Genomic DNA, 143,032 nt, shown 5'->3' on the forward strand with positions numbered 1-143,032 from the left:
ATTATTCTCTTGCAACTTTAATGACCAACTGAATCCAGATTGTTCACAGGTTGTAGTTTTATTACGTATTTTGGGACATACTTGTCTTTGACAATTAACCAAGGTGTCCAGTGCCTTCAAGGCTCTGAAGTTTGTTGGACAGCATTGTTCCTCTCTTTGTGTTTTGTTTGTTTTTCAATCAAGCACAGATGATCATTTCATTTTGCATGCAAAGAGCTCTTCACACACATCAGCTTTGTTTTTTTTTAGGCTTTGCAAGTTGATATGTTTGCAGCCTGATGTGTTTGTCTGTGTGAAACACATGTGTGAAAATCGTTTAATCAAAATGAAGCCACATGAAGTGTCATTTTATACGTAGGTTTATACAGGATCCCACTAGCAGGAGTGTCAGATCATGCAGCGCATCTGCCGTGTCTGAAGTAAACACAAATCAAAATTGGTCTGGTTTGTGTTAAGTAGTTCTGATCAGGTATAAATATGCTTCTTGAAAATGGTTTGTACTCTATCTAACTATGGATGGACACTTTCTCCTTAAATTGTGTAGTGTTATGTCGGAGTTGTCGCTACTTTGCAATAGGTCTATCTTATATTAGTCAATTTTTATGTAGCGCTTTATCACAGCCCGAAGGGTGTATCATAGCGCTTCTTACCTTATTAAACCCATATGGCCCATATATTTTATTCCTTAAACCATCTCAGCTCCCTGGGGAGTATACAGTCGGTGCTGCGAGTTATTCGCGCTCCAAGCTAAACATTCACACAAACCATCTCTGCCCTACCCATTTTATCCCTGGGTGGAGAGAAGCTTATGGTTTTGCTCATGGACACACTGAGTGTCGCGACTGGAATTCGAACCCACATCCCAATGACTTACATTAACCACCAGAACTTAAGTCCAATGCTCTTATCCGCTCGGACTCGACAACCCACTGGCATCACACCTACAATTCCGGCCATATCTCATTAGGCCCCTGCAACAGGGTCCCCATCCATACCCTCTTTCAATGTTGGCTCTCATTGCTCTGTCTTCTGCGCTCCCATCAACATTGAGCGGGGGACAGGGGGGAGAATGTTTATTCAGGGAGGACATGCAGGGAATGCTACTATCACGCAACCACCCCGCTACTCCCTTCGCTCCTCTAAAGACATCCTGCTGAACCACCCATCTCCCAAGATGCTATCTACACTTGGTGACGATAGAACCTTGCCCGACACTAATGCGGCTCCCAAACTGTGGAATAAACTCCCAATATCTCTTCTCAATCAACAATCTGTCAATATGTTCAAAACACTGTTCAAAACAATTTCTCTGTCAAGCGCATTTGAACATGTATGGAAAATGTGCTATATAAATACATTATTATTATTATTATCATTGTAACATTGCGAATGGGTGGCCTAAGCTATCTGTCTGCCATTTTGGGAGGCAAGTTGTATAGTGCAGGTCTTACTGTATGGGCATCACCTACTGTGCAGTTCACAGTATTAAGACTGTTTCTGAATGTGGCTATAGCTAGATTTCTGTGTCATGATGTGTTAAAGTATCAGGCATCCTTAGCAAGAATGGTGATAGCTGTGTAGCTGCCAATTTGGACAGGGCCTTACTGATATCCCAAAATGGCACAACAAGATTGTTCCCAGTTGAGGATGTCAAGTGAAGTGGGTCAATACACACTGATGCATAAATGTTCCCAGAACAGAAGCCTACAGCTGGAGACCTCATGGCACCTTGCACATGTTGTACCAGACTAACTAACGATCTTTGTTTAAAATTTATACCTTTCATTGTTATTTTCTGATCAGGAATTTTAACAATCAATGCAATCTTGCCCATAGCACGCAATGTTTTAAAAGGTTTCTTGTTAAATCTAAAGTGTTCAGAATTCTGAACTTTGGTAAATCAAAACTTCAAGGTGATTTGAATGGAACCCTTGAGTTCAAGAGGAAGGGATGGACTTGATATTGATTTATTCCCGTAATTTAAATCAATTATAAAAAAAAAAAGGAACACAATGATGAAATAGCTTAAATTTCATGTTACTTAAAAATTTACTAATTTGGCATGGTGTGTTGTGGCAGAGTGTTCTAGTGAATTGGACTAAAGTTATGGTGGCTTATAAATCAGTGTTGGTTTCCTCCCCATAAAGAGAGTGTGAAGATAACTGTTTTTTCCCCCGCACTATTCTTCCTAGTGGTACCTCTAGGTGAATTACATGCAAACCTAATAATTATGAGCTCAGATATGAGAAATTTATAAAGAAATTTATAAAGAACGTAAACATCTTAAACTCTGAAGATTTATGTGTATAAGACCCGACTCATCTGACTTTCAAAAGGAAAACAAGACCCATCCCAAAACCCCACTGAAAAAGCTATGTCTTTACAGCTTGAATTTTTTACTTTTAGAAAATCAAAATGCCCAGCGGGTATTTACGCCTTCCCTCCCAGCGTATGGTTTGTACACTTGTGAAAATATTGATAATTGTGAACGGCTCCGTAATTGTAGCCATAGTTTTTATTTCTCTGTCAATTTTAGTCATAAAACATGCAACGTTTGAAGAGCGTGCAAAAGTATCCACTGAAACATGAAAGGTAAAGAGGGAGAAGTAGAAGGCCACTGAGACTCCCCCATCAACCTCTGAGATTGGCCACAGTATCCCATGACTTCCTTCTCCAGCATCAGGTTTCTAAGCTCACAGCAAACTCATCCCAGCTGACAAAAAAAACATTGATGCAAGCGATATCGGTCTAAAACATAAGGAAATAAACTGCACACACATTATTTGCCCGATAGTAAAGTAAACTATAACACTGCGCGTGAACACATTGTGATATCCACAGGGCCAACCAAGCTGTATCGGGTGTCCATGGCCAATTGCGGAATTGTTTGATTTGGACTCAACAAAAAGCCACAAGAAGCAGCACGTTCGTGACTATATAGGCTGCCGACCAACTGATGTGCAGAATCTTGTCAAGCAATTGTAAGCATCAAATCTGATGTAATCCTTTGTAGATTAATGTCTGAAGATCTGATCTCAGCCATGTCAATTGGTGATCAATCTCGGACAAGATGACAGATAACCCCAAATGTTCAAAATTTGTGTTTATACATAGACAGTCCTCAAAAGGAAGGGTCGGTAGGTAATTTTTATTTTTGATTCTTATTTTTTTTCAAATATAGATATTGTATGGGAAGATAAAATCTTTGGTATTAAAATGTTAATTCCAAACACTAATCGCAACACTTTCACTGTGTTTACCTTTTTAATTAAGTATTCCAAAACAAACAACTGCTCAACTACATGTTACAAAATATTATAAAATTCTTTCTGTTTTGTAAATATTCTAAGATTTTTATTGATAATTTTTGGACAAAAGAAAAAAAACGATCCTTTGAAAAAATGTGCAGGTCAAGATGCTTTAGTATAATTGCTTTTCTCTGCATCCAAGTGTATAAATGGTTACCCACAAGGGTAAAGGTTGATATTATGTTTTATAAAGCCTTTATGGAGCACCACAGCAGCCTGGGTCTGTTTACTCCCCCGGGGAGCTCTGAAAAATTACATAAATGTTATTGGCCCAATAACAGGGTACTAAAATGTAAAGCGCATTTTAAAATACACTATTTTAAAATGTGCTGAAAAGAACTATTTATTATTTTATCTGCATGTATCTTATGTGGAGCAAAAGAATTTAGACTGATTATAATAATGATGGGTTTAAGATTGTGCCAATATCGTATATTAAAGTAAAAACCTTGATTAACTAATGGCTGAATGTTTTAGTTCATCTAGAGCTCCTCAGCTAGTTATAACTCAATGAACAGCTTTCACTTGCTGCCGTTCAGAACAGGTAAAGCATACCTTCCGTTCTTGAGAAATTTAACAAAACGAGTCTGACACATAATCAGGTTCTTCTTTGATGGATGGGTATAGGTTTTCAATCTACTGTCTAAATCCAGTATCTTTGATAACAAAAAAGCCCCAAATCACCTGCCAGGAACGTGCTTGTCTCTTTCAAGGCATCTTTCCTGTTAGGAGTATAGCTAAGTAGTGCAGATGTTTATCTTGACTATTTCAAGAGCTGATATTCTCATCGTTGCTGTGAATCTTTTTCTTTTCTGGACAAATCAAAGAGAAGATCATATCAGCTTGTACTTTAATGCCTTAACAAACTAATTAAAGTATATTGCTAGAGCTGACAACTTTTTCCCTGCGATGTTGAATGCAATTTTAAATATCTCTGTTATTGTTGTACTAAATCCCCACTGATTGCCAGGTGCAAATGTTGGCAGCTATGTAAATATCTGTGAAATGTTTATGAAGAGCACTTTTACTTAGAGGAAGACTATTAAAGAAGACTAAATCAGTTATCTTTCAAGAAGAAGAAAAACAAATCAGATAAATCAAGCTCAAATTGTGATGTTGTTTCACCTATGTACCTCTAAACTTGGGTGTGATCCCTGCTACACGGTAGCTAATGGTTGTATGGCTTCTGAATGGCACCAATTTGACGAAATAGGGTGACTGCCAACAGTTGGTGGAGTGCCAGCACACTAACTTGAGTTTGTTGGTTCAAATCCCACTGTAGTTATAAGGGACTCAATGTGTGGCGAAGCGGTTTTAACACTAGTGGTTCAATCCCAACGAGGCACGGTTCTTGATAATTTTACCGAGACAAAGTCGAGGTAAATTATCAAGAACCAGGCCTCGGCGGGTTTAAACCACTAGTTGAAAAGCGATTCAACACACTTTGATTCCCATTCAATACCTTTTCGGTCAAAAAACATCAACACTTATGGTCAAAAAGTAGAATAAATGCAAAAATTATAATTTTTCAATGATTTCTGTCAACACAACACCCCTCCAGCTATGAAATGGTAAGTCCCAGTGAAGGCCCTCGGGTAAACAACTCCTTATAAGGGAATGTTGTGCGCGTCGCGCATATCGCATGATGTGGCACAACTGTCTCGGCCATTGCTCTCGACCAATAGGAATGAAGAAACTGTCTTGTAAGCACAGGTGCAAACTCGCGTGTCACGCCCATGTTTCAACACTTTTTACTGGTCATAAACAAAGGTTTATACACACCCACGTGACACGCTCTCCACCAATAGGAATAGCGAAACTGTCTGAGGTATTTATGAATCACAAACTAAGAACAATGATATAAATAATAAAAGTGATAATAATTTATTTACAATGTGCCATGTCTGTAATAATGACACTCTTGAGTTCGGATCATCAAATCTAGTGGAGATTAATGAGAATAGCTTCCTGAAATGCAGCAACCATTAAACAACACCCTGAAGAGGACACAAGGCAAGGTCACATAATATACTACTGATGAACCATGCAAGAAACGCTGAGGAAAACCCCTTCTATTTTATGATAAATGTATCATGGTTCTTTACTTGCACTATAAACACACAGGACCCATGGCTGACATCCTACCTGAAAGACGATGACATTAATGTTTAAGTGTTTAGCTTAAGGACACAGCGTCAAGACCATGAAGACTGGGACTCAAACCCACACTAAAACGGGTTAAACACTAATGGTTAAGTGTCTAGCTTAAGGACACAGCGTCAAGACCATGAAGACTGGGACTCAAACCCACACTCAAATGGGTTAAACACTATTGGTTTGTGTCTAGCTTAAGGACACAGCGTCAAGACCATGAAGACTGGGACTCAAACCCACACTCAAATGGGTTAAACACTAATGGTTAAGTGTCTAGCTTAAGGACACAGCGTCAAGACCATGAAGACTGGGACTCAAACCCACGCTCAAATGGGTTCAGTATTTTAATTCAGTACACAGTAGTATTGTAACACTATAATGGTTAATGTTCTGATGTTTTAACCCTATAGGGTCTTTCTGTTTTAGCCTTTCAGACAGACTCCTACTTGGACTGAAAGATCAGGCCGTAAAAAAATAGTGCAGTTATACCACAGTTCGATCATTTTGGTTGGTATATATAAGCAGTTTGCAACATCTCATTCCTGTTTTTTCATAATCCTGAATTGTAACAGTTGTCATGTAAGGTTAAATAAACCTAAAAAGATGAAAGCCCACAGTAAACATTAGGGGCCTATAACTGCAAGACAGTTATCCATCCTAGCATATGACATGCTTCAAACAGAATACCCACACACATTCTTCTGCATATTTGGTACATTTAAGTTATGATCTTTCTACTTAAGTCTGTTTTCCCGATTTGTTTCCCTTCGAAAAATCTGTAAAATGGTTGTAAATAAAATAAGATCCAAAAAGTTTATTACACCATGTGTATTGAGTCAGTACTTGTACTAAAAAAAATGTTCCTATACTTTTTCCCAAGGATCACATATTATTCCTGAATATGACTGGATTGAATGTTCTCTTCTTGAATCCAATTCTCTCCTGATTTACGGCTTTGAAGGCTTAGTTGAATCTCTCCAAGGGGAGAGCATACCTCGTAGCTTATTGACTAAAAGCGGCATTTCTGACAAAGCGGTAAAAGCGCTGCCTGAAACTCTTTAACTTCCTGTGTTGTGTACCACTCAACCTTGTGTTCCTCAAGGAATTTTGCGATCCTAACCATACACGCACGTTTTATGCTAGACCTTGATGATGTCTATCTGAGTGTTTCTCAAACTTTTGACTAAAAAATTATAATTAGTCAATGACCTGGCATTTGACCCTAGGAAGGACTGAATGACAACCAACAAACATAAACAGGAATTGCAGGTGTAATAGAAACTGTTACGTGGAAATAAATAAAAAGACAGACAGAAAGAGGCAGAAAGCACAAAGAAAAAGCAAAGAATGGACAATAAAGAAGGAGATGGAACGAGGGGGTAGAAGGAAGGGGGCTGGTTTAACCACAAGAGGTTTGAAACACAAAATACAACAACCAAGGTGGGAAGGACAAAGAAATTAGTGAATGAGACGAATTAAAAAATTTTTAAAAATAGGTAAAACATTTCAGGTGGCATGGTTGGCGTGTGCGTAAAGCGCTCGCCTCTCACCAAGGTGACCCCTGTTAGATTCCCGGCTGGGGCCATATGTGAGTTGAGTTGTGCGTTGGTTCTCTGCTGTGCCACAAGGATTTTCCAGAACATCCGGTTTTCCTCCTTCGGGAAAAATCAAACACTTTCGATCTTGGCTGTGCTCCGTGGTCATAATGGGTTGATGTGGCAGCTGAATGCGCCCTTGCAAGCCTGCTTCTCGAACACACTGTAGCTGCATCCTTCGCAATTCAGCTCTTAGCTGCGAGTAAGGATGATTAGCCCCCCAAACTATTATTATTATTATTAATATTATTATTATTATTATTATAGATGATTTCAGAGCATCCAGTAGTGCTTTTGTTTGTAGCTTGGATTATGCCCTTCTCTTACAATATTCTGCCTTGGAGTGATAATTGTTTCTATCCAATTTCAATACACGATGGAGTTTCACCTAAACGTAGACCTCATACCTGCACCTAATCAACTCAAAAGCAACAGCTCACCGGACGCTGAAAGGTAATTTAAATTGACTCATTCACTTTCATTTAGTCCACAATAGAACAACTCAAGGGGGGTGTCCCTCCCCAATTACAAAAGGGAAACACTTTTCTTCCCCCCCCCCTGTCATCCGTCATCCGTAGTCGGTTCTGACTACAAATAATGAGATGGCTTCAAAGGAGGTTTCCTAGGTTGTCCTTCATTTTGCCTTCACGAGCGAGCGAAAAAAGAAAAAAAAATCAATTCCGACAAATCAAAATCTGATATGGTTGATTATGTTACCAGAGAGCCCTCGCTGCCGTTGTGGATCAATAAATCCTGTGTCGCTGGAGAAACTAGATACATTATTTAGTTACGGCCTATTCTGGAATGCATGTGGAAGGAGGGAAATAAAAAAAATCTTTTGCAGGCCACAGAACTAGTGGCAATTAAACTCAGATATTCACATCAATCATACTGGGGGGAAAATCAATATTGTGTAGATATAATAAGTTTCGTGTGTTGAGAGGGAAAAAGTAGGTGATATTAGATATGGAGGGTATTGGTTACCAACCTGTGTAACTAATATTGCTTATCGGCGGGGAATGAAAAAGATTATATTATTTGTTAACCTCGTAATATTCTCTTTGAATTTGAAGATTCCATCATTACCTCAATATTAGACATTTGTGGTACACGGTAATGAACATTGTGTCACGGCTATAAGCGACTCATACGCTTGGTTTGTACATATTTTACTAGTTTCAGATAAACAAATGAACAAAGCACATAAAGAGGAACACAGTGATCTCTGCCTAAAGATCTCTGGCTAGTCCTATGACTAGATTTCTTTTAAAACCCTTTTAATAAGGGTTTGTTTAGTTATAATAATAATATTAATAATTAATGATTTTATATATATATACCCCTCATCTGTCAATAAAGACACCAAAAGGCGCACCAACTTGACACTGGTTTAGAATAAACGTATTCAGTCTGGACTTGGAGGGATGTGCATGAAGATGTGTAAAATCTCTTGGGGGAGTGTTCCAAACTTGTGAAGTATCCATGCAGAATGACCTGTCTCCCCATCAACCTAGTTATAGGTTTATGAGCTTTAAAGAATTTTGTCAGCAACATATTTCAGCTTTCAGCTTTCACATTGCTTCCTCATCCAATGTTCATGTTGTCCAGTGCGTCACACTTTGCTAAGTTCATCCTTACTCGTCTGCCTAATATTAACATTTAGTTGACAGAAAAATTGCTTAAAAATAAACTCTAAAATAAGGCAGTTACAAAACAATTAGTTTGGGAAAAATATTACCTACTGAAAATAATGGGAAAATCCATGACAACAATATGCACATAATCTAAAGTTGTGATTATTAACCTCTTGTGTGTCTGGGAGCAGGACATATGATAGGGTAACTAAGAAAAAAGGCGTTAAGCAATTACTGTGCAAAATTGTGTTTCAAGAAAAATAAATGAGAAAGTTTGATTGCTTTTCTTCCTGAAGTCATTATGCTCAGGGAGTATTTTGAGTGTCTTTGGTGATTCTAGACACACACATGTAAACAGGGGATTACCAATTTGTTTAAGGAGCCTTTTTTGTTGCTTGATACCTTCTGTTGCTGTGAGAAAAAGACTTTGTGTACCTTGCAGAAGGTGGCTGAGTGTTATACCCTTTTACTTGGCACCCAGCCAACTGTGAAGAACATTCAAAAGTTAAAATGTGAAAAGCTGTACAGTGCCATTTGAGAAAAAAAAAAAAAAAAAAAAGCTTTGCTAAAGCTTCATTCCTGCATTCTCCCGATGACCAATGGAATATGCTGTCTGAAACTTTGAGCAGCCCTCTGGTTCTTCAAATACATATACCTTCACTAAAGAGATTGAGCGCTAGGTCGGGCGACTAGGGAAATTTACTACTCGACCAGTCACGCCTCAAATAGTCGCGACTATAAGTTTGAATTCCCAAGATGCATTGTGAAGTAATGTTTGCTGCAGGTGCAATAGTAAAATTCACACTGAAAGGATTGAATGACTGTGTCACTGATGTCTGATTGTGTTTTTTAAGTAAATTATGTTAAATGGTGTTTGAAGCTTTGCATGGTGTGGAGAATAAGAGTAACTATAAATATAAATATTAATAGTAAACTTGCGGGTACAACCATGAGTAAAAACTCTTTAAAGGATTTTGAAATTATGTTGTCGTATATAGTCGTGAGCGACACAATTGGTCCACCAAAAAGGAACATGTACTTATGTAGTTGCGACTATTTTTGTTATAGTCATGGCAGCACGATTAGCGGAGTAGTTGAAGATGGTAGTCCCGACTCGACTACGTAATCGATAGTCGCGACTACATCACTAGTCGCACTAGTTACCCGGGCTCCAAAACTTACTTCAAGGTGATTTCTGTGGTGTCCATATGTGAAAGCTGCTGCCCTAGATGTAGTGAGACTGCCAACTACAGAGCTAGATTACTCAGTTGGTAAAGCAGGTTAGTCCATATATAGGTAACAGGTTCAAGTGTGCTCAAGTCAATTTGTCTTTGACCAACCTAAAGTTAATTAGATTTTACTCATTCAGTTTCCCTAGTGGTTAATTGGAAATAAATTTGCTGAACTCACGGGGAAAGTTCTGCTCTTTAAACACGGGACGCAATTTGATTTCTTATTTGTAGCTGGCCTTGAATTTATAACTTGTCTGCAATTTATTTCTAGAAGTAATATTTTTTCTGTGTTAAATATGGAATTACTGTCTATGCCTTGGATTTGTGGCTTTGGTAAATGGAGTCACCATAGTCAAATACAAACTTCAAATGGGCTTCCAGCAAATTAATGCAATAAATTTTACTTTCATGTTCATGTTAAGTGTCAACATGACTTTCGATGTACACAGGTGAAATCCAATTTTGTACGCCTAATTAATTTTTGATTATAATGTCAGTGCAAGCTGTGTTATTGCTGGAGACTTAAAAATGGACAACCAATAAACCATGTCGGAGTATAAACACTAGAAGATGACATGGTGAGATTGACACGCTGCATGAGAAATGAAGCTAGATTCCTTGATAATTACAGTCATGAATCCTGTGGATGGCAGTGGCATATTAAGAAGATGGGACAGAGAGTGAGCGTGAAGAAGTGGTACATGGGAGGGATAGCAACGAGATGCAGGGAAAAAAGTTTCTTTGACCTCCTTGCTTCAAGTTCTACTTAAAGGGTTTTGATACCTTTGTACATGTAGATGAAGTTTGTTTTTGCCTTAGACATGTTAGACATGATTCCCTGCTGGCTGTGAATGAAGATGATACATGTACACGTTATATTTACCTGTAGAAGTTTCAAGTTTTTTGGGGAAAAATAGGGAAAATCACAGAGCAACATAATTTCAGGAGAGTTGCGAAAATCCCTTCTACATGCTAAAAAAATTACTCATTTCTCGTAAACAGCATCACCTAGCTCAGCAAGTAATATTTCAAGGGAAATCTTCTTCCATCATTATCTTTAAACTGTGTTAGTTCAATGTAAATCTGTGGACGTTTGCGTTTTAAAGTGCACAAACCCTTAATTAACTGTTTAAACCACAGTTAGATGCTAAGTGTGGTGCGTCCTGTCCTGTAGACACATTTTCCCACTGATTACCAGAAGCCCAGTTTGGGAGTCAGCTAGAACATGTTTAAAATTTGCATCTAGGGACAAGTTTGTGAACAATTCCAGATAGCAAAAACACAGAGAAATAATTTAAAAAAAGTTGAGTCACAGAAACCATTTTTAAAGGTCACAAATGGAGAGGAAAAGTCTTTATAATTTGTTGTTACCCTGCATTGATGTGTTTTGGGTGGGATCCAAAGAAAATATAATGTAACTTTAAATAAAAAAACAATTGGGAGGTAAGTTTGACAGGACTTTTCATCGGGCGATCGTACAGACTGTCTGATTTGTTTTATAAAAGCAGGCACCAAATAGACTGTGATCAGCAGTTGGAAAATGGTTTAGGCCCGAGTGCAGCGGGTCTGAGTGCAGCCACTCGTTCACGCTGCCCCTGCGCATTTATAGCTGAATGATTCTTTTAGCAGTACACAAAAGGTGCATTTAATGAGCTGGGCGATAACGCTTTTTCTTGGTGGGCGGGTGGTCAAGAGTGCCCGGTTGGCCATGCTGTCCTATGGTTATCGGATCAGCACTAAGTCCACTCCTGAGTAGATGGGTACATGGGCGCTGGCGGAAAAAGTGCTATTCTGATTATTGATGCCTCGCCTTGCAGTGTATCTGTAAGATGTTTTTTTTCGCTCTGTTTTATGTCTGACCTGTTGTATAAATAACTCCTCATAGTGTATCTTTAATATTCATTCTCTTGTTCTCCTTTGTTGTTGCTGCCGCGTTCCAATTCTTGCACTTACTGTTGTTTTACGAGGACAGTGCTCCATTTGTTTTTGATGAGTCTGGATTGATGTTACATCGATGCTGCAGATGTCTGTCCTGATGAAACTAAGCTATCCATCGATGAGGGCAGCTGGTTACCAAATGAATAACGCAAGTCAATAATTTTCAGCAATGAAAGGAGATAAATTTCTTGTGATTTAGTTTAGGCAACCCCAGGGACCAGTTTCACAATAAGATTAATCCTAATGGTGTGTCAATCTGAATTGCTAAGCAATGTGTAAAGTCACCATACAAATCACTTCTTCTTATCGTGTCCACACAAACTAGATATCGTGTACAACTCACTATGGTGATACAAATCACTATGGTGATACAAATCACTAAGGTGATTGACAACTTGTCTTATTGTGAAAACCAACCATGGGCCGAGTTTCATAGATCTGCTCACTGTAAGCAAATAATGGGCACTTACAGAAGCAGAGAATTCCAAGCTTTTTGTGTGTTTGTGTGTACATAAACTAGGAATTGGATAGTAATTGTCCTGTATTTTCATTTATCTTGTGTTGTGAAACCACACTTTGTTTGGCATTTAAGATTGATGAACATCTTAAGATCAATCTTAGATTTCTGTGAAATCGAGCCCAGCCTTAAGATGAGATATCATGGTGATCTTGTAGTGTGACATCACATTTTGTGCAGCTTAGCAATTAAGACTATTCACATCTTAAGATCTTGTCAATATCAGCTAAATTGATATTGTGCAATTAAGACTGATACACATCTGAAGATCAATTAGCTTATATTGTGAGATCAAGCCCAGTCTTGGGAATCTTGTATGGGTTATATAATGATGGCATGGTGTGACTGATTGGTCTAGAAGAGAGTTGGCCACCCGAAATTGAGCAGACTGGATTGTGGGAGTTCAAATCCCGATGGATACACATGTATCCTTGAGCAAGGCACTTTGCTTCAGTTGCTTATTTTACTTGTTATCACTCTGGAGTGAATGCGCGATACCTGTTAGGGAAGGAGTTGTTGATGTGAATGATTAGCAACCTGTGAACCATTAAGTTGCCGGTGCTGCATACTCCTAAGGAGTTGAGATGGTTTTAGCATCGCTTAGAGCTTGATAAACATGGCTGATAATAATATAAGAAACTTAAAGGGCCTAGTTGGCTTGAAAAAACACACAAGAGTTTCACGTTATTATTATTATTGGATGTTTAAATGATGTATGAAGGTTTTTTTCCAATCAGTGTAAAAGTGATCAAGTGGCTAATGCTTTGACACCATATTGCTTCACAGTACAAAGCAAACAAAACCGCACACTTTAATGGGGTCCCATGCGCAAGACTTGCACTGTCATTGCACTTTATAGTGTTAGTTATATTGTAATCCTACACGAGCATTTAAGATGCTGATTAACATGTAAAACACATCGGTCATGAGCGCTGACACTAACTGACTAAAGTGCAGTCAGGCATGTGTGTTACATAGACTAACTGCTAACGTATCCCTGGAGAAGTCAACAATATACTATTAAAGGGAAAAAGTGCAGCACTGCATCTTGTAAGAGTACATTCTCTCCATCTTCTAGTTTTCGATAACCTGACCATACAAACAACCTGTGAAAAAAATCACCAAATCTGTGTTTCATTGTTTTGAGTGACACTCTACGTACTGTCAGTGATTTTGTACACAATCATAAAGATCAGGCTTATTTTGATTTTGTCTTTGAAAATAAGCAATAGTGATTTAGGGGTCTTCAAATGCTCTTTCCTTGACAGTACATGTGTGTGATGTGTCATGGCCCAGCGGTCAAGTGCACTGGAGTCAAGTTCTGGTGTTTCTGATCAGCAAAGTGAGGGTTATTTTTGACTCCCAGTCATGACACTTTTGTCTTTAAGTAGGCACTTCACCATTATTGCTTCATGTGTCCTTCTGATGAGAAGCCATAGGTCCTGTTCATTGTGTAATGCATGTAAAAAAAATAAAGCCCAGTACACTTGTCCTAAGGAGAAGGGTTGGACTGCAAAGTGCATCTCATAACCGTTACATGGTGCTGTGTACAAAAAAGGGTTGTATATTTCTAACTTGGTAAAGAGCAATGCAGAGCTTTACATCCCCCCCCCTCTTTAATAGGCAATTTTTCACAAACAATTGTAAATCTGAGAAACAGTCATCTGAAAACACACAATGCTATGCAAGAAGGGTGTGTTTTCTTTCCATTATTTTCTTGTAACTTTGATGACCAATTGAGGCCTCATTTTTAAAGGTATTGTATTGTATGCTGATGTTGGGATACACCATTGGATGAGAATACTGTTTACTGACTATTACCAAAATAAAGTCTACCCTGTCTTTAACTGGGCCAAGGTCTATGTAAGACTTTGTCACACCCGCAAAGAGTGACCTTTCTGTCTTAGAATTGTATGATAATAAATTGTAATGCAGCCATCAGATCAGCATATAGTGACTCTGTTCCAAGACGGCTTTTTATTCCAGCCCGACACACATCGTGTAGGTAATAACCTTCCAATGTAAGTCGATAATTCATATGGTCTGCTTTAGTCGATGCATCTAAAACGAATTAGGTGATCCCAGACATGGCAATGGTCCACCACAAGATCATGTGAGAGTGGTTGTGCCTTGAGGTGCAATTCCAGGTAGACTACTTAAATAGTGAATGACTGTCCCATCTTTCAGAATATGATAAGAAGACGAAGACAAGAAGACATGTGTGTGTCTAGTGCAACCCCATTTTGCTTCAACAGACAAAAATTAAGACCCTTCATTTATTTATAAAAAAATTCTGTGGGGGTTGCAAAATGTAAAGAAATAATTTTATTTAGTAAATAAATAGTAAGAAAGAAATAAAAAAAATAACTGATTCAAATAAACTACCAATTTTGGCAAACTGTCAGAGGGACAGTCATTTTGTTCCAAAAGCCAATTTGCTTATTGTGAAGGAAATACCTGAAAAAATAACAATTCATACAAATCAGGAGTGCTTTTTATCTACTTACCTGATAAAGGCTTTTGGCACTGTGAAAGAAGTAGTGCTAAGTTCTTTTTTTCTTTCTATCTTTTCAATCTTTTAAAGAAAATGTCACAGAACTATTTGTACCACTCCAACGATTTTGCTTTAATATTGCTGCTACCACTCCAACGATTTTGCTTTAATATTGCTGCTACCACTCCAACGATTTTGCTTTAATATTGCTGCTGGCTAAGTATGGATAATGTACATCTTAGCCCCACTTTCTTTACATGTCTAAAAGTTTTTACCTAGAAACGCAATCTTAGCAAAGTTGCAAAGCTGCGTCACTCTGTGCTGTTTTTCACCGATTATTCCGAGTACCGATCAGAAATCTGATACATGCACTGCCTCGTAGCCTTTTAGAGCGGAGCATGGAATTACAGAGTAATCTTTTAAAAGGACCACAAGGTTTGATGGTTGAGGAGGAGAGCTTGTGGGAAGGTCTTTGTGTTGTCATGATTGGTTCATTGCTTGCTGTTTGGACCCGGCGAAACTCATCTTGAGGAAGAAAATAAATAAATAAACAAAGAGATCTGAATCTTAGAAGAGAGAGTGCTACATTGACATTCACCGTGATGTACACAATGTATTTGTTCTTCTAGCTTTGAACTACTGCACTTGAAGTGGATGGTTCTTTGAGAAGATTGGTACTCTTTGAATATAATGCCAAGTTGAAAAGTTGTCTGAAAAAAAAACCTAGCCCCAGCTTGCATACCATTTTTTATGGGAAAAAGAGATCAGAAAACAAAATTACTTTGAGTACATGTATATATCTTGAATCCGCTAGAATTAGAATAATTATGAGAGGGTGGGACACATGCTCTCACAGTAACAGTTTTAAGGATGGTATAATCAATGTTGAGAAACTGTTTACTTCCAAGTACCACAGTTGTTTGCAGTTATGCAAAAAGAGATCAGTTTTTTATCCCCAACATTTTTAATCTAAGAAGCATTATTGACAGTACATGACATCTCAGATTGTGTTATTTCCATCACAGATTATTCTTCCAGCTTCGACATAACCGCTGAGAATTACGACAATAGAGAGGTTTCGCAAGCGTATGAATACAGATACAGATACTGATACGTCGACACTTTGTGTGTTCACTTGACGCGTATCCGCGACAATCGTATTTTGCATACACGTTAGCAATGGATACGGGAGCTCATACATGCCGTACAACAACAGATACTGTTTTGCAGACTTTTAGTTGTATTTTTGTCCAAGATCAAAAACATTTCCCATGGAATTACTTTCACTGGTATCGTGCTTGATATGGATAGAAAATGGTTAGTCATTCGCGGGCAAAACAATGAGAAAATGCAGTGAAAAACACGGAGTCTCTATCGGTCTTTCAGAAAAACTCGCATGATGAATGCGAGCGCACTCAAGTGAAACATACCTCTAGTTTGTGAAACAAAATCCAACAAGCGGCTGACGTGATCGATTACGGTTATCATATCTGTATCCTTACGCTTGCGAAACCTCTATAATATCTCGAAAAACGCTACCACATTTTGAAATTTTCACAGGTTAGAGAATTATGGTTTATACCTACAACTATGATTGAAACAAACTGTGTGTTCAGTTTCTAAATGTCTACAACCCCTTTAAGTAAGAAGAATTATTTTGGTGATACATTTGTAGCATGCCCTTTAATATCAGCTGCCATCATCTCAGCCAATTTACACTCAGAAAAAAGAAGAAAAAAACCACATGAATAATGTACCCAAGGAAAGGAAGTGTTATATAAATGTTTTTCATTTCCTACGTCTCATGTCTGGTTGTCCTGCATCAACCCTCGTTGTGTTGGCTGGCCGGCAATCGGAGAATGAACGAGCGTCTCAAATATCGTTTTCTCTGAGTCGTGTTTCAATGCGCTTCAAAAATATTACCTTTATAAATAAGACATGAACTTTCTTGTTACATTTATACAAAGGACAAAAATAAATTATGTATTCCATTTTTTTGATATCAAACTGGCTGATTACACTTTGAATAATGGATGATGCTACATGTAGCCATGTGTGCATGAATAATGCATCGGTCATTGGGGAATGTTGTTTGCTGGAATAAAATTGTTTGGTTAACAAAAAAAATGGATTTTATAATATTGTAGATTTGGAGTGTTTTCCTTGGGTTGTTAAGCTCTCCTGAAAACTGTACATTTTTCAATCGTTAAATTTTTAACATAATTTTTATTCTAATAATGTTTCAATTTTTAGAGAAGTCTGGTCACTTAAGAAAATGTTTACATCAACCTATTAACATTGTTGTAGTCAAGGCCACAAATCCAATACCGAAACTGAAATTCATGAATCATTTCTCAACAGATTCAAATGTTGTGGGTGAAAAATTATCCAAACTAAATTACGGTGAAGGGGATCCTTTCTTAAAATAGTTTATACTATCAACAGCTGCAGTGCTTCTTATGGTCTTTCATTTTTAGGAGTGGTAACCAAATCTGTGACCCTACTTTAAAAGTGTCCACTGGCAAAATATTCAGGCAAACCAAGGAAGAGGTTGTGGACAATGCAAAACAACATTGTTTAAAGGGCTGTAATTTTAATCTGGTGTTAATTAGAAAAATACAGTTTAGAAGTATATTCTTGCTTCCAAGTGTTGGAATGAAAGGAAAGCTCTTTCAAAGCAAAAAATTATAATTAGAGCCAAAGTTCATATAGCTGCTTAAGCTCAAATGTAATAAGTACAAAAAAATTTTGCTTACCAGCCAAAATACCATGTCATTTGGACTTGTTTTATGCTTATCTTTGCGTAGCAGAAAACTGTTTTTTTAAGCAGCTCGATGAAGTTGTGTCCTGTTGATAGCTTTACTTCCATTTACTTTATGCATTTTCTTCTCTCAATTTTTCATTTTAATGAGTGGAGTGGCCTTGGTTATCACCAAATATATAACTTGGTTGGCACTGATGGCCCATTTGAATAAAACATTTGAAACCCTTTCCATGAAGATTATACTCAGAGGGAGTGGCACTGAATACTCAAAATATTTGTTAGCATAAAACCTTAGTTGGTAACGAGTAATGGGGAGAGGTTGATAGTATAAAACATTGTGAGAAACGGCTCCCTCTGAAGTGGAGTAGTTTTCGAGAAAGAAGTAATTTTCCACGAATTTGATTTAGAGACCTCAGATTTAGAATTTGAGGTCTCGAAATCAAGCATCTAAACGCACACAACTTCGTGTGACAAGGGTGTTTCTTCTTTCGTTATTATCTCGCAACTTCGACGACCGATTGAGCTCAAATTTTCACAGGTTTGTTATTTTATGCAAATGTTGAGATACACCAAGTGAGAAAACTGGTCTTTGATAATTATCCATAGTGTCCATCAGTGTCTTTAATAAATAGATTATTTAAAAGTTTACTCAGCATGCTCAGTTACCCTTGTGAATTATCAATTGGTTTTTGAACAAAAAAATGTTGCATCCCCTTCAAAGGGGATCCCGCTGCTGCTGCTTCCTAGGTTGTATCAGAAACGTGGGTGTGATCCCTGGCTTTACGGTATTTACAGACTGAATGGCTTCTGACCAGCACCCATAGATATCAACAAAATAGGGAGACGAACATTTGGGCCTATAATCTCAGTTGGTAGAGCACTGGCACGTTTTTGCGGGGGTCGCAGGCTTGAATCCATCTCTTCTTAAATTTTCTTTGTGGAACGAACCCCAATAATCAGTTTCCCTTGTGGTTTATTACATGGTAATCTATAAACTGTTGTATTTTCAGTAAAGGTTGCCCTTTGCAAACCTGGATTGGCCAAACTTGTGGGAGTGAAATCTTCGGAAAATGAAAGGTCAATTTTTACGGCTGTGAATCCTGAAGTGTCTTTACATAAATCATGAGCCACAGCTCTGCAAATCTACTGCCGTGTTGAGTTACAGCTTTATAATGAATCCAATATCAGGCCCCGCAATGAACTGGTTATTCATGATTGAGTGGTCAATTTTTCTTGGAATAGCAAAGTGGTGATGTTTAAGAGCACTATGGGGTGAATTTTCTCTCGGATTGTTGACACGAAGAACCGGTGAATGCAGTAAGAACTGAACTGAACATTGGGTTGCCCGCTTTTCTCTTTTGGTAAATAGCACCAGTCTGTACATAAGAGGTTAATATAATTTCTTATTTGCAGATTAAAAAACGGGCACGTTTCAATCCAATAAGAGGCCTTGAGTTTTCCAGATGAATTTTGATCAGGTAGGCGTATTGATAGAAGGGTGTGTAGGAAGGTGCAAAGAAGAATTGTATTTTGAAGATTCCAATGAGTATAAAGGCAAAATCTACTGATTGCATTCATGGAGTTTGACAACAAAAACACCAACATACCAATGTGCGTATAATATCATGAAACTTGATATTAAAATAAATAGCAAGACCAGTTCTCAAACAGCAATATTTACAAAGCAAAGTAGATATATATATACACTGTGCTGCCACAAACGAAAAATTAATTGATACCTCACCATTCGGTGCTTCAAATTTTACATCTTGTAATATCAGTAAGGTGTTTGTCTGTAATTGAGTGCAGCAATATTGGCGAGTACTAGAGTGCTGTAATGGCTTCTTGAAACCCCAGCTAGTTCATCTTGTCTTGATATTTGTTAACTGTTGCTCAGAGATGGTTTGTGATTCAATGTTTGGCCTTGACCATAGAGTCGGCTAGACCTGATGTTTTATTTTTTTAAACTCAACCCAATGGCTCGGATTCAACTCAATTTATCAAACTCAGACTAAACCAATGACCCAGACTCAGACTCTTACTGAACCCAATGACTAGAACTCCGACTCAGTCTCAACCCAATAACTCTGACCTAGGCCTTGGACACATGTCTGGGACATTCGTTCTCAAAAACTATGTCACTTCAGAGGGAGCTGTTTCTCACAATGTTTTATACTATCAATTTCTCCCCATTACTTGTAATCAAGAAAGGTTTTATGCTAATAATTATTTTGAGTATTTACCAATAGTGTCCACTGCTTTACCAATAGTGTCCACCACTTCTTTCAGCTTTACACTTTATCTTTTCCTTTGGAGAGAATTTCATATCGAGCTCCAAAAATCAGGAAGATTATTTGTTTACCACTGTATTGTAGGATCCAATGCAATCAAACACTGATGCACCGTACACAGTGTTTACTCTCTAGAAGTGGGATACAATTAACTTTTTTCTTATTTATTTTCTGTCTTGTTTCCGCAGGCATGGAAGACAAGAGAGGACCCAGTTTTACACATTGAGCTACGTCGGCAAGCAGATCTTCTTGTCATTGCACCCTTAGATGCTAATACTCTGGCTAAAGTAGCCAATGGAATCTGTGATAGTCTGCTGGTATGTAATCTAAATAACTGTGAAGAAAAAAATATTGTAAGTCCACGTAGTGTTTAAAGTCCCTCTCACTTGTGATAAATACCTGAAAAACTCACTTGTTGTAATAAATACCTCCAAAACATGCTTGTGATAGGTACATGTTCACGTGAAAACTTGTGTTCCGGATAAGTACATTATAGAGACACTCTGTGGTAGAAACCAAAAACTCACTTGTTTTGATAAAAAACATGCTTGTGATATGTACTGTACACAAAAACCCACTTAAAAGTATACTACGTAGGTGAGGCTTGCGGTAGCACCATGTGTAAATCTCTTTTGAGTAGTGTTGGTTCTCTCCTCTTTGAACTTGTGCATTGTGCGTTCACACATGCACATTGTTAAACGTCAGCGATGACGACCAATCCGAGGGTCTATACATTTTGCTCAGCCGAAGACATAGTCAGGGTTAAATGTCATAATTGCATGTTTTGCATCAGGTGCATACCACTCAGCCTTTACTTTGGCCTCAGTTTCTCATGGAAGTTCTCTCATAGTCTCATATGAAAGAATTACTTCTCCCTGGAAAGCAGGTCGCCAACAGGAAATGTCAAAGATGGTCTAGCTGATGTCCTTGATGCACTAAGCCCGTATTGATTCGTTTCCCCTGAAGAGATGTTGAGATAGCTCTCTCATGCATGCCCTATTTCCCAATCCCTCATATTTCTCCGTTATAATCTAACATTGAAGAGAGAGGGAGAGAGGGTGGAGATGGGTAGACTGTGGTAGTACTCTTTTCACCTGCCCCCTTCTTTTTTCCCCAACCTGAACCACCAACCCATTTCTATTCTTATTCGGAGCAGCTTGAAAGTAATCAGTTTTGTTGTGCTCGGTCGTCGTCGTGTCACCTGCAAACAGGAAATTTTCCCCAGAAATAAGATTGGCAAACAAGTTGTAAATTGATGCAGTGAAATATGTCTCAGGGAAGAGCTAGCTGGATGTTGTACTACAGAATTGGTCTGGATGATGAAGTGATTGGACAATGTTGAATTTGTAAACTACATTTCTGCGTATGTGTTATTGCTGAGGTGCAGAGAGTGATTGCGGATGCTGTAGGGGACGGATCAGTCTTGAGTCACTGCAGGACTCTTAGCATTCCGTCCCAAAATCTTCTTGATTACTTTTCTGCCAGTTTATATCAACCTTCATTATGAGTTTTTGAAAAATTTGAATCAGGACTGTATAACACTCAAAGTATGTGACTTGTAGAAAATTTCAATAAGATAGATATTGCCTATTAGGGGCCAAGTTTAAAAACATGTTCTGTTGACTGCATGTTCAACTTGTGTCCCAAAGATGACAGCAGCAAAGCTCTGAGAAATATTTTAAGTTTCTTAGAGTACTTTGACAGTCTTGACTTTCAAAGCAGGTGGACAACATTGGTTATTTTCATAGACTGGGATCCACAATTTGTGTTACCCAACGTACAGATGAACTATCAACAACCTGTAAAAGTTTAAGCTCAGTCGGTCATCAAAATCACCCACGGGATGCATCTCCCCCTCTTCACAATTTTCCCCCTTATTAAAATGTTCAAACACACATGCTGCTCTTTAAAAAAGAAAAACATCTGATAGGCCACTAAAACCCATACAACAATGTAATGTGACGCAAGTTAGGATCCGGGTCGGGGGGAGGGGAATGAGCCCTGGAGAGATTCACTCTGTTGTTAGAAAAAAGTAGTTATTTTTGTTACATTGTGGGCTTAGCATTTACTTCTCCCAAGGCACCTTTTTATTTGTTTGTTCTTACATGGGCAGTAAGACTAAATTAGTCCAAGTGTGGTAGCACTAACAAAACGCATCATAATGTTGTTGTGTCAACCTTTTGTTGAAATAAGTTCAAAGTAGGGCATTGCTCTTAGAGAAACAAGATTATCTTAAAGGCACTGGACACTTTTGGTAATTACTCAAAATAATTGTTAGCATAAAACCTTACTTGGTAACAAGCAATGGAGAGCTGGTTGGTAGTATAAAACATTGTGAAAAATGGCTCCCTCTGAACTAATTTTCACTAAAAATTTGAATTTGACTTTGAGACATTGTGAGTCGGACCTCAGAATTAGATTTTGAGGTCCAGAAATCAAGCATCTGAAAGCACACAACTTCATGTGACAAGGGTGTTTTTCTTCCATTTATCTCGCAACTACGACTACCAATTGAGTTCAAACTTACACAGTTTTGTTATTTTGTGCATATGTTGAGATACACCAAGTGAGAAAACTAGTCTTTGACAATCACAAAGGTGTCCAGTGTCTTTAAGACAGAGACAGTTTTCAGAAACATAGCTGTTTTTGTGGACTTTGTCTAGCATTTTGTCTAGTGTAATTCAGGAAATCTACCTCCATGGTAAATGCTAATAATAAATTGTTTTTCAAACAAATTGTGTAGTCTAACTGGCTCGGCATGGAGCAGAATAACATGTGCTTGTCATCATTTCATAGGTCCAATTGGATAAATACGCAAATCCTCTACTTCCCTCCTATAAATCCAGCCACTGCATATACTGTTTATGCCCAATCTCTTCATCTGTGTATTTGTCAGTCCATTATACATTTATCCCCAGAGGGAGAGAAGTGTAGATCGGATCAACACGATCTACAGGTTCAATGTACGCTTGCTTTCCTTTCACTCTCAACGCAAGATACTTCGCGAAATGTTGTGAGATAATTGCAAAAACAATATCGCAGATGTTTTCCGAACCCGAGCCGAGTGATGGGTCATTCAAGAGCACGGAGCTACCTTCTTTATCATGGCTGCGGGCGCTGCTTTTTCCCTCCATAACTTGCAGTTACACAAGCTTGCCATACTCACTTATATTTATGGCTCTGTTTAATGCCTCCCTCTTGTATGTTCATCTCCGCCAGCGGAGTGGATAATCTTTGAACGAAACCAGGAAACAAATATCATCTCCCCTGAGGGGAAAACGGAACTAACCTTAAACTGAATAATAACGTCAATGGAAATCTCCTTGCAGGATCTCTTCGTTGATGGAGAGTTTATGCTGAATGAATTCTAGGGCGGAACTTTTTATCTTGATGACTATTTGAATAAAGAGAAGATGACAATGAATAAGCATTCAATGCGATGCTTTCTGAGACTTCCATCCCCACACTTTTTATGCTTCTTTAACTGCAAGTTAATGTAATTAAATAGCCTGTATTATGTTACATAGAATCTTTTTGTGTATTGCGCTGTGGGAAAAACAGAATCAAATGTCAAGTAATAAACCACAAGGGAAATTGACTGGGTATATTTTTAAATAACTTCTACGGTTTAACAAAGAAAAATTGTGGGATTTGAACCTGTGACCTCCAGATGAATCATGCAGAAATCATTCTGAGGGTTGGTGTCCATTTCCAAACTCTGTGGCCAGCGATGTCGTTGCTAACTTGCTGCCACCTCACTAAACATGGATAGATTTGATGGTCTTGTAAAAAATACTGTGACAAAGTTTTGCTGTTTTCTCAGCAAGTTGACGCTTTATCCAGCTGAATTTTTCACATGTGACTTTTATTGTATCTTTCTTTACAACCAGACAACTTTGCTTATAAATCAGCATTACATTGACTATAACCAATCTATGACCCTACCTTTGTGCGTTGTCATATCTTATGTTTAAGGCCTCTGCACAATTTCATCAAGCTGCAGCTGCTAAGATGGATTGCAACAGGCATCATCGGCCGCCATATTTGATGAATTGTGCCCGCGTGAAGAGCTACCACTGGCTGACAGTCACGCGCAGTGTGTACACATGTGCACTTTTCCTTGTTAATTCATGTAAGGTGGCGGCCAGCGCCGCTGACGCTTCATTGCAACCCATCTTTTCAAGTTTATGTAGGACCTCAAATTTAACAATTAGTGTTTAAAACTTTTTAAAGCTGGGCTTTCTGCTGCAACATAACTGTCTGAGACCTGGAAAGTTTGACAACACTACTAAAAAACACAGTGCTTTATTAAAGTACATCGGCTCTTTCTATACAACATTCACAGTGCTGTATAAAAAGTGCATTGCCTGTCTCTGCAACAAGCGCAGTTGTCATGTTGTACCATATAAAAAAGTACATTGCTTTCTCCTATTCCAAGTTCCTTTTTTCTGGACAAGGTAATTTGTCAAGCAAATTGACTAGAGAGGTTTGGTGGAAAGTGCATAGATGTGCAAAAAGGTTGATTCCTGCAACACAGGTATATAATTCTTTATCTGCTTCGATTACGCTGATTGTGGAGACTACCTGTCCGGCAGAATGAATTAACCTACATCATTCTGACAGGTTGAATGCCCTGCTCCCGGAGTCGAGTATTCCCAAGTCCTTTGTAGAGTTTGTTTTCTTCAGTAATTTGGAAATGAGTAGAAAAGAGTCAACCACCATTGTTGACGCTCTAGACTTTATCCATGTTTAAGAATCCATCCAGTGATGAATGAGTTCATACCTGGCAAAGCCTGCGGACAATAAAGTCTAACCTGCAGCAGTCTATGAATTAAAGGCTTTTAGCTTGCAGTGCCCCCCCCTCTTTGTCGGACCTATGGATGTTTCCAGGTTTTTTTAAGACCTAGTCTTGACAATGATGATTGTTGTCTGTGTGGGTTTTACTCCTGGCGCTCTCTAGAGGTTTATATGGCAGCATTCTGCCACCGACTGTTATACATGTAAGTGTATTTTTAAAAATCATCATCCGGTGACTTAATACTATAGCTATTGTCACAGATGTACTCTGTATTGATTTAGGTGAAGGTTAGGACCACAAAGTCAACCCACTTCAAAAACCCACTGAAGGTGAGATATTATAACGAATGAACGGAGAACAAAATAAACTCAACGAGTGGCACTCACACATTAACAAATGTAAATTATTAGAATAAAAAGCTTTTAGCGAGTCCCCGGTTGAGCCATTTTTAGTCCAACTAAAACAAGATGAAACAAAAAACCGGCTTTGAAACTCAATGCGGCCTGAAAAATATACATCCTAGACCCATCATTTCTGTTCTGATGACCCCTGGGAGAACGTCCCATGGTGAGGAGTTTGACCACCGTCTGATTATTCATTGGTTTTCTTATCCTTTGGACTGTCGGTTTTAGAGCTGTCAAGATCTGGTGGTCAGAATATTCAGTTCACCTTAAACAGACCCCTTTGAGAAATCACTCTTGATGTCACTCTCTTGTTGAATTATTTTGAGTGCTTTGAACTTTTTAGAAAATACCACAAGCACTTGTTAGATTTTTCTCAAGTGGAAATTGTGTTTGCTGGAATCAACTTTTTTAAGGAGAGAGGTTGATTAGGGAGGGGGGAGGAGGTTGTTTTGGTAAATGCTCCATGTGCTGACAAACCATGGACAAACCCGGTGTTTTGAATACCCCTTATGGTTGTGTAGCTCTATAGACTGGTGCTTTGGGCATGTTGGGCCTCCAGAAACCAGCCGGTTTATGTTTGTTTGTAATCCCTTGTGATCTACATTACAAGCTCTGGCGCTTCTGTTCAGCAGAGTGTGGGTTTGAATCCCGGTCATGACACTAACTTGTGTCCCTGAGCAAGATACTTAACTATAATTGCTTCTCTCCACCCAGGGGTAAATGGGTACCTGTGAGGGCAGAGATGGTTCTTGTGATTGATTTAGCCGAGTAGCGCATAATTAATGTTGCACAAGGCTGTATACTCCCCATCAGGGAGCTGAGATGGTTTAATGAGTGAATTAAGGCCCATTGACCAGGGGTAATAATGTGAAGTGCTTTGGGACACCCTCCGGGTGTGAAAAGCGCTATATAAAAACGGGTTACTATTATTATCATTATTGTTGGCAAGTCGTTAAATGTTTGCCACAAGCATTGGACCTGCTTCTCGCGACACTTGCTATGTTCCTGCGAGTATGCTGGCCCTCGCAAGACTAGTGTTCTCTCAACTACCGTCTCATTTGAGGGAGTAGCAGACGGGAGCCAGCAGTCTCGCTTGAGAGCAGTGATTTTGCAAGAGAAGTCTTCGATCGCAGAGTGGAGCTGAGTGCATTCTGCTTCCACCGTGACGACTATCAATGTGACAAACATTAACGACTCGCCCACAAGGATCAAGGGTTAGGATTTACTTCAGGGTTGTCAGAACATTGGGATGTCGGAACACAGGTGTGTAAAGGCCACATATCGTCAGAGAACTAAGGGTACATGTGTACGTACGTGTACATATGTGTAATATCTGCCTTAAAAAATGACAAAACTGATTGAACCAATTAAAGACACCGGACACTATTGGTGCAAAAATCTAATTCCGAGGTCTCTAAATCAAATTTGTGGAAAATTACTTCTTTCTCGAAAACTACGTTTCTTCAGAGGGAGCCGTTTCTAAGAATGTTTTACACTATCAACCTCTCCCCATTACTCGTTACCGAGTGTGGTTTTATGCTAATACTTATTTTGAGTAATTACCAATAGTGTCCACACTGCCTTTAACCTTACACCATCACATAGTAAATCGTGACCATTCCGTTTTTGGTTGTCTGGTTCCCTGTGTTTGTTCAGTAAGTATTAAGCAGTGTTTTCAATATGCACTTTTTTTGGAAAAGCGCATGTTGGAAACATTGCAGTGAATAAAAGAAAAAGAAAAAAAAGGACGATTAAAAACAAATAATCTAGGCCAGCCAGAACCAACAAATAGTGAAAAATGTACCTGATAGTCCTAAAGGCAATATTGATTGATGTGGAAATTAACTTCTCTATAAATGAACACAGTAAAATAGTATTTCATAAGAAAGCTTCAACTAAAACAAGATGCAGGCTTTTAAGTAATAATAATAATAATAATAATATCGAAGTCTTATATAGCGCACGTATCTACCAAACAAGGTACTGAAGGCGCTGTATACAAACTTTCAGAAAGATAGGTTATTGCAGTGATGGATTCTGAGACCCAATTATGTAGAACTTATAAGGGTTTAACAAGGTGCTACGGCACATTAAGCAGCCACAACCAGGAACACCGGGGCAAACCCCCTTCTCTTTTCGATAAGTGCATCTGGGTTCATTTACATGCTTTACACAACACAAGCGATGGTAAAGTGTCTTGCTTATAAGGACACAAGTGTCACAGCTGGGGATTCGAAACCACACTCTGCTGATCAGAAACACCAGAGTTTGAGTTCGGTGCTCTTAACCGCTCGGCCACGACACTTCCTTGCTGCATTATCCCACAATGTTAAACTGGAATGCGCTTGGAAATTATTCAGGCTAAAGTAAGCTTATAGCTTTTTACTCTAAACTTTTTTGTGATGTTTGAAATTGTTATCATCTAGGCTAAAGCCTGTTTCATACTTCCTGCTAATGTGAATGCGATACGAGTTTTGATGTCACAAATATATTGCATTTCGTAGAAATGTGCTCAACTTCAGCAAACATTCGCTGCGAAAACAGCCATGTGACTTAACAATTCATAACGCATGCTAATTTGCTGGAATTAGAACTGAGCTTTAATGTTTTGTGGCGATGATTCGTTTAACATTGTTTTGAAGTTCGAGTCTCAAAGTTTGAGACGAACCAGCTGGCTGGAGTCTACAATTGATCAGGATTAAACTCTAGTATAAGCACTTGCCTGGATGGATGGATGACCGTCTTTCTTATACTTATTAGATAGAGTCTCATGGGGGGGGGGGGGCTTGGGGCTTGGTCAAGTACAATGTACAAGGAGACCTCTACATAGAATGACCAATTATTGATTGGTTGATCGTGGACAATCCATCCAGTGCTGTTGCCCTTTTGGCAAGCCCAGAGCACAAGAACTAGACAGTGAGTACAGAGACTGCTGGGTAAAGGGCCGCGACTTGTTGTTCTGGCCTTGTTTAACACTCTGTCACCCTTTAGCTTAACACTACAGGGACGCTGAGGTCACATCCTTTTTTTTTACGGACAAAGACTGGCTATCGTCCAATGATTTGCCTCCTTTTGCCTCAGTGAGGGCACTTTTGAGCCTCGGTGAGGGCATTTTTGGAGAGTATGACATTTGCAAGGGATCTCAAATCTAAACTATTGAATTTACATGTACTTCCTACTTATTTTGAGATATTTGTAATAATTAACACTATGTACTAAGACTATTAACTGACGATGTAAATTTTTGCTTTAAATACCCGGCTTGCGGACAAACATTTAACTACTTGCGCGATCAACGCATCATCAGCGTGCCTAACTGAATTCTGAGACAGTCCGTACACGCAAGTAAACATAAAACTTGGACATGTATACTGCCAGTGTACTTTTAGTTAAATTTGATTTGTTGTCTGAGATCTGGGTACTGAGCTTCTATTTTTAGTGTTAGTGGGGGGGGGGGGCATTTATGAATTTACCAGGGTAATATCATGAATATAGGTTGGTCACCAGTTGACATGTACTTCTTTTTTGTCATTCTAAAGTGTTTCTCAAGTTTAACAAACAGGTTTTTTAAATTTTATTAATGTGCTAAGTTCTGTCATGTCTGTAGGGCCATTTACTGTCTGTAGAGTCCACTATTATAAAAACGTGCAAACTTGCTACATGTAATCTTAAGCTCTGATTCAGCACGTTGATTGTGGCATAGACATGTGGTACATGAAATTTTGTATTTATTTCAGGAAGAATTAGAGAAAGTAGATCAGCATAACTTATTCTCCCTGAAATATTTTCATAAAATTGGGAGTCTAATACTATCTTGTCACCATGGAAACAGATTTGATGTAAATATTTTTCGTTCGACTCTCTGTAAACGTCCAGCATCTACATTTCTGAAATTTAAGCTGTTTGCCTTTCCCACAAGTGGATCCTTCCTCGATCGTTCTTGTATTTTGGAATACCCGTAAGTATACATATTACCTTACTCAAGATGTGTCTGTACACACTGGGAATACAAGTCTGACTACGTGCTAGAACTTGGCAATGAGATTCTACACATGTTCACGATCAACGCATCGAGTAATACGAAACCTACTCTATGCACGTCTTGGTACAAAGTACTCCTGAGGACTAGTGAGCCGGGTCGGTTTCATTTATGTTGTCTGGTTTGGTCTAGCTCTAAGTGAAGCCGAGGTATAGTTTGTGCTTACAGCAAATCGAAGATGAACCGAGAGAGCTGAGGGAAAGTGGTGGGGTACGTGGGGGGCCCCTGAATATTTCAGTCCCCAGAAGCCACTTGAAGACTAAAAGCGTGAGCTTGCACACATACGACGCCACGCACGCTTGCACATATGTCGCAGGGGAATTTGGGTGCCTGAGTACTACTTCACTCCTGTTTTGTTTTCTTAGTAGTCCCTCGGCACAGAGGTGTTCTACATCGACGTATGCTCTTCAACTCTTGCTTGTCGTCTTGCAATTTGATTGAAACTTGATTCGTATATGCATGAAGAATTCCCCTCTATTCGCGGGAGACTGATTGCTTTTGCCCTAAATGAAATAACAAATAACAAGAGGGGGTCGCTTCACCCCTAAAATTTGTGAACGGTTGGTCTTGTGTTAGGGGAGGCTGGCAGATCTGCATTTGTCTGTTTGCGTGTAGACGCACAGATCTGTGCTGGACGACTGAATTCCAATTACATAAATGGGTCGTTAATCTGCAGTTAGAAGGATGCAAGTATTTCGAAGCAAGTATTTTGGTTTTGTTTTCAACCTTCTGTCATTCTTGAATGCCCAGCCAATCTTTCCCGTGTTATTTGACCTTTTAGGAAAGAGGTGGATACATTAGGGTATACAAGCAGCTTTCCCTCTAAAACTCAAGCAGGATGGTCGAAAGCCAAGTCTAAGACTTTTGAATGCTGTTGAGCAGTTTCAGTACCAAATCATTTTGCTTCAGAAGCATCTTGCAGCGTTGAAGCCAGTATTTCTTTCTGGCCGAGGGGACATTTTCACATGTGCCAGACCTGTCTATGTGCCAGAGACGAGGGAATAAGGAAGAAAATTGGTTGAGGGATGGTGGATTAAGTTTTAACCATTCTACAATGTGTGAAGACAAGTAATACAAGTATACATAATACATAAAAGACTGAAATACTCATCATTTTTTGCTCTTATGCACATTGCACACAGTATAAATGATGTTTGCCAGTCTGTACTCAAAAATAATATCAGCAGAGATGTATTTTACAGTTTGTGAAAACAAATGAATAGCGTTGTTTTGCCAGGCCGTGCTCAAAGAAGCACTGCCGTTTGTGCGTCATTGGATTGTCAGGCATTGCAGGAAAAATATCCACAGGCGAGGAATGTGCCAGAGTCACGAAGTCATGCGTTTGATTTGGGTGCAGATTGCCTAAGGATCTCACCCTTTTTCTTTGCAAGAAGGTCTGTCAGACGGTTTAAAGGGGCAGTTTGGATGATGCAGCGTAACTGCATGAATTGTTTGCAAGATTTTAGTGTTTTTTTTTATATTAATAATAGTAATAATAATAGTAGTAAAAATAATGAAAAATTACATTTGTAAAGCGCCTAATGCAAAAGCCTCTAAGCGCAAAGAGAACAATACAATTTACAATGGGTGAAAGATACAGATATAACAAGTTTTAAAAAAGCAGCTTCAAAACTTAAAACTTAAAACAGTTTTAAGAACTAGCCAGGCAAGTAAAAAATAAAAACAGTATTTTAGACAAAAAGATTGCATAGAGGATTGATTTGATACAATTAAACAAGTTCCTTACAGCCGAAGGCCTACATTACATGAACATAATATACACATATTATAATACTGTAGGTTTGTATAAAATGTATAATCAATGAGCTTTCAGATTGAAACTCCTTTAATTTGGATAGAACTACCAACTCTCTATTTTGTCTTGAAACGTTAATTGCCTCTTTCTTCACCAGACATGTATTGTGCGAGCCTGGGATTCAGCAAAGCCTCTGCTTATCTGCCCAGCCATGAACACCCACATGTGGGATCATCCCATCACTGCTGGTCAGATAGATACACTGAGGGCCTTCGGCTACCAGGAGGTGCCATGTATCGAGAAGACACTAGCCTGCGGAGATACCGGTAAGATGAAGATGTAAAGCTTTTAAGGGTGGGCCAAGTGCAAAGCTCAACTGGATATCATGAGGAAGGAATTATGTTGGCTGGCTATTACTGGGTTAAATATATCTCCAAGCATTTAGCATTTGTGTGTTTTCTTCAAGGAGTCTCACTCTCTTGCTGGAATAGCAACAAAAAAAGGGAAACAAAAGAGATGTAGAAGTATTATTTGATATTATATATGACAAAGAAACCATAAAAGTAAGAGCAATATATTAAAGGCACAGTGTACCTTTGGTTTTTGGAACCGTTCGGTTGTTGTGAGCTATATAAACATAACCTGTGAAAACTTCATTTTAAAAGATGGTAGCTTTTTTGAGATATCGTCGAAACTCTGGAGTGGTTATGTCCATGGAGGACATAATCCAAAATTGGAAAACACATTCTAAGAAAGGTTTCTTTGAAATTTTTGATTTTTTTTGTCTTCTTCAAATTGGCACCAAACTAATGACCTAGCATCTCTAAGAAGATACAAGTTATTTTGACTATTACAATTATTTGACAATACTAATATCAATCAAAACAGTGGGAAGATAAAAAAAATAAAAAAAATCCACACACAAAGAAAATGTTAGGTATTACTTAAAACAAAAAAATGATAATACAAATTGGGGAGATAATTTGTTAAGAAACAGGTAAATGGACAAAGCAGAATTGAAGTGAAACAAAGAATGCTGTTCTTGCCGGCATGTTGAAAAGTTGTTTTTAAACTGCCTGAAAAGTCTACAAAGGCCTGTACTAAAGAAATGTGCTCTATTTTTTTTTCAAGGCCTAAATACCAAGCTTGACATATAGGGGCGACGGTGGATAGAAAAAGTCCTTTCTAGTTTGCTGACAATCTGCCATAGGGATATTGTCTTATGTTGAAGAGGGCCCAGTCACGCTCTCACCTTGTGCGGTGTATTTTCAATTTCCCAATCAGACCTGAGCAGACCCAATTCTAAATTTGCGACAACAAGAAATCCAGTGACAAATGTTTACAACAAAAACAAGGGTTTGATTTTATTAGCCATGCTGTCGTGCCCGGGAGAGGAAAACAAAAATCCATCAGAAAATGTCAAGGAATAGGAGTTAAGGTTTTCCTGTGATCGATTAGTTCTTGTGAGGCTGCCACCACAGTAGTCTTGCTCCGTGTGTTCAATGCCAAGAACAAGTTCTGATAATGACCTTTAGTCAATTTGCAGTTTTAATTGTGCATGTTTGGAACAGTGTTTCACTCTAGTTGATCGACAGGTCAAAAAGAAATAATTGTAACCCATGACTTTAGTCAGGGGATGACGCCTGATTGTTAGATAAAAAAAGTGTTAGTGTGTCTGTTCACATTCTTAAATATCTCTACATAACTTGAGAGCATAATTATTAAGTTTTATACTGGCAAAAACCCACAACTGTTTAACTTACATATTGGACTACTGCACTGTATGAGATAACTGTTAAAATTTACTTTGCGTATGATCACAACAAACTTTCTCCAATCTGTCTAGAGTACTATCCTAGAGTGACATCTACAATCCAGGGACGAATGTTGTTGGGGCCCCACCCCCGGGCCCCCATTCAATGTTGGTCCTCATTGCACGGTCTCCAACTCCAGCTGAGGTAAACAACAACATTGAATGTGGGAACAGGGAGGGGGGAGGTTTGTTCAGTTTCACATGGCCCAAGCATTTCGGCTGGTTTTGTAGATAATCTATATGGTATAGTCAACACGAGTCAGCCGCCTGAACTTGCTCAATAATGAATACAGATTGTTGTTGTCCTCCTAGCCTTGTTTCACTTAACATTGTTTGATGTGATCAAGGGGACTGAGGTAACTTTCAGTTGGGCATCAATTGTCTTCAGTGCCATAGAAAACTGAAAAATGCCTTCAAAAGTTGTGTGTGGCTAGTAGTTTTATCCCCCCGAAAATAGTTCTGTCCAAGCATGCTGTAGATTTATCAAAGCCACACATCTTATTCATAGTTTGCCTTAAAATGTTGGTGCATATAGACAAGTAACGTTTACAAAACATAACCTCTTGCATTTCTGGGCAGGAAAAATAGCACTAACTTGAGAAATGTTATGTTTTGAGCATGTGACCCCCACCCACTTTATTTAATAAGTTGATTAATTCTTACATGATATGCATGTAATGCATACAAATGGATGCAATTAATAAGGTGCTCAAGGTGTTGAACATGTTAAACAAAGCGAAAAATTATTGAAGTTTATCATTAATGAAACTCATAGAGCACTATAGATAAGGGTTTACAAGTTCCGCAAATACCGGGGAATCAAGCCCCTTCTCTTAGCGATGGGTGTAACCGTTTTTAAACTTGAATTACACAATATAAGAGACAGCTCTTATATCGTTGCGGTACCCACTGCTAAAACATAGGATTCAAACTGCCTCTAGCTACCGGGCAACCTTGGTAGTCTAGTTGATAAGACACTGCTCTAGAATTGCAAGGGTCGTGGGTTCTTTATGTCCTACTCAAAGGACAAAGCTAACAACTTGCACCAATGTCAAGACCAGGACTCAAACCAATCCTCAGCTGATAAGAAACTTCAGAGATTGAGTCAGGCTTCACTACTCAGCTACGACTAACCCTTGTGTGACATTTCAAAACCTGTACTTTTGAGTCTAAAGAGTTTCTAAAAACCCTACGTGACAGAATAGCCAATAAAGAATTTACTCATGAACATACCAATAAACTCGTCGCCATTCCAATGTAAAAATTTCTATATAGTCAGTGTTGCATTTCAATCACAAATGCCCGCCGGTCTGCCAGCTACTGTTTGTTATAATACATAAGTGAATTTTTATTTGGACTTTGCAAAATTTATTGCTCTTCCCTTGATATCCCATCATCTACGGTCAGTATCGTGAAATAAGGAGGGTCAAATGAAGGAAGAGAAAGAAAAAAAGAGCAAAGACAGAGAAGAAATTGCTTGAATCGTGCATTGTGATTCTTGAGGGAAAACAACCTGGCTATCGGCAATCTATGGTCCAGGTGCGGCAATCCCATGAGGTTGATAATTTCCAACCTCTATTGTGTCCCTCGTTACAAAAGACATTTGAAATGATTTGATTGGATGCTATTCAGCCTCAGGTTTTTCTTTCGTCTGCGAAACATGAGGGAATTTCCGTGCAATAAAACGGATCCTTGGTTGATGAAGCTCACAGTTTTACTTGTCCTTTTATTCTCTCAGTCCCTATTGTATATTGCCTTGCTCGCTGAAAGAAATTTACTCTGCAAATCATACGGACAGATTGGCATGTTTTCACTTGGTTTTAAAGTTTTTAAGTGTAGTTCTTCTGGGGAAAGTTGTTTCATAATTTTTACTGCATTTTAATGATCAGAATATAATATTTTTACCATAGAAAAAAGTTTCTTAATTACTTTAAACAATGTATATAATTCAAGTCATGTTTAAGTTCTTTGGTTAGTTGTTTTAAACTTGTTTTAACCATGGGAAAAATCTCTCTATTGGTAATTGTCAAAGACCAGTCTTCTCACTTGGTGTATCTCAACATATGCACAAAAACTAAAAACCTGTGAAAATTTAAACTCAATTGGTCGTTAAAGTTGTGAGATAATAATGAAAGAAAAAACACCCCTGTCACACAAAGTATGTGTGCTTTCAGATGCTTGATTTCGGGCCCTCCAAAATTAATTCTATCAAAATCAAATTCAAATTTTTTAGTGGAAAATTACTTCTTTCTCGAAAAATACGTCACTTCAAAAGCTCTTCTTTGCTCGTTACCAAGTATGTTTTTATGCTAACCATTATTTTTTAGTAATTAGCAATAGTGTCCAGTGCGTTTAAATAAAAACAAAAACAAATTAATACAAATCTAAATCTATTTCAGATAGAAAAATGTGTTTTTCCCCCATACATGTAAAATGTCCATTCTAAAAACTTATATGACTTGTCCCGGGGGAAAACATTTCCAAGTCCTGAAACACAGTTGATAAAGTTTGCTCAGGGACACAATTTCTTATTCAGCAGCACGCACATGTCTTGCAGAGTCCACATAGATTGGGACAAATTTAATTTAAAACCATCTGGTCCATTTGAGAAACTCAATATCTTGTCTCTTCGTTGACAATTGGTTGCACCTGATCATCAACGTCTTTTAAAGGGGTACAGCATATAGACAAGTGCTAGGTCAACCACTGCTTTCTGTCATCTCTGGGACGCAAACTACCAAAGACTTTAAGGAACTGGACATGGTAATTAATTACTCAACATATTTGTGAGCATGAAAACTTACTTGGTAACAAGCAAAGGAGAGCTGTTGATAGTATTAGACGTTGTGAGAACAGCTCCCTCTAGATTTGGAGAAAGAAGTAATTTCTCACTAAAATATTTGTATTGAGTTTGAGACCTCAGCTGAAGTCTCAAATTCAAGCATCTGAAAGCACACAACTTGTGCGACAAGGGTTACGTTTCATTCTATAATTCTCACGCAACTTTGCCAACAAATTGAGCTCAAACTTTCACAGGTTTGTTATTTTGGAGCATAAAATCTGCTATCTTTTTAAATAACCTCATTACTTCAAAATGTTTTACTATTGGAAGCTTCTTTTTGTAAAATTTTTTTTAACAACTTTTTGTTGTGGATAGCACAATTTAATTTATCAGTGATTCTGTTAATTTTGTAGCATTTTAGATTTTGTTTTCAACGATAAGGTTGTGATTCTTTTTGCAGTGACGGCGACCCTTACTTTACATTGATAAAACTTGTGCCCCTAATGTTCCAAAAGAAAAAGTAGGCCTATATACATGTAACTTGGCTGCAGTCATATTGTAATGGTATAAGGCTGTATGGAAAAACCTTCCAACAGAGGGCAGCATTGATCTCATTGCAGCATTGATTTGCATTTGTATGGTATTTCTGTACCACATGTTCTAGTTCTTCTCAACTTAGGGTTACGTTTTAATTTTGGTTATTTTACATAATTTGAATGTTATTGATTGTATTTTAGCGCCATGAGCACTTTGATGGACTTGTGGGCCTTTTAAGTTATTAATATTATTGTTATTATCAAAATGACCGTCCTTATATGAGAAGACATAAATCGTAAACCTATGAATGCCTAAATGATGGTACCAGTGGAGCTTTACACATATTGATTAGATAATATTGAAACGAGTTGGTATGGAATACAAGTACATACTTGGGACATGTTACCTTTGTTGTTTGTAACCCTAACCCTAACCCTAACCCTAACCCTAACCCTACACATATTGATTAGATAATATTGAAACGAGTTGGTATGGAATACAAGTACATACTTGGGACATGTTACCTTTGTTGTTTGTAACCCTAACCCTAACCCTAACCCTAACCCTACACATATTGATTAGATAATATTGAAACGAGTTGGTATGGAATACAAGTACATACTTGGGACATGTTACCTTTGTTGTTTGTATATAAATTTTGGTATCAAACTTTTTTCTCACTTTTTTTGTAGGAAAAGGCGCCATGGCCGAGGTTTCAACCATTGTCCAAGAGGTACTCAAGGCACTGAACCTAGGCAGGTAGCATCTTCTGGCCACACAAACCGACCGCTTCAGAAAGCATCTTACAAGTCGTAATGGATAAGTGTTCCAGCGTGTGCTCATGGACAGTTCTGTTGGACTGCCCAAAGATTTCATTGGCACAAGATAAACTAATTTGTATTCAGTCATGTACAATTGCTCCTCGTACGTCGAGGATGCAGTCAAGCTGAACATTCTGGCAGTCAAATGGATTGGAGGACTGTGCCCATGGGAATGTTCATTTGTGCCTACAATGAGCTGGAAACACTCACTTAACTCTACTGACATGACTGACACACATTCAAGATGTCAATGAAGCAAGGTTTGGCTTTGCCACAATCCTTGCTTTTCTGATGATTTTTAATACCGGGACAAGAGAAGGAGTGTAGAAAGAAAAAAGTTCCAATCAACTGAACCAAAGTAGCTGCAAAGGGATCACATCATGAGAAGTGACTTATCATTTTAAATATCAAATAATAAACAGTAGGGATACACGTGCCAGGTCAGTAGACCCCTTTTTTGGAGACTTCTGGCATCAAAGGTACTTTTAAGTACTTTGTAACGTGACAAACAAATACAAATAACTACATTGTACATGATAGGACGTGCTTGTCTGGCCACTTCCCACACGACCCAACACTTAAGCCCCGATTGAAAAAGGCAATACAGGCTAAATTAGATCTGATAATTTTGGCTCTAACTAATCAGTGTATCCATGGCAATGCCCCTATTTATCCTCAAAGTTCAGTTCAGGAGTATCAAACAGCCAGAGAATATGCGATATTCACATAAATCCCTGCCGACTCTCTTGGCTATAAAAACCAAGTCATATGGTTCCCGCTCCTTCCAATTACATGTAACTGTTACATCACGTAGCAGCTATGGAACACAGTCTTCCAGAGGTTGTTAAAAACAGGCTGAAGCACCAGGGCACTTAAAAACCTGCATGCAAAAAGGATACATCTACAGGTGTATTTAGTTTGTGCAACTGTTGATTTTCCCTTTAGGAAACGAAACTCGCTACTGGCTTTGTTATTATTATTTCATCTATATTTTCAAAGAATGAAGAGACAGATTGATGTTCTGTTCAGGTGGGATAGTTTATTTTAGAAAAGATAGCACCTCAGCTAGTCAGACATGGAATATTGTGATTTATGCATACGTTGTTGTAATACTAATCATGTTTAAAAATTGCAATTGGTTAAAAAAAGTACAATGTAAAGGCATGGACATCTTTGGTCAGTGTTGGTCACTGTCAAAGACCAGTGTTCTCACTTGTTGTATCCTTAAATAACAAACCTGTGAAAATTTGGGCTCAATTGGTCATCGAATTGGAAAGAAAAATCTGTTGATGACTTGTCATAAGATTATGTACATTTTAACAAAGCCCGGTGCATCACTGGTAATGAAGACTAAAAAATACTAATTTTAATGTACTACCGAGTACTTTTATCACTTTGCTTATAGGTTATTTAATTAGTGATGAAAACACATGAAGTATTCAAGTAAGATTTTAAACAAAGCATACAGGGCCTAATATGACATAAAAATTATTGCAGACAAAGTTTCAGAAATTTTAAATGCACTTTTTGGTCATGATTATCATGAGAACTGAGAAGAGTGCAGATTTTGTGGGTTCGAATCCCACCCATGTTTTCACATGACTCGGAAAGCACTTATTATCACAGTCCAGTCACACATCTCATGATCTGTGTATATGTAAGGGGAAACCAAAATCAGATAGAGTTCAAGAATAAATGAGTATAAATTGTGAGATTTTAAAGACTAAAGAAAAATGCCTTCTTGCTGTTGCAGTACTTCAAATTAAAACAGCGCAATATAACTTTGTAGTGTGTACTAAGTTTGGAGGCATTGTGTATTGGTTGTCAATTAGTCATAAACTGAAACTATAATTTGTAATTTAAATAATACATTTTTATTTTTGCGAATAAAATCAGCATAGTGAATGGCTCACTACTAGTGAAGAGAATCCCTCTTTTTGTGCTGTTCTCAAAAATAGTCAGACTTACATAGAATACGTAGAAGCCTGTTGAGGAAATACGTGTATAAAGTGAACATGTTTAACCGATCCCATCAAGATGTAGCCACCACTTTGGGGATGGAGGTGCCTTTACCTGTATACTGTCACGCTTGTTATAAAGACAACTGTTGTTATAATTTAAAGAGGTTCTGCTTGTATAAAGAGTACATTCTGACTTGTCCTAAAATCTTATTTCTGCTTTGTGTTTTTTCTTTTTGGCTGCCTCTTACAACATTAATGCTTGTAAAAACAGGGCTTGCTCTTAACTTAATATTTTGGCCAATTCAACCAAAACAATTTTGGGTTTCTCACGCCGTAACGTACATGTACCCCCGAAACCAAACACCATTCTTCTAACTTTCTCGCATCAAACAAAACACACACTGTACACAGTTGAATTTTAAAGGGTTGGGGGACGGTTGAGATTAAACTTGGAGTGAAAGTATAATCTTGAATTACATGAAGTGCCAAGGAGACCATCCCATGGCCTCTGTAGCCTTGGTCTTGGTGCCCCACTAAAAGTTTCCTCAAAATTAATACGGCCTTGCCTCTCAAAGATAAACTTCACATCCTTAAACCGTGTATAAATCAAGACGGATTATTTTTGTTTACGAGCCTTAAAAGGTATCTCGTTTGGATAACACTCCGGTAATAAAATACATCTTGTGCAAACGAGCACATGAGCAAAGCTCATAATTTTAAATGAGAACATTATAAGATTGCTTGAATTATTTTCAGTGTAGTTCAATAAAATTCTCTAGTGTCTGGGGTACAAAACCCTTGTATTTCAATCCATGTTTTTTAACCGTTCTAGCAGCGATACACTTGAGCGACGGTTTGATGTGAGCGATAAGTATTATCTCCGCTACACTGGTCGTTGATACCTCACAGGCTGTCTTTCCTTCATGGTTAGTCCTATCCAAATGACAGCCACCTTTGGCCAAGAGCACAATGATCGAGTGCAGGGTCATGAAGTCACTTATCGGCTTATTGTACTGGACAACAACATGGAGGGGGGTACTGCCAAGATTGTCCGTCTTGTTAGGATCTGCACCGCATTCAAGAAACAACTCCACGAGTTTGACACAGGGAAAATAACAGATGTTATTCGTGTGAAAATCATCCACTACCGTGAGCTGATTGACTGCCATGTGTAGCGGGCTGGATCCGTTAGAAGTTCTTGGGTCGATAGAGATAAAGTGGTACACAAGTTTCTTATACAAATACTCTTGCTCTTTTGTTTTCGTAACGTTGCTGTTAGATATGACCATCAAGATGTAGAGTGTTGTGAGAATGTCGGCATCAAATACACTTTGCAACATTTTCATCTCCACCTCTTCTTGGGCAGATTTCAGTTTGTCCTGCCAGCTTTCAAGCTCCATCAACGCAGCTGTGAGTATATGGTAAATGTCCACAAAGGAGACGTCCTCCCCAATGTGGATCATCTGCGAGAAGACTTGAGCGAAGCGTAGGATGTCCTTCTGGATGGAGCGAGTCAGCCGCTGCCGGATGTCCATAGCGTGCTTCCATAGTGTGATGCAGTTTGCAAACTGCATGCTGTCTGCACATACCGCCCCTCTGAAGATGATCGGATGGAGAAGTTCTGGATTCTGCTGGCCGAGGATTCGTTCTCGAATGATCAACGCCTCCATCTGAAGAGAAAAGTGTTCATTCTTGATATCTTTGAGCTCCTTCAATGTTGCACATTCTCTATGGTTGCCGTACGCCGCATGTGGTTCAGTTGGTTCCTTGATGACTTTACTGTCTTCCGTGTCTAGGTATCGATGCAGCATAGCCAGGTAAAAATAATGATATGTCTTAGCGATGTCATAATGTTCCTTGTCGTTTGCATAGGATGATCCCAGTAATTCAAGAGCCTGGATTTTCTCTGTCTTGGAAACTTCTGGCAAAGACATAAGAAACTCGGCAACCTCGGCCATGCCGTTATCACAGGCGACCATGAGTGGCGTTAGTCCGTGCTCGTTCTTGAGCATTTTAGCATCATGTTGCACAAGAAGCTTCACTATTTCCAACCGACCACACTCGGCCGTAAAATGCATCGCTGAAGCACCACAGTTAGCCTGGGCATTCACGTCTCCCCCATTAGCCAGAAGGTACGTCACAACATCGTAATGTCCTTTGTAGCTTGCTATCATGATGCACGTGTTGCCATATTTGTTAGGCTTGTGAATATTGGCGTTATTCTGCACCAAGCATTTCACCACGTCCAACTTTCCATCGTAGCATGCTGCCCTCAGTGGTGTGGAATCTGACACTGTGGAGTGGTTCACATCCGCTTTGTGTTGAACCAAGGACTGCACAACGTCGTAGTGACCAGCACCTGCGGCACTCCATAGAGCCGTAGCGCCCTCAATGACATACCCATTGAATTTAACTGTCCCTGTCTGCTCTGTGTCTACACCATACTGGTCAAGTAACAATTTCACCACAGTGTTGTGCCCGTTTCGAGCAGCAGCAACTAACGAGGTACATTTGTAATCGTCATTCTCGATCAATTCGGAAAGAACTAACTTTGTTATTGCCGGCGACTTGTCGTGAAGTAGCGCCCCCAAAGTTATGGCCTTACCATGTTTTGCTGCGTTGAACACTCGCCGACTCAACACAGAAATACTTTGCAATTGGGGTTCCTGTATTGGTGGCGGGAGAGGTGAATAAATTGGCATTTTTCTTGATTGTCGTTTTGACTCAATCAGCCGTCAGCTTCCCTTTACTTTTCACATTCAATCGCTATTTTTGTTTCCGTGATGTCGGACTTCATGTTGTAGTCGGGCTCCAGCAAGTTGTCGTGTTGACACTTTTGACTGGTCTCTAAACCCCCTCTCATCTGATTGTATACAAATTCAGGCATATTTGTGTGTACCAATGAGTCACGTCCCTAGACGTCTCGTTAAATACGTAAAAATTCGCATTCGACCTCTTTCCCGAATTTCCGTTGATGTACGTGGGGTCGCTCAGTTGAAGTCAAGGTTGTTAATGGGTGCAGAGGAGAGCGCGCCACCATTCTTGGTTTTTTTTCACGCAATTAATGAGCGAAGGCAAAACAAGTATAAAATCTTTCTTTGATTTTGGATGAGCTTGATTGGGCTTTCTTGGGAAGACAACACTCGGATAAATACAACAACCACAACATACTCTCTTTACTTTACATTGTTATTTACACATTTTTATAAGCGTTTTATTACATCTGTACAAATTTAACAAAAACATTTCAATACATATTATCTCTACATAAATGTAACCTCTGAACAGAAACCTGTTAAAATGTTGGTTCCCATAACAACATCTTTAAGATGGGTAATTTAGGAGTACCATTCACTGGTTTGACACCTTGCATGATATGAAACACACTTCAGCACAATGTGCATCTACCATTTCAACTGAATTGGGACCACATCCTTTGCGGTTTGACTCCCCAAAATGATCGACGGCCAGGTTAGGCATGTGTGAGTTTGTTTCCCATCAAGAAATGGGTGTGAACATGAACCATAACCAGAATGATAAATCTTTAAAACTGGACTCAAACAAAGAAATACTTTTTGTGGCACAATAAAGAAAACATTAACTGAACAGACTGAAGGTTTACAACAAGCACTGGTAATGCATCAATCAATCGCATCATGGAGTAATTGCTCCATGATCGCATTGAGGGAAACATGATTTAGAGTTCCTCAAAATGGCCATAGTGAACTACTACGCAAACACTTTTTATGGGCACATTAGCCTTAAAATAAGGCACACATTGGTCAAGCAAATGACTAATTTTTTCATTATTTAGACCAACATGTAACTCATTTTAGGCGAAAGAAAAATATATTTTCAAAGTAGTCTAAAGCACAATGTTAACTTTCGTAAACAGGAGGATTTGACATGGGGTTCAGGTCATGGGGAATGGTCTCATGCGCACTCACATTACAGCATCCCATCCCAGCGCATCTGGATGATGAGGGACCAAGCAAAGGTGGAGGTACGATCAGATGGTACCTAATCTCTAGTCTTAATGATTTTTGTGGTTCCAAAAAAGATCTGTAAAATTATTTTTTTTACTTCAATGTCATCATTCCCCTAGTGGTAAACTTGTATCTGAAATAAACAGTTGGAATGCAGCTTTTGTAGTTTTGTTCTACTTACACAACTTAAATGTATATGTACAGAAATATGACACTCCCATTTTTATAACTTCTGGAAATTATGATACGAACCATCAGCAATACATGTTTTAACAGATTGAGTTGGAAAAAATCTTCTTCAGTGATTGACCATGGTTACTATAGCTCCCTGCGAATGATTTGACCTCACACAAACAAAATACAGTAACCAATCATGGTCGCAACTCAAAATATCATTCATCCCAATACTCTTATCCTCAGGGGTTTGCTACATTTATTTTGGCATAAAATCTTCAGGCATCCAACTACAGGTTGTCAAAATAGATGCAAATGCCAGGCACATAGAGACTTTACTGAAAAATTACCTGACTTAATCTTTTGTGGGTGATTAAGCCCTAAAATGGACAGTTGAATAGAGTGCTTTAATCATGACAACACAGCCCCTTTAAGGCAAAAGCGAATGTAAAGCCATTATTTGTGAGGCAAACAAGCAGTATAAATGCTGTTTCCTAAGTGTGACATAAGCAATTTTGCCCCGCTTTCAAAGTTACCTTGATGTATGCGTAACATGCTCAATGTTGCAAACATCCCAAAACCCAAAGTAGAAAATACTAACAAGATGGCACCTGTTACCACAGGTACATGTACCATCAAACTGCTTTGATGTCATACAGTCCGTCCTCCGGCTGACCAATGGTGTTTAACTGTTGGGTCATCTCCACCATCTGGTCAAAGGTCACACTCAGACCAGACATATGCTGATAGTATTCCTCTTTCTCAACCTGGACGCTGAAGTTCTGAACTCCACATTCCTTGAAAATTGCCATCACCTGTAATTGTTTAGGATAAAGTAGAAATAATTTCCTGTGAGGCACATAATACTACACATTTCCCCCCAGTAACAACAGCCCCTCATGGCTTACAAATTACAAAATCTGTATATAAAAAAAAGCCGAGCAGAAACAGGACTAAGACTTAAAGAGTGGTCCCCATAGTCAAAATCAGTTTGTGATGAACTCATTTTTCAGTAGCTGGAGTCCTTTAAATGAAAGTGGAAAAACATACGAGTGTCTAACCTCGCTTTAAAGGTGTTAAATACAATTTTTTCTTCAGAAGGACTCCGTCTTTCAAAAATGAGTGTAAATAGAGAGTGAAAGTAGTACCTGTTGTATGACTTTTTGTTCGTTGGCATTGGCAGTCACTTGAACGTGGAGTGTTCCAGCAAAATTATCAGCCGAATGACACCAGAAATGATGGTTTCTGTAAGATAAAACTCCATCTAAAAGCTTCACCTAGTGTGGAGAAATAAAATAAATAAAGTTAAATTTATTTACTGGTTAAATGTGATCTTACAGTCAGTGTGAATAATACAAACTTTTTTGTTTTAAATGGTTTTTAAACAAATTTCATTTTCATGAGGCAATAGGGCAGCTCCATGTAGGCCATTTTTACACTGGATAATTATATAAACATTAATTTGGGAGGCTTACAATCCTTACTCGCAGCTAAGAGCTGAATTTAGAAAGACACGGCTACAATGTGTTTGAGAAGCAGGCATGCAAGAAGCCTTAAGCAGCCAGCCACCTCAACCCATTATGACCACAGAGCACAGCCAGAGATCGAAAGTGTTATGGGTTACTTTTGGAGTGAAACTGCACAATTAAAACCTACTTTTTTAAGACCATCTGCAACACTGTTCTCCAGCTCTCCGGGTATTCTCTGCACCAAAATGGCCGCGGTCTGCGTCAGTAGAGGAAGCACACTTAGAAAAATCATTACGGCGATAAAGACGGAGCAGATGGGATCTGCCACAAGGAGCCCAAACTGACCAATCAGGAATGAGGAGACAATTACTCCGACGCTGCCAAGGGTGTCTGCTAAAACATGAAGAAAGACACCTGCAGATGGAGAGAGAGAAAGAGATCAACGCTAGTTTTCAGCTTTTTCCGAACCTCTGCACCAGCTCTACTAGACCCCATCGGATATTGAAGTACATGTACCGTGCCAAATTCACAATTCTCCTAGAGCCTTTCTACTTTCCCAAACCTTGTCTTCTCTTCAGCTCTGGGCTCAATTTGATGTTTGAACCACTGCTTACAAATACATGCTGCAAAGTGATTCTGATTGTTTAATCACAACAAGCCAGTTTTGCCTGAGCTTAAAATAATTACCTTGCATATTTGAGTTTGTCTTTTTCTTGGCTGCCTGACTATTGTTGTGGCTATGACTGTGGCTCTGGCTGACATTGTTATGGCTGTGCCCATGGCTACCAGTATGGGAGTGACTTCCACCTCCTTGTGAATGGCTGCAGCCGCCTCCCCCATGGGCGTGGCTATGCGCATGGCTAAATGCAAAGATGCCAATCATGTTGACAAGTAAGCCAGCGATGGACACAGTCTGGAAGGAAGGTTCAAAGATAATGGATAGTTAGGATGGTTGTCACCATGGTCAAGTGGTTAGACTGCAGGACTTGCAATCACAAGGTTGTGGGTTCGTATCCCCCAGCTAACCACTGATTTCACAATGACTATATGTAGAATAGATATTGTCGATTAGTTACTGAATCACAATTTCTTGATTTGTGCAATTCATAATGAAGTTTTTCCTCAGTAGAAGGCAACTCTACGAGGGAAATCATAGAAATCAATTATTACTACTGAAAGTGCACAAATGAGTGGCAGCAATTGCCTACACTGCCTTTATGAAGTATCAGAACTTAAATAATAATTTCAAATGAGGCCTGGCAGTAAAATCACACAGAAAAATGCACATCTGATAATGGTGGGTTTGATTCTGATTAAGTCCCTAAAGTCACACTGATGGATCACTCACCAATAATCGTTCCGTGTTGATTTCTGGTGGGTCCAACAATCTTCCAATAGCTGCTATGAACACAAAGCAAGCAATGACCACAAGGAACAGACCGTTCACAAAGCCCGACAGAACCTCAACTCTACCGAATCTGAAACGCAAAGGAAGTTCACAGTAAATGATTTGGCCCGATCCTCAGGGAAAGATGGTAGTGTGATGTAATAGACTGTATTTAAATCAATGATTACTGTGAACCAAATCCCCATTGTTTAAGGTGGAATGTTTTATTATGTAGATAGTGTTTGAAGCTTTGCATGGTGTGTAGAATAATGAAGTAGCTATAAATACTGGTTAGTAAACTTGCGGGTACAACCATGTATAATATCTCTTTTAAGGGGTGTTGGCTCTGAAAAGAGCCAGTGTGGACTTGGTATTGGGGTTTTCCTCCCTCCCACATCTTAAACTGGAACTTCCTTCCTTGTCTTCTCTCCATGTGATTGGCTAGTACAGTGTTTAAGTTCACTTTTCTGAGAATCCTCGGCTTCACAACCAGAACTAATAAATGACATGAAAGCCAACTTTAAAAGTTACTCCATGGGCAAGTTGAGGCAAGGGAGGGGGCCATTAAGCAAAGGGCAGGAGGGGGATGGTATATTTACCCGTAGGAGTAAACCCTTGTTGCTTTCCATCTAGACATCACAGCAGCAGACAGTCCCAATACCAGCGCAGTGCAATCAAACAGCATGTGGAAACCATCTGATATGAGACCAAGGCTGTTGGTCCACACTCCGTAAATCAGCTCTACAAAAGTGAACACCTGCAAGTCACACATGAGCAAGGTGTCCATGTAATAAAGAACAATGTATACATGCTGTAAACTATGCATGGTTTTCATCATTTTCTCTCGACTCACACAATGGATTAAGCCTAAACTTTTACAAGTTTGTTATTTCATGTATGCGATTGAACAAACCATGAACACTGTCTGCAAATATTTTGTTAGCTCTAACTAATCTTGTATAAAACCAGGCCTTGAGCTTCGCTCTTGAAGATGCACTTTTTAAGGAAAATGTAAATTTGTATTGGAACCTTGCAGAGGGCACCACAGCAAAAGCACAGTGCACCACGGCAATTGCTGCGGGTGCCTTGTGTGTTTGTTTTGGAACCTTGCAGAGGGCACCACAGCAAAAGCACAGTGCACCATGTCAATTGCTGTGAGGCCTGTGTTACATTTAAGTCCAGTGCACTAGACCCTTCAACCGAGTCACATCTTACCAGATTTATACAAAGGTAGTAGAAGATCTGTCTGGAATCATATTCCTCAAGGATCTGTCTCAAGATGTTTTTGGAGATGGTGACGACAGACTGGGATGTCCTATGGAGGGCGTCGCCAGTGAAGTTATAGAGAGGAAGCCCGCTGGCTGTATAACCCACGAGACTGCCTTTAGCGTTGGTCTTAAGAACAGGGAAGCCAAGAATCATTGTAGCTGTAACGAAAGAAGGGAAAGTAATAGAAGTCAGGGAAATCATTACCAAAGGTACATGTATACAGACCCACAAAAAATGCAAATTTAAACATTCTCACAAACTTCATAATTACATTGGATCTTCCCTACCCACAGCAACTCACCAAATATAAACAACAGTCCACTGAACACAACGCCCCCAGAGATTTCATGCTCAACAGATCCTTCTTTGTCAATCTTGCCAAGGAGTGCCGCCCCATGGCCCCCGTGATCACTCCAGAGGTAGCTCAGCATCACAGCGCTGGTGAATAATGCATACGCACCATAGCGGCTAGTCTTAAAGACGTCTAGCCTGCTGGCACTGATGGAATCTATGTAGTAATCTAAGATGAAGACTATTAGGATGATGGAGGTGAGAGGTAAGAAAAGTGACCACCAGGATTGAACTTGATTCTGGAAAGGGATAGAAGGAGAATACAAAAAATAAACCAACAATTAAAGGGATGGTGTACAATTTGTAATCAAGTTTAAAGTTCAATGGCAATTTTAAAATTTGGGTTACTAGCTGCTGTCGAATAGAGTAAAGCATGTTAAGTAACATTTCACTTTGAAGTAACGTGGCACGAAGATGGTCAAGGTTGAAAATATTCCTTGAAATTGTCACGTTTTTGTTGGATTAGTACAACAATATTAGTTTTGATCTTGCGAATCCAAAGCATCATCGACGATCACTCATTAACGAGTATGATCATCAACCATGTGTACTTCAATTTAGTTAGGATCCCAATGGACTCTGGAGTGGCTGAAAAGTCTGATACTTGAACTTCATCTTCAGCCACATATATGTACAAGGCAGATAAGTCCTGGTTTTAATTGCTGTCCATGGAGCTTTGGGTTCTCACACTTTTTGGAGGGTTTGTTTGTGCTGATGGTTGAAAACAGTTTCAAACATGCAATGGGGTTTTCCGACTATGCTCTTGTGACTTTTAAAGATTTTACAGATTTTCTATTTTATGCAAGTGTGCTGTTTATATGGCCTAGCGGTTAAAGAGCACCAGATTCAAGCTCTGGTGTTTGATTAGCTCAGTGTGGGTTTGAGTCTCGATCATGACACTTCAGCAAGACACTTGACCATGAGTGATTCAGAAAGTTGGGCAAGAAGTGCTTTCTGCGCTACCAGCCAGGATTTTCATTGATGATACCCTAACCTACATGTAAATCCGTTTGGACTGTAAAGGGGTAAACCTGTTTCAGCTCCAGGAGTAGGCGGCAACGGCCCCTGGAAAATATTGTAGCTCACAACCTTGAAGTGGCCTTCAGGCCCTGTGTGTCTGGCGACTTGCATAAAAAAAAAAAAAAAAAGACTTACATCGTGAATGTACATATGGAAGAGGGCCCATGGAAGAAGCATAGCAGCTTGTATTAAGGTGGAGTAAGCGTGTAGTCTCTTAGAGCCACCTATATCCACAGAGAGCTTCTTAGATGTGTTCTTATAAGCAATGTTTACACAGAGTAGAAGTACAAGGAGAAGCACTCCTCCCTATCAGAAAACACAGATATAAAATAATATCAAGCAATAAACCAAGCAATAGGGAAGTTATAAAGATAAATTTAATAAGGTTTATCGTGAATAGCAAAATATCAAGAGAGGGCGCTGTTGAACCCACACAAAGGTAAAGGCGTTGCGTGCGCGAGTCGTAGAAACTGCATAGAAACCGCCCCATGTTCCTTCCCACAACGCATTGCGGTTCTGAATCGCGATAAACCTTATAGAGCAGGACTTGAACCTGCAACATCCCAATTACCTGATGGTTGGTGTAGTGGTGTCTTGCCTCACCTTCTACCTCTGGGACCCCAGTTTAAAACCCATCAAGGCACTATGTTGATTGGGTTTTAAGTTCCTATGTACTTGACTGCAAGCGTTTTTCCCTGGAATAATTCTCTGGGGTGTTCCTCTTCTCGTTTGGCTCTAACAAGAGGGTTGAGAATATACATCCAGACATGCAACGGTGCTCTACCAACTGAGCTTGGTTATCCCATGTCTAATACCATCAATCAATGAAGTAGTTTGGAGGCACATACCCTGTGATCTGACTCATACCCCAACTCATTATTACATGTACTTACCCTGTGGTCCGATACCCCAATCAATGAAATAGTTTGGTAGAAGAGATGAGTTATAGCACTATTGTGATGACCTTCAGCTGTGTTGGTGTAGTGGTTAAGGTATACTTCCTTGAAAACCCTTATTACTAAACTGGTGGTTTGACTTTCCCTTTAATGTGTGGAGTGTCATGGCCTAGTGGTTAAGAGCACCGGATTCAAACTCTGCTGTTTCTGATCAGCAGAGTGTGTGTTCGAGTCCCAGTCGTGAGACCTGTGTCATTAAGCAAGACACTTAACCATTGCTTCGTCTTTCGGATCGGACGAAAAGCTGTTGGTCCCAGGTGTTGTGTAACGAACATAAAAGAACCTAGTGCACTTACCGAAAAGAGTAGGGGGTTTGCCCCTGTGTTTCTGGTTAGATTAGCAGCATATTGCACCTCAGCACCTTGTAAACCAGTGCAAGGTGCTATGTAAAAAGAGTAGGTCTCATAATTAAACTGTAGTCCCACATACCTTACAGGAAATTGTGTATGTTAAAAAGCCTTGAATGTCACTGAGTGACAGAAATGCGTGCTGTATAAGAAGCAACTGTTATTATTATTATCAGAGCGATACTCATTAGCTGAAAGGATACGATGAGCAACTTGTGCAACTTTCAGGTCGACATCAAACAGCAGTAGGGATAAGACAGCAATCAGAAACACAAAGGCACCCCTCGTCTACAATGAATATGATGAAGGGAAAACAAAGGACAAATATAAAAATAATGACTTTGAAGAAGTTGTGGTTGGTTGTTGATGTGGTTGGAAAAACACTGTTTGATCTAACGTTAGTGAGAGAATTGGCTTTTATATGAGAATGGCACTGTGTTCTCAAGCAGACGCTTGTATGTGGATCACATGGTGGCTTCACATTTTGATTCACCTGCTGCATTGAGCACTTAAATAGACCATGATCAAATATAGACTGGCCCCCTGTCCTCATCCGTAAGGACTAGTATTGGTTTCACAGAACCAGTGATATCATTGGATACAATGTATACAGTGTACATGTTCATCCATATAAGTTTGATATGTAAACATGTCTGTAGAACTGGACTGCAAAAAGAATGCGAGATCAACGGTACATCCATACCATGAGACCGTCAATATATTGACGCTGGCTCAAGCCCATTCTCTGGCTAGATAAAACACAGCACTTACCCTAGCTGGACCCCCTCCTCTACTAGTGAAGAGGGCTGCCACTGCCGCTGATACAACCACATCACTGTGATCAAACAGTAGAACAGTCCTGCCAAAACAAAAAACAAACAACAAGTGCTTTATTTACACGTACCTTCCTTCGAAAGTTTCGTGGCCGAGTGGTTAAGAGCACCGAATTCAAACACTGGTGTTTCTGATCAATAGAGTGTGGGTTCGAATCCCCAGCCGTGACACCTGTGTCCTTAAGCAAGACACATAACCATTGCTTCATCCTTCGGTTGGGACGTAAAGCCGTTGGTCCCATGTGTTGTGTAACGCACGTAAAAGAACCCAGTGCACTCATCGAAAACAGAAGGGGTTCGCCCCAGTGTCCTGGCTGTGGCTGCTGTAAGCGCAGTAGCATCTTGTAAACCCTTATAAGGTGTTACATACTTGGGGCTCAGAATTAATCTCTGCAATAACCTATCTTTCTAAAAAAAAATTACATACTCAGCGCCTTGAGTACCTTGTTTGGTAGATACGTACGCTATATAAGACTTTGATATTACATGTATTGTTATTATTCCTTCTCTCTGTAAAAACATTTTCTAGTGAGTTGACCACCCATTTGAAACCATCCACTGCACGGGTAGCGTAGGGTATGGTGGCACAACTGCACAGAACTAATTGGTTGGTGGCTGGTCGCTGTTAATTTTTACTTTAATGTCCATTAACAGTGGCCAGCCACCAACCCAGTCATTACTACACAGTGAAAATTTGGCCGTCACACTATTATTCATTGGTTCAAAACCACAGTGGATGATATTGATTGGTCAGACAGTAAGAGGGTTGACTGTGTACAAGTTATTAACCTTGCATTAACCACATTTGATCATATAGCAGGCTGGCATACATGTAGTTTGTAAGTCATTTAAAACCATAGAGGACAAAGTTATTAATGGTCACACAGTTGGAGGGTTATTTATTACATATGAAGAAGTACATGGTCAAAGGAAAGTTTGACAGGAAATCTTACCTTACAGTTCCGCATAATGTCAACCCAAATATCCAGAGTAATGTAATCAGAGCACCAAAAAATGCATGACGAAAAACACGTACCCACTGTTTAAAAAGATACAGGAAATACGGCAAGTTTTAGTGATATTTGAACTATAACTGACGAGCAGAGTCAAACTGGTCTTTTAAAGGCACTGGACAGGTTTAGTAATTACTCTAAATAGTTGTAAGCATACAAACCGATGAAAATATAACATCCATGAAAACTTACTAGAAACGGCTCTCTCTGAAGTAACGTAGTTTTTGAGAAGGTAATTTCTCACTCAACTAACAGTGAATCACTTTTATTAACTCACCTGTCTTTTACTTAATCTCTTCCCTGATGAAAATGGTCTTTGAATAGGCAATAATAAGGCAGCAGAACTGTGGAGAAGAAAAAAGTCAATTTAAAGCAAACTGCGGTAACTCACAGAGCATTTAATATGTAACAGCCCTGATACCATGGGCAGAGTACTGAACTGATATCTCACATCACTATAACCACTGGACGTTAAGAAACCTAAATCTCACTTACCCAGCTTTGATGAGAAATACAAAGATGATGAGATGGACAACTTTGAGGACGTCATACGCCAGGAAGAGGCCAAGCGCCCTCAAGCATTTCGTAACAACTAGCAAGGCAATATACGGCACCAATCTGTAATACAATGTACATCAAAATGTAGTCAAAGTTAATAAAGGCTCTTCACCACATCAACTTAGAAACCCCAAAATAGCTTTTAAGCTATAATATTTATATATTTAAATATGCACATAATTTTGGGGACTAGCAAATTCAAGAGGTGTGGCCAAGACTGCACCAACTGTCTGACAAAAGTCCAACTAAAAATATGTTAACAAATATAAAACATTTCTTCATTTATTCGGCAGGTCGTGGCAGGAATGGAAACTGGACTCAACATCTAAGCTCTGGTGATTCTGATCAGCAAAGTGCGGGTCCGAAGTCAAGTAATGAGGCTTGTGTCCTTAGCAAGGCACTTTTGCTTCATCCTTTGAAGGATGGGACACAAAGCCGTAAGACCTGTACGCTCTGTAAAATGCATGTACAAAAAAACAGTACCCTTGTCAAAAAGAGAAGGGGTCACCCCACTGGTTGACTGCATAGTGCATGCCTGAGGTGAAGGGCTCATCTAGTTAAGGTTTCAAATAAGAATTGTGTATTTACAACAATGATTTTGTTCGCTTCTTTTTTTTGTATATCAATATAAACCACAAGGGAAACTGACTAGGTAAATTGTGAAGTGATTTTGGGTTGAACAAAGAACTGACTAGAGTGGGATTCAAACCAATGACCTACGGATTAACGCGCCGGCGCTCTACCAACTGAGCTATCTAGCCATATATTGGCGGTAGCTATCTAGCCCTATATTGGCGGTAGGGACACCCATAAATGGCCGACCGTTTTAGTTTGCAAAGTAAAAGGAAAAGCACGCAATTTCGAGGCAAATTTGTGTGGATCATTGTATTCTACTTTAAAAACATCTTTCCAATCATGCATTTTATAACAAATGGTTACAATCGCTTTTTATAGACCAACTCGTCCGATTCTAGGCAACGTGTTCCTTTAAATGAATGGACAGCAATACTGTAAAAGCCATTCAATTGCTACTGCAGTAAGTAGGTATTGGAATGTCCTTACAGACCACCTTAAAAAGCATAAATCATAACAGTTTACTTAGCTATCGAGTCCTGAAATGGTTGGTTAATGAATGAAAGATAAACTTCTAGTTCCAGAAAATCAATAGAGGGATTTTTTGTATAATATATATGGCTCTCACCTTCTTGAACCAACCCTGCCAAGATTTGAACTCCCCGCCAACATTGTGTCAGGAAAATGGAATTGAATGGTCTCACTCTCAATGTTTTGATGTCATCGCTGTGAAGTCAAAATCTGGAGAAAAAGAAATAAAAATAGGGACAGTTGTAGAATGATGGCCGTAATAATAATAGCGCATCGAGCTGTAAAACGAGTTGACTTGGGTCTGAGTTGACTTGGGTCTGAGTTGACTTGGGTCTGAGTTGACTTGGGTACGTCGAGTTGACTCAGGTACAAGTAGACTTGAGTATGAGTTGGGAAAAGTTTCCGTATGGCGCCACCACTTTTTCATTCGAAATAAAATAATATAGTATCTAATTTACCTGATTGATATATCCCTTTTTGTAAAAATGAGTGAAAAAGTGGTGGCGCCATACGGAAAGTTATCCATGAGTTGACCTGTTTTGTTTTCTTTCGAAATGAAATAATTATAGGATATAATTTTCCTAAATGAGATAATGTGGTGGAAGGATATGGATATGGAAAGTTATCCAAATATTTCCACATGCGCAGAATTTATTCATGCAGTTTAATAAATAATTGCAGATGACATAAAGCCGAGGTTACTGCGTGTACATCATCCATAACGATATAGCCGAGGTTACTGCATGTACATCGTCCATAACGTATCAAATTAGATTTATTTTTAGTGCGATACTACCTAGTACTAGTTACCAGCCAGTTACCTAACTCACTTAATTTATCAGACAGCTCGGTCAGACCATGTCTGATGATCATGTCAGACCATTAATATTAATATCAATTTTGGATCCTCAATTTTAAATAATATTGGCATTGCTCAGCACTCTCGCTTCAGTTTCACAATCACAGTCACACCAGTGACCATGGTCATGGTCATGGATGGAGCCTCCACCATCATCATGGTTTGTTTGGGGTAGCCTACTGACACATTAACTCAATTCAAAAGAGATTAATAACTACAAACCTTTCACAAAATAGCAATTAACAAGTTGGCATGTTTGAGGACTTTGTCTTGGTCTTTCCAGATGCAAAATGGATCAATGACGTGTAACCATGTCCGTCACTAAATAATAACTCGGATAAAAATAATTTTATAACCTTTCCCCTTTTTCTTGTGCGCTGCATGAAACCCATACGCCGATCAAGGCATTTTCCCTATCGCGAGACGTTATAAAAAGGGGAACCAGTCTATGAAAAAAATGCTGGACATTTTGTTATAATGCATTTTGTTGTCAATTGAGGGGGTGTTAAAAATGCGCCACATGTCACACTAAACAAGTAACTTTGATTCCAGAATGCTCACAACTTAGCCCTTTTAAAACCAACCAGATAATTATTTAGAGTAATTTTCAGCTCCATGCGGACCGCCGAATGACATCGGTTGATTGAGCAGCGTGAATGGACCGAGGGGCTGCCCAGAGCATCGGTGACCGTTGATAAAGGCTGACGACAGTCCGGGGTGAGTCTCGCCAGTTGCTTGATGTGAGTTCCGTACGGAAATAATCTCCGCAAACTTCTTGAACATCATGGCTACCGAGAAAAAGTGTGCCCCCGTACGGACCGCGAACGAAAGAGTTCGCGTATGGGACCACCCTCCAGCAATGAAGATGGTGGTTGCCGCTATCGTGGCACTGAAGGAGAAAAACGGTTCGTCTAGTCAAGCCATCAGAAAGTACATCAAGGACACATTCCAAGTCGACATGGACAGGCAGGCCGTTTTCATCCGAAAGGCCCTCAATACCGGTGTACAGCAGGGAGTTCTTATCCAGACCAAGGGCACAGGAGCTTCAGGTTCATTCAAATTGGACCCAGCAATGGACAAGACTAAGGAAAAGGCGAAGAAGGTCAAACAACGAGACAAGGTCAAGAAGAAAAAGAAGGAGCAAGCAAAGAAGGCAAAGCTGAAAGCCCAGAAAGCCAAGTCAATTCAATGCACATTTGTTTTTGATGGTGACAATGACAGTTTAAGATGGTTGAAGTATTAACAACGAGTGAAAGGAAGCATGCTAGCCAACCAAGCAGGAAAGTTTTATAAAGCATTCTGCTTTTGTGACAGACAGGGCCCTGGACACGAGGGACACAATGTCAATGAGACCAGATAAGTCAATTTAAATTATCAAAACAACAGTCTTTGTACAAGTGTGTCGATCTACAAGAAGTGATGTTTCGGTTTGCTAGAGAATGACTTGAGTAAACGAGACCTTTTAATATCCGTGATGAGACATTTGCAGTCAAGAAGGAGAAGACCAAGAAAGCCAATAATAACAAAAAAGAAGTCTCCAAAGAAAATCGTCAAGAAGACACACACCAAGAAAGTTGCAGCCAAGAAAGAGCGGCCAAGCCAGCCAAGAAAGACACGAAGCCCAGCAAAGCCGCAAAGAGTCCAAAGCCAAAGGCGAAGAAGGTCACCGAAAGCATGCAGCAAAGCCGATCGACCACCAACAAACCTAAGAAGTGAAATAGCCCATTCCGGGACAACAATCAAATAAGCGAAACAAATTACAAAAGAGACTATTATCTGCATTTGTCTGCGAAATTAAAAATTAAATCAACTCACTAGTCTAACCTAGGTATTATATTATTGTTTTGATTAATAAACAAACCCAAAATGATTATTACATAATAAATAAATAAGTGATTTGAGTAATAAAATAAAAAAATGTATCAAATAATGGCAAAAACAACTGTTGTTTATATAAAATAAATTGTACAAACTTGGGGCGCCTGGCGCTCCTACAGACACGGGGTGGGCCGGGACGTAATAAAATGGCGAACATCAACATCATTATTTGACGCCAGAATTAGGCAAAGCGAGGTAGCATCTATGCGACAAAAAAATGAATAAAGAATGTCACGATCAGAATCGAAATCATTTCATAGTCGTCGCTGTAGACGTTGATATGAGACCTCGTAAAACGTATGTAGAGGTTAGAACTTTACATACACACCTATCAGTTATGGGAAGATTGTCTGTCATGTATGTTATTTTGAACAAGAGTTTGGCAGGTCAGAGGGAAAATGAAACACACTTCTATAATCAGAGTAATTTCCAGTTCGACGCGAACCGCCGAGTGTCGCCGGTTTTTGAGCAGCGTGAATGGACCGAGGGGCTGCTCAGAGCATGCTCAGAGCCACCGGTTACCCTTGAAAAAGGCTGCTGTCCAGCATTTAGTTTTGTACGAGAAGAAAGCCATTGAAAATGGCCATCCGATGGTGCAAAACTTGTTTAAGATTGAGCATTAAACTGTGGTCGAATTGACCCGTTTTAACGTTTGATTTTCTCTCCGACAGCTGTGTGCACAAAAATTCCCATTGGTGAAGCTGTTGAGATCGTCCAATTACCCGCCTACTTGTCAAAAGGTGTGAAAGTCGCCCTAATTTACATTCGAATGCAGGGACATTAAAAGAACTGCGTCTCTCTAGCATTTTTAGTTCCAGAGTTATTGAAAAGATTGGCTGATTTTTCCGGGCCATTTTTTATTAAATATTTTTCCCCCTTTTCGTCACCACGTGCCGTGTTTGGAGGGGTAGCAGATTATAAGAAGCGGAAACGCTTCTCATATTCTATTTCTGAATCGTAAAATAATTATATTTTACATAACTACATTACTTTAAAATGTTTCAAAAAAAAAACAAAAAAAAAAAAACGTTATACTATCGAAAGCTGCCGAAGGCTTCAACACCCCATAAATTACTTTATAGGCAATATTTTTGGGTATCTTCTTTTGGTAACAATTATGTTTCGGGCTTAACATTGAAATGCACTCACCCGCTAACCGTGTTCGCTAACAATACCTGGGTGCTGGTTCACTCAGCTTGCACAAAGAAGGCTAGTAGTAGAAGTGAATTTGTTTCTGTAATTTCATCATCCCTCCATATGATTTCCCACGATACCTTTATATGGTTCACGGATTCGGCATCGGGTACTATGTAGCATGCACGGTTTTTGTCGTAAAGTGGTGTTTGAATCTTAAACAACAACACACAACATAAACAGTAAACTTGCGGAATGGTGGTTCTTGGGAGGGGAGTATCGACGTTTCGAACATACTCATACTAGCCCGGGTGGGTATACGAAATATAACACCGGCTCACCTGTTTCGATTTAAAGGCAGTGGACACTATTGGTAATTACTCAAAATAATTATTAGCAAAATCATTACGAGCAATGGGAGAGGTTGATAGTATAAAACGGTGTGAGAAACGGCTCCTCTGGAGTAACGTAGTTTTCGAGAAAGAAGTAATTTTACAAAAAACTTTATTTCGATACAAGCATCCTTAAAGCACACCTTCGTGTGACAAGGGTGTTTTTTTTCTTTCATAGTTATCTCCCAATACAACTACGACGGCCAATTGAGCTCAAATTTCCACAGGTTTGTTATTTAATGCATTATGTTGAGATACACCAAGTGAGAAGACTGGTCTTTGACAATATTACCAATAGTGTCAACTGTCCAGTGTCTTTAAGGAACTGAACACTATTGGTAATTAATCAAATTGATTGTTAGTGTAATATTCTTGGTTGGGTTTGGGTCCTTCTTCCTCACGTACGTGCGGAGTAGTAGTAGTAGTAAGTTAATCGGGAGGGCTTGAACTTGAAGTTGACGTTGAATAATTAAAGTTCGCCACAGAACAAACAAATGACAAGTTGAACTCGAAAGTAAGTTGATGTCACGATAAATGATTTTATTAAGAGTTCTCTTCTCGAACCCTCCTGTTCTCCAGTCTAGCTCAAACTAAAAACTCTTCCTTTTACATTCCTTTTCTTTATTCCAAACCTTGTTTTTAATTATCTTCTAAATCACAATATTCTTAATTCCAAACCAACCGCGCGCACGCTCGCGCTTAGTAATTAGCTCACGCTTTGCAGTTGGTTTAGGGTAGATCACTACATTAGCATAAGAACTTACTTGGTAATGAGCAATTGAGAGCTGTAGATAGTATAAAAAATGTGAGAAATTGCTCACTTAGAAGTAAAATTTTAATTTAAAAGACTTTGGGTCTGAAACCTTTTATTATAGGCATCTGAAATCACACACTTTGTGCAGCAAGGCTGCTTTGTGTTCATTGTTCTCTTGCAACTTCGATGACCAATTGAGTCCAAATTTTCACATGCATTTTTTGGCGTTATGTTTGGACACACCAATAGTGAAAATACTGGTCCTGACAATTGCCATTAATAGGTGTCCAGTGCCTTGAAATACAATATTGTATCGGTTAACATTAACCCGACAATCACTGTGTACACAATAAGGCTATTGTGCCGTCTATAATTCGTTATTGATTTGCCGTTATTTATGAACGGTTTCAAACCATTGTCTTTTATTTGTAACACGTGGCGAGCCTTGATGGTGGTAATTTACAGAAAATTAATTTGAAAATCTGCGGTTATCTAATCAATATCTGAAATCCACAGGATAAAGCATTACCATGGCCATACCATTGAACAATTATCACTAAGAACAAATGCAAGGAATGGCGTCCGGCGCTGAAACTGAAACCGCGACTGAGTTTACAAGTCGGGTTACCCAGCAGCTTGTAGGAGGTATAGCTGGTATTGGGCTAGCCATGGGTATGGAGACGGGTCTGTTTGATGTGATGATCTCAATGGGAGGGAACAAGAAAACCAGCCAGGAGATTGCGGACTTGGCTGGCATGAAAGAAAGGTAAAAACAACTCAACTTTGATTTGAAACAATTCTTTTGTTTCAATTTACCTGTATTATGTCTCAATTAATTTAACTAATTATTTATTTATTCATTAATTGCTGGATTTATTTATTTATTCATTTATCGTTTATTTATTTGTTGATTGATGTATGTATTTATTTATTTGCTTATGTATTCATTCGTTTATTTATTTATTCATTTATCGCTTATTTCTTAATTTATTTATTTTGTTTATTTGTTGATTATTTGATTATTATTGTTATTATTTTGTATGGTATCAAACAAAAATATGTTAATTCTTTTTACTTGTTTGTTAACGTATTGGTTTATTTATACATTGTGTTATTTGTTTGTATTTTTGGTGTGGAGTTGTTCGTTAATACATAAACAAAATGTCTTGGTGTTACAAACAATTCAACCAAAACTGATTCAAAGAATAATCGTTGGTTGCAAAGCTATGTGGTGACAAGCATTTCAGGGAGAAGGTTCACGCATTCCCAACCCGACTAATTTGAAGCTGTACCTAAGTTTTCAATCTACGCCTCGACAATATTATACAAATTTAATAATGGTTTGAGGGTGACTATAGTCGATAAATATAATATCGAAACTGCGTGTGTGGTGTGTTGACACATCCACTGAATTGTAAACACATAGCATTGAGTCATTAGAAATTCAAAGCACTGTTTGAGTGCACATGTAAATAAAATTGCGTTAAATTTCTTTTTTCTTTTTTTCTGCTGCACAAATGGATCGGAAAACGAATTGAATTGAATTGAAAAATGAGACTTATGTATTTAAGTCAATGTTAATTATACAATTAACTGCCACCATGTTGCTCAATATTGTATGTTAGGGTTGTGATGCATGGCTGCCGCAAACATCATGAACTTTGACCCCGAAGAAGGACAATTTTAAACCAATTAACTGTCATGTTGCTCAACATTTTATTTGGACAGGTATGTAAGGGAGTGGTTGGGATGCATGGCCGCCGCAAACATCGTGAACTTTGACCCCAAAGAAGGGAAGTTCTGGCTTCCATCCCACCGATCAAACATCATAGAGTTGAAAGGTCTGGCGATGACGTTACCCATTCTTTATGGAGGATTCCTCAAAGTTGCAGAATGCTTCAGAAAGGATGGGCCAACAGGTGATACAAAAAATAAAGTTTTCGTACAGTCAAGCGGCGTTCGGCTCGAAATTAGCAATTTTTTTGGAAGTGAAGATGTTGAGCCTCCGGGCCTGAATCATAGAGCTGCTTAAATTGTTACCAGACAAAATACAATGTTGCGAGTACTGTTATGTTGCTCAGCTGATAAAGGTTAAAGGCACTGGACACTATTGGTAAATATTATCATAAAACCTTACTTTGTACCGACCAACTTCGACGACCAATTTGAGCTCAAATTTTCACAGGTTTGTTGTTTTATGCATAATATGTTGAGATGCACCAAGTGAGAAGACTGGTCTTCGACAACTACCAATATTGTCCAGTGTCTTTAAGCATTATTTTCTGCTAAAGCAGCTCATAGAAATTGGACCGAGTCTTTATGGTGATGCAGATCACCACAACATTTGGCGTACGTTTTTTTATCACAATGGTAAATATGTAGGCAGAAGCAAACCAATCGTGCTAGGCAGCTATTTAGTATCTCGTACGTTATCCTTCCGCAATTCTTAAAATAATTTCAGCACAATCAATTGTGTTCTCTTTACCCAAAAATGTCAACATGGGGATTGTGACAAAGGTGACGAAACTGCCGCTGTTTTTTCGTTTCTTTTTGAAGGGGTTCCTTTTGAAAAGTATCACAAACTTGACGACCTGATTCATCTGACGCAAGGGCGTTTCTGTCAGGATCAGCTGCTTCAAGAATTCCTTCCATCTATGCCTCAGTTGCATCGCTGTCTTGGTAAGATAAAAAAAACATAGTTGAATTGCATGAAGATCAAAGTGTTTTGTCGAGTTTTGTTTTGTCGTTGCACTCTAAAACATTCCCGGGTCAGACTTACCTGTTCTCCGTTGAGCCTGACATTATTTCCGGGTCAAATTAGAAAAACAGGCTAAAAGGTGTGATTTTTCCTTTGATTCTGTGTCAGCTTGAACCATCTTGGTGATTTTGAAACAGGTTCCGGATCGGACTTACCCATAAATGGGTCAGGCTCAAAATGACTCTGAATCCGGGTCAATTTCGACCCGGGAGTTTCTAGAGTGTACATCCAACAATTTTTTTGTCATACCTTTTATTTCAGAGACTGGAATTCACGTTCTGGATCTCGGGTGTGGGGAAGGTACAGCCACCATCACAATGGCTAGACGCTTTTCCAAGAGCAGGTTTTACGGACTGGATATATCTCAACCCGCCCTCAGAACAGCTCGATACAAAGCAGCCGAGATGGGTCTCTCCAATGTCGAATTCGTCAAGGCCGATATCTCGCTCATGCCCACTGATTGGACGGACAAATTCGACTACCTCTTTGTTCATTTCGTCCTTCATGATCTCTCATACCCCACCAAGGCTCTCCGAGAGATGCATCGGGTGCTCAAGCCCGGAGGAACCCTCTCGGTGATCGAGATCAATGCGTATTCAAATCTGGAGGATAACTTAGAGAGACAAGACAGAAAATCCATAGTCCTCGCATATTCGTATAGTTTGGTGACCTGTTTGCCTATTTCACTCTGCCCGGGAGACGGGGCAGGCTTGGGTGGATTGTGGGGCAGGGAGGAGGCGCAGAAAGCACTTGAACAGGCAAAGTTCCAGGTAGTGTCTGTTACTGAAGCATCGACGGGGTGCACTTGATGTGTGTGAAACCTATGGCATAGCTCAAAAGTGTGCTGGCTATACGGTAGTCGGCATTTCAGTCAATCCTGTGTGGGTTTTTTTTTCCTCATAAAATTGTTATTTCCTTTTCATTACCTTATTTTTGGAGTGTTTGATGAGTATTAAAGGCAGTGGACACTATTGGTAATAATTACTCAAAATAATTATCAGCAAAAAACCTCACTTGGTAAGAGCAATTGGGAGGGGTTGATAGTATAAAACATTTGAGAAACGGCTCCCTCTGAAGTGACGTAGTTTTCGAGAAAGAAGTAATTCCACGAATTTGATTTAGAGACCTCAAGATTAGAATTAATTTGAGGTCTCGAAATCAAGCATCTGAAAGCACACAACTTTGTGTGACAAGGTTTTTTCTTTTTCTTTCTCCGACGACTAATCGAGCTCAAATTTTCATAGGTTTATGTTTTATGCGTATGTTGAGATACACTAAGTGAGAAGACTGGTCTTTGACATCTTTTTAACAATAGTGTCCATTGTCTTTAAACAAACTAATTGACGGAGAATATGAGGCTATTAAAACAAGATTAATGTGTCTTGATTAAACTACTGATAATTTTTGTCAGTCGTTCAAGTTTGAAGAAATGTTCTGTGCAAATTAATTAGGAGGCCCGCGGTTTTGGCAAACGCTGGACGTCTTATAAAATATCTTTACAAAGAAACTAATGTCATACACACCCATACGTATGATGAACCCGCATTTAGTTCAACCACCTCACTGACGCCCATTGTTATCGATGATCATTATTACTAACCAAATTGATGTATGCCTTCAATTTGGTGGACTCTTCTCGGGCTGTTTACCGATTCCAGTATAGGCTTACGCGAGAGTCGGTCTGTATAAAATTCGAAGAAACAGCCCAATAAAATTGTCAATTTTTGTATGGGTTGTAAATAACTTTTTGGTTGTATCTCATAAGGTCAAGTAATTTCTGTCACTGTGACAGGTGAGCCCACTTTGCTAATTTTCTGCATTCCAATAGCCTGTATAAAAAAAGCGTTCGCGGGCTGTCTGGCGGGTAGAAACTCGTGAGTATTTCAATCTCCTGCCAACCACACGGCCGCCACTGTGTATAATATGCCAATACCCGGTGTCCAAAGGAAATCTATCCGCCGGAGATTCTGTCCTCAATGTGAATTAACATGGACTGAGAAAGCTATGAGAAGTAGTTTCGAACCTATATACAGAATCTACTCCTTACCGGTAGTTGCCAAATCTTATAGACTACTACACGAAGCCGCCCTTCATCCTTTTGCCGCTGCCTTCCGAGTTATTTCTCTTTTGGTGTGTTTGTTTCATGTATTACCTTTGTCATTTAGGTAGGGATTAGGTTGGTGACGAACACTTTTATTATCATGTTGATGGGGGAACTTGCATCGCGACCGTCCACAAATTCCAATTTCGGAACAGAATCGGTCTCATCCTCATCAGCATCGCGACCGTTCACAATTCTAATTCCAGAATAGATTCGGTGAACAGCGCCCTCTCTTGATTGGCTGTTACAAACATCTCTAAAGATGGCGACTACCATAAAGTCTCCGGATTTCTCCGTGTTGAAACAACTCTCCAAAGAACATTTGGTACATCTTTTGGAATCTGTAAGTAGTTCAACAGTCTGATATGTTGAACGCAAGCTTCATATTATTCACATTGTGCTCGAATTAGGTGTAGTACTGTCCGTTTACTTATATTTGTCCAGTTTTCGGACAATTCAGTAATCAGTCGACCTGCAGAACTAATGGTTCTGTACGTTGGTGGGCGTGGCCTGCAGCAAGCCTATGTGCAGTCCTCTGCACGGTTGTGCTGGATGGGGCCGCACAGTCATCTTCCAACAAGTCGCCAATGCCCGATCTGCTACTTAATAAAGACTTGTCATTTTATTTCGAAACTTGAAAAGCATATTGTTGAAGCCTCGATCCCCGGATATAAACTTTCCCTATGGCGCCACCCACCACTTTTTCACTAATTTTTACCAAAAGGGATATCAATAATTGCGTAAATTAGATACAATATGATCAACATGAAATAGTGATGGCGCCATACAGAAACTTTTCCGCCTCCCCAAAATTTGTTTGGTGTCTAGTCAATGTTTGTTTTAATAAACAAAATGAGTGACAAAGTGGTGGTACTGGTGGAATACACGATTCAAATTGTATGCTGCCAGCACTTTTTCACAAGATTTTGTTTACAAAAAGTAATATCTCATTTGGTAAATAAATATTTTGTTATTACCTACATAACAAATAAAAAGTGGTGGCAGGATACAGAAATTTTCCTCACTCTTTTGTCCCATTCATTTGTTTTAGGCCTACTTTATTTTAATAATTTGATAGACCGAATATCGCAAATCCCGCCTTGCTGATTTTTCTAGTCGAAAGGCATTGAGTGAAGGAAAAGGGGACTACAATGCCCCGTTTCCTTCCCACCGTGCCTTCGACAATTGAGAAAAATCAGCCAGGCGGGATTCGCAAAAAGGTCTAAATGGATCATTGTATTTAAGTACTTTAAAAGTTTAATACTGATTTATTATTATGAGGCAAATGATTGTGAAACTTTGTCAAGGGGGGGGGGGATTAAATGTTCGTACATTTATAAAGCAATCCAAAATGGTGAGCATGGGACAGAACCCACTTTTATTGGGCGACTTGCATTGGCATGATGGGAGCCTCCTGTATCAAAATATTATTCATGTATCCTGCATGGATACATGTACGTGTATGTACGTCTCTTGTTGATGTAATTTTGAACTTGCCTATTGAGTCAATATACAGTCGTTTTTGCAGTTAATCAGTGAAGCTTGGAAGCCTGAGGAAACCTGTAGTGTAAACAAACGTGTACCAAATCATGTAAATGTGGGACTGATCAGTGAAGCTTTGAAGCCTGAGGAAACCTGTAGTGTAAACAAACGTGTACCAAATCATGTAAATGTGGGACTGATCAGTGAAGCTTTGAAGCCTGAGGAAACCTGTAGTGTAAACAAACGTGTACCAAATCATGTAAATGTGGGACTAATCATTTACATGATCATAATGGGTAATTTGTTTTCAGGATTCAGGCATGTCAGGAGGAGTGTCTATAGCCAAGGACACTTCTGGGTTAGGGCTTTGATAAACATGTGGACAATATTTCTTATCAGATAATTATCACATAATTTCCACTCACCCTTTGCCTTGCAGATTCCTGAGATGAAGGACCTAGTAATAGATCCTGAGTTAATGAGACCCCTAGACAGGATAGCTGGAGCTCAGCTGCTCAAGGTAAATAATATTCCCTCAATCAAATTGCGCTTTATCATCGTTGATCGACTATAATAATAATAATAATAAGACTTGTAATCGCACATATCCACCCTGCTGGGTGTTCAAGGCGCAATAAAACCAAAAACAAAGAAAACAGACACAACAAAATTAGTCCTTGAAAACCTATGACTATGACTTACGCTTGTGTCAGAATGATCCATCACTCCTTAATTCTTATAGACCTAGCGTTTTTATTTTACAATAAACAGAAAGTACACACAAAAATTGTCCACCCAACACTCTGAAAATCTACTTTGAAAACAAAAGCATCCTCACTCATGTGATGTTCATAACAGCTGTTGCTTTCACCAATCTCTTCCTAACTTAGGATTAATCTTAAGAATTCGGACGAGTTCAGTTCCGTATCCAAAGACGTTAGGATGCATTGAACTCAACCTAAGTTAGGACAGGTTACTCGTCCAAACTCGAGATAGGATTAATCTTAGCGATTCGTGAAATCGACTGCAGGAATCCTATATTCATAAGTTTTGGGATGTCACTGCGCTATACATGACAAAATAAAGGATGACACAAGTCAAGTGTTCTGCCAATCAAATGACCAGGATCTGTGTGTGTAGTATACATAGTAGGCCTTACTGTATAGAAATGATTGTTTGCTATCGATAAACTTGCACATTCCTGTCAAGTAAGAAAAAGGTCCAATTTACCCAAAATATTAACTCATCTTCTATAATTGTCTTAATAAATAGAGACATGGAGTTGACAAGATATTCAAGCTGGAGAGCAACAAATTGGAGGTCAGCGGAGACTCGTAAGTAAAACTGCTCCTCAAATTTTGTTATTGTGGCGTGTCATGGGCAATCAGTTTAGTGCTTTGTACTGGAGTTCTTGTGGTCGAGTCATTGGGATGTGGGTTAGAACCCGGTTCGATTCTTGGTCATAACACTTTTGTCCTTGAGCAAGACTCTTGACTCTAATATTTATTCTCTTCTGATATGGGTGCCTGTGAGGGCTGAGATGGTTCTTGTGGTTAATTTATTTAGCTTGATGCACAAGGTTGTAGGTTCGCACCCTGCAAGCTGACTGCTGATTTTATCTTTGTAGACTATGATTAATTTATTATCCACTCACATTTATTACTCCTACTTGCACCAAATCTGTTGGTGCTTTTGGTTAAATTTGCCCCTACCTTTTGAACAATCTTCCCTACAATATCTGCTCGCCTACCTCAGCTGCTGCATAAAGGAAGTTGCTTAGAACTAACTTGATAACAATTTTAACGCATGTTCCATCTTCACAGCCCCTTGATCTAGAACCTAGGAGCAGTCAAAAGTTTACAACAGCTTTTTGGTTAACTGTTTAATGTTTTTTTCCCTACTGTTTCTGTATCTCTTCACAATAGACGCATGTATTTGGTTCGACCCAGTGTTGATAACATCAGGAATATATCAAGTAAGTTCTAACCTTCTTAATTCATCCAAACAAGCTTGTTGTAGTTCAAACTGGGCGTTTTAAAAGCTGTAAGCACTTGCTTTGATTTGTTTTTTAAAGTTTGGTAAATTCATTTATCGCAATTTCAGTGGTTGCTTTCCCTGCCAATCACCTCTGTGGACCCTGGTCTGAATTCAACCTTAGAACAGAGCCTTGCATGTGGATTAGATTTTCAGTCCAATCCTGATTCCATGGTCTTTCCCCATTGGGGTTGTCCCTCTCACATCTAAAACTGAACATTTTTTTCTTGTGTTATATTCATCTTGTTACAGGTGCTACGTTCGATGTTTGTAATAAATAAAAAGTAGAAACAAAAATATATTGAAGATTTTTGTTTAACTTTCTCCTGAAGCCTGGCCAAATCGCACTGACCCGGTTGGGGCACCACTACCGGGTCATTATATAGAACCGCTTGGCTTCAGAGATTTTTATTTCAGCACGTTATTTTGTGTCTCCAACGTGCATCATTACAAACCTCTTAGTACTGAAAAGTAATTGTGTGTTTTGCACACACATGTTACTGCCTGTGACAACTGGAAAAAAAAGTTCAGATAAACAGTTCACTATTGCATTGTATTGTACATTAAAACACTAGAGAAAAATCATGACAATCAGCACAAACATCAATTCATAACAGTTTGATATCTTGCAAATTAAAAGTTTGTATTTTGTTAGATCATGAACATGTGCGATAAAGCTTTACTGGGCTGATAAAAATAAAATTACATTTTTATTTTTAGATCAAATAAAAAGTGACAAGGAGAACTTCAGAAAAAAGAAGTACAAGATTTTGTTTGTGCCTAGAAAGGTAAGTCAATTAATCAAATGTCTTAAAAATGTTATAGCCCTATGCTGCGTACACCAATCCTTGTCATTTGCTGGGTGGAGCACACATCATTATATATTGGAGTCCAATATGGATAATTATAGGATGCATGTGCAGTTTGTAGTGTCATTTCCAAAATAATCATCCCCACTTGTTTCACCCATTGAGGCAAGGTCATGTTACGGACAGTAGACTGGGCTGATGTCTACATGGAGTAATCCATTGTTCTATGGCTTTTCTGCAAAGATTGAATTAACTTGCGGGAGTTCAAGTGTTTTTGTTGGATTTATATAAGAACATTTCTCCCACCTTCTTTTTCTTCACTTCATCTTTCAGTTATATGTTTGTGAAATGTTACTTGAACAAGAAGGAGTATATGGAGGTAAGTATTAATTGCATGGATTTTTGTTGAAGGTTTATGAAATATCAATATATTAGTAGATCTTTGATTTGTCATAATAAATATCCTTGATTTATCACAATATATTATTTTGATTTGTTGATTTATTTATGTTGTCTTAAAGTAGCCCCATCAGTTGTCAAAGAACTGTTCTCACTGGTGCCCTGTATACATACATTTGTACAGTAAAATACGTAAGAATTCAAAACAAAAGCAGCTAAAAATTACGTCTAAAAACACATAGAGTTCTACGATGTACATGTACATACTGAGGCATAGGAGTAGAACAGAAAGCAACCACATGTAATCTATGTAAGTCATGAATGTGTTGTTGTCTTTTGCAGATGTTGAAATGGAAGACTTCCGGCTAGACCTCATTGCTTTAGATAGAGACATCTTGTCGTTGGAGCTTCCAAGTTTTTTCAGAGACTATTTTCTGGTAAGGACAGACATGGATATAACCTGTGAAATGTTGTACAAGTAGGAATTGTCAGTTGTTAGAGCACCGGCATGTAAATCCGGAGGTTCAAGTCTCTCTCTAGTCAAGCTTTCTTTGTTCAACCAGCAGAGTGTGGGTTCGAATCCCGGTCGTGACACTTGTGTCCCTGAGCAAGACACTTCACTATAATTGCTTCTCTCCAGCTAGGGGTAAATGGGTACCTGTGAGAGCAGACTTGGTTCTTGTGATTGATTCGCCTTGATTGCGCTACATATTTGGCGGCACAGGCTGTATACTCCACAGGGAGCTGAGATGGTTTAAGGAATGATTTAAGGCCCAGCGACCAGGGGTAATCATGTTGAAGCGCCATGAGCGTCACTGCAGGACGCTATATAAGAACCCACTATTATTATTATTATTATTTTTATTATTATTATTATGAATAATTTTTACTCTAAATAGCCAGTTTCTCTTGCGGTTTATTACTTGATATAATAATACTAATGTGACTTTGATATCTTGCAGCATGGTGAGCAGTCTTTGCTACATACCATAGCCACCTCCATTGTCAACCTGCAGTCTCTTTTTGGTACCATACCTCATGTGTATGGTCTAGGCCGATGTGCTAAGGTAAAAAAGCTACACTAACTTTATAATAATATATTATATGAATTGCCTGTGGAATTTTTTTCAGGGAACTCGGGGAAAGTAATACAGTTCTTAATTTTATTTGACATTTGAAAGGATAAATAGGACATTCGATATTACTTATCTGCTGATTATGCTCTACTATAAAATGAAATCGTCAAGGTAATACAATCGTAAAATTGACATTTAAACACAGCTTTCTTTTGTGTGAGAATGTGGGCGCTAGCATTTGTTTATGTTCGAAACATTTGGGTAATGAGAAGGTTCATTATGTTATTTGAAAGCTCTTATTAGCAAACTACTCCATGAGCAAATAAAGCCCAGTTTGAAGGGATTGTGTAATAACAACCTGATTTCATTTTACCATCGTTGGAAAGATCCAATCTTTCTATTTCTTATGATGGTAAGTTTTGGTATGGAGGGGTGAACATGGACAATACTACATATTTAAGTACTTTGGTCTTAAACTTGTCTTTTAAATTGCATTGGCTGTTCTTATTCCAGATGGTATGGGATCTTGTAAAAACACTACAGTCACTACAGGGAGAGCCCCGTGCACCCATCCGGAATGAGATCGGCCATATATTCCTGATTGATCGTGAAGCTGACCTGGTGACCCCGCTGTGCACACAGACAACGTATGAGGGACTACTGGATGAAACATTCGGCATCAAAAGTGGTTGGTACTCTGTTTTTGTAACAGCAGTAACAATATTCAAATGAAAAGTTGCATCCCCTTAAGGGTACTGTACACAGTTGGTAATTGTCAAAGACCAGTTTTCTCACTGTGTGTATCCCATCATAAGCATAAAATAACAAGCCTGTGAAAATTTGGGCTCAATCGGTCATCGAAGTTGCGAGAAAATGATGAAAGAAAAAAAAAACCTTGTTGGACGAACTTGTGTGCTTTCAGATATGAGTAAAAGACTTTTAGCTAGAAGTCTTTTATTATTTTAGTGAGAGATTACCTCTTTCTCAAAAACTATGTTACTTCAGAGGGAGTCGTTTCCCACAATGTTTTATACTATCAACAGCTCTCCAATGCTCGTTACCAAGTCAGTTTTTAAGTTAATACTTGTTTTGAGTAATTACCAAACGTGTACCTTCCCTTTAAAAGCTTCAATCATTGATTATTACAATTTTCTTTATTACAATTTTTTGTCCAAGTGACAAAACCACTCCTCAGTGTGAGTTTTGGAAATTCAAGTTTCCTTGGTCATGTTGGTGTCTGTTTGTGAATGCTCTGACCAGAGATGCAGTCAATACCCACTCTCACATCGCAAAATGGAAAGGATTAGATGTTCTTTATGACAAAAAAGACTGACTGTTGTGGGCTAGCTCGCTCAGCTAGTATGCGCCGTCATGTGAATCCATAGGTTGTAGGTTCAAGTCTTGCTCTTGTCAATTTGCCATTGATTGTTGCTTATCCCAACTCCTTGTACACTCCATCAACAGGTTATTGTGAGTTTGGACCAGAGGTTACTGGCTCGGAAAGGAGCTTGCGACTTCTACTGAACTGTGATGATCAGGTAAAGCAGTATTCATGTTACTTGTCCAATTCAAAGGGTGGTTGTCAGCCAATGTGACATTTACTCTCAACCCTGTAATGATGCCACTACTTTAGTAGTCTTTTTGTAGTCGACAATGACTGCAATTTAATTAGTTACTTCTATTTGAGTAAATGGCAGAGTTTACCTAGTGCAATGTGACCACTGAATCTCTCACACTGGATTAATATGCGTTGATATTGTTCAGGTTGTTTTCCTGTGTTTTGATACAAATATCCAAGATTGCTTCTGAAAGGTCCTTGTTGGGGTTACATGTACTATGGAATTCTGCACTTACAGTGCCTTGTAAAGCACATGATTCTGCATGTTTGAATACACACAATGGTAGCACTATTTAAATGAACATGATATTATGCAGGTTTTTGATCAGTCAACATGATTTCATATAAAATCTTTACTTTGATTGCAGATTTTTGATGATATTCGTGGCCGTCATATCTCCCATGTATTTGCATATCTCAGTGCACAGGCCAAGATGGTACAATCTGGCTACCAGGTAAGGCAGTTCACTGTCAACCAAAAATTGTTATACTCTGAATTTGTTATAATTTTGTTGTCACTTAAATTAAGGGATCGTTCATACAGTAATAATCATTTTCACAAGCGTACATTCCATCATTTTTCAATACCTCCTCCCTCTCCCTAAAAGTGTACAATGAAAAAAGTTGGTCGTTCCACACTATTCTATGTAGGGGTACTCGTACAGTGAATTACATAAAAACCCTCACATCTTGTCGCTTTTTGTTCTGGACCTATTTTGGCCAGGTCCCTAAGGCAATCATACTTTATCTTGATGCACATGTACATGCAATCATGCATTTCACACGTCGTGTTCATTTGCTGTTTTTCATGTATCGTACGTTTTCAGAAAGGGAGAGGACTAAACAATATTGGTGACGTCAAAACATTTGTGCAGACTGAGCTGAAAGATTTAAAGCAACAATACAAGTCACTTACCATACGTAAGTATATCTAGCAATAAATGTCACACTGTGTTGGTTCACAAAGTAAAAGGCAAACCGTGCAATTTCGAGGCATGTTTGTGTGGATCATTGTATTCTACTTGTACAACATCTTTCTAACCATATGCATTTGATAACAAATGGTTACAAACCCTTTTTATTGACCAACTCGCCCGATCCAAGGCAATGTGTTCCTTTAGGGTTAGGGTTAGGGGTTCCTTTAACATGTAGGGATATAGGAATATAACACGTCAGGAATGACCTGGTCTTTGGCACGATGGCAGTGACCTGCAAAGCGGACTCTGTGTTGAGCAACAGTAGTAGAGATTGGTGGAATATCTCCGTAGATCTGTTCTTTGGTCTTGTGCTCACGCCATGAGATGTTCTGCACCCTCATAAGAAGCCTGGTGTATGTGCCGTCTTGGCCATGTATGTAGCCATGGATCACACCCAAGTTCATGTTACAACCTGGGAAGCAGCACTCAAGGGCTCACTTAAAGGAGATGCGTCTACATGAAGTTATAAACCACAGGTCAAACTGATTGGGTTTATTGTTTGGGAGGGGGGATTCGAACAAGGACAAATTGACCTGGGTGGGATTCGAGCCTGCGACCTCCAGATTAACATGCCGTCACATGCCTGTATTTTGCTGTGAACATTTCACTTCTCTATAAATCTCTATAAATCTTTTTAATCTCTATTGTTTGTTTTTTCATGAATATGTATCCATGTGTCTTTATCTGCCAGTGCTTTTCCTTCACTTTTAACACATTTTTTTCTCTTGTAGATATCGGAGCTTGTGAGAGGATACTCGATCTCAAGAATAAGCAGGTCAACTTTGAGGAACAGCTTCAGACAGAGCACAGTAAGATTCCAAAATGTTGCTTCAATAAAAACAAAACAAAAAATATTCATTTTGTTTTTTACCCATACATCGATGTGTGTTAGCACTGTATACTCAGTACTTACCCGAGTCCTGTGAGAAAATATCATAGGCATGTTACTCGGGTGGGATTCGAACCCACAACCTTTGCAATTCTAGAGCTGTGTCTTACCAACTAGACTACCGAGGTTGCGAAAACAAAAAATGATAGCATACAATAAGACTTTAGATGTGATATTTTACCAAATTTTTATTGACGATCAACAGACTTTTTATAGTTTGACCTGTTTTCAAATTTTGTTGCAATTTAACAAAACAAACAAAATATGTGAAATCGATTTATGTATTATTCTTTAGTTTTTTGTGATATTTTCAATGTTGATGGCCATTGACAATAGTCAATGTGTACAAACTGATTGTCTTTTCGAAATTGTGGGCAGGTTGGTCAAATGAAAATCAAAATTAAGCTTTTGTTTAAACAAATATGTATGATAACAAACAACAACAAAATGAGAAAAAATACCCAGCTGTTCAAGATCATAAAGTTCAACCCTGATTAAGCTACAAAATTGTTTGTTTAAGCTAGGATAAGCAATTGAACTGATGGTGAAAACATCTGGTTCATTCGAGTGTTACTTCTAAATGTGCTTCAGTGTATCAATTATGTTATGAAGCCATTTACTATTTAAAAATTGCAATTTGAGGTTAGGGTTAGGGTCAAACTAATTGCGAAAAAAATAAATCAAAATTTTTTAACATTGAGTTTTCTGAATGGCCCCTTGTTATGGGCTGGGCATTGTTCCCTCTGTTAGCACGTGCAGTGTATCTTATGAAACAAGTGGAAAACGGCACAACATGTATGTATGGGCCTCGCTAGTAAATAATAATAATTATAATCTTTGTTTATTTGTCAGGTTTACTGGAAGGAATCAACATGAAGGAGTGTTCTACCTACATAGAGGAACAAATTGACAGACAGGTTAGTAAACAAACTCTGTTGAGCAGTTTATCCTGTAACTTATCCAACAAATTCACCTGGGTGATGGTTCATCCAGAGGTTGCAAATTGACAGACAGGTTAGTAAACAAACTCTGTTGATCAGTTTATCCTGTAACTATCCAACAAATTCACCTGGGTGATGGTTCATCCAGAGGTTGCAAATTGACAGACAGGTTATAAAACCTTCAATTCTTGGAATTTGAAACCACTTATTTTTGATTTACCCATCAGTGATGTATTATGTGAAATGCTGTCATTTATTCCCTAGACACATCTGATGGGATTCGAACCCACAACCATCACTATTTCAATCCAAACATACTTTGATGATCAAATACATGCACATTATAGACCTGGGCCCAATTTCATAGAGCTGCTTAAGCACAACATTTTGCTTAAGCCAAAAATTCCTTGCTTAGTAAAATCAAATTACCTGCCAAGACCCACTCAATATTGTTATGCTAAGTGAACAACAGCTGAATACCAGTCACAAGCAATGTATATGGCATGACATTTTGGCCAGTAACATGTGTAAAATAAGCCAGCTATTTTCATGCTTTTAAGCAGCTCTATGAAATTGGCCCCCGAGTATTAATGACGTCATAGTTTGTTTACAGTATTACCTTAGTGCTGTGACTGGGTCCTGCATTCTCGACTGTTGTGCAGAGAAACAATGGTTTCCTGTTCTTTTGCAAAGTGGTTAACAAACTTTGGCGTCATCAGTACTCAGGTTGATTAAATAGTCCAAAAGTTCTAAAAGCAATGCAAAGTATCTGCTGGGTTTCGCTTCAAATGTTCAAAGCTACAATTTCTTTCTTACTTGCTTTGTTTCCCCTGAAAAAAAAAAAAACATGTGTATTTGTGTTTCTCTTTCTTTCTGTCGTTTTACTGCTACAGCAACTAGGTGTTAATTTTTGAGTTTCAAAGAAGATTTAGTTTGGAAAATTGTGTCACAATTCAGCTGCAAGTTGATTTCTTGTTTGACCCTCTCACTCTTGTATCCCACAGGTTGGCCCATTGCAGGTAAAACTGTGCACTATAATGTATACATGTTTCCATGCATGAAAATAATGTGTTTTGCTTTTTCGCTGGTGCAATTTTTGTCTGCCATGTTGTTGACCTTTTTCCCCTTTTCGCTATCAAAACGTCAGTTGTTAGTTTGCAAATGTTTAACTCTACCACTGAATAAGGGTACCAACCAAAGTATCGTGTCATATGTATAATTTGTGACTAGTATCCTGCTTAATTTTGCTGAGCAGAAAGTTGCTAAGCATGATTATCTGCTTAAGCAGCTCTGTGAATTTTTGCCCTTAACACTTGACCACTCTTTGATTCTTGATAAGGGACAAATTAATTTTCAATGAGTAAAGCATACTTCAATGTCTGTGGGGTGGCATTATTAAGCAGCAAATGATACTCAGCAAAGGTCTCCTAACAAAAATTAGCAGGAAACCAGTCACAGACTGTTACTGTACATGTGAAATGGTATGCGGTTGGTAACCTTTTTGTAAGCAAAATTGTTTAGTGCTTAAGTTACCTTTTGAGCCAAGCTGCACCTCCACCAGGGTGAAACCAAACTAAGGGCAAGAATGGCCAAGAACTGAAGTCATTGCCCTATGGATGGAGATTGGCAATCCAATCTATTTTAGTCAGTTTTTTGTTGGGGGGTTCAGAGCATGTACACAATTCCCCATTTTGATGACAATTTTAAAATTGTGTTCCCCTTTTTTATTTGCTTTTCCCCACTCTGCAGTCTGCCTGTATATTACCAACTTTGTAATGTTTTGTTAGCCATTTTGGAATTGCTTCTTAACTTTTAGGTAGTTTTAGTTATGTACATGTTAACATCCTTTGGATGGCAGTACAGTACAGTTTATGTGCTTTATTATGCCTTTCTTTTTGCTTTTTGTAGAAAAAAGTTAATATTTTAGTTGTTCAAATTAGCCTTTTCTCATGACCTTTCAAGTATGTGATTGCAAGTCAAGCCTAAAGCATTGGTTCAGGTGATCATTTGTTTCTCTGTTATGAAACAATGGATGCCTCTCATAGGTGCACATGATCACCCGAGGAAACCTGTAAACACGGGTACTTATTACAAATGTATGTGAGCCAGAAACACAAAGGTGCACCCCTACTCTTCAAAGTGTTCCGGGTTCTTTTACATGAACTACATGTATGTACTAATCCTATCACTTGGGCTCGTCCGAAGGACAAAGCAAGATGGTAAAGTATCTTGCTCAAGGAAACAAGTGCCAAAACCGGCACTCGACTCCCACCCTCTGCTGAACAGAAACAACAAAACTTGAGTTGGGCTCTTGGCTACAAAACCCAGAAACATGTAATTATTACAATAATTAGAAAACAAAATTGATCTTTTTTACAGGTTCCACCAGATAAACTATTGAGGCTGATCTGCTTGTTGTCACTCACACAAAATGGTATGTACATGTACAGGAGACATTTACATGTAGTTATGATCCCCTGATGAACATGTTTTATTGAGGTCATGTTTTATTTTTTTATACATTTACTGTTTTAAAGGAACACGTTGCCTCGGATCGGACGAGTTGGTCTATAAAAAGCGTTTATAACCGTTTGTTATAAAACGCATATGGTTAGAAAGATGTTTTAAAAGTAGAATACAATGATTCACACAAAATTGCCTCTAAATTGCGTCGTTTTCCTTTTACTTTGCGAACTAACACGGTCGGGCATTTATGGGAGTCAAAAATTTGACTCGCATAAATGGCCAACCTTAATAGTAGACAAGTGCACTGGGTTCTTTTACATGCGTTTCATAACACATGGGACCAAACGGCTTAACGTCCCATCCGAAGGACAAAGCAATGGTGAAGTGTCTTGCTTAAGGGCACAAGTGTCACGGCTGGGTCACTTAGGTGGTTGAGTACAGGCACATTAATACGGAGGTCAAAGGTTCAAATCTCGCTCTAGTAAAAAAAAAAATTTCAAACCAAAATTAAAAACAGTTATACATTTTAGGCTGCGTTGGAGGCTGTGTATTTTCTTGAAAATGCCAACCTGACCAGTCCTCTTTCTTGTCTGTAACTTGTTCTCGCTTTGATTATTCCTCAGGTCTGTCCAGCAGGGACTATCAAACCCTCCAGACTCACTTCCTACAGAGCCACGGCCACAAGCATCTACTAACGTTTTCCAATCTGCGTAAGCTTGGTTTGTACACAGAGCAGCCCTCCGTGGAGGTCAGTAAACTGACCGTGACTGACGTCAAGACTAAGATTACGGACAAGGCGATGATGAAGAAGACCGCGTTCCGTATGCTGTGCAAGAAACTCAATCTGGTAAGTAAAACCATGTGGATTGCTGCACTACTGTTTAGTAATGAATAGATGGATTGCACAAAACGTTACCAACCGCAATATTTGAAGATAAAGAATGGAAAAGTGCATGCGTGTACATGTTGCGCACAACTCTCAGCCAATGAAAGCCTTGCCCATGTGCAACCCATCTTTACTTAGGACGGTTTATCTAAGCTTGGTGAGGAGTGTTTAAATTTAGGCTGGGGAAGTCATGTCTTGTAGTGGCTGAGCAGTCTAGTTCACCGAGCCCAAGCTCTGGTGAAGTCAGCAGCTGAGTATGGGTTCCAATCCTGGTCATGACACTTGTGCTCTTGCGCAAGGCACTTAACCTTAATTGTTTCGTAAAAAGTTGGGAAGGTAGTGCATTCTGCTGTACTACCAGCCAGGCTCTCAGTGGATGATACCCATGCCTTCATCCTTTTAGGGACTTTTGAGTTGGTAACCCTGTTCCAGTCTCAGGAGGTACATGTTGTAATGCTTGAATGGTCAAACAACAATGTGGGCACCAGCAGTTGATTATGTCAAACCAAGAGTGTTCATTTCTTCTGTTGTAGATTCCCAAATCAGGAGACGTGAATCTACGCAATCCAGAGGATATGTCTTATGTTTTCAGCGGTGCCTTCACTCCACTTACATGTAAACTGGTTGAGCAGGTATGTTTATCATGGAGCCGCCATCTTGTTTTGCACAAAATGCACGGTTTATGAAGCAAGCCATAATGGTTTATGAATACACTTGGGTGTATATAAATGGGTCTGAGATTTGAAAACTTGCTCTGCATATACCTTGTAGAAAAAATAAATGAGCGCTTTGAGATGCCCTTTTGTGCGATAAAGTGCTGTAAAAGAAAGTGCAAATCATTATTCTTTTATCTTCCAGGTCTTATCTAAAGGAGGTTGGGCCGGGTTAGATGACATCACTAAACTGCTACCAGGACCAGCGTTTGCTGAACACAAAGCACAGTCTGTCAAAGGTACAACTTTTATGATGATATATGCTTGCAAGTTTAACTCCTCAAAATCGGTGATGATAAAACTGTTCACCAGAGTCAGACAATTTTATGTTGATAATCCACATTTCAAATCAACTACAATTTTTATTTCTCAAAAACACAAAACACTTTATGATTTGTTAAATATCAACATGTGTTGATAAAACTTGTTTAGTTTGTTAACTTTGATTTTGTAAAATTTCTTGTGGAAATGCACACCTGTGTAACAAATATTTCATTCACATGTTTAACCCTTTCATCAGCCCCAATGGTCCTTCAATTGACTGTGCACTACATGTATGAAATGCTTCAGCCCTAATGGCGACTTAATAATAATAACCCGTTTTTATATAGCGCTTTTCACACCCGGAGGGCGTCCCATTATTACCCCTGGTCACTGGGCCTTAATTCACTCCTAAAACCATCTCAGCTCCCTGGTGGGGAGTATGCAGCCTGTGCAACATTAATATGCGCTACTCGGCTAAATCAATCACCAGAACCATCTCTGCCCTCACAGGTACCCATTTACCGCTGGGTGGAGAGAAGCAATTATAGTTAAGTGTCTTGCTCAGGGACACAAGTGTCACGTCCCATACTCTGCTGAACAGAAGCACCAGAGCTTGAATTCGGTGCTCTGATCTGCTCGGCCACGACACCCTACTTACGTCAAAGGCCATCATGTATTCTTTATTTTTCCTTGTGCAAGGTCGTACGAGTAACAGTCATCAGCCTGATACGCCGTCAGAAAAAGTAGTACTGGTCTACTTTCTTGGCGGATGCACATACGCAGAGATGGCAGCACTCAGGTTGCTTGGCAAAATAAAGGGTGAGTTACCGTAATATTCGTTAATGAGTGTACCATGTTTACAAAAACTTTATACATTTTGCATTTTGCAGGTGTTTTCTGCAATGCGCCTGGAACATGCAAAAGTGGCTCTATTTTTTTTATATATTTTTTTTATGTAAGTCGCCAGACACACAAGGCCTTTAGGCCACTTCAAGGTGTGGGCTACAATTGTTTTTTTCAGAGGCCGTTGCCACCTACTCCTAGGGCTGAAACAGGGTTACCCCTTTTACAGTCCATACGGATGTACATGTAGGCTTGAGTATTGTCAGTCCGAAGCCTGGCCGGTAGAGCAGAAAGCACTACCTCCCCAATTCTATGTGTTTTCCTTTTGAAGCATCTGTCACATTTTTGTTCAGAGAAAACATTTCAGAATGTTGTTAACTTTCTGTGAGAAGGTTAGTCAGGTTAGCGTGGGTGGTTGGGTTGGTGTAGTGGTACTGGTATCTTTCCTTACCTTTTACCTACATTATTGACCCCCATGCACGCACGTCACACGCCGTGGCTGTGTCACGCTCACCATGTTAGTGGTCAATAGGTTTACGTGTAAACGCCTTAAATGCACACTTCACTGAATAACGCACAGTTACATTGTCCAACAGTATGGCATTCCAAGATTATTCTGATGATGTCCTCAGGCGAATTGGGTTAATAAACCTTGTTCAAAGGGAGGCACTATTTGGATTGGGCTTTCAGTCCCCTCCTGATTGCGTGTTTTTTTCCTGTAGTAATTTTCTAGGCTTTTCCTCCCACTAGAACTGAAACTAGATTTCTTGTCTTCTTTCCATTTGGTGTTTGGCTAGTACAGTGGTTAAGTTCACTTCTCTGAGAGTCCTTGACTTCACAACCAGAATAAATGCAATATTAAATTGTCACTTTATATTGTCTTCCTTGTAGGTTACCACTTTATATTTGCAATGACAGCAATCACCAATGGCGCTGAACTTGTCGGATCTCTCAATGATGGCAAGAAATGAACTCTGTTGAAATTGCCAGGACTGCGAGACTAAACATCCATGCCGCCTCACAGAAATCGTCTCCAATCAGGTTTGAGAGACAAGTTCTTCAAGACTTGCTTTGGTGATGAAGGCTCAATGTATCCGTCCAGGAACAGTTTCTCGATGGAGGATACAAACATTGGTAAATACTCCATACAAAGTTTGCACAGGTACAGTTTGTTTTGTGGAATGTCATTTTGATACAAGTTTGTTCATCAGGGGAAAAAAAGGACATGATATGGATCGACCTTCAAATCCTGTGCTGAGGTAGTGGTACAGTCTCAAAATATCAAACTCTACCTACATGTACCTGAAAATTCCACCTACATGTACCTGAAAATTCCACAGCCTTACCCGGTCCTGTACTTGTTCCTCCCACCATCTTTGGGCCGAAACACATGTTATGACTTTCAGGTCATTAATCATGGCGCTCTACAATTAACACAGCGCCTCATAAGAAAAACAAAATAACATAAGTAGAAAACAAAACAAAAGAAAATTACAAGAGGCTCTCAGTGGGGAAACAAAAACGTTTTGAGAGACCGCTTGAAGATCGAAATAGACTCTGCTTCACTGACGTCACAGGGCAGTTGGTTCCAAAGCTTAGGAGCTGCATTGAAAAATAGATTGTCTCCAGCCTTTTTATAGGTGCGAGGAACAACCAAGCGTGTGAACACCCAAGGTCATTTCAGGCCATGTCACTTGTCGCTGTGGTGAAGTTGTTAGAATGTAGGGCTTGCAATCTCAAGGTTGTGGGTTCAAATCCAGCCAGGCTAACCACTGATAGCCCAATGAGTAGAATTAGTATTGTGGTCCAGTTTGAAAGTCAAATTTCATTCAAAATTGATGGTAAGCATGTAATTGTTGCATCACCTAAAATACAGACTACACAGGTTTTCCATGCATGCCATGGAGAGATGTAAAACACAGCCAGGGTAATTAAATACCCACATAGTGGTTTAACCATGTATATTGTGATGATAATGTCAGATGAATTCGGTTAATATTTTGGTCGTCTACATAGATCGATCTACATGTACAGCAAAATACTGTGTATGATTATTTTTAGCACTAATTTCCATTCCGAAATTTGCACTAAGAACGAAGGCACAAATATTGAATGCACACACTGTTACCTGAGGGAGTGCACAGTGCACACCATTCTGATTGTAATACTAATACCAATCAAGTAAAAAAAAACACAAGGGAAGCTAACGTAACTTTTTGTTCAATTGGGGTTGATCAAAGTAAAATTGACACAGTGAGAATTGAACTTGTGCACAAAGATGTTGACAACACAGGAAAACAACATAGTGCTAGATACTGTAGCTCAGTTAGAGCAGTGCAGCACCCTCATGTTAATCTGGAGGTCGCATGTTTAAATCCTGCTCGAGTCAATTTTCTTTTTTCATCCCCAAAATACTAATCAATAAACACACAAGGCAAGAAATATATGTGCAATATTTAATATAATCGGCTGTTGTATAAAATCTATATCACAACAAAAAGCCAGTGTATATATTAAATGTTATAAAAACCTTGATGGATATATTATTTTGTACCGAGACACACAAAATGATAGAGATTGTAATTATTTGTATACAAATTTATTTAATCATGTACAACAAATTTATCACAAATATTATTATTTCAGTTTGGCAAACAGTGTTTTAAAGTCATGGTACACATTGCAGGTTGGGGTTTGCAAAAGGACCATTGATAATTTTCAATCATTTAGAGGCGATCACTTTCAAGCCTCTTTTTATTGCCTTGGTGCCTTTTGAAATGTTCAAATACAAAAATTCATTTTCCTTTGAAAACTGCATTGCCCTCACAAGTAACAAGAATTGGGGTTGAGCGTTGGGGTGCACCATGACTTAAAGTTGGAAACATCATTAATCAATCATTAATTATCACACAAGCGCAAGCGAGTGAAATATGGAGAAACAGAAACGTTTCTGCATTTCATACACAATGTTTCTAAAGGTCAGGGCTCAACTTCATACAGCTGCTTAAGCTAAGAATAATGCTTATCAATTGTGTGCTAAGCAGACATGAGCAGGATACGAGGTACAAATTGTACAGGTGACATAGTATTTTGGCTAGTAACCATATTCTGGTTAATTATATAGGGCTGAGCTGTTTTGTGCTTAAGAGAGTATAATTCTTAGCAACTTTCAGCTAAAGCAAAAAAAGCAGTCACTGATTGTAAATGCGAGAAGGTACTTAGGCTGGTAACTTTATTCTGAACTGCATATTTTTAATGTGCTGAGACACTTGTGCTTGAGCAGCTTTATGTACATGTAATTGGGCCCAGGTTGGAGATGGGACACACAGATGTTCAACGTTTTTCCCTATTTCACGAGCATGCTTGTGATCATTAGTTTATCTTCAAGCAAACTTGATACAAAGCTGTACACATAATTAAAACAGCATGATTGTACAGATACAGTTTTTGTTGAGTATGTGTTCATTGATTGGTACGGTCCAGATCTCACCTAGGTTATATTCTGCCATACTTAACCCCTACGCTTCTAAGTACAATATCTTGTTGCTATGGATTGCCCAATCAAAATCATGGATTCAAGTTTGCTTGAAAATAAATATAAAAATTTCAAGATTAAAATATTAATAATACTAATTAATAATTAAATCGTTTAAAGCACACATTATTTACATCTGACCACTAACAAACTGAATTATCTGGACATTCGGCATCATTAATTCAACTCAAATCAAATCAAATCAACAGTACTTAAATATATTATTTTACATTATTTTATCAGTTTAATTCAATTAATAATTGTATTGGTTTGATTTCCAATTCATGCATTATTAAAGTACATGTTTTGCTACAAAAAAGTACTGGAAAGTGAAAGACTGATGTTCATATAATGTTTTTAAATAAGTGATAAATTTACAAATCTTAAAAAATGGCAGGTAAGAAATGCCCATTTATTGGGTGGATATTTTATTAAAGGGTGGGTGCCATATTAGGGAAGAGAGTCGTTGGTGAAACAATTGTAATAATGGTTGGACAATAAAAAAAAGTTTCATCGCCGATGATCGCGGAAGTGTCGTGGCTGAGCGGTTAAGAGCACCAAATTCAAACTCTGGTGTTTCTGATCAGCAGAGTGTGGGTTCGAGTCCCAGTCATGACACTTGTGTCCTTAAGCAAGACACTTAACCATTGCTTTGTCTTTCGAAGAATCAAATGGAACGTAAAGCCGCTGGTCCTGTGTGTTGTGTAACGCACGTACATGTAAAATAACCCAGTGCACTTGTCGAAAGGAGAAGGGGTTCGCCCCGTAGTTCCTGGCTGGATTTGCAGCATATTGCGTCACAGCACCTTGTAATCCATTACATGGTGCTATGAAAAAGGAGTAGATCTCATAATTCCAACTTAGTCCCATACCTTGCATAAAATACTGTATGTTTAAGCACTTTGAGTCCCCCTTCGGGTTTATAAAGCGCTATATAAATACCGACTGTTATTATTATTATTAACCTCTGCTACATTTGTGTGAAACTTTTTCCATGAACCTCTGTTCGCCAAATTTTTCACAAGTTCAAGTAGAAAATTAGTTTGCAAAAGTACTACCATAGAAAAGTATGTGTTCTCAGAGTAACATTGAAACCACACTAAGTGCAAAAAATAAAAGTCGTCATACAAAATCGTTCTGTGCAAAATACTCTCGTAGAAAAATACTCTAAAAAAAGTCACAAAATTATTGCTTTGCAATCGATTAGATTAAACATGTTAGTAGCCTCGATATTATTAATTTAAAGTACATGTGTATCTGTGTAAAAAGCTTTTCAAACCGCTCCCAAACTAGGGGAGGAGTTCTGATATGTTTGCACCCTCATATGCGCGCCCCAATGTGCACGATCGGCACGCAAAACAGATTTTTTGTGAAAATCAGATTCCATGCAACACTGGCAACCATTATAGCAGATTCTATGCAACACTGGCAACCATTATAGCACACTGATTTCGGCAAGCTGATCTATCTTTTGTCATCTACATCTACATCTACGCTGGTACTCAGCAAAGTCCACTTCTGGATGTAAAAGTTGTCTCTTGAGTCTAGAGTAAAATAATCCCTATGAAGCTCATGTAGGAAGCTAAACTTGAATGGTGCATTGGTGATGTCATTGGTGGAAAAAAAGGGAAAACAAGCTTGTGCCCTATCTCAACAGCATCATACAAAGTTCATTATTTCGATGAGTCTTTTTAAATCCACTTTTGCAGCATTTGTGTTTTTAAAACCTTGTAGCATAAAGTACATGTTTGTAATATTTTGGTGTGAGCGTTGTATTTTGTACAAGTTTGAAATCAATTCAATCCTGCTTGATAACTGGTGGTTTCGCTCAACAATGTCTGGTACATGTACGTACATGTACCTCAAAGAGGCCAATTTCTGCTTAAAGGCCAGCGTAGTTGGGTTGGCTCTATGGCTTACATTGCTTTGTTTGAGGCCAGTATGGTGTACATGTACTGGTAGAAACCTTGGTCAGTAAAGCCTGCATGGTTGGATTGCTGCTGTATGGCTATTACATCACTTTGTTTGATCCAGTGAGGCCATTTTGGCAGTCTCCATGGCCTGTTTGGCTGGCTTCTTGGCCAGTGTAATAATTGCTTTATCAAGAAAGTCTTTCATGTTGGCTTACATTTCTATGTTTCATCAAGCGAGGCCTGTATAGCTGTTTCTATAGCTGACATAATGGCTATCTTATCGCTCTCATCATCTGTTGCACAAACCCAGCGACGTTTAGGAGTCTGTAGGATGAATGCATGCTTCATATCTGTAACATAACAAACCGAAAGGACAAATATTATTTTATTAGGGACAGTATTAGTGTGTTGGATTAACCCCTTTGTGCTAATTTAAGTACATTGTAGCTTCAAGTTTCATGCTTTCCAAAAGTATGCCGTATGAAAGTATACTAGGACAAGTGCGCTATATAAGAACCAGTTTTTATTATTTATTCTTATTAATTGACTCGAGCAATAATGGACAGAGTATCTACATGTACCTCTGCACAATTTCATGGTTCTGCTCACCATGCGCTTACCGCCAGCCATCATTCTCCACCAAATTTATGCGCTAGCTGTGTTAGCAAAGAATGCTTAGTATCAGAAAGAATGATCGCACACAAGCAAATATTCCTTGCTAATAACCTTTGAAATATGCTTATGAGGATTTTCCTGAAGTGAACAATTTTGGCAAACAGTCTAGCCCAATATTTTTTTCTAGGTACTAATCTACTCGTCTAGGTACTAAACTTACATTTGGAGTCGGGTAATTCCTGGATTTCCAGTTTGGGTAGGCCAACGGAGGAGTGGAAGTGATACAGGGTCTCGGTCTGTCTTGTGTATGGCATCGTCTTGATAGTTTGTATGGTCACCATTAATGCATCGTTGAATAGGAATAGGCCAAGATCTTGAGTATGTTCATACAACCTGAAATGAGAAAGTATAAAGAATGAAATTAGGTTGAATGCAGAGTAGGGATTAGACTTGTCCCCTAGCCCTGTCTTTATCCGCAAAGACAGGCACTGGTCTTACAGGCCCAAACATTTCATTGGATACACATGCAGTCACGTAAGCTTTCCACATCTGCATATTACTGGTCCATTATATCACTTGCGACTCATCCTGCTTAAGATGGGTTTTGTGAAATCAATCCTAGGACAGGTCTTACTTAGGATAGTCTTAAGGCTGGGACTCATCTTGAACCCTAGGATCGATCCTAAGTTAGGAAGAGTTTGTGAAATTGATCCCTGGGTTCTTTACGTGCACTACTAATCCTAGTACACAGCACAAACAACTTAGTGTCCCATCCAAAGTACAAATCAATAGATGTTCATACTGAGATGAGTAATTTTGAACAAATCATAAGCGAAACAGGTCCACATTTGTCCAATCTGTATTATACATGTAATTGTTGATATTTGTCAAGGAAGTATGGAAATAAATGTGTATTTGAATTGATTTGAACTTTCTCTCAAAGGACACAAGTGCCATGACCAGGACTTGAACCCACACTCTGCACAGAGCTTGAGTATGTTGCTCTTAATCACTCTGCTTCTAAAATATTTTTGAGAATCCCACTCTGAGTAAGAATGAACAAAGCTTACCCGCTTTTCTCTGCCTGCTCCATGTTAGCAACAACTTGTTCCTTGATGAGGAAGCGATTGGACTCAAGAAGTGTTGGACATTTTTTGATGCGTCGCTGTAAATCTAGCATCTGCCTCTCTCTCTCTGCTCTCTCATTACACTGAAAACCAAGAGGGAAACTATGTCCATGTTAGCGCTGATGCTCTGTATGTATCCTTCATCATTTGCCAAATATGTTGTTTTAAATCGGAGGTTACCAATCACAAGGCAGTCAAAATAGGCCATTTGAATTGGGACAGGTTATAAAAAGTAAAGTGAAGCAGTATGCAGGAAAAAGGTTGATGAGTAACACTGGGTATGTTAGAATTTGTATAACTTTACAAAGTTCTACAGATGGACAAAACTTTCATCTGTTGGTGCTTCTAAGACTGTGTTTTGATCTATTGTCAATTCTTTATTGACCATCTGTGTATCAGATGGGTTTGATGGGCACAACATGGTGGACCCCGCTTGAAATCCAATCTTGATTTTTAGTCCCTATATGATCATGTGGATTTCCTACATTTCAGGTCTGGCTTCTCTATTATATCTCAAACTTTACACTAAACATTTCTTCATCAGCTCCTCTACTCAGGTTTCTTTGGACCTACATGTACCCGACATGTATCTTCACTGTGCCCTCAAGGTGAAACCAAAACATGAAGTTTTTAGGGAGTAATTATAAATAAATAGCAAACGTGTTAATCTCTTTTGCGGGAGTGTTGGCTGTGAAAAGAGCCGATGTTTGTAACAGTATACCCTGCATCATCTTCATGAAGTTTTGCCCAGCAGTGGCCACACTCATCCAGTTTAGCATAGTTTGGATTAGAAGCCTCATCACGAGCCAGGCAAGATTTATATGACCTTTGGTGTCACTATAATAACCAAATTTATGCAGAACAATAACTTTTTGCACACAAACAAACAAAATTCAATACAGGGCAGGTGTAAACAAAGGGCAATCTGCCAGGTATAAACCTTTGATGATCCCTTGGTTTTATTACTAGAAATAAATTATACTACACAAAGCAATCGGGTTCTTACCTCTTCGACAAAAGTCTGAAGTTGCCTAAACATCCCAATAGCCACCCCTAGATCCTGGTTGTCTGGGTGCTCATCGGGCGTTACGCCTTGCTGGGCGAGTAGCATCTGGATGTACAGCCCGATACGCCTAGCTGGGAGTAGGAACAGCTCCGACAAGGACATCATGTTAGACTCTGGGGATATGTTGTTGTGTTTGAGGAAGGCACGGAACGCTGGGTACTGCTGACGACACTGGAAGTTTGAAAAAAAATGGAAACCTAGGATGTCACAACTTTTCACTTTGCAATCAAGTGTATAGGTGTGAGCATTGTTTGTAATTTTTTGTAACTCATTTTTGTGCTTGAAATTTTAGACAACTTTCAGGGTATTTCTCTTGGAAACATTTAAAGTCTCACCAGTGCACCTCCAAAAGCACATACATGTAGAAACTTATTAATACATGAACATTTATGCGCTAAACGAGAACTGTATTCAGGGTTCTCCTTCGGAGGGGCATTCTTAACCAAAATTGTTGATGTTTTGCCTGAGCAGGCCGACTTAAAGGCCCTTCTGTGAAATTTGTGTTATTCTGAATGATGCCATCTTGATGATTTTTGGGTGAGTTTTGCCTCAAGTCCCCCCCCCCCCCCCCAACAAATGTGTATGTTTGTGTATCTGCCCTAATTCGCATGTAATGATTGCGTATCGGCTCCAAGTGCTAGTAAGGAGAACCCTGGTATTATTATCATTATGGCCAACATTGAAATCAGAAAGAGTGAATTTGCATAACCTGTGTTCATTTTGGTTTGTTTTTGCTTTGCTTCTAATCAACACTGTGAATAAAAAAAAGAATTTTCCCACCAGAGAAAAAATATAAAAATTGGCAAAATGTCACTTGAAGTCCCCACTTGTAACACTACCCAATACCTTATCTATGGTAGCAAGTACAATCTGGTAGTTCTTATGGAAGTTGGTGTATGCCTTGAGTTTGGCTTGGAACTTAATGAAGCAATCACCGATGCATTGTTCTGGACCCCATTGCTCTAAGCGATCACTCAGGTCCTCTGTGATCTCACTGTGTGAAACAACAAAATAAAATAAAAACCATTAAAGCAAACAAAGAACATTGGGAAATTGTTCAAAGAGTGGGGCTTGTGAACATGCGTTGTGTAGATGCATACTCTTTGTTTCTGGGCATGTTTTGCTTATACAGCTATTGCAAAACTTCAGCGCTTGCAAAGTAAGTGAAGAATGGTGATCGTAAGCTGAGAATTCAGTAATTGAGTCCGGTATCAACACTTTCTGTGACCAACTTATACACTGATATATGAAACAACACACCTGGGAAAATGTATGCTTGATCAGTCTTTGGAGTCACAAATGAATAGTCGCACACTTTCTTACTTTTCACTATTTTAAATTATGGGGTTCTGACTTTAAAACAAATTAATGTTTATTTTAGCTAATTTTTCAAGCAATAATATTTGAAGGCAAGTTTTCCACCATGACTATCTTTATACCATGTGAATTAGTGCATCGACCTACTGATTACTTCCATGGTTTTATGTAAACCACTTGCCTGGCGACAGTACACTGGTCATCAGTTTTTGCAGTCGAAGAAGATACAATTATTATAATAAATAATAATATCAAAGTTTATCACTTTATTATTAAAGTCTTATAATAGCGCACGTATCTACCAAGCAAGGTACACCATACAAGGCACTGAGTATATACAAACTTTCAGAAAGATAGGTTGTTGCAGAGATGAATTCTCAGACCCATTTATGTAGCACCTATAAGGGTTTACAAGGTGCTACGGCGCATACAGCAGCCACAGCTAGGAACACCGGGGCAAACCCCTTCTCTTTTCGATAAGTGCACTGGGTTCTTTTACATGCATTACACAACACATGGGACCAACGGCTTTACGTCCCATCCGAAGGACGAAGCAATGGTTATGTGTCTTGCTTAAAGACACAAGTGTCACAATTGTTAGTGAGGGGGACTTAAACCCTGGACGCCCTGGTAACTTATACTCACCGTGTAATTGCTAGAATGATGTTGACGTCTGTGAAGATCATGTGTACATTAGCCTGGCTGATTATTGCCTTGTTTGACTTGAGAGCTGCTAGTAGTGGTTTGCGATAGACGTCCTCTATAATCATCAGATTCTGCATGTAAGAGAACTCTGACGACAGAATCTGAAAAGCTGTGTTTTGCCTGCTGTCACCAGTTGGTAACTGAATAGAGAGGAAAGTACGCCAAAAATAAAAAGATGCCGGAAAATAATTTTCGTTTCGACCCTGTTGGGTCTAAGAGAACTCCGCAGTTTTTAACAGGACATTTTCTTGAGTTTACGATTCCGAAAGTGATCAGAATTGAGTAATTAGCAAACAACTATTGCTCAGTTGGCCGCTTTCATATATAGTTTTGAAACTCAGGAACCAGCTCCCAACTGTTAAAAATGCATACTCACTAGAAGATCTATTGAAGAGTTCACTTAAAACCCATCTGGTTCAAATGTGATTTTCAAATATTTCTCCTACCAATTCTTGGTTCACACTATTTAGTGAAAGTTTGTCATGCAATGTTTGGTAAATGTAAAGCTCTTGTTCATTAGGTTGTTAAGTAAGTTAAGGGTCTTGTCATGGACATGATGGACAGAATGCACTTAACAACAATGATTTTTAAATAGTATTATTTAATAAGTTTAAGCTCCTAACTTCTGAAGCAGTTATGGGAACCAGGGAGTCCAATCTGGTCATGATGAATATAGATTTATACTCTTTAGTTGGACTTCCACATTTGTCCACCAATCCCCTTTGCTGAGTGAAACCAAAACTGTAAATCCCAAATCTGTTTTACCTGCGTCACTTTGAATGTTGATAGTTGCCTGGTACCCATTGTAACTGGTACCTCAGCTGGTCTGAGCTCCGAGATGGATGAGTAGAGAGCATTGCGGTTGATATTTTCAACCTCGCTGTCAAAGTCTGTGATCTCCTCTTCTATTTCTTCAGAGATTTCACTATTGATGTCGCTGTTTAAACTGGACATCCTTTTCAGTCGTTGCTGAAACAAAAAACAATTCAAACTGTGGGCAAACATTTACAGATGGACTCATGGTTCTGATTGGAATCAGTAGAAACAGTCAAACAGAAGTTACAGGTTCCATTATAAAACCGTTTAGGAAAATAACTGAATATGCACAACTCTACTCTTAAAATATTGCGGAGAACGATGCTATGGTTAACACACCCACACAACAAGGCACCAGTGTTACCCACTGTGGACATGGGGCCTCATTCTACTTCTTAAAGACATTATAAGAAATCAATGACAGATAATCAGTAAAAAAGTGAATTCAATGTTAAAAGATACCTTAGCTGGACTCATTTTTGTTGCTTGTGTCTTATTAAGACGAGTCTGGGAGACACTTTGACCACTGGCTTGTAGGAGTTGGTTGCCAACAAAAGCCAAGGAATTTACCTGCATCAAACATAAACATTGTAGTCAAACATTCTCTTGGCCAATTTCAGTAAAAAGTTATTAAATTCCACAAGATGGCAGGACATTTCTTCTGGGTGCAATCGTTGTCTACATTACTAGGTAGGCTTTAATCACAGCTTTCACAGAAATTTAGTGCTTGCACTGTAAGTGAAGAATGTCATAAGTACAGAATTCGCCGGTCAGCAGAGCCATGAAATTGGGCCCTGATGTCTTACTGTTGACATGATTGAGCTTTCACAGTAATAATAATAATGATAATAAGCAGTTCTTATAGCGCATATTACAAAATAAAGTGTATAAGCGCTTCTGTGATTAAAACAATGGGTTTTGTTCTAGCGTGGAACAGTCTTTGAGATTGTTGGGAAGAGAGTCTAGGTAAAGCATATTTGAAGGAACCTTGACCGTAGAACTTTGTGTGAACTGGAGAATTAGTTTAAATTCTATGACTCACAGACTTGTTGTTTTGAATTGTTCAATGCATTTATAATTAGCATTAATATTATCAAGTGTTTACCTCCATTGACTGCGATGTTAATGCAGAGAGGGCTTCGACCAATGACGGAGCTATCTGATGAAGTCTGGTGTCCTGAATACCAAGACTCTTAAATACAATATCACCTGCAATGAAGAACACAGACTATTAAATAACGTTAATATCCTTTCTAGGTACAAAACACCACAAATAGCACATCTACAAATTACAATGTACCTGGATTTTCTCTCTAGTACAACAGGTATTCTTTTAAATATTCAAACCTTCTTATACACTACCAATCAATGTGTAAAACAAGGTTTTAGGGGACATTCATAACAATAATCAATGTTTTTGTGGGTGGGTCAAATGACCTAATTGCAAATCAAAACTCAGTTTACATTCAACTACACACTGTAATAGAACAGACAAGTTTTAGGGAAAAATAGTGAAACAGTTAGAACTATTTCAAACAGGCGTTCCAGTTGCACAAAACCAAATCCTGAATTAAGTGAAACAGTTAGAACTATTTCAAACAGGCGTTCCAGTTGCACAAAACCAAATCCTGAATTAAGTGAAACAGTTAGAACTATTTCAGACAGGCGTTCCAGTTGCACAAAACCAAATCCTGAATTAAGTGAAACAGTTAGAACTATTTCAGACAGGCGTTCCAGTTGCACAAAACCAAATCCTGAATTAAGTGAAACAGTTAGAACTATTTCAAACAGGCGTTCCAGTTGCACAAAACCAAATCCTGAATTAAGTGAAACAGTTAGAACTATTTCAAACAGGCGTTCCAGTTGCACAAAACCAAATCCTGAATTAAGTACTTGTACATGAACAGTTTGACCTCTGAAACAGTTGGGAGCGAGTGGCACGCTAGAAGTCGCACTGTTCGAAAACGACTCTGGGGTACCTGGTTTTCAGACGTCGATCTTGTTATGAGCCGAACCAATGTAAATGTTATGTTAAGTTTGCCTGTCTGAAACCAAGATTTCACAAAAGCCTATTTCTGGCCCAGCACTGAATTAATGGCCTCGGGTTTGTGGCCTAGCATTTATTTTGAGCCCTTCCCTTCAGAAAAGTAAGTTAAAGATTGATCTTATTTTCTGCCTCTCGAACCTGTTGTATCCCCTTACCAGTCAATTTAGCAACCAGGTCCTCTTTGGAGTCTTTCAAGTAGCTTCTTAGAACCTTCTGGCAGGAGGTGGCCGCCTCGATGACCCTATCTGAAGATGCGAGCCAACCCTTTAGCTTATCATATTCTAAATACAATGATGCTGGGCTGGTTGACTTACCCCAGTTGTGCCATTCACCCAGGACTGTGAAAGTAAAAGCAGTCTTAGATTGATCATTTGGCATTTTGTTAGTAATTTACAAGACAAATTAAAGTAATTTCAAATATATTTAGAAGTTACAAAAATGAGGCGGGTAGGCCCTGAACTAGTAACTTATTTTTTATTTGGTTAACTACTACCTCTTCCCCGCGAAAGCTACAATATAACAGTTGTCCCACCCACCACAGCACATCCAAGTTGCCATACCCACCCACCGCATCAAGTTGCCACTCACCCATCAAATCCAAGTTGCAATAACCCACCCATCACATACAAGTTTCCACACCCACCCATTGAGTTCAAGTTGCCACACCCACCCATCACATCCAAGTTGCCACACCCATCCATCACATCCAAGTTGCCACACCCATCCATCACTGCGCCTTGAGCACCCAGCAGGGGTGTGCACATTACAGGTCTTTATTATTATTATTTATTATCAAAGTTGCCCCAACCATCCATCACATCCAAGTTGCCACACCCACCCATCACATACAAGTTGCCACACCCACCCATCACATCCAAGTTGCCACACCCACCCATCACATTCTAGTTGCCACACCCACCCATCACATCCAAGTTGCCACACCCACACACCACATACAAGTTGCCACCCATCACATTCTAGTTGCCACACCCACCCATCACATACAAGTTGCCTGACCAGCCCATCACTGTCCTTACTCTATGATCACACCCTTACTGTCCCTCCAAACATCCAACACATACCCCTAGGCAGAATGTTCAACAGTCCAGTTTAGCAGTTACATTGTTCAAGCAATCCCTTTGTTTGACCCATGTACATATGGGACTTCAAGCAACCATTTCATGCATGTGCTGGCAGTCTACTGCGTGCTGTGGCAGGGTTATCAAGAAGAATGCACAAGTCTTATCAACACTGTGGCTCATGGAGAAATATTAAACAAGTAAGTCATTGTGTCTCATGTTAACAAAAACCAAACCAAATTTATGTCTGTTTTATATTTTCTACTGAAAAGTTTGTATACAAACTTAACAATTTGTAGTAGCCAATTTGTTAGACGTGCAATGTAGGGTTGTGCTTATAGGTATACAGAAATATGTTATCTACAGCGGAGTGTGATTTATTAATTGACCTACATTGTTGCAGACCAGGTTAATTATTTTAAAAGAAAGGTATCAAGGTCGCGATGCTTTGAGGTTCCAAACTTGTGTTTTAAACAGAGTGGGGCAAACATTGGGATACGCACTGTAACTAGTACATGTAGAATGGTACTTACTATAACCGTATTTGGAGTCGGATAATGTAGATGGTGACGTAATAACAACACCAGTCAGATTGCTCATCTGTTGTAGAAGATCACATCCCGCATCTGAGGAAAATGTATGATTATCTTTAAATACTTTGTGCTCAAAAAACAAAAATCAAACAGTGAATTACAGATACATACATGTAATTGTTGGTATTTAACGTTACATACATGTACATACATGTAAATCATATGCAAGTGCTCAGCGTGCAACATTTTGTTCATTATAATGAAACAACTGCTGACGTACAGTGTATAGGATTCAAACTACATGTACCTCTAGCCATCGGGCTAGCTTGGTGGTCTAGTGGTTAGATCTAGCAACTCATACATGTAGGTCATGGGTTTAAATCCCAACTGTGTTTTTTTTTACACAGAACTCAGGAGCAATACAGTGCTTAATACACAACGGTTAACTGTGTAGTACTGGTACTTGTAAACAGTTTGCACAGAAATAGTATTGCAAAGTATGTGTAAAATGACTTGATGACTGAAATCTGTTAAATTTGTTGGGGGCCCTTATCTGATCATGATGAAAGGTTAAAAGCTTCACTTTTGGGTAATGTGGCTGATCGCCAGTCTTAAATATTTTCCAGTGATAAATCGCATCTAGTCGGTTCAATTCTATGGTCGTTGATTGCAATTTCATATTGCAATAATCAATCAGGTTTTTAGTGAAAAATGTGTATAAGTTTGAAGAAATTTATCAAAATCCACAAGTAAATGTTTTTCTTAGAAACTGAATGTTTATTTTGCCAACTACTTTGGAGCCCACTCTTGATCAATACCTCCATTTACCAGAATCTCCAAAATATACAAATTAAAGCAGTTTTATGAAACTCATACAGTTTTATGAACCCCATACAGACTACACTTTATAACAGCCTTTTTAATCCTGAGTCAACGATCTATAGTCACTGACTTACCAGAAGCGGCTAAGGGTACAAAAAGGTCGAGGTGGCCACCCTCTGCTCCCGGTAAGATGTTTCCGCACAACTTCTCCCAAAAATGTTTGAGCTCTGGTTTCTCCAGTGACGTAGTGCTGGTTGCCATGGAACCCACTAGTTGGATTTCATCAGATCCCTCCACCATTATGCCAATGCTCCTGGTATATGCGATTCGGACAAAATGGAGTATTTCCGTCAAAAATAGTATTCCTGTGCATATTTACCAGGCTAGTTCTCTACAATGTCTCATTTGTTTGAAGCTGCTTATTTGTAATCTGCTTATGTTTAATTTCATCTTTCACTCAATTTATATTTCATTATTCTCTTTATGCAATAGGCCCTCTTTTTATGATAGGCGCTTTACAAATGTCTTTATAATTATTATTATAAATTTACAGGTTTTGCGATTGATTTCTTAGGTCCTACACCCTGGGGCTGATTTCACAAATTTGAATTGTGACAACACACTTTACTTGGCAGCTACGATTGATTTGCAGTAAAGATCAATCTTTGCAAGCAGCCCCTTGTCACAAGTGCGTTTTGAGCAGTGTTTGGTTAAGTGGTTTTTATATTTGGGTTTTGTTTCTCTTGTTTTGTTTTTGTCAATGGGGGGGGGGGATATTTGCTCATGGTGACATACATGTACTTATATTTACTCCTTACTTTATGTTTACTTAAATTCTGTTTGACTTTTTTTCTTAAACATTCATTTCATGGCCATAAAGGAAAGCAGTGCACTTTGGACTATTAATTTCAATTAACCTCACTACAAATTCAGTAAAAGTACAATTTGTTTAAACACAAGTGTCATCACTTTACTTTCCAACTGTAACCCCATTGATTCAAGGTTTGACAAACCTCTCCTCAATCTTGTGATTTCCATTTAACCCCTCATCAGTCTCTTCTTAACTCACACAGCCTTAGTGTTAGACACTGTCAAGAAATGAGCAGTTTGCACTGTATAAGAAGCTGTCCCAATCACTCCCCCAGGGTCTTAAACTACAACTTCTTAAACAAAATTTAGAAAATATCCTCAAGTCCAAACTAACTACCTGAAAACTCCTAGTATTACGAGACGAAACTCATTCTTCACTTCTGAAAATGATGACGTTTCAGTAGCCATGCAAAAATAAGCTGACAGTAGGTGTATGACGAGTGTAATTCATCCCCCTGTCCGACATTGAATTTCAAAGCTTCGGGGTGAAACTCTTAATACTTGGTTTTGTCTTCACTGGGATGAGGAGACGCAGTGATTATGGTTTCAATGTGGCAAGATATCAAACGATGCTTGAGCAGTGTTTGTCCTAGGGAGACTGCGGGGTGGATTACTGGCCAATTAACTATCTTGGACAGGTGGCTGGTGTGGGTGGACATGGGATAGAGGGTATTTCTGGGTTGGTGTTTTAAGGGTATATTGATGGGTATAGCTTTTTTTTCTGCGCAGTTTTAAGGCAGTACATTTTGGGCATGATCGTATTGGGTTGATCATCACATAGCACCTACAAGCTGTTAGTTCTTGGATAAGGGCATGAAGAATATAAAACCTGATGAAATCTTAGTGAGGTGGCTGGCGCAGGCGGACATGGGATAGAGTTTATTTCTGGGTGGGTGTTTAAGGGGTATGGGCATAGCTTATTTGTGTCAGTTTAAGGCAATACATTTTTGGGTTGATCATCACTGTTAGCTCTTACATTAAGGGGAACATCTTCTCTGGGGCTGACTTTTGCCAGAGAAAAATACAAAATGGTTTTAAATCTTGGTGAGCGAGTCAACAAACCCTCGATATAGAGAGAAACGACACTTTGTCAACAAATATCATCTACATCCCTCAAACCATTTCCTCTTGATCCTAGTTAATAAACTTTGTCCATCAGTATACTCGGCATAAATAATGGTACATAAAGACCTCTGGCAGATGCTTTAGGTTTGTTGTTTGTCATAAGTGTGGGCTGTGTGTGTATTGCGAATCCATCAAACTTTTATGGCCAAGCAAAACCAGGTGCTATAGGATCTTGGACAGTTTGGAGGCGTAGTAAAGTTTGTTAACACTGGTCCGAACATGTAGGCTTTAGTATTTCTCTAATACAAAATGTGTTTGTCATGTCGGTGTGGATGGGGGTTTGAATCTGCTTGCATAGTTTGGCAGCAGTGCTTCTAGAAAGGCAGCAGATTGTAATCCATTTGAAACCTGTTCATCAATAAAGCAGAGGTGCTATCATATGCCTGAATCTTAAGTATATACCTTGCAGAGGATCCAGCTAGAGTTTCTTCTATCCTGTACAGGAGAGACTCTAGAGTCGTTCCGATGTACTCATAGGCAACAACCAGGACATCTGGCTTGATTGCCGATGAGACAAGCTGCAAGATAAAACGAATAAAGCCTACGTGTAAAATGTTTCTTCAATTAAGAATTTACTGTTACCATTAGTGTCTATTTTGAGAGTCAATTCTTTTTTAGTACAGTTTGGTGGACAGGATACATGTAGGTGAGTGAAAGTGCACTGCGTGTCAGGCAATATGTCAAAATCCGATCAAACTTACCTAGTCAGTTCCTTGCTATCTGAAATTAAAAGTTACATTCCCTTAAGATGATCCACGTGATTCCCCCGTTGCCGCTTCCCATGTTGTATCGTTAATTTGGGTGTAATCCCTGGCTAAACTGCAGTTACCGTACAAAGATATTGTTAAACTATGGAGATCGCCAACCTATCTAGGGCTAGATTGCTCCGTTTGTAAAACGTTGGCACGTTACGGTAGTACGGTAGTAAATTTGTCTTTGTTCAACCCCATATTCTGTTGAGAATGTTGAATCACAACTGGTGCAAATGTTTTACAGCACTAACATTACATCATTTTGTCTTGGATGGGGATAAAATACAGACCTGCATTGCTGTTATCTGCGATGAGACGACCAGCAGACGAGGGCGTTGTGTGGACCTGACGAGGGTTTTATCAGGTGCATGATGGGAATTTGATGCAATGCCTCCTGGGTAATCACCTCCTGCTGATAAGTCTTTCCTGAGGTTGGGAAGGAATTAAAGTTTTTGGAAAGCTGAACAAAGGAACATCGGAAAATCAAAAAAAAAAAATCAAAATTGAAAACTTTTAAATTGCAGCCTTGTAATTTATTTTTCAATGCAACTTGTATTTTTGATTTTAACCTTTCTCTGCAGGTCTTGAACTGTAATATACCTGTGCCTCAACATACAGTATTGTTATTCCTATACACATGTTTGGTGGTCAAATCTCAAATTAATTGTTCAAATGGCAACAAGGGTCACACATCACAGTTGAACTCAAATTTATTGGCACCAATTCTGTCTGTGCTTAGCAAGATTTTGTGCTTACAGGCTTTATAAAATTGGGCACAGGACATTATGCTGTTGTGACCGCAGGGCTTTTCACACATTGTTTCTGCTCTGGAATCAACCGACTCTCTGGAATCAACCCACTCTCTGGAAACTTTCAAAGCAGAACTGAAGACTCAGTTTACACAAGCATACCGTGTCTAGTTTTTAAGAAACTGTATTAGCTTTTGTCATAAGCATTGTAAATCTCGCTGCTTTAGTGTCGTGATGAGTAATGTACTTGTACCAAACAATTTATATGATTTAGACAATGTCAATATCTTTTTGTAACACCACCCACAAACCCGCTGTGTTTGTTTTCACAATTAATATCTAGTATATTATTACAATTTATTATCAGATGAGGGCATTGCTTGTAACCTGCAGCAAACCTTACCTGCGAGATACCGGTTTCTTAGTTTCATGTCTGATGGCTTGTTGTAGGGCAGCCCCAACGGTTTGGCCCATCTCCATTGCCATACTGGCCGATAGAGTGACTGCTTCTAGTGAAGCACCTGACAATTCAACATCATCAATCTGTGACGAAGCAAATGCAAACAGGTTAGCAAAAGTCAGTGAACGAATTCCCTTGTGTGGATGAGTTGCGTGGATGGATTGCACAAAGCGTCACCGACTGCAATATGGAAAAGTGCACGCGTGTAGCACAACTCCCTGCCAATCATAGTCTTTTATGCGCGCACATTTCATCAGCAATGGCATCCAATGACGCCATGTGCAATCTATAGCCCAGTAAAATGCTGCACAAAATGTATCTAGTTGCTACTCAAAAACATCATTGTGGCATGTCGTGACCAAGCAGAGAAGAGCACCGGACTCAAGCTCTTGTGTTTCTGTTCAGTAGAGTGTGGGTTTGAGTCCCAGTCGTGACAATTGTGTCCTGAAGCAAGACGCTTTTACCAATATTGTTGCATCCTTTGGATGAGACGTAAAGCCGTCTGTACTGTGTGTTGTGTGTTGCATGTAAACGGACCTAGTGCACTTATCAAAAAGAGAAGGGGTTTGCCTCGTGTGATCCTGCTTTGATTGGCTTTATACATTGTACCACAGCACCTTGTTAAACCAACCATTATATCGTGTGACAGATGTTAAATTTGTAACCTCGGTAGTCAAGTTGGTAAGACACTGCTCTAGAATTGCAAAGGTCATGGGTTCGAATCCCACCCGAGTAACATGCCTGTGATTTTTTTTCACAGGACTCGGGAAAGTACCGAGTATACAGTACTAACACATATCGGTGTATGGGTAAAAACAATAATCAATTTTCATTATATTGTGCTTTATGAAGGAAAAGCTCTCATACATATACTTAAAAAAAAGCAGCTCCACAAAAAAAAATTCAGGAAAACACTGAATGTTGAAGCGCCTTGAGCTCGACTTAGTGACGAATATAAGTGCTAAATTAGAAGCTTCTACTTTTATTATTTGTTGCCGTAATTAGCTCCCAAAAACATTCATTCATTTTTCATTTACTCTGAAAGCAAATGTCCTTTTGCAGAATGCAATTTAAAAGATAATTATTCAATTTAACTATCCACTCACACAGCACTCGAAATTCGCAGCCGATGCAATCTCTAGGCACCTACAAGTACGCGGCTAAAATGAAAGCCTCATAAAGTTTAATTGAAAACAAGACTTTAAAAATGTGCATGCCTCAAAGTGAACTTGAATGGATGATTTCAAGAAAAAATGTTATAATATTACCTTCAGTCGGAACACTTCAGAGAAGATTGGAATTCAGAAAGAAAAAAAACTGACTTTGTATTATTCTGCTGGTTGCTTTGCTCTTAATAGGGAACTTTTATAGCATGGTTTTATTACAGCATCGAATGGTTGCGCATTACAGCCATAAAAAGACTAGCCTATAAACCATAATAGAGATCGGAACTCAAACAAGACTGAAACATGCCGTCATTTTTATAAGTGCAGATGCTACCCGCCACAAATAACAAAACAAACAAAAAGAGGAAGAACAAAAAAACACCTTCAACTTGAATTTATTGTAAACAAGCTGAAGAATATTGATTTAGTTTTTTTGGTTTTTACTCATACACTGATGTGTGTTAGCACTGTATACTCGGTACTTTCCCGAGTCCTGTACCCATACACCGATGTGTGTAAGCACTGTATACTCAGTACTTTCCCTAGTCCTGTACCCATACACCGATGTGTGTTAGCACTGTATACTCAGTACTTTCCCTAGTCCTGTACCCATACACCGATGTGTATTAGCACTGTATACTCAGTACTTTCCCTAGTCCTGTACCCATACACCGATGTGTGTTAGCACTGTATACTCAGTACTTTCCTGAGTCCTGTACCCATACACCGATGTGTGTAAGCACTGAATACTCAGTACTTTCCTGAGTCCTGTACCCATACACCGATGTGTGTAAGCACTGAATACTCAGTACTTTCCTGAGTCCTGTACCCATACACCGATGTGTGTAAGCACTGAATACTCAGTACTTTCCTGAGTCCTGTACCCATACACCGATGTGTGTAAGCACTGAATACTCAGTACTTTCCTGAGTCCTGTACCCATACACCGATGTGTGTTAGCACTGTATACTCAGTACTTTCCCTAGTCCTGTACCCATACACCGATGTGTGTTAGCACTGTATACTCAGTACTTTCCCTAGTCCTGTACCCATACACCGATGTGTGTAAGCACTGTATACTCAGTACTTTCCCTAGTCCTGTACCCATACACCAATGTGTGTTAGCACTGTATACTCAGTACTTTCCCGAGTCCTGTACCCATACACCAATGTGTGTTAGCACTGTATACTCAGTACTTTCCAGAGTCCTGTACCCATACACCGATGTGTGTTAGCACTGAATACTCAGTACTTTCCCTAGTCCTGTACCCATACACCGATGTGTGTTAGCACTGTATACTCAGTACTTTCCCTAGTCCTGTACCCATACACCAATGTGTGTTAGCACTGTATACTCAGTACTTTCCCTAGTCCTGTACCCATACACCGATGTGTGTTAGCACTGAATACTCAGTACTTTCCTGAGTCCTGTACCCATACACCGATGTGTGTTAGCACTGTATACTCAGTACTTTCCCTAGTCCTGTACCCATACACCGATGTGTGTTAGCACTGTATACTCAGTACTTTCCCTAGTCCTGTACCCATACACCGATGTGTGTAAGCACTGTATACTCAGTACTTTCCTGAGTCCTGTACCCATACACCGATGTGTGTAAGCACTGTATACTCAGTACTTTCCCTAGTCCTGTACCCATACACCGATGTGTGTTAGCACTGTATACTCAGTACTTTCCCTAGTCCTGTACCCATACACCGATGTGTGTTAGCACTGTATACTCAGTACTTTCCCTAGTCCTGTACCCATACACCGATGTGTGTTAGCACTGTATACTCAGTACTTTCCCTAGTCCTGTACCCATACACCGATGTGTGTTAGCACTGTATACTCAGTACTTTCCCTAGTCCTGTACCCATACACCGATGTGTGTTAGCACTGTACACTCAGTACTTTCCCTAGTCCTGTACCCATACACCGATGTGTGTTAGCACTGTATACTCAGTACTTTCCCTAGTCCTGTACCCATACACTGATGTGTGTAAGCACTGTATACTCAGTACTTTCCCTAGTCCTGTACCCATACACTGATGTGTGTTAGCACTGTATACTCAGTACTTTCCCGAGTCCTGTACCCATACACCGATGTGTGTTAGCACTGTATACTCAGTACTTTCCCTAGTCCTGTACCCATACACTGATGTGTGTTAGCACTGTATACTCAGTACGTTCCTGAGTCCTGTACCCATACACCAATGTGTGTTAGCACTGTATACTCAGTACTTTCCCGAGTCCTGTACCCATACACCGATGTGTGTAAGCACTGTATACTCAGTACTTTCCCTGAAGAATACTTGAATATGTAATGTTTGATGTAGTTTTAAAGCAGTGCCAAATTGGGGATGTATAAACTTCAAAGGGAGGGCTATGAATATTTATTATTCATAATTATTGTTTTTTGTCATCGTAATGCTGATTTATAGGCACAATTATAAAGAATTCAAAGAAAGATACAATAAAAGTCACATGTGAAACTTTTAGCTGCATTCATTGTCTACCATGCCTTACTTGCTGTCGAAGCAGCAAAACATTATTAAATGGTCAGGTGGTCAGGTGGTCATATCATCAGGGCCCGATTTCATAGAGCTGCTAAGCACAAAAATTTGCTAAGCAGGAAATATCTTCCTTGATAAAAACAGGATTACCAACCAAATTTCCTTGCAAACAACAGCTGATACCAGACACAAGCAATGTGCATTAAAAGAAAATTTGGTTGGTAATCCTGATTTAAGCAACAAAATAATTTCATGCTAAGCAAATTGGTGTGCTTAGCAGCTCTATGAAATTGGGCCCTGGTGGTCAAGTGTTCATGTGATCATGTGGTGTTGCCAAAACTTAGCATATATATCATGTGTACACACACATGTTCCTTTTCACTAATAAAACAACATTGTACATGTATATGTAATAAATGTACCCTCAAGTTTATACATGACCATTCAAGGTCAAACAATTTCCAAACTTTTATTTGCCAACCACACTGCAGGGATGTACATGTACATGTACCAGTACTACTTTGAAACACTGCTGTCAACAATCCATGCAATTAACTTTTAATCTCGTTTTCTAAAAAAAATCGCCTAATGTACTATTGCAATAACTGTGCCCTTCCAATAGAGCCCTTCCAAAGTCGTCAGTCTACGGCTACTGTCTCTGCCTGAGGTCTGTCATACTGCGAATCTTTTTAAATGTAAAGATATGTTGCGCGTGTAACAAACAAGTGCATTAATGTGCACTACACAGTGATTAACTCCTTGGAAAAATGCCAAGACCGGGATTCGAACCCACACTCTGATGAATCAACCATACAAAACTTGAGTTCAAGCAGCTGTGGTCTAAATGAAATGGCGCTATACAAAAGCCCATTGTATTGTACTGTATTGTATTGTATTGTAATGCTTTTACGCTCAGCCACTACACGCTATGAAACTGTTCATTCATAATTTATTATTATTGCTTTCAACATGTTTAATAATTATTTTAAAAATATACATCTGAAATAAATACTGACCCCTTGAGCTCTATGATGTCCTTTTCTGTCTTTGGATGCGAGACCGTACTCAAACGCCCTCGCTGGTTCGGTCCACGACCTTGTGTGTTTGCGTGGTGATGACGGAACAGACTTGGAATGTTGCAGCGTGGACAGTGGCACACCTGGCTGGTTAGGGTTGCCAGAATGTACCATACCCTGGTAGGCCCTCTCAAGGTCCTGGGGGTGGTGGTCAGGGTCCAGCCACACCGGTCTGCTGTCCACTGTAACGAGGGAAGAGAGATTGAATGAATGATCTGCAAGATAATCCTATCAGTCAAGATGATTCATTTATCATCAATTTCTTCAGTCAATTTATAATATCAACACAACTAAACTGGAAAAAATTGTACTTGTCTTTGACACACTGTTCAGTCTGTTCAGCTGCGTGAAAACTTAACTTTCATGTCAAGTAGTGGTGGTGGTAGCAGACTTACAAATACCAGGGTAACAAATTAACTCATTACATATATGCGTCTCCCTGGCACCCCCCTTTATAATACATTTTGTGTTACATTGCAGAGAAAGTATGTTTATAGTGATTCATGGAATAGACTTCCCTCTGATTTTATAGCCTCCTGGAGGAGGGGGCTCAGTGTTTTATGGTATGTGCTGATAGGCCATACTATACATAGTCATAGCCCCCGACTAGAGTTGCCAAGACAAGTCCTACATGTAATGTAATGTAATAATTAAAAAAAATTGAACTGTGCTCAACTCCTGCCAAACATTCACTGCGAAAAAAGCCATGTCAAAATTTGCATGTATGAACCAGACTTAATGCAGATGATGTAAGATGGCACATAAAATAAACACTCCCCTGGATCAAAATGTATTAAAGGGAATGAGAAAGGAAGGGATGGTTGGTGTTAACTCACAACTGCTCGACATCACCACATCAGAAGTCTGATTCTGTTTCTTCTTCTTATTGGCTGCAGCATCATCTAAGCCAGTGCCGTCACCCATTCGGCCGTACAAACCAAACTAACAAACAACATACAGACTTGCGGTGAAAAACAGCAAATGCAAAATACACAATTCATCAACAAATAATAACGACAAAAACCCAAAACAAAAACAGCGAACATGAAGATTGCAATTGTACTGACCCTGCTCAGTATACAAAGTTTTTTGGGGGATGCATGATGCATGCTCATGATAAAGGAGCTGGGTTTCACCCTCTCCTAACCACTCTCCCAATTGCCACATAAGACCCAATAAACAGCACCATGTGTCTCCTTGCCCCTCCCCAACCCTCACTGTTTCAAAGATAAATAATAAAAATAATAATAAAGAGAAATTTATAAAGCGCAAAAACAATAGCAGCAAAAATTCGCCTCAAGGCGCTGGAAAAGAATTTAAAAAAAATTAAAAAAAAATAAAAAATAAATAGTACTATGACTGTCTGCGAATAGTTTAGGTAACAATCACCCAGTCAATGATATGCAATATTTTATTATTTTTGCCCTGTCAGCTTTTAGCCAATGTAGAAAGCGTTTTAGTGAACCATTTGCTCCATAGATGGGTTACAATACGCGTCATTGACTGGCATCTTCGATGTAAAACAATGGTAAAGTGCCCGCATGTACATGCTGCACTCACTCTCATCCAATGGTAGCTCCACGCGTGCACAATTCATCAAATACGGCAGTTGACGAAACGACTGGATTTTGCTTTGTTTGTTTTGACTATTGTGAGTGCTTTGGGTATATGTATATTGTATATTTGATTCAAGCCGACTCCAAAACCAAAGTTTAGAAATGGGCCTATATAACACTCACATCTTTGGAAGCTTGAACATCTAGTGTCCTGAGACAGTGAATGTAATGATGCTTCCAAGCTCCATATTCATTATGTTTTGGCTTGTACGGCAGGAACCAGCCTAGCTTCAGACACTTTGGCATCCACAAAACGTCCTGAAAATAGAAGACACAAAGAGTTATCAAACTAAATGACATCTTTAAAAAAGAAGACAGGTCCATTGCCACTCAAGCAGCAGCACTTCTTGAATGATCACTTGTAGCGCTCATTGCATTGGGCAACAGTTTGTTTTTTAAAAGTTTGGAAGTTAAAAGCAATGTTAGCAGTGTATATTGTACATATGTGGTATTTTGTCTGTTTTTTAAAGAATTGTTTTTGACACCAACATATACCAACATAGAATTCAGCTCAGATTGTAACTGTATGGTGAGGCCATTATGTCTCCAGAGTTGGGGAGATTATGAAAAGATAATAGTTTAAGTGTGATCATGCACAAAATGTGAGCCATTCAAAACCCACAATCACTGGAGTGTGATTGTGTTGTTCTAACTTAGCTCATTTCAGTGGGCACAATAACCATTAGAAACTTATTGCAAACCTCTTGCACTTTCTAACAAATAAGTCAATATCTTATAAATTATTGTAGTATTTTCTTGCGTAGTGATTTCAAACATTGAAAAAAGACACAGGGATCGAAATTGAGATAACTTGTACTACAAAAGGTTTTTTCTTGCCACTTAATCATTACTGAAAAGTTCTTGAAATATTTTAGGGGAAAAAAAGGCATTGGCCCAGAAGAATAAGTTTACCTTGAATCATACCTCAGAATGTGACCTCAGAATCTGACCCCTGAATCTGACCTCAGAATCTGACCTCATATTCTGACCTCAGAATCTGATCTTTGACCTCACTAACCTGCTCTGCCAGAAACTTCCAATGCCAGCAGACCATAGCAGCTTTGCTGAGGCTACGAGGATCCAAGAAGGATAGGATGTATAAAGACAGGAAACGTGGCAGCACCGTCGCAAAGTTCAGATGCTCCACAGGAACATGGCCTTCAAACCAGTTGTAGAGGTAGAGTAGCTGCGCTCGCCGACAACGCACAAGGATGTACTGGAGGAATCGCTTCCTCTGGGCATCAGTCCAGAGGTCAAACTTCATTGCATAGGTTGATAAAATTGGAATGTTCATATACAAAGATTATGTGATTAAATTGGGTGGTGTTATGCAAACAGAGGTGTGGTCAAATGACCCCAATTAATTGTGTCTGCAAAAAATGATTTGTCTGTTCGTTAGGTACTAAACTTGTTTTAAAAAAAACATGTTTATTTAAAAGTAGGATTTGAACTATTAATTCAACTGTTTTCTATCAAGAAATATTGGTTTAAAAAGTAGATCAAATTATGTGAACTTGCAACTGGAACGTGTTAAAACAACTCTTTTTTAAAGGGACATGTTGACTTGGATCGGGTGAGTTGGTGTTTGAAAAGCGTTTGAAACCATTTGTTATGAAATGCATATGGTTACACATAGTATGATAAATACATGTATGCCTCAAAACTGCTCGGTTTTCATTCTACGTTGTGATCTAACAAGTCGGCCCAAAAATTTGACTCCATAAAATGGCAGACCGTGTTACTTTGCGACTAAAAAGGGAAACAGTGCAATTTTCAAGCCATATTTCTGTGGATCATTATATATTCTACTTTTAAAACATCTTTCTCATAATGCATTTCATAACAAATGATTTCAATGGCTTTTCAAAGACCAACTTGCCCGATCCTAGGCAACGTGTCCCAAAACTAAGCCAAAACATTGTTAATGCTACATGTAGTTAAGTTCTGAAGCAGTTAGTTAGGATGGATGCTTTGATATTTCTCTTGTTTAATAGCTAATTTGGATAGAAAGTGAATTCAATATGCATTCATAAATACCCCAGACAGTTTCTCTACTCCTATTGGCGGAGAGCGCATTTCATAGCTATTAGAAACAGCGCGCAATCTACTTCTAAGCGTGCGCATGTAATCTATTTCTGAGGCGCGCACGCGTACACACAAACTACGCGCAACAGACTCTTCACAAAGTTTTTGAAAAAAATATCAACTGTCAAAGTGTCTGTAGTTGTATTTTGTTAACGTTTTTTAACAAAAGGGCATTTATGAATGGGAATAAAAGAGTAGTGACTCGTTCTTAAACGTTCGTTTAAAATCTTGCAGGGTCGTTGCCATGTGCTTGAGGCCCTCGCCTTCGGCTCGGCCTTTATCACTCGGCAATTCGACCCTGTCGGCTTTAAACGGCCGTGTAAGAACTCGTCGCTACCCTTATTCCCTTAGTGTTAAAAGAAGCTGCGGCTTGTTAGTTTACAAAGCTTACCCAATGGCCAATTAGTTCTCTTCTTTCTACAAACATCTGTTGAGGGAAAACAAGGTGGAAACATTACTCTCAATACTGCGTTATAATAACTTCCTCTTGGGGGCAATTTGAAAATCAGATTTCCCCAGTCACATCAGCTGCAATTATTCTGGCCTCAAAAACCTTCAGGCAAATTCTGAATTTTTGTTTTGTTTTGTCATTTTGTCGAGTGTTATATCAGGGCCCAATTTCATAGAGCTGCTAAGCAGGAAAATTTGCTTAGCATGAAGTTTCTTCCTTGATAAAAACAGGATTACCAACCAAATTTCCATTTTGTTGCATTTCCTAGTTACTGGTATTCAGCTGTTGTAAATCACGTAGAAATTTGGTTGGGAAATCCTGTTTTTATCAAGGCAAACATTTCATGCTAAGCAAATTCTTGTGCTTAGCACTTAGCAGCTCCATGAAATTGGACCCAGGTCTGTCTGAATGCTTGTGTAACATGCCGGTATAGGCATCTGTTCCTTTTTTGCATTTCCTACCATTGCCCCAACAAAACAGAAAAATCAGCACCTTGCCAATCTTAGTTTTGTTTTAACTGCTTGGTTTATAAAAATAGAGTTTTGACTACAGTCTAATTAGCCTGATACAAAAGGGCAAAAGGCAATCATTCATATTACTTGCTGTACCCCTCTGCTATAAGAAAGGGCAATCTATGAGGGAATAGGCACTTTTGACGACTGTTACAGGGGCATCAAGGCAATGATCAGCATTAAAGTTGCCTCTTTTGTCTCTGTAAAGCCTGCAGGGGGGTTTTCTCATTAGCGAGGTCATTTGACAGGAATGGTAATCCTTTGATTTAGTTACTAAACGAAAGAGCGCCACTACTAGTGAGTTATAACTGTCTTAATTCTGCACCAAACCAATAAAACATTGCATATTGACATACCAGGCCTGCTTTACTGATGAGTAGATTTGGCACAAAGAAACTGACACAATGTAGTATACATTGTTGAAATTCGGAAATGGTATTTAACTACATAAAATAGCAGCAACAGAATTTGCATTGTAACATTTTAAGCCTGGTTCATACATCACACGTCACACATCGCTTTCGCTGCGAAAGTTTTGCCCCAGTTTTGAACCAGGCTTTTCAAAAGTCAAACAAATAATTTGTGTTGGACAAAGGAGAAAGTTAGGAGACCGGAGTGTACCTGTTGTTATTGAGACAGATATTTTCCAAACTACATTCCTTTTTGTTATCACTTTACCATATTGAGTGGTTGGTGCACAAATCTTGTGGATGTTTGTAGAGGGTCAAAAGCTTCGTCAAGCTATGGTCAAGCTACATGATTCCTGTGATATTTTCTTACCTTCAAACAAGTGGTGTAGATACTATTCGTATTTAAAGCATTCCACTATAAGTTTTGACTTTAAAAGTTCAAATAAAGCATCCAAAATAAGGCCATGTAACAAGTAACTGCTTAGCGAAGAAAAGGATTGAGTAGGAAGTTTTTACATGTTAAAAATTAACTTAACAAAAAGCTTCTCTATGAAGATGTATTGTACAACATTGATCATACGCTGTACCTGCTCATTGGAGGGTTTATTTGAGAGCGGTGTCCACTGACTCTGGTTGGTTTTCATCTTCAGTGTCTGGAAGTTCCCCTCGCTGGCCAATGGGACGACCATGGCAGTTTTCTTGGCGGATTTGGCAGCCCGCATGGTGGGGTACACTGGCTCCCGAAGGGATGCAAGAGGCGCAATGTTGGCCCGGTTGTTGGGGGCCCCATTGCTTCTGAAATCTTTAGTATTTGTTGCCATTTATCGTCTCTTGCTCTCTGACGAAAAGAAAAATAAGGCTTATAACCTACAAGTAAATATGTGATATATATGTATAGCTCTTTTTGTTCAATAGGCCTAACCCTAACGGAAACATCTTGTATCCTACCACCACTTTTACATTCGTTATGTTATGCAATAAACTAGTTATAGAAGGCCCCCCTATATTATTCACTCAGAGAGATACGTCTTTTTGGGATAAAATACACAAGTGATAGTGGTGGCAGGATGGCAGGTCTGTCTGATACTTAGGCAACGAAGGCGATTGCCTCCATCATGCCCCCTGATTGCCTTGGTGCCCTTGACATGTCCAGGTAGAAATGTATAGCTTCTCCATGACTATCCCTTTGTTTGTAATTGGTACTTTCCATGTATGAAGGCCTGAGCTACTTGCTGCACAGCATTTAATCTATTATGTCTTCTACGTACAAGTACAAATATACATGGATGTCTTTTACTTAGTATTTGAGCTTTTCCACGAAAGATAACATTAGAAGAAGAACACTACATGCCTGCATTGTAGTGTAGGCTGGAAGCGGTAACTTTTCGGTAAAAACATTTGGGTTTTTTTCTATATAAAACTTAAAAGATGTGGAGCCTGGCAGTTTTAAGTAAGTCTTATTTTATTCTCATGATTCTGTTGTGTTTGTTTCTTGCCCGATTAATTTAATTGTATCAAAACAGTGTTGAACAAGAAGACTAATCCATTTCTACCTCCATGATCCAACCCATCCACAGTCCACTCACTCACAATTATAATATCACTAATATAAAGACTGCATTGAACACGTTCAGTGACGTTACACGGTCATGCGGTAGGCCTACACATGCTTTACACAACATTAATTTATATCAGGCTTCCAGAGACAAAAATATATCAGCGTAATGAATGCTTTCGTAAAAAGTACCCGGATGACAGCAATAATGTGCCAGTAAAAGTTTCCGGATGGTACAATATTGCTCCATCCGGGCATTTTAACAAGTTTCGCTGGTTCCCATATAGTCAAGAGCGCGCGCTCACTGTTGTTTCCGATGAGGATTTTGAAGAACTTTTAAACTTAAAGAACAAAGATGCAAAAAATACCTTGATTCCTGAAAGCAAAACAAGCAGTGCATTATCTAAGGAGCTTTTAATTTTACCTGACGGAAAACAAATCTTCCAACGAATTCCAACGAGTTTTGAAACTTGGATGTTGTGTCAGAAAAAAACATAATAACATTGAATTTGAAAATCTGGAGTCAAGTGAGCCAAAATAGTGTTGCTTTGCATGATGGAGGTAGTGCTTTGATCAAGTCCTCATCAGCCTGATGATATAAATAATAATATAATAATATTGGATGGCTTTGAGGGGGATACAAGAATATATTGCACTCGCTATGACAATTATTGCACTCGTCTTCGACTCGTGCAATATTGTCATAGCTCGTGCAATATATTCTTGTATCCCCCTCAAAGCCATCAAATTTTTATATTTATTAACACGACACAACCATTGACAACACACAACTTCACAAGCAGTGCCAGCGGTGCAGTTCCAGTGGGGGTGGGCAGGGATCCGGTGGGCAGTCAGTGCCAGTGGCTATTTCGAGCCTTGCAATTTTGCATTCACAAAATGATCAGCATACGTGTGATTTGTCACTTACCATCTACTGATGTAGTGATAGCCGTCTCCTCTAGATCAGGAGAGATCCGTCTGAAAACACACCATAATTACAATAACACAAACCGTTAACCGTTGCAAGCAACGATCACACACAGTCCATCGTTGCATTATTTTCAAGATTTGACCTACACATTGGTGACCTCTTAACAATAATTTCATTTCCTACTTACCTTGCGGACCGTGCAGGTTCCATCGGGTTGACCAGGAAGCGTAGGAATAACATTACACATTTAGTACAGCGTCGCGTTGGCTAGACAACCAATCCCGTTGGAAAGTACCGTGCGATGACAGGTGTAGTTACACAAAGAATCGCTTCAAATCAATTAGGCCTGCACATTAATTTGACTTGTCAAAAAGTTAACACATAGGCCCTACATTTATTTTCTCTGCCCATATTATTATTACCCAACAAAAGAATGACTAATACGAAGTTTATTTGCATTATCTCGATTGTGCCAATAGAGGGCGTTTCTCATGTAAACTTTTTGGTTTCCTTTCTTTTCAACTGTGTTATAGGCTTTGTCCATTTTATAGACCTTCGAATAAGTAATCATGTGCTTTTGTTGTAGCAATTAATTGCAATCACTGAGTTTGCTAATGGCTATAGGGCCTAAAGGCCTACAGTAGTGAAGAATCCGTTTGTAACATGCAACAATGCACGGTGTCACAATTTCCATGCAATTTGTGACGTCGCAAAAACTGTAAATCACGAGTATATTCATCCCTCATCCAACCGAAATTAGATTACGGCACTACAGCATGGTACCCCAAAACCAAAGAAGAAAAAAAAACATACTCTAAATATGATTCAGCGTCTGCAGCGAGACTATGTTTCAACTACTCAAGGGAGGCTATAATATAGTGTCTCAGAAATGATTACCAAACTGAACTGGCGCCATGCTTGAGGGTTGTAGTCTCATTACAAGGCTCTCTATGATGTTTCGCATCCTACACAACCTCGTCGATAACCTGGGAAACCCACCTCACTAAACCAACACTCCCTACTAGAAGAACCCATCCACTCTAACTCATGCAACTTCAAGCCAGGACAACAATTTACGCCAACACTTTTTCCCATGGACAATACCACACTGCAATGGACTCCCCAACAATATCCTAGACTTAAAAGACTACAAAGCCTTCAAGACAGCGTAAAAGCACACTTAAGACATTTCCACTAGGTCATTGGTCAGGTCATAAAACTCCGATGCGATGCGGGTATCCGTTTTTATCGAAGTACGAATATCCAGATCCAGATCCAGGCAGGCACGAATCATTTCAATGACTTAAAACCATGCGGACTAACATTGCCACATGCAACAACAACAACACCACCAATAGTACAGTAAGGCCAATGAAGGGGGGGGGGGGGGCTCATCAGAACACCCACCTCGGGTGCGTATGCAATCTGGGGTTATTGACCCCCCCTCCCCCACCCACCCCCAGTTCCAAAACATGTTGTCATACTTGAGTTTGAACGAGTCGAGTCGTTGTGTCTCCATGTATTGTTTGTCCACAGCTGCAGTGACGTATGTACATGCGCGTTCATTCGACACCTCGTAAAAGGCTATCCCTTTCTGAACAAACACCTGTCTTTTATTGGGTGGGAGGGTGGTTCTATATTATTACTTTTTAATAATCAGCAAAGTCTATCAAAATCTAAGCAAAAACAACTAATAATAAAATTTCTGTTATACTTTCCTTCCCAACAATGTGACAACTTTGTTCTTTATCAAAACTGTAATAGACCTATACTTTTTATATTAAACAAACAACAACAATATCATTACATCGTTGGTTTTATGGAAGAGTTAATATAGGTTTATTGTTGCATCGGGGATCAAGAAATAAATTTAGTGTCAGGGTAAACAACAAACAAACTATAATAGTGTTGATTATTATTAATTTGTCCATCTCATTGTAGGCCTATAAATAAACCCATCATCCAACTCATCTGCTCATTACGCAAGTCGAATGAATTATTTTGGTGATCTCGTTTTTAGTGAAAAAGACTTCGGCATTAATAGCAATAATTTATTTCAGGAGGTATCGCAGATTCTCTTATAGCCTTTACAATGATTTAAAGGCAGTGGACACTATTGGTAATTACTCAAAAATAATTATTAGCATAAAACCTTACTTGGTAACGAGTAATGGGGAGAGGTTGATAGTATAAAACATTGTGAGAAACGGCTCCCTCTGAAGTGTAGTAGTTTTCGAAAAAGAAGTAATTTTCCACGAATTTGATTTCGAATTAAAGCAACTGAAAGCACACAACTCGGTGTGACAAGGTTTTTTTTTCTTTCATTATTTTATTTCGCAACTTGGACGACAAATTGAGCTCAAATTTTCACAGGTTTGTCATTTTATGCATATGTTGAGATACAGCAAGTGAGAAGACTGGTCTTTGACAATGACCAATTATAGTGTCCACTGTCTTTAATCTCTAATGGTTTGAAAAAAAAATCCACTTCAAATCGAAACCAGCTGGTTATTTTTGTTCAATTTACATCATCAGAACTTTGTCTTCTGATGTTATCCCTTTGAGGTTTCCTTTATCGAATATTATAACGTTAATTCCTACCTGACATTATAGTCCAATTTGTTAAGGGTGTTAAAGGCAGTGGACACTATTGGTAATTGTCAAAGACTAGCCTCAACAGTTGGTGTATCTCAACATAAGCATAAAATAACAAACCTGTGAAAATTTGAGCTCAATCGGTCATCGAACTTGCGAGATAATAATGAACGAAAACAAAACACCATTGTCACACGAAGTTGTGTGCGCTTAGATGGTTGATTTCGAGACCTCAATTCAAGTTCTAAATCTGAGGTCTCGAAATCAAATTCGTGGAAAATTACGTCTTTCTCTAGAACTATATGGCACTTCAGAGGGAGCCGTTCTCACAATGTTTTATACCATCAACCTCTCCCCATTACTCGTCACCAAGTAAGGTTTTATGCAAACAATTATTTTGAGTAATTACCAATAGTGTCCATTGCCTTTAAGCAATTATGCTAAGTATGCATGCTATTACTTATAAATTTACGGTGACCTGTGTGTATTTTTACGTTAATTGGTTAAGACACAGCCCATTGAAACTATCACTTTGCACTTGGTTACGCCATACATGCAAAGGGTAAATGCCCCACCCCATCCCACCCAACCTCCACCGTAGGGCAATGCGTACAATTCGTTATAACATGAACGTGAACTTTGCTGTGCATGCCGTCCACGCACCCACTGCATGGGGCGATACCCGAGTGACGAGCTCGACACCCACCCGGTGTAGAAACTCGATTAGGGAGAATATTAATAGGTGTAGAAGGATGGAGCGCAGACGTTTGTCTTGAGAGATCCTATATACTGTGTGACTATTTATTTATCATAACAGCATCTGTGTGGGAACGGTCGTGGTGACGAGGATATACCCTTTTTATGCAGCACAACCTTCTGGTTTTTCTAGGGGCCTACGCATGCCAAGACGCCCACTGACTGGGATGAAGGTTAAGTACGCGTGAAGTTCCTTCCATCTGCTGCCATTAAAACATTGTTTTATGTTTGTTAGGGTTTCGTAGCTGGGGTGGCGAGAAGAGGAGTATTATTATGTCGTCTTCTTGTTTTTATTGCCGGATGCATCTGACATCGACGGGAAGTTCTTTCGCCGATGCCGAATCGTTTATAAAAACCGATCGAAATTAGGTTTGGACCGCAGCATCAGGGCCAGTTTGTTTCCCGATGTGCTCATCTCGACCGTGCGCTCAACACGGAATGAACCGTGCGGTTTGTCGGGCGGTATTTCTGTACGGTGTATATGTTGTGGTCGGACAGACAGTTTGAACAGAGAGGACATCAGCATTTATAGGCCCAGTTGTACTACCAGCAAATATTAACTTTAAAAAAAAACACAATGAAAGTTAAAGTTTTTCTATTTTATTTTTAGAACACTAGGACATGTAGTCTAGCATTATTATAATGCACATGCAGATCTCCGAGAGTTTGGTCACTGGTACCCGCTCATCAGCAAGTGCAACGACGAATGTTATTCAATTAGTCCAGTTAGAACACGCAAAAAGAAAGAGCGTGGAAAAAAAGTGTGACGCTTAGAATGTGGCAGAGTTTTAATTAGTGCGTGTGTCATGTTAGATCCCGCGGTAAGTTACCGTACCGTGGAGAGAAAAGAGAGGGGAAAAGAGATCTAGATATTCGGGTCTTGGCTTCGGGTGCAACAGGTTCTAATGTTTCCAGCTCGGTTTTCCCTCCTCCCGGTGCAATTATGTTAAAGGGAGTGCACGGTATGGCGCACCGTTTGCCTACATTCTCCACATCTCAGACGGACTGCTAATTGCCAAGCCATTCACACTGACGTTGGTGGAATTGCAGCTGCAATCAACTGTTGTTTAAGACTGATATTCTTCTTGCACACTGAGACTCACTGTGTTGTTTTATACATCCTCCATGCTTTTACCTTCAACGAGACCGGTATAGGGAAAGAAAAAAGGCACCTCTGCAATTTACCTGTGGAGATTAGGCGGCCTACAGTGGGTCCAAAGCGCTTGTGTGAATACAAGGTAGGCTTAATAAGTAATGATTCACGTTTTAGAGGCGTAGATTCACGCAGATAACTGAAACGGTAACCTTATGTTTGGTGAATATGGAAACAGATGTACTATACACCCCAGTTATTGATTCCCTGTCATGACTGTCCACAGAAAGTCTGTCACACACTCTCGATGCCCGAACATGACCCCAAGCATGTCGCACATCGCACTAGCCAGTCTAGTTTGCTCACATGGATCCACAGTTTGTGATGGCATATTTTTGCGTCCTAATTTGTGCCGCCAGCCAGTGAGCGAGCCTTTATTATATTCTGTATATGGCTGCCAAGTTTACGGTAACGCCATGTCTTGTTTGACATACTCGACAAAAACTCAATACTTGTTGATTAAAAAAAGAGCATATTTTGTGCACGACAGAAAACTGCAATGATAATTTCAATTTCAAAGCAAACAGGGGTTGCACCCAAGGAATCATCACAAAGGCGTAGGATGCGTGGTTATTATACGTAGCGTGTGCTAAGTACATTGTGACAGACGCTTTTGAACACTGTTTCAAATTGCATATGGGAAAAGTGAAAATCGCTCCAACCCCAGATGGATTATTATTACATTTGTTTCGCCATCTTTAATAGCAGTGACGAGCCAAGTCCGAGAGTCGAGAGCCGAGAGCCGAGAGCCGGCCGGGGAGAAAGCTCGATTATCTGGGTCTACCCCTGAGGAGTTCACGGTGGGATGTAACAGAGGCACTACCAATCGTTTAAAGCACACTGCGGATCCTTAGCTCTATGACTTTTCATGGTCTAAAGGGTCACTGCTGTGGATTGCTGTGCTGTTCGCTGATTGATCAATCAAAGGTCTGTGATGCTAAAGCTGGCACTTGCAGACGACTGCAGCCGGCAGAAATAGCAGTCTTTGTTCTGTTCAGGTATGGCATCATTCCACGTTCTTTATCTAACAATAGTTGTGAACGAGATATACAATCTCACGTCATCTCTTAACAGAGGCTAGGCTTAGTCATTGTTCCTGGCACCACTCATTGTGAGATAATTCATGTTTTAAAAGGCTCGGTAATTGTTATGTAATGATATAGCCTTTTTGTATTAATTGTGGACCTTTTAAAGTTTTTCCTTGAATTCCTGGATAAAATCATACTTACAAAGAAATTGCTTTTTGAATTTACACACTTATTCGGAAGGCTTCGCTTAAATACACTATTATTTACAAACGAGCGACCTTTTGTGTCCTATGGCCTTTCTTGTTACATCTTGTTGGAAAATTATTTAGTTTGTGTCATAATTTTCACAATGAATACTCCATGGTACAATCTTGCCTTTGGAAGTCGAGGCTTTGTGGCTCTTAAAACAAGCGATGTCACGTGTTATATAGTCTTTCATTGTTAGCACCAATACGAGATACATGACATATTAATACAAAATCCCTTCAAATTTATATGCAATTAGTTTCCAATGTCCCACGAACACCTTTAAGTTAGACGGGAATAATTTCTATGACCGTGGGATACCATATTGTCCACATCTGTTCTTGGCTAAAAACGCGAAACAGCTGCGTGACTAGACGATTTTGTCAACATTCATGCTCCGTGGAAAGTTCAACCCGTAGTGTTTTATTTATTTCCATGCAAAATATTGCTGCTATATCTTACAATGGGTATTTTATGCATTGATCTCACAACGCCTAAGCACAGAGTGACGAAACGTCATAATAGTGTTATAGACCTGATTTTAGTGTTTTAAATATAAAGGCATACATTTACTCAAAGCTTGCATGATTAGAGTGTTGATGACAGGACGTGTGTGTGATGATTTTTGGAATCTTATTCCGACCAAGGACAAAACAAAAATTAGTGAAACAAAAGGTCTCCTTCATAAGGAAATTCATATGAAATATCCAATCTGAGAAACGTCTTTGTCTAATGTGTCTCAAATTCAAGTTATGGTGATACAAACCGATACATTTTCCATAACCACATAACTATCGGAAGATGCTTATGTCTAACAAAGTAAGTATTGATTGAGAGTAATTTTTGAATGGTCACCAAACGTGTACCTGCCCTAGACAGTGGACAGTAATATTGGTAACTGTCAAAGACCAGTCTTCTCACTTGGTTTTTCTCAACATATACATAAAATTACCAACCTGTGAAAATTTGAGCTCAATCGGTCGTCGAATTTGCGAGATAATAATGAAAGAAAAAACACCCTTGTCACACGAAGTGTGCTTTCAGATGCTTGATTTCGAGACCTCAAAATTAATTCTAAATTATTATTTCTCGTAAACTATGTTACTTCAGAGGGAGCCATTTCTCACAGTGTTTCATACTATCAACCTCTCCCAATTACTCGTTACCCAATTAAGTTTTATGCTAACAATTATTTTGAGTAATTACCAATAGTGTCCACTGCCTTTAATGATGTACTTTTCTTACTAAGATATCAAGTTTGCAGGTTGCAGCCATCCGTTAGAAACGCTGTCACGGAAACAAGTAACCAATACGCATCTATCTCGAAAACAACGCTATTATTTTTCACAAAATGTTTCAAGGGATCCTTTTTTCTTTAGAACTTGAAGGATTGAAAAGAATAGTTATACGCCTCCAAAAAACAATTGGGTTATCCGTTAAAATACACAACTTTTGTCTATCTTAGTTTGGTTGCTTTACTTACTCGTTTAATATCTCATTTAACGCTCATTATTTTAATTGGTCTGTTTTGTACAGAGCTCCAGAAAAAAACCATACCACTTAATCCAAGATATATTGCCTCGAAGTAGAAGTCTCCTTGTGAGATGGACAATTGCGACTAGTCGACTTCTTAGATTCTAGTAGTATTAGCGATATAAATATCGTGAACCAAGGTGACCTTATTCCAAGTTTCATGTATATTTAGGTTAAATGGTAGCTCTGTACGTGCTGTGACATTGGTGTAACTATAAAACGTTTACAATCAAATCAAAAGTGACACAACTTTTCAATTTGAAAAAGAAAGCAGAGAGCACACCGTTAAGCTCGGTCAGTCTGGGTAAAATGAAGGGAAAACCCACGGATTTTAATCTTACTAATAAAACACTTTTTTACTTACAAAAAGGAAATACAACCTCTCCCCCACCCACACGCACGCACCCAAGACGAGCCAAGCATGATGCGGAAGGAATAAGTGCGTACAGTGAGCCCTAAAAGACAATTCGAGGGATTTTCAAAATATGTATAACAAAAATGGGAGGTTTTCGTTTTACCCGTTCGACGGGAAACAGAATATTCGTGTATTGATGATGGTTATATTATGAAGACAGTGTTTATTGCATCAGTGAGTGTACATACATTGAGAAAGGTCCGCAAATACCATCAAACAACACTTGAGCACTAAGGGCAATGAGTAGTCGTACGTGGTTTGGAATAATGTTACAAGATATGCCAATCCCGAATTCTCTCATTTTCCCAGAGAGCCGGTAACTCGAACTTCGCTACATCTTTTTGCATAAAATCCCCTGTTTATAGGGGGATCAGCGTTATTGATGTTGTGTTGGAACGCTGCTCACATTACCTATATGCACTCTCGATGTGATGTGGAGAAAGTTCCGAGCTAAGAATGTATGCTTTGTTAGTCAAAGTCTTTGGAACGAGCGAACTATCTGGTTCCTTGAAACCGATCCGGGGAGTGTGTTGGGCAATGAGTTATTCACGTAGATTACGTGAGATATCCCAATAGAGGGTGTGTTCGTTTAGCTTCCCTGGGTCATCCCCGGTGCGTTCGAATTGCTTTTGACGTCATTACAGGGGCTCACCCAGGTCAGTCCCCAGTGCCCTGCTTGTGGAGTGGGTCACTTGGGGGCTGGCATGAGGTAAACGACGTCACTACGAGAGCGGTGATAGTTCGTTTAGCTCTTGTCAGAGGCTCACCCGAGTGAGCACCGCCTAAACGAACGCACCCAATGTTACGTGGGGCGTGACCAAAAGAGGGCGTCCGTACCCGAAGGCTAGATTGGTCCCCTGTTGCTAAGGATAAATACAGGTACTGGTCTAACAGAACCAGTGGTATCATTGGATACAATGGACATGTATTTCAGTATACATGTGCATATTTATACAATGATGTTTTACATGTAAACATGTAATGGCTCGATTCACGAGCCGCAAAAGTGACGTCAGATGTACAGACTACCCGAAGACGTGCTTAACAAAATGTCGGTTTGACGTGATAGAAAATTGGGAAGATAAAATCCTAGCTGGAGAAGTGGTTTTGGCATAGAGCATGGAGCTTAAAGGCAGTGGACACTATTGGTAATTACTCAAAATAATTATTAGCGTAAAACCTTTCTTGGTGACGAGTAATAGGGAGAGGTTGATGGTATAAAACATTGTGAGAAATGGCTCCCTCTGAAGTGCCATAGCTTTCGAGAAAGAAGTAATTTTCCACGAATTTGATTTCGAGACCTCAAGTTTAGAACTTGAGGTCTCGAAATCAACTATCTAAACGCACACAACTTTGTGTGACAAGGGTATTTTTTCTTTCATTATCATCTCGCAAGTTCGATGACCGATTGAGCTCAAATTTTCACAGGTTTGTTATTTTATGCATTTCTTGAGATACACCAGCTGTGAAGGCTAGTCTTTGACAATTACCAATAGTGTTCACTGCCTTTAAATGATGTTGTTTGCTCGATCGATCAACCACTACGGATTTGAGAATACAGCACAATCTCGAAAATAGATGGTAAACTCTGAACTTGAAACTATTTTTAAAGTATGCAATAATTATAATGAATCGCACGAGTTGCATGCTCTTGAAATAGTAGAGCCCGCGCTTCCTGCGAATGCGAATGGCGAAATGAATGTTGACGTCACACGTAGTTGTTGTTGTTGTTTTTTCTTATAAGATTTTTTATTTGTTACTTTAAAAGTAGAAATGATAGGCCCACTTCCATCTGTTTCCCCAAAGCAACTGCTACATGAAATTTCTCAGAGATGATTATTTACAAAATTCTCTTGTTGGCGTGGGCCCTGAACTATCAGCTGTTTTAATCTGCGACTGCTTGACAATTGGCCCCCAACGGCAAAAACTCGTAATAGACTGGGCCTCGTTTGTATTCACGTGGACATTTTGGTATACCATGAATTATGTTATGAATTGCTTTAGCCGTCTTCTTCCAAGTTTATCTTGATCGCCGAGAGGTAGAGATACCAGGCTTTATCTAGTGAATATATTGCCTAAGATACTTCGTATATACTCCGTTTAAGAATAAATACCCTCCTAGATACAGGTTAATAGTTTGCGGGTATTTGTCAAGCGACTTGAGTTAGACTAAATGAAAGTACGATCGTAGAGGTGTACCTACGGTGATGTATCGTTGGATTGTGGAAGCTTTTGCAAACAGTACAACGTGATTGGGAGTATATTGTTTTTTTTGCTAATATGGTCCACGTTTGAGCACAATATAACAGTCTGTAATAGTTTCTACAGTTTTTTCTTTTGAGTGTTTTGTTCTCTACGATTCATTAGCGAATGGGGACTCATTATTAACAGGGGAAAATGGTTGATTTCCCCGAAATGTTGCTATTCCTGTCCATTTTAGTTCTGTTTTGGTTACCTGAGTAACCCCCTGTTTTTTTTTGCTTAAATCGGGAGTGGGGAGGGTGAGTTTTCCTCATTACTCCCTTTAAGTTGTACATTGAAATTCGCGCTAATCGATTTGAACTATTGACAGCTGGAGATGATTTCGTCATTTGCTTTGAAAAGAGTGAATTTCTGAAACATTTCTACAGGAGAGTAAGATTTGAGAAATCAATATGAATGAGTGTCGGAGGAAAATGTAATGTAAATGGCATGGTAGTTCACAGGACGAAACTGTACAGAATACAGCTTGTTCGTTTACCTTTCTGATCATTCAAACTACTTTCAGGTATACCTTTAAGGGTTCACGAAGAGATTTCCCTAAATCAGCCAATAGATAGTTAAAGGCAGTGGACACTATTGGTAATTATTCAAAATAATTGTTAGCATAAAACCTAATAACTTGGTAATGAGTAATGGGGCGAGGGCCGAATTTCATACAGATGCTTGCGAAGAAAATATTGCTTACAAATTCGGCTAAGCAAAAATGAGGTTTAAACCAGAATGTATATGTGACATGGTATTTTGGCTGGTAACCTTAATCTGGTAGGCATATTTTGTCGTGCTGAGCTAATTTTGGAGCTTAAGCAGCTTTTTGAAATTGCTCAATTTCACGGAGCTGCTTAAGCACAAAAAGTAGCTAAGTACAATAAAAACATGCTTACCCGACTATGAAAGGTTACCCGCCACACTACGATGTAACGTGTACATATTGTGACTGGTATCCTGCTCATTTATGCTAACCAGAACATTCTCAATCAATACTTTGTGCTTAAGCTGCTCTATGAAATTGGGCCCTGGACGGAATTAAAACACGAATGCAGAGCTTTACTCTTGAACAGTCATGATTAGTATGTAGTGGCATGTAGACTAATGGTATTGAATGGTAATAAAGTTAGATGTAGAACCAAATGATCGTCAATGTAATGAGATTGGAATGATGACGAATAGCACATGTCTCAGCCTAAAATCGGGTCCAAGAATAGCACTGCGTTGAAATGCATCCAGGTCAAGTGGGGAGCGGTGGCTCATAAATGGGTGACTGAAATTATGAGAGTGACTTTAAAGGCAAAAATATACATATTTGTTTTAACACTGTTCTTTATCCTTAAACTGACATCTGAAACTTTCACAAGGCCTCGTGCCTTGTGACTCCACTCCGGGTCGACCAGAAACTCGGAACATGAACTTGGACTCGCCCTCAGTGACTTGTGACTCTGAGTCGCCGAAAGGCGAGAATAACTCGGAACTTGAACTCAGACTTGCCCTTTGTGACTGGTGACTACGAGTTGACCAGTATCTCGGAACATGAACTCGGACTCGTTGTGACTCGTGATTCCGAGTTGACCAGAATTACTCGGAACTAGACTTCGAACTTGTCCTTTGTTAGTCGTGATTCCGAGTCAACAAAATAATTCCGAGTCAACCAAAATGACGATTCGTGACTCCGAGTCGACCAGAATACCTCGAAACTTGAACTCGGACTCACCCTTTTGTGCTTTGTGAATCTGAGTCGACCAGACTAGCTCGGAACTTGAACTTGAATTCGAGAAATTATACTCTACACATCCCTTTAAAAACCTATTAACGTCACTTACATTTATAGTGATTTGCAACGGTAGTAAGTAGTGCACTAGAGAGGGTTTAACAATGTATGGGCTCCCCTGTGAGAAGTAGAACTATGCTGCACATGCTTTGACCAACCTTCCCACCACGCAGAGAACGAGAGAAAATCCTTAATAATTGATGATTTTCTGATACATGACATCAGTTGCTGCTGTACACTCCATCGTTATACCACATCCCTGCCACTCTCTCCTGCGATATTCATGTTCAACATTAAACAGTTTCTAAAGCAGTATGTGTCTACCCAGCAAACAGCACGAAGCGTGAAGTCCAACATCCGAGGCGTGCCCAGGGGGAAAACTTAAAGCAACGACCCCCGTAAATTGTACAGGTCTCTGTCGTTTTTTTAAAGGCACTGGACACTATTGGTATTTACCCAAAATAAATGTTAGCATAGAAACTTACTTGGTAACAAGCGATGGAGAGCTGGTGATAATATAACACATTGTGAGAAACGGCTTCCTTTGAAGTAACGCAGTTTTTGAGAAAGAAGTAATTGCTCACTCAAATAATAAAATACTTCAGCTGAAGCCTTTTATTATGCATCTGGAAGCTCAAATAGTAACGCAACGAGGGTGTTTTTCTTTCATTATCCATGCAAATTCGATGTTCAATTGAGCCCAAATTTCCATAGGTTATTTTATACATATGTTGGAATACAATAAGTGAGAATACTGATCTTTGACAATTACCAAACGTGTCCAGTGCCTTTAAAGCCCTGTGTGTACCATTGGGAGCAAACACTAAAACAAACCGAAGTCTTTGACATAGATGGTGATGATTGTGATTCAACGTTAAGGTTTATTCATAGCTTGAAGATGTAATGTCTGTTATGATTATAAAAATACATTTACACTACGGACTACGCTAACGGTACTGTATTCACCTACATTGTATTTCAGTCTCCTATGATTATGTTATTTCAGTTTTCTGTGTATTCTATTAAAAATTGAGCGGGGCCTGGTAATCGAGGGCCAATCTATTTAATTCCATTGGGTCAAAATGAAGCAGAAATGGGTCAAAATCCTATTTCGTAACCACAATCCATGTCAACCTGACCCGGAAATGGGTTAGTAACCCGCAATCCGGGTCAACTCTGACCGGTGTTTTTTTGTTTTTAGAGTGTAATGCTGACTACAGATCTTTTGTTTATTTATTCCAACAGATCAGTGCAGGAGCCAGTATTTCGCAACAACTTCTTAAGATAGTTTGGAACCGGCTAAATGTTCGAAGATTCTCAGTGTGTGAGTATTATATCTTCTTATCTAAAAAGTAGCTGTAGTTAGTTGAGTCCTTTGAATGTCTTTTTTTTCGTTGGATAATATTTATCATGCAGTCGGAACATGATTATAGACTCAAAATTGACTCGGATTGAGCCATCTGTTGGTTAGACTGATCCGAAGCTGGTTTTAAAAATGGGAACTGAGCTCGGATTCAGTGCTTGCTTAACCAATGTTGGGGTTCATTTGTGACACAGGTTACGGGTCACAGTGACCCAAACATGGGACAGGCCTCAAGGGACCAATAACCGGGTCAATGAATGCTTGCGGGGAGTTTGTTTACAGATTTGATTTATTTGCTCATGAGTACCGAAATACAGTTAAAGTTAAACAAGTGGGATCATACTCGTCGTATATGAGTACCGATAAAAGTATGCAGAGTACATTAACGAGTTATGATTTGTTTAATTGTTTTATTATTATTCCATAATGCAACAAAAAACATACAAATACAATAAATCACAGAAAAAGCAACCAACAGAATTAAACAAAAATGCCTAAAGGGCAGTAAACAAGAAAACCAAGGACAGAAGACAAACAAAAAGGGATAACAAAAAGACCAATGACTAGACAGTACCAACTAGACATCTACACATCATGATTGTTTTTTTGTTGCTATGAATAAGACAACGATGAGTGCCATGTATACGGCTGAGTATGGGTACGACTCAAGCCATTTTCATATTTCCTGCATATTTATGCGAATATGATTTTTGACGTCAAATATTCGCAAAAACACTTCGCAACTGGTAAATTTAATGTGCTCAACTCCTGCGAAACATTTGCTACGAGGGCAGCCCCTGTGACGTCAAAACTTAACTTTGGTGCAAAGCTACGTACATGTATCACATTTCTTGCCTGTCTGTAAACGTACACAACGGACAGCTCTGTGGATAAAATACTTTAAAGTGTCAGCTGTTCGCATATCAGCGAACAAATGGGGGACATTTTGAAGTTTATGAGCGTTAACAAAACATCTGCCGTAAATCTGCGAACAAAAAAACATGCGTCTAAACACGTCATCCGACTTGAAGTAGTTATAATGTATTTTTCATGGATACCGTACAATGAAAACACGTACTCACGCATGCGCCACGTAAAACTCTCAGCCAATGATAAGTCTTCCCTGTTCAATGTCTTCAAGGCTGACTTTTCCCTTTCCAAAGTCTTCATGGCTAAGGTTTCCCTATCAAATGTCTCTTGCTCGAAATAAATTAAACTGCTGGGCTACTGCCATTAAACGACAGATTGACCCTTTAACGCCAAAATGGAAACTTGCTGTTCAGTTCTTTTTTCCCGCGTCCCTGGTTGGTATACAATGTTCCTTAATGATTATGGATAGGTTTATGCCCCGTAACATTTGACAGGCTCGCAGGTGGCGGTTTCATGTTCCAGTTATTCCGGTCAAAAGTAGGGGGTATATAGTGCCCCTATCCGATGTCTTGTGCCGTAGTAGCTACTCGAGCCGATAGAGGGCCTGTTGACCCTATTTTTATGCCCACTATTCAAGAAGAGGAAACCAAGAAGTGCGTTTACACAAATCGTCTGCAAATTTACCCTGGTTTACCTACAGGGATAAGCCGCTTAAATGCATCAACAACCAGGGTTCCTTTTAATGGAAAAGCTCCATCTGGCCCAATACTGTTAACAGAAAAAAAAGAATCCCTTGGAATTCGTAATTGGTTTTTATCGCCAGAACTAGAATTGATCAGCTAAAACGGTTGTAGTGTCTATGGATCTTCGTGTGGTTGGGAAGGTAAAGACACGTGTGTGCGTGGCTGAATGGCTTCGGGTTGCGTTCAGATGATGACTTGTTCCGTCTTCGCACTGGAGGCGTGAGAGAAACTCTCTCGCTTCAGCTTGCTCGACACGAACAAATTATGATTGGAGCATAGCCTGGAAACGCTTTTAGTAAAAGGTCATAATATTTATTCACACTTTAAGAGGATCAGAGTTTGTGCGTGAAGAGGCTGTACAGTCCAAGAAAAACAGCTATTTTGGAGTTGGCTTTTGAGTTGCGGTGTCAGCAGTACGTACTCTAATTTATTGAAAAATGCTGACTAAACGGTTGCTGTGACGTTTTTTACTTACGTTTAATTTGGTCATGGCAACTATTTATTCTGACAAACTTTAGATGTGCAAAACATTCTGGAAAATGTCACATTGCGTTACGTCAAACCAGTGATACCGTTTGTCTAGATCAAGTTTTGGGCCATGACATGAATCCATACGCACTGTGGATGAAGATAGCTTCATTAGCCATCAAGTTTTTGAAAAAAAGTGAAAATCACAAAGCAATGTTTTCTAGGAGAGTCGCAAAAGTCGGTTGTACATGCCAACATGATTTTCGTAAAATATTGTTTTACTCATTTCTCAAAAACTACAGCACCTCGGTAAGTAATTTTAAGGCAAGCTCACTGCCTTCATTATCTTTAAACCGTGTAAGTATAATGTAAATCTGTGGACATTTGTGTTTTGTGTGATGTAAAAGGTATCCAGACCCTTAAAATAAAAACAGATATATGACATAAATCTGGTCTTCATGTAATGTTCATTCCACATAAACAAGTTGGGAGTAATTTTGGTAATTGTACAACAAGTTGTGAAGGGCAATTTCCAAATAGCAATTGTACGAACAGACATAAAATTAAAAAAAGGCAAACCGTGGAGACACGCAGACAAACAATCGCTTAAACATTCTCTAATCAACTATTATAAGCCATAATTATCATAATATATATTTTTTTGATCACTCGTTAATATTTTCTACACGTAATTGCAGTGTGTTTCTTAAAAAAAAAGGGGCTCAACCTCTTAATGAAATTGTTGTTAATTACCATTTTTTAATGGCTGTGGAATATGCTGGTCCTAGAAATAATTACTTACGGTCCAATTTGCAATTTTTCCAACAATAATAAACAAATTATTGTAATAATAAAGACAAATTTAGAAAGCGCAAAACAGTTGCAGATAGACTGCGCCTCAAGGTAACAGAGTATAAGTCTGGACCAAAGAGCTATGTATATTGTCAATATATAGCTCTATAGTCTGAACCAAACAAAAGTTCATGTAGCAAAGTATTATACAGTTGGAGTGATTAAAGAAAATATAGATGATAAAGACAAATCGCAATGTTAAAAATCATCTTTGAAAAGATGAGACTATAAAATAAATATTACAAAAAATACTGAAAAAACCCCCACAATTCCAACAGCATTTTCGTAACTGTATAAATTATTTCTGTTGAAGTGTCCACTGACATTATAACTTGAATACGTAATGCACCATGGAGTTCCTTTTTGGGGTGGTTATCAGTATCATAATACTGCACAGCGGGGTATATGGTTGCTGGTGTAGTCTGATATACCACAACAGATGTTACAATGTCATAGGTGTATTCAACATTGGTAATGTATTGGCTATGGGTATTCCCAGGATAGAACCATAATCAATTGATTGCTTACAATCACCCCAAGTCTATTCTGGTCTGAGCCGGGTATCCATTCTCTCCTTTATGATTCCCCCTCGACATCACGGCAGCAGTCACTTGGTCGTTCAATTTAACAACAAGTCAATGCCTAACAGTTAAATAGTTTAGATGGTTCTCTTAAACTTGTGTATTGCAGGCGGTGGCAATATTATGCGCTTCCGTAATCGATCCATCCCTGAACAAACTTCTTTCTGAAAGAACGAATAAGCATTATGGTAATTTATGTCACGATACATAAATAAGTGCAGTAACATCTTTGAAGTGAGCTGCCACATTGGTTTTTTTTTCTTCAAAGAAATGTACGCAACCTTGTATGAAACAGCCAAGTTACTATTAGCCACATGCATTCCATCATCAAGGACCATAGCATCAATGATGCCCTTGTGGACACGCCGCATACCGATTCGTATCCAGCCATGTTTACCTCTGACATTTTGAGGGTGTTTTGCGGAATGCTACCAATATTTGGTACAGATTTTGGTGATTAACAAAAGTAAATCGATGAAGATGGAAAACTAACCTGCTCCAAGTCTGTGTCTCTGTTGCTATTGATGTTATTCTTGCCACCTGGGCATGAATAGCGATGGTTGCAAATGTATTTGTCATATGATAAGTGAAACTACATTTGTTGATTTCATGTCTTTGTTTTCTTTTATATCCTTCATTAACTTGGGGAGATCAGTTATCGCTGGGTTTGGCCGCGCCACAGCGATTGTTGAATACGACAAGGTCTAATACGTTAAAAATATCCATCCTAATTAAAGTGGTCTGTAATCCTCTAGATTTGGCGGTTAAATGTCTGCCTCTAACTACCTGTATCCATATCTTATAATGATCCCGGCCAATATACTTTTGCTGATCCATATTGACAAGGCAGTTTCTCGTAAGAATGCCTTTGCGACTTTTGATGCAAATTCTCAATAGTAATAATACCATCTTATTTTGGAAAATATTTTATGTATGTTGTTTTACAGCTATTGACTGTAACAAGGTTAATGGACACCTTTGGTAATTTGTCAGAGACCTCTATTCTCACTTTGGTGTATCCCAACATAATGCGTGAAATAAACAAACCTGGAAAAATTTGGGCCCAATTGGTCATCGAAGTTACAACAACATTTTTTTGAAAAAAACCCGCCATGGTTGCACAAACATTTTCAGATGCTTTGTTATTGAAGTGGGAAATAACCTCTTTCTCAAAACCTACGTTATTTCGGAGGGAGCCGTTTCTAACAATGTCTATGTCTACCTCCATGGTTTTATGCTATCAACAACTCTTCTTGCCCGTTACCAAGGAAGTTTTTATGCTAACAATTATTTTGAGTAGTTACCATTGATAAAGCCTTTAACATACTACATTGTACACTTTTTTATCTGGTATTTGTGTTTTTTCCCCGTTATACGTCATAATTCAGACGTTTTATGCCAATGAAATATGAATTGTTTTATTTATCCTAAAACGTGGTATCTTAGTTGGCGTAATTTGTTGTTGTCATTGACCCGTACTCGTAACAACGTAACAGTACGGGGTGGACTCCCTCATCTACAGGCAGCGAGCGTCTAAACATGGTTTGCCCACAGCAGTATAGACTCCTGTGTAGACAGACCATGCTACATTTGGAATGGTATAGCCCTTGGGTCCTTGAAGACGCTAGGGAGACGACAACAGGCTGGTAATTATTCCAAGAAAAGTATCGATTCAAAGATGTATTGTATTCCATTGTGATTGGTGTTAATTTGGGCGTTGGTAGGCGATATCCCATTAAGATGTTTTCAATTGCATCCTGTTTTGCAAGCAAGAGGCTCGGTTAGATCATGGAGGTAGAATAGATCAAAACTGACAATAGAGTCACAATACCACTGGTAAATATTATAGAATTATAAGGTTTACAGTTAGGATTAGAGTTAAGATTAGGGCTAATGTTGTGTATCTTCTTGAAGATGGGGCACGAACTGCACTTTTTGGTAATATTGTCGAAGTCCAGTATTCTCACTTTGTGTATCCCATCATTTTGCGTAAAATAACAAATAACCCTGAGATTTTTTTTTACCCAATTAGTGATCGAAGTTGCAAGAGAATAATGAAAGAAAAAACATCATTGTAGTACAAATTTGAGTGTGCTTTCAGATGCCTAATAAAGGGCTTCAGGCCGTAAGTCTTTTAATAATTGAGTTAGAAATTACCTCTTTCTCAAAAACTATATAGGAACCCGTTTTTCACAATATTTTATACTATCAACAGATTAATAGTTCCCAAGTAAACTTGCGCAAACTACCAATAGTGTCCAGTGCCTTTAACTGTTTTTTCTTTTAACTGCAGTCCTCACCCCACACGCATATGTCGTTACGTAGAACCCCCCCCCCCCCCCACAATCCAGCCGAGTCAACATTTTGCTTACGTCATCAAATGGACTCGATTTTTCAATGAGCGAGCTTGGTGACAAATAAACGCAATTTACAAAATGATAGTCAAGACAATGAAGAGTTCATAGCTTTTATATCTCTAAAAAATCAATAACCATTAAAGGTAGTATGTTAGATGGGGAGAGGAGTTTCCATCCGGCACTTTCAATAAACGCACCATCTTCCCGCTTCAATGAAAGCTATTTTTTGCCACGGATGTTCAGCACGTTCATTAGCGTGCTTATTTCTATTGTGGCTATAAAAGTATTTACTTCATTTAGCATTTTATTTCAGTTGATTTTCTTTGCGATAATTAAAAACTACGTATGTTGTATTTGGGCCCCCAGAGGTGCAGTACTAATGATCACATGGTGTCAGTCTGCACTGTCAGCAATTGACCCCGAACTGCAATACGTAGGTCTGACTGTATTCTTAGGTGGCATTTGTGCATTTTAATCCGAGAGCGTACACGCACGGCCCCCTTGGACCCGGAATCAGGGTCTAATCTGACCCGGAATCCGGGTCATTTCTGACCCGGATTTTTTATTTTATAGAATGTAATATTGATACCACATTATCTAACCGCCCTGATGATCTGGCATTACGGTCTGAAAAGCTTACACGTAACTATTCAAGAAAAACGTATTTGGAATTATTTTCTCATCTTTTGTAAAAGAAAAAAGAAAAAAACCAATCCACTGTAAAATGAGCAATTCTACTAACATCAACGGTTTTCAGTATTTGATTTTCGCGTTTTTTCGTGTGTAAAACTGAATGGAATGGATGTCTTCTCCCTACATGTAATAGCTTTTTGACAGATGACAGGTGCATATAGTGTTATCACGTCATAGGTCTTACGCCGGTCACCTTTTGACAAGTTGTCATGGTGTTTTTCTCTCTCCGTCATACAGACTTTAACCCCCCCCCCCGCAACATTTCAGTCCAATCGTATACAACATGCCCCCTGGCTGAGGTCTCTGCAGTTACTCATAAAGCTTGGATTCATAGAGCTTTCACCCAAAACAGGTGTTTTTATGGAGGAGTGTGGCTAAATTGACTCCATTTCATGATGTAGCTAGTATGTACATCATCGATTTACATAGTAAACATCAGAAGATGTAGAAAAAGAAGAAGAAACACGCCACAAATCGGTTTTTAATGACATTGTCTGTGACGCGTCTGTGGCAAAAAAAAAATGTACAAATTGTGGAATGACCGTGTACATTCATAAAGACAAACTATAATAGTGCACGCTATAATATTCTTGCTCGAACCCAAAACCATTTTTTTTGAAAGGAGTGTGGCTACATTCACCCAATGGCAATGATATATTCAATTGATAAACACCACAAGATGTGGACAAAAAAGAAGAAAACACAAAAACACCAGTATTTAATGACACTTGCTATAGGACGCATTTTTGACTCAAAGATCTTATACAGTGGACACATCCTTGCATGCTAGCAATCATGTTTCACGAACGACGTGGTATGCATGGTCATGTACAAGAACGTCGCCTGAGGAAATCCAAACCACATTACCAAGTGAAAGGTGTTCTGACTTGGCGACAATCGTACTGATCGTTGCAGTTTGAATCAATGTCTGATGTACGAAGGGTGATCTCAATTGACATCATTGATGTAGGATATAGTCTCAGTGGTGTTACACGTCGTCTTGATCTGACCACTGCGTTAAAAATCAGGACCTAATTGGTGTGAATGATGATATGTACGCTGTTCAGGGCTTTCGTGAGGTTAAGGGGCAATGTTTAATGGAAATGTGCCCTTATGACCAAGCATATGATTTAGCAATTAGTATGTGAGCTATGTGGTGGTACTCGCAGATTTGAATTACGTAGAACAACAATCAATTTAATAGATGTTAAATTTGCATCGGGATAAAGAGTATTAATTTTTGGTTTTACCCATATACACCGATGTGTGTAGCACTGTATACTCAGTACTTCCCCGAGTCCTGTGAAAAAAATCACAGGCATTTTTACTCGGGTGGGATTCGAACCCACGACCCTTGCCAGGGGAAGTACTGAGTATACAGTGCTACACACATCCGTGTATATGGGTAAAACCAAAAATTAATATTCTTTATCCCGATGCAAATTTAACATCTATTAAATCGTTTGCAGTACCCGCTGCTAAAACTTAGGATTCGAACTGCCTCTAGCTACCGGGCAATCTCGGTAGTCTAGTTGGTATGACATTGCTCTAGAATTGCAAGGGTCGTGGGTTCGAATCCCACCCGAATAAAATGCCTGTGATTTTTTTCACAGGACTCGGGGAAGTACTGAGTAGACAGTGCTACACACATCGGTGTATATGGGTAAAAACCAAAAATTAATAATTAAAACAATCAATTTACTTTTTAAAAATGGCTGCCATTTTTGTTGTAGGGCATACAATCTGCGATGGCAAAATATATTGATCATGACATTCTCTATAGGTGCCAAGTGCCACGATTCATCAGTCTTTAATATAAGCCCGTCGATGCTGTTTCAGGATCTCAGTCCCCGAACCGTCATGGCTCGCCATGTCGAGTCTAATGTCAACTCTGGTTCTTTGCAGAACCATCTTTCCCTCTAAAGAAGATATTATTGGTGGTCTCCCGTAAGCTATAGTTTATGTAGATCTCATTTGCACTCGTCTCTTGTAAGACTTTCTATACTCGATTTGGCTGACTCGAAATTAACAAGTCGTCAATGATGTGGTGACTCACCATCCAATAAACAAAATTGAGTGTTTCTTCGTCAGACTGTGTCGTACACTAAACATTGATTGATATTGTTTTCGTTCAAAGTCGCAAAATGAAAGGTCATGACTTCATCGACACTATCAAAAATGACATTTAAACATTTCAATCATTGTGTTTATTCTCTGCCACTCACTCGGCAAAAATTAGAGCGCGGCATCTGCCTCGAATTCGGAAATATACTAAGGCGATGATACGTAAAATCGATTTGTAATCCTTTAAGTGTAGCGTTTCCAGCACTTGAGTTTATAGCTTAAAGAAGATTTCCACACACATCTGGCAGATGGTAGGGAAAAAAACTGGGGAGGGGTGTCCACTAATTGTAATGATTGTGTTTCTGTGTAGTCGCGTAATTTTTCGTTCATTTTCGGCACAGGGATAGCATTTTTGCCTTTCCTAAATAATAACAAAGGTGCGATAAAGGGATGGCCTGATCAGAAAATTTTAATAAAATTACAGATTTTTTGTGCAATAAATAATTAAATGATTTAAATGCACTGGACCGTCAATTGGTAATTACTCAAAATAATTGCTAGCCTTAAAACTGTATTGAGCAGTGGAGAGCTGTTAATATTCAACATTGTAAGTAATGCCTCCCTCTGAAGTAACGTAGTTTTTGGGAAATTTAACTCACTCATATTAAAAAGACTTCAGGCCTGACGCCTTTTATTAGACATCTGAAAGCCGCAAGTTTGTGCAACAAGTTTGTTTTTCTTTCATTGTTCTCTTGGAACTCCGACGAATTTTCACAGGTTTTGTTAATTTATTCTTTCGTTTGGATACACCAAGTGGACATACTGGTCTTAGACATTTTACCAAACTTGTCCAATGCCTTTAAAAATAACTAACCCTTACAAGATTAAAAAATCCTGACGCATACAACAAAAATGACAGCAAAATTGATTTTTGCTGGCCTTTTTTAACGCTCACATCAATCCTCTCTCGCGTAGGCAATTTTCAAACTATCGCTAAAAGGAATTTTGTTTATTTTGTTTTGACATTCGGTGGAGAATTTCACGGCTGAATAAGTTTGATTTATGAAGCTGGTTGGGTGCGACCAGTAAATATTATTTGGCCTATTTTTCCCGCACTGTAGATGGTGTGCTGTAATATGTTTTGACTGGATCTTTCGTATAGTTAAAGGCTCTGTACACTGTTAAATATCACCCAAACTAATCGTTAGCACACACACAAATTACTCCGGGTTATGAGCAATGAGGTGGATAATTATTGAGGGTATAAAACCATGTGAGAAACGACTCCCTTTGAAGTAACGTAGTTTTTGAGAAAGAGGCATTTCTCTCTCTCAACAAAAATAACTTCGGGCCTGAGGCCTTTTAGGCATCTGAAAGCACACTATATTGTGCAACGAGGGTGTTTTACTTGCAACTTCGATGACCAATTGATTCCAAACAATTTTGTTCCTCATAATTTGACGTCTGGTAATTAAGTGTCGGATACACCTTCCACAATTAAGCATATTTGAGAAGCAGATCGCGTTGTGGTATAAACAGTTGGCTAAAAGGAGTTGGTGTTTATCCTTGTTCCAGTTAGTCTTGTGTTCTCAAAGCAATTTCCCGTTTCCATTTACACAGGAAAATGTATGTGGGGCGTGGAAGTGGAGGGGCACTTTTCCCCTGGCTTAGCCCCGATCTCGGAACCGTTTTAGGAATTCCGGGAGCCGGATGATCAGGGGTATCGTATAATACACTTCGAAGGTTCTTCTCGGCTTTCAAATGTGCTTAACTGGTACACAACTCTAACTTTACACCAAACACAATAATTTAATCCCAGTTATTGATTGTTCTAAATCGTGTCCTATAAACATAAATCTATACACACGTACCCAACGTTACGGTAGTGTAGCCAGGATTCTATTGTGCGCTCCCATCTTCAAGTGGGCTATGACGTAGCCGGCCTGCTAGTCATGTTGTCAGGGCCGGGCTAACACAATAGACCAAAACCTTTTGTATCACTCCCTGACTTGTGTTAAGGAAAGTGCACCCTGTGTGATTTGTAATGACATAGTACGGTACATGTAATGTTATGTATGGTAACACTTTCACATGGTAGTAAGGTAGACATACTTGTGGTTTACTTCCGTGTTACGTGTACTGGACCATAGAGGAAGTCCAGAGCTCGAGAGGGTTTGATGTGGTCCACGAACCAGTTGTGGTTTGACCGTTTCTTCATCAGTTGCATTGTGGATCATTTTTACATTTTTAATAAGGAACTTTGGAAACTTTCTGCTGTTACCGGACTGTCCGGGTGTGAACATTTGTACAGGTAAGTGCCAGAACTCGCTGATGATGTAGGTTGAATTGTCATGATGCAATGTGTACACAAAACATGCCATCGGTTGGGTATTGAATTATACATGGTCGCGGCGGACGGAATGTTTAAGTACCCCGGTCGAAAAATAGTGTACGAATGGTGTTTTTCTGTTTTATCTATAGAAGCAGATCATAATTCTTATAAGAACTTGTACTCAAAATGTCACTGGGCCTAGTACCGCGGAAAATCTTCAACACACCCTCGTTTAGTTGCTGAAAGGCGTTGGCGAGGACCGGCATAGATGTAGATGTAGATACGGGGGAGGGTCGGGCCAGAGACTGACCAAAGTCTGACATGGGTCTGACAAGGGTCTGACCAGGTCTAACCATGTTCTTATTTCTCCATGGTCCGAACTGGGTCTGACCAGGGATTAACCAGGGGACCGTATTCCATGGGTCTGAACAGGGACTGAGCAGGTTCTGACCATAGTTTAACAAAGGTCTGACCAAACTTTGAATCAAACTGCTTCAAAGGTTGGAGAAAACTGACTGTCACATTTCAACCCTTTATGACCAGACTTAATATCTTTACTCTGTTGTTGAGATGATTGTTTGTTTGTGAAAGGTGTCAGTCACAACACTCATCTTCCTAAATGCAAGTTTCCAAGCATGGTTGATGAGACGGTCCTAAATCTTACGAGCACACACAATATCAAAGCGCAGAAATTGAGGGGTGTGCGCTGATGTGCGATGTATTCCTAAGAACACGACAGGGTAACACCATAGAGCAAGCTTGCTCATGGTGACACCTACTGCAAAGATCAGTCCACTGGTACTTGCTCTATGGTTGCACGTTGCGATCATTGAAATCTAGTGCATAAGATTGTATACTAATACCCCACCTCTTCTGAAAGTCTTCTAGGATTGTGTCCTAGACCCGAAGTGTGCCACAACATTTAGCATAAGGGATTGCATACGTCATGCGAGAGGGTTTGCATATTGAGTGCGGTTGTGTTTCTCAGCAAGACTCCAAAAGCACCAAAGTGTCCTCGCTAGACCGAGAAGAAATGCGACTTCAATATTGAACGTAATATACAGTATGTAAACAAACCCTGTATGGGTAACCGTAAAGCCTACCGTATATATACAAATATAGCATGCCTATAATTACAAGGTGATATCTTGAAATATTCCGTTTCGCGAGGCAAAGCTAACTCTAATTCATGCAACTGATAAGACAATTCAAATTCATTATCTCTCACCCCAAAGACTAAACCATTAAAACAACGTATCCATGCCAAACATCAGCTGCTCATCACTGAATTATTCAATACATATACACGGGTGGAACAATCGATTGAGGCCACAGTCTATTTCTAGCAATGGGACCGTTTAAACTTTGTGTTTTAAAGGCGCTAGACACTGGACACGTTTGGTACTTGTCAAAGAGACCATTGTATACCGCAGTATTCTCACTAGGTATATCCCAAAAATATGCATAAAATATTCTGTGAAAATTTGGGCTCAATTTGTCATCGAATTTGCTAGAGATTACATGCATATGAAAGAAAAACAGCCTTGTTGTAGTACTTTGTGGGCTTTCAGATGCATAACAAAAGTCATAAGTCATAATAACTGAAGTCATTATTATTTGAATGAGAAATTACCCTTTTCGCAAAAAGTTAATACGTTCTGCTCGGTAATGCTCATTACCAAGTAAGTTCTTATGCTAGCAATTATTTTAAACATTTACCAATAGTGTCCAGTGCCTTTAAGTGTTACACGGTGGATGCTTTGCAATGTGGTAAAGAGTCGTCATTTACAGAATTTTATGAAGCGATTGTTAGGCGGTTAACGCTACCCCCTAAGCATGTTCGATCCAGTATCGACTGCTGCGGCACCTGGGTGCCGGGTAAAGACGCTGCAATCCCCGTACATGTGATGGGGTCCATAGTCCCCCTATAGTCCCCTTACCGTGGACACAAGTTACGGGTATTGATTTGATGTTCGTCCTCCCACCATTCTCTATTTAAATATTACCTTTTCTATGTTAAAGGTTGTAGTTCGATCGCGGAGGCTCTTTCGACTGAAGGGAGTCATTCACTGAAGGTGTGAAGGATAACGAATGGTACTTGTCTGTCAGCACTCATTAAAGCCCTTTACACACCACTCATATAACTCCTTAATGCATTATGCCATCTGTCACGTAGGCCTTAAAGACACTGGACACTATTGGTAATTGTCAAAGACTAGACTCCACAGTTGGTGTGTCTCAGCGTATGCATAAAATAACAAACCTGTGAAAATTTGAGCTCAATCGGTTGTCAAAACAAATGCAAAAGACTGAAAAGGCACTCTTTAAAGAGCCAATGAGGGACAACTCTTTTTCGAGTGGTCTTCCACTTTTTTAGATTGAAGTTTGCATCTTTTTGAGCGATTTTTCACTCTGTCCTGGAGTGAAACCCCTCTAAAAGAGTGAAATAATCACCAATCCTTTTAAAGAGCCATTGATGGACAACTCGAAAAGTAAAGAGTTGTGTTTTTACTCTTTTACATTTAGAGAGTACCTTTGGTTGTTGGAACCGTTCGAACTGTTGGAATCCTAAATGTGGTGTATCTCAACATATATACATAAAAAAAAAAAACCTGTTAAAATTTGAGCTCAATCGGTCGTCGAAGTTGCGAGATAACAATGAAAGAAAAAACACCCTTTTCACACGAAGTTGTGTGGTTTCAGATGCTTGATTTCGAGACCTCAAATTCTTAACTTGAGGTCTCGAAATCAAATTCGTGGAAAATTAATTCTTTCTCGCAAACTAAACTTCAGAGGGAGTCGTTTCTCAATTTGTGTTATACCATCAACCTCTCCCCATTACTCGTTACCAAGTAAGGTTTATGCTAATAATTATTTTGAGTGATTACCAATAGTGTCCACTGCCTTTAAAGCATTACTGGCAATTGATCGAACGCAAACGAAGAGTAATTTCATGGAACCAATTTCGACATTTACTACGTCAAGTCACTGTCAATGCTTCATCGTCCATCAAAATACATGGCGTAATTAAAAAGCAAAACCTAGTGCAGAATTTTGCTTAAATGTCATTCTATTAATCTATAATAATTGATGTTAGGCTCCAGTGTGTCTTGGTGTTTACGCATACTAAGGGGGATGAACTGTGTATTATCAACCCCATTGACTTTTTCAATTATCGTAAACTTCGAAACAGGTGGAAACAACTCTTCTTTACCCTTGATGCAAACTTAACATATTAAATCGTTGCTAAAACATGTGTTTCGAGCTGCCTCAAGCTACCGGACAATCTCTATGGTCTTGCTTCTAAGAAATCTGCTCTAGGTTGGTAAATGTCATGGCTTCGAATCACGTCCAATTAATGTGTCCGGGATTTTTCACAGAACTCGTGAAAGTACCGAATAGCTTATACATTGCTTACACACATCGGTGTGTAAAACCAATTTTTGTGTCTTAGTTCCCCATAACAAGTTTAACATATTTTAAGAGAAACTACTTTGTGAATATACCAAACTGAAATGAAAACACTCCCACAAGCATGAGATACCCTTCGGTTTTAAGGATGCCACATCAAACAATATTTCACTTTAACAGCACTATCGGACTACAATATGTTACGGTTCCTTGCTCCTTGATCTAACCATAAAGCAAAAACCTTTCTCTATGCTACAACTGATGCATCCCACGATCACACACACTCGGATGCCCCCATTAATCATTGCCTTTCCCTGATGAAGATTAGTTTAATTAAACCATGGACCCCTTCCACTGATGACAGCCGCCTCGATGGCAGTTGCAATTTAGTGTCACTGCTTGATCTATGATCGCGAAGAGTGCATGGCTTGTTAACAGATTGAACATGATGGATAGACGCCTTAACTGACTTAGTGTGATTCCCCTCGAAGTGTAATTCAAAGCACTCTAACAATTCCCGGGTCAGCAGAGTTAATCTAGAACCGGATCAGTATTTTGGGTCAGGATGATTCGCATTCGGTGTCAAAATGACCCAGAAATGAGCCAATACTGACCATTAACACTGTTGTATCCGTCAATCATAGATATGTTGATCAGCGATCACTGGTCTCTACCTCACTGACTAAGTTTACCGTGTATCATCACCCAAGTTTTAATTTCAACATTATGACGGATGCTGGACATGTAGAATACTATCGTCCCCCCCCCCTTAAACTCGTAGCGGTCATATCTGAGATTTGTTGGCAAGATGGAAAGCACACGGTGTGAATTGCCCATGGAGCTATGATGACATCACGTTAACCCTACTCTTACAAAATTTCCTCGATCCCAACGGCTCTGAATCCCGATGCACATTCTGTCTCCACAGTTTTTCACCTGCACACCTGGAAAGGAAAAATTTACACGCGGGTGATGTTTTTCGAGTTGAAAGGGAAAACGGTCTCGAATTTCAATCTAGGGTTCTCGAAATGTCCCCCTTTAAACCCTTGTTTACTAATCGTTGCAAAGCCTACAGGTTGCCTTGTGGTGTTTCACTTTGTATATTGCTTACAAGGCAGTGGACACTATTGGTAATTACTCGAAAATAATTGTTAGCATAAAACTTACTTGGTAATGTGCACTGGAGACCAGTGACAGTGAACAACATTGTGAGAAACATCTCTCTGAAGTAACTTATTTTTTGAGAAAGAGGTTTCCCACTCAAATAATAAAATACTTCAGATAAAGCCTTTTATTTATATCTAAAAGGACACAAAGTATTTTGTATACGACAAGGATGCTTTTCTTTTCATCATTTTCTTGCAACTTCGATGACAATTTGATCCAAAAATTCACAGATTTATATTTTATGCATTATGTGGGGATACATTAAGTGAGAATACTGGTCTTTGACAATAAAATTAAATAAAAAAATTACCCGGTTAAGCACAATAATATTTCTTTTTATACTTAACAAACTGAGTATAAGAAGCGTTACCAGTAACAAAAGCAAAACAAAAGGTATACAATGCAACTTAAAAATACCATCAATAGCAATTCGATTTGTTCAGCGATGCATTAAATACTTTTTGCATGTATTATCTTTTAACTCTGTAGATTGACGTCATTACGGTTGCCATTAAATCCACTGGTATTGTGGGTACACATAAAATTACTATAACTTCTCTCCGATCTCACAGAAAAAGACAACCCGTAAATAAATAAAAGAGTGGGCCTACATTATAAAGTAATTATTTTGTATATTTATTACTTTTGGAAGAGTAAAACCTTAGGAAAATGTAACATGGGCGTCACACAGTCAGTTTCCATTGTGGTTTATTAAAGGCAGTGGAGACTATTGGTAATTACTCAAAATAATTGTGAGCATGAAACCTTTCTTGGTGACGAGTATGGGGAAAGGTTGACAGTATAAAACATTGTGAGAAACGGCTCCCTCTGAAATGCCATAGTTTTCGAGAAAGAAGTAATTTTCCACGAATTAGATTTCGAGACCTCAGATTTAGAATTTGAGGTCTCGAAATCAAGCATCTGAAAGCACACAACTTCGTGTGACAAGGGTGTTTTTTCTTTCATTATTATCTCGCAACTTCGATGACAGATTGAGCTCAAATTTTCACAGGTTTGTTATTTTATGTATATGTTGAGATACACCAACTGTGAAGGCTAGTCTTTGACAATTACTAATAGTGTCCACTGTCTTTAAAACATGTGTGTGTACATTTGTATCCCTTTCTGCAAACAACAAAGTTCAGCATCCAGAGTTAAGACAAATTATTACGCATGTTTTTACAAAACACCAGATCAGAAAATACATTTCACTAACGATTATTCACTAACGACTATCATTCAGGACATCACATGCGTAATGTACCACACTAAACACTTCATACATTCAATCTTAAGGTGTTTATTCCATCAGTGTGGAGTTTTTATTAAAAATCAAAACGTAGAGGGCCTGAGGTGAATCTGATTGTAGCGCAAGATGATTGCAAATACTTCTAGTTGCTTGAGGCAAATTCCGGGCAAAATGTTTCATCCGGCCTCTGCGTTATAATATCGGCCATGGTTCCGGGTGTTTTTAGCTTCCCTCTATTCTTCACCTTCTATTGCATAGATTTTATCTCAGTGTGCCCATCTCTCTCTGGCTTCCTATCCAGGGTAATGGTTGTAGTTGTATGTACTTATAAAAGAGCCTGGCTATTCCTCATCCACTAGCCTGTATTCTGTCACACTGATTTGAAGGATAAATTGTTTCCGTAATTACAAAGTAGGCGGACACATCAAACCGTTTTCATTCCCAAATGCTAACTTTGTAATTTTTTGTTTTATATGAAAGTTGTTTTTAAGTTATGTTTCAGTAATAAAAGCACCCTTTTTGAACTTAATTTCATAGAGCTGCTTAAGCACAAAATTTGGCTTCAGCAAAACAATCCTTACCTAGTAAAATCAGATTACCGGCCAAGACTCTACAATTGTTATGCTAAGTAAACAACAGCTAAGTACCAGTCACAAGCAATGCAAATGGCATTACATTTTTGCCAGTAACATGTGTAAAATAAGCGAGCTATTTTCGTGCTTAAGCATTGTTTTTTGCTTAAGCAGCTCTATGAAATTGGCCCCTGGGAGCTTTTAGAGTGAGTATTGGTAAACCAAACTACTGATGAATTTTCTCTTTCGGATGTAACGTTGAAACAGAATTTAACGGTCCGTTCCACCATTTCACGTAAAATACTAAATAATTTGTGACGTGAACCCTCTTACTAATGGTCAAAGATCTGGAACAACTTGGTCAGATGGTGGATTTGTTATTGATGAATGCCGTCAGGTTAAGCTTTAGCTGGAATGATGCGAAGTGTAGGTGACGTGAAAACAGCGTCAATTATAAAACGTTAATGCACATTGAAAGACACACAGCCACAACTCAGGGGTGTACCCAACTAAATAAACTCATAACCACAGAGTGCAAAATGCTTAGTATGTTATTAGTTGCCTCCCAAATATTGCGTATAATATCCGTCGACTACGTTTGAATTACGAGATCTACTCCTTTCACACAGCACCATGTACAAGTAATACAAGGTGCTGTGGCGCAATATGCTGCCAATCAGACCAGCCGTCGATTTCACCAAACTCTTCCTAACTTAGGATCAATCCTAGGACTTAGGACGAGTTCAATTCCGAAGACGTTAGGACGCATTGAGTAACTCGTCCTAACTCGAGCTAAGACTTAATCCTAGCGTTTCGTGAAATCGGCTGCAGGAAGACCGGGGCGAACCCCCTTCTCTTTTCGATAAGTGCACTGGGTTCTTTTACTAGCGTTACACAACGCACGAGACCAACGGATTTATGTCACATTCGGAGGACGAAACATAGTTAAGTGTCTTGCTTAAGGAAACAGGTGTCACGACTGGGACTCGGACCCACACTCTGCTGAAATCCGATGCTCTTAACCACAAGGAAAACATTATTCCTCGAGGCTTGAACTGTTATTCTCCCCACAAGTTTTACACAACGTTGGTCTTACCAGTTTTCATTTATTCTGTGCTTAGCAGATAGTAATTTCTGCTTAACAGCTTTATATACATTTGGGCCCAGGACGGTGCATAATTTGCCGATGTTAAAGATGTTATTTTTCACTCCCGCCCCTCGCTTTATCTGTCTTATTATTACCCACCGAGTGATTCCATTCCCCTCCCATTCCCGTTCCCCTCAAACCAAACTTGAACTCTGAGACACGAATGCCGTCAGGGTAAGCTTTAGCCGGAATGATGCGAATCGCAGGTGACGGTTATCAAACGTTAATGCACCTTGAGAGATACACAACCGAAACTCATTATGGTTTCTGAATGTCGTGTGAGGGGGAAAATGTAGGGTAAATTACGAGGATGAAGACGTCGTGTTTAAAGTGAATTCAAAAGGTCTGACAGCTGAGATGGTTTCGAAGAAAAGTGGGGGGGGGATAGCGGGTGGCAGGCAGACCACCTTTTTCGAAAAAGTAGTGCACTACTATAACTTATTATATGTAGTTATAATTTGGCCCACTATAGTAGGCCAAATTATAACTATAATAAGTTATAACTTATTATCAATGTTATTTAGTAGTAGTAGTAATATTATTATTTTAGTAGTAATATTGTCAAAGACCAGTATTCTCAATTGGTGTATCCCAGCGTAATAATGATACATTATCGAAGTCTTATCTTGATTCAAATGTTTTATAGTGAGAAGATACCTCTTTCTCAAAAACTTTACTTCAGAGGGAGTCGTTTCTCATAATGTGTTATACATCAACAGCTCTCCATTGCTCGTTACCAAGTAATTTGTTGTGCTGATCCAAAGAATGTCCATAGCCTTGGTAATTTTGTTACTTGTCCCTGTATATAAGCATGATTAAAATGCTAAACTGGAAAATAAAACCAATGCTATAATGAAACAAATATGCAAAACAAGCACCGACCCGGATCAAAATAATAATAAATGGGTGCAATTACTTACTGATGTTAAAAGACACACTAATAGGCATTTTTAAAGAAGTCACGATCCAGTATTAAACCATTCATACA

The 143,032-nt window shown here is 39.1% G+C and overlaps 7 protein-coding genes across 8 annotated transcripts; 4 read left to right on the forward strand and 3 right to left on the reverse strand.

Annotated features, from left to right (window-relative positions):
• Window positions 1-20,085: 20,085 nt before the first annotated feature.
• LOC117295519 (phosphopantothenoylcysteine decarboxylase-like) lies at window positions 20,086-38,195 on the forward strand (the record flags this gene model as incomplete). Its single annotated transcript, XM_033778211.1, has 3 exons — window positions 20,086-20,244; window positions 31,082-31,250; window positions 36,749-38,195. Coding segments are annotated over 3 exons (399 nt in total), but the record flags the coding sequence as incomplete, so codon positions are not given.
• Window positions 38,196-38,204: 9 nt separating this feature from the next.
• LOC117295518 (protein fem-1 homolog B-like) lies at window positions 38,205-41,648 on the reverse strand. Its single transcript, XM_033778210.1, has one exon. The coding sequence runs from the start codon at window positions 41,538-41,540 to the stop codon at window positions 39,591-39,593; it is 1,950 nt and encodes a 649-aa protein (XP_033634101.1). The 5' UTR covers window positions 41,541-41,648; the 3' UTR covers window positions 38,205-39,590.
• Window positions 41,649-42,724: 1,076 nt separating this feature from the next.
• Window positions 42,725-54,575, reverse strand: LOC117295520 (zinc transporter 5-like). The gene is made up of 17 exons (XM_033778213.1): window positions 54,387-54,575; window positions 53,403-53,515; window positions 52,139-52,261; window positions 51,921-51,987; window positions 51,584-51,669; window positions 50,569-50,656; window positions 50,001-50,085; window positions 49,388-49,464; window positions 48,630-48,800; window positions 47,425-47,713; window positions 47,070-47,281; window positions 46,454-46,611; window positions 45,816-45,945; window positions 45,155-45,380; window positions 44,655-44,881; window positions 44,147-44,275; window positions 42,725-43,813 (listed from the first exon to the last, which is right to left on the reverse strand). The coding sequence occupies exons 2-17, from the start codon at window positions 53,444-53,446 to the stop codon at window positions 43,634-43,636; spliced, it is 2,292 nt and encodes a 763-aa protein (XP_033634104.1). The 5' UTR covers window positions 53,447-53,515; window positions 54,387-54,575; the 3' UTR covers window positions 42,725-43,633.
• A 373-nt stretch (window positions 54,576-54,948) lies between these two features.
• LOC117295537 (histone H1.1, embryonic-like) lies at window positions 54,949-55,880 on the forward strand. Its single transcript, XM_033778235.1, has 2 exons — window positions 54,949-55,372; window positions 55,654-55,880. Exons 1-2 carry the CDS (start codon window positions 54,949-54,951, stop codon window positions 55,878-55,880), a joined length of 651 nt encoding a protein of 216 aa, XP_033634126.1.
• Window positions 55,881-58,897: 3,017 nt separating this feature from the next.
• Window positions 58,898-61,889, forward strand: LOC117295538 (ubiquinone/menaquinone biosynthesis C-methyltransferase UbiE-like). The gene is made up of 4 exons (XM_033778236.1): window positions 58,898-59,088; window positions 60,051-60,241; window positions 60,879-61,001; window positions 61,342-61,889. The coding sequence occupies exons 1-4, from the start codon at window positions 58,898-58,900 to the stop codon at window positions 61,887-61,889; spliced, it is 1,053 nt and encodes a 350-aa protein (XP_033634127.1).
• A 1,546-nt stretch (window positions 61,890-63,435) lies between these two features.
• LOC117295521 (vacuolar protein sorting-associated protein 33B-like) lies at window positions 63,436-82,019 on the forward strand. Of its 2 annotated transcripts, XM_033778214.1 has the most exons (21): window positions 63,436-63,524; window positions 65,103-65,183; window positions 65,936-65,997; window positions 66,589-66,638; window positions 67,418-67,485; window positions 67,840-67,885; window positions 68,248-68,342; window positions 68,868-68,972; window positions 69,495-69,669; window positions 70,446-70,519; window positions 70,968-71,054; window positions 71,427-71,520; window positions 72,308-72,385; window positions 73,318-73,382; window positions 74,411-74,425; window positions 75,786-75,840; window positions 76,496-76,719; window positions 77,292-77,390; window positions 77,617-77,710; window positions 78,435-78,554; window positions 79,470-82,019. In XM_033778214.1, the coding sequence occupies exons 1-21, from the start codon at window positions 63,444-63,446 to the stop codon at window positions 79,547-79,549; spliced, it is 1,848 nt and encodes a 615-aa protein (XP_033634105.1). In that variant the 5' UTR covers window positions 63,436-63,443; the 3' UTR covers window positions 79,550-82,019. The 2 variants fall into 2 exon arrangements, with proteins under 2 accessions (XP_033634105.1, XP_033634106.1); XM_033778215.1 differs by lacking the exon at window positions 74,411-74,425.
• An 876-nt stretch (window positions 82,020-82,895) lies between these two features.
• LOC117295522 (epithelial cell-transforming sequence 2 oncogene-like) lies at window positions 82,896-110,499 on the reverse strand. Its single transcript, XM_033778216.1, has 22 exons — window positions 110,423-110,499; window positions 108,527-108,777; window positions 106,958-106,993; window positions 105,500-105,739; window positions 104,605-104,739; window positions 103,702-103,807; window positions 102,806-103,047; window positions 98,053-98,192; window positions 97,191-97,326; window positions 96,551-96,666; window positions 94,288-94,466; window positions 93,332-93,424; window positions 91,875-92,057; window positions 90,778-90,881; window positions 90,135-90,242; window positions 89,622-89,825; window positions 88,797-88,996; window positions 87,681-87,828; window positions 86,775-87,005; window positions 85,712-85,851; window positions 84,862-85,034; window positions 82,896-84,376 (listed from the first exon to the last, which is right to left on the reverse strand). Exons 2-22 carry the CDS (start codon window positions 108,758-108,760, stop codon window positions 84,246-84,248), a joined length of 3,279 nt encoding a protein of 1,092 aa, XP_033634107.1. The 5' UTR covers window positions 108,761-108,777; window positions 110,423-110,499; the 3' UTR covers window positions 82,896-84,245.
• Between the last annotated feature and the right edge of the window lie 32,533 nt (window positions 110,500-143,032).

The sequence above is a fragment of the Asterias rubens genome, chromosome 10 (genome assembly GCF_902459465.1).
Source record: "Asterias rubens chromosome 10, eAstRub1.3, whole genome shotgun sequence".
In the NCBI taxonomy this organism is placed as follows: Eukaryota; Metazoa; Echinodermata; class Asteroidea; order Forcipulatida; family Asteriidae; genus Asterias; species Asterias rubens.

Coding starts and splice junctions, on each gene's coding strand:
- LOC117295518 (XM_033778210.1), bottom strand. CDS start 41,540: ATGCCAATTTATTCACCTCTCCCGCCACCAATACAGGAACCCCAATTG.
- LOC117295537 (XM_033778235.1), top strand. CDS start 54,949: ATGGCTACCGAGAAAAAGTGTGCCCCCGTACGGACCGCGAACGAAAGA. Junction 55,373..55,653: donor ATGCACATTTGTTTTTGATG/GTGACAATGACA, acceptor AGACATTTGCAG/TCAAGAAGGAGAAGACCAAG.
- LOC117295538 (XM_033778236.1), top strand. CDS start 58,898: ATGGCGTCCGGCGCTGAAACTGAAACCGCGACTGAGTTTACAAGTCGG. Junction 59,089..60,050: donor TTGGCTGGCATGAAAGAAAG/GTAAAAACAACT, acceptor TTATTTGGACAG/GTATGTAAGGGAGTGGTTGG. Junction 61,002..61,341: donor TCAGTTGCATCGCTGTCTTG/GTAAGATAAAAA, acceptor CTTTTATTTCAG/AGACTGGAATTCACGTTCTG.
- LOC117295522 (XM_033778216.1), bottom strand. CDS start 108,760: ATGGCAACAAATACTAAAGATTTCAGAAGCAATGGGGCCCCCAACAAC. Junction 98,193..102,805: donor GACATCATAGAGCTCAAGGG/GTCAGTATTTAT, acceptor GCTTCGTCACAG/ATTGATGATGTTGAATTGTC. Junction 84,377..84,861: donor GGAATTACCCGACTCCAAAT/GTAAGTTTAGTA, acceptor GTTATGTTACAG/ATATGAAGCATGCATTCATC.
- LOC117295521 (XM_033778214.1), top strand. CDS start 63,444: ATGGCGACTACCATAAAGTCTCCGGATTTCTCCGTGTTGAAACAACTC. Junction 70,520..70,967: donor TACTGAACTGTGATGATCAG/GTAAAGCAGTAT, acceptor CTTTGATTGCAG/ATTTTTGATGATATTCGTGG. Junction 76,720..77,291: donor TGTGCAAGAAACTCAATCTG/GTAAGTAAAACC, acceptor CTTCTGTTGTAG/ATTCCCAAATCAGGAGACGT.
- LOC117295520 (XM_033778213.1), bottom strand. CDS start 53,446: ATGTTGGCGGGGAGTTCAAATCTTGGCAGGGTTGGTTCAAGAAG. Junction 51,670..51,920: donor AGAGATTAAGTAAAAGACAG/GTGAGTTAATAA, acceptor CTTTTTAAACAG/TGGGTACGTGTTTTTCGTCA. Junction 49,465..50,000: donor AGTTGCACAAGTTGCTCATC/GTATCCTTTCAG, acceptor ACACCAACACAG/CTGAAGGTCATCACAATAGT.